This window comes from Ursus arctos, unplaced genomic scaffold (assembly GCF_023065955.2).
Source record: "Ursus arctos isolate Adak ecotype North America unplaced genomic scaffold, UrsArc2.0 scaffold_30, whole genome shotgun sequence".
Classification (NCBI taxonomy): domain Eukaryota; kingdom Metazoa; phylum Chordata; class Mammalia; order Carnivora; family Ursidae; genus Ursus; species Ursus arctos.
Genome location: NW_026622986.1, coordinates 31210909 through 31352134, shown reverse-complemented (window position 1 = coordinate 31352134; position 141226 = coordinate 31210909). Strand labels below are relative to the sequence as shown.

Sequence of the window (141226 nt, the reverse complement as noted above, 5' to 3'; positions counted from 1 at the left end):
CCAACCGTGAATGTTTGTTGCAAGGACACTTGAAAAGATGAATCTCTGTTTCAGGATACAGAGTTTGATATATTTAGTTCTACCATAATAAGTTAATAATATATTAGTAATATGTTACTAATTATATTACTATTACTATATACTATTACTATATACTATTACTATTATATTAGTAATATGGTACTAATATGTTATTAATTTAATATTAATATATTATCTTCACATAATATATTAATATATTATCTAATATACTTACTATTAACTATATTAATATATTAATAACATATCTAATATTACATATATATAATTAATAGAATATATTTTTAGGTCTTCTCTATCTTCTTTTACCTCCTGTGCCCTTAGTCTGACAAGGACTATCAATTATTTCTAACTATTTATTCTTTTTATATCTCCTATAGTGTTTCCTATGAATAATGAAATTATGATATTCGGTGCATAGGTACTCCTATTTTTTTCCTCATTGCGAATTGCAACTCTTATGATTGTAAAATGCCCTTCTCAATCTCATTTAACGCTTTTTGCCCTGAAATCAGTAAGTTTGTGACCCCTGATTTCTTTACGTTTGCGTATTCCTGGTGTATCTTTTCTGTTCTTGTGTTTTCAAACTTTCAGAATGACTATTTTATGAATGTTCTTGTGCATAACATAGAGTGGCGTTATGGCCGGTGCTCCCATCTGAAGCTGCATTTTTCAGACAAGTATGTTGGGCTTGTTTAACGTTTACTCATGTGAGATGTTCGATCTTAGCTTTGCCTGGCGTGTTGTTTTGTTATGCTTTCTGTTTTGTTACTTTTCCAGACAGCTCGCTCTGTGCTTTTGTTTGAGTTTGTAGCTGTGTGTATGTGTTTTGTCTTTTTTTTCTTTAAGATTTTAAATTTTATTTATTTGACAGAGAGACAGCCAGCGAGGGAGGGAACACCGGCAGGGGGAGTGGGAGAGGAAGAAGCAGGCTCCCAGTGGAGGAGCCCGATGTGGGGCTCGATCCCAGCACTCTGGGATCACGCCCTGAGCCAAGGTAGACGCTCAACGACTGCGCCACCCGGGCGCCCCTGTGTATGGGTTTTGATCATTTGGAAGGTTTGCATTTTTGTCCTCGGTTCCTGTGATTATAATGATAATGTTACTTGATGTCTTTAATCATCTATTTCTTTAGATTGTTGACTCCCTACTATATTTCTTTCTTTTCTCCCTTTTCCTAATCACCAGATTTTAGTTGATTATATATTTTTCTTAGTATGTTCCTTTGTAGGAAGATGTGTAATTTGAGCTCTTATTATTTATTAGCTCGAAATATTTTTACCTCTCATTAAGAGGTGAAAATCCTATTTACACGAAATCCCATTTCCCCTTTCCTCCCACTTTTTGTTTTATCGTTTTAAAATTGTGAGGCTTTATAACATTTACGTTCTCTTGTGTAACCCTAAGCTCCTCATCTACCGTCTCCTTTGTCGGACACTTAATTGAGTGCATCCGTTTTGCAGCCACTTTCCCATACCTCTCGCCTATGGCGATTTATTTTCAGCTTTGTGCTTAGACGAGGAGGTTTTGAATGAATGAGAACGAAGGGATTGGAACGTTTCTACCCCCTATCCTATTAGAACGCAGTGGACTCCCGAAGACGGTCTTTGCAGCCTTTGGACCATTTCTCCTCCTCACCATCTGGGGTCACTGCCAGGCTCTCCCGAGTCTGATCTTTCACAAACTCGGGCCACTGCGACCCCTCATGGCCGGAGAGAAGGACGCCGGCGGAGGGGAGGTGCGGTGCGGTCCTCCCGCCGGCAGAGGGCGGAGCGGCGGAGCGGCCAGCGGCGCAGGCGCAAGCGTGCCTCTCTTCCGGCCGCACGCGTTCCCTGACCCCGCGCCGCCGCGCGCCCTGCGGACTCCGCGTAGGGGTTGGCGCCGGTTCGGGTCTTGCGGTCGCGGGCTTACGCCGAGTGCGTCCAGCCCGCCGTCTCCGCGGCGCTTCGGCCCCGGTGCGCCGCCGCGGCTCATGGGGAGAGTCGGCCGGGCTGGCCGGGTAAGTGACGCCGGAGGCGGCGTCCTGACGGGCGGCCTGGCGGGGAGCCGGGGCGGGAGCGCCTCCCTGGGCGGCGCTGGACGCGAGGCCGCGGCTTTAGGCCGCGCACGCCAGGGGGGCGAGAGGTCCCGGGCCGGCCCCCGGGAGCCGCCGACGCCCTCGGTCTCCAGGCTGCGGGCCCCCGGCCCCGGCTGCGACCGACCCGCCGTGTTTCCCCTCGCGCCCGCCGCCTTCCTCCTTTATTTGTCTCGGGTCACCGGGCCCTTGAGCTCTTCCTGTCTTCTTCCTATTCTTCCCTTTCCCATCTGTGTGTTTCCTCTCTCGGATCCGAGCACGTTGTGGTGGTGTTTTTTTTGTTTTCTTTTTCTTTTCCCCTCTCCGTCGGTCCTGTTTTGAAAAAGTTGTTCGGTCCCTAGACCCTGGTAGCCAGGCTTGTGTCACCTGTGGCCCAGCACACTTGGTCCCTCTCCAGCGCCCCGGGAGCGGAGAGGAGGGAAGCCGCTTCCTTCTCGGGCCGCGGGACGGGGAATTCCGGATGTCGACGTCTCTCAAAGGCGTAGGTTTACCTAGACAGGTGATGGAAGACAGAACTGCGGCGTTCCTCGGTCCCTGTCCTTGTGGAGCGGTGTTGTAGCCTTGAGGCTCCATCCCCAAACGTGTTCCCGGAGCATTTCCCCTTCCCCGGACCTTGTGTCCTGAGCAGCAGATGCAAGATAATTAAGATTGGGTTCCTATTCACAGGGAGTTTGGTTTCTAGGGAAACAGGCATTAAAAACCCATGCCTGAGTTGATCCAGAGGCTTCCCAGAGGGGGTGATGCTTATAACTGAGTCTGGGAGGTGTTTTGTTAGGTGTGCAAGAGGGGGGAAAGTCTCCCTGCCGAGGAAAGAAGTGTAAAGGTAGCAGAGGAGAAGCACCATAGTGCGTCCTGGAAACTGCAGGTAGGGTAGTTTTGAGGAGGGGGTAGTCGGGTGGGCTCCAGATAGTTCTTTGAGAAGGCGGTAGAGGAGAGATGCAGAAGGTCCTTATTGCTAGAGCCAAGCCTAGGGATGGAAAATAGCGTGTCCTCGAGAAGTGCAGAGTTCTGCATATACTCCGGTGAGCACTGTGTCTCCTGGCAACAGGTGGAGTTTGTAAAGGATGCACCTCAGTTTCCACACATTGAGGGGATAAAGGTCACCGCCATTTTTACTGTAATAGAGATATTCGAGGAATAGGGGCTAATGCATTAGTAGCTTAAGCAGATGGTGTGTTTTAGAATTTTATTAAGAGACGTGCTGCCTCCTGTACAGCTTAGAAGGAGTAGGTTGTGAGACAAGAATATAACAAGGTGTGATAAACGTGTAATCAGTGGAAAGCTGTTGTGTTGGTGGTTTTGTGATAACTAAAGATAGCCTTTATGGAAAATAAGAATTTGGGGGGAATTGGTGTGTTCCCAACTGTGAATGTATAGAGTGGATTTCTTTTTTTACCTGGTTCGTTTTAAATTACCTTCAGGGAACAGATGACCAGGGCTAGTGATCCCCCAAGTCTGTCATAACAGTGAATAGTGAAGGACGTTTTGTTACACACCCATACTTCAGGTGACTCTCCTGGACTTCGTTGAGTACACCCTAGCCTAAGAAGGGACGTGACCAGGGTGTCAGAGGTGAAGATACAGGGGGAAAAATGTTTTCGTTCTTTAGAAGGTTGTAAATTTTACACGGGGCAGATGCCTTTTATTGCTCAATAGCTGTATTTTTTGTGAACATCAACGTGCACCGCCCCTCGTAGTTCCCGTCCTTTTCCTTACGGTCTGTATATACTTCCCATGTTCCTTAGGCTTCCTTTTTGCTTTATGATACATGAGTATCTACTTAGCGATTTTAAAAAAAAACAGGTCTCTTATCATGCTGTTGCTTTAGGTGTTCAGAACTCAGACTTTAGTTGTATGGTGGTGGTCATTTTTCTCCCATTATGGTGTACAACTTAAAATTCAGCACACTTATGTCAAATACCACTTACAGTAAGTTATGTCCTTAAAAAGCAGATCTGAGGATCTTACTGTTTCATAATGTGATTTAAGTAGGTGCACTTGATAACATTTAGAAAATATTAATGAAGTGCTTACAGTGTTCAAAGCATTGTGTTCAGCTGGAGATACAAAGATGAAGACAAAAACAGCCCTTACTCCTTAAGAGGCTTGTAATAGAGGAAGAGACAGGCGTGTCAACCAGGAGGCAGCGTAACCTGTCGAAGTTGCAGCTCCGAGTGTGTTCAGGGGAAACAAGTTGAGGACGGAGAGTTTTATATGGGGGTGGCAGTCACCGAAGGCTTCAGAGATGCGCTTGAGAGATGAGATAGGTGGGCTGCTTCTGAGAAGACTTGTTCCATGTTCTTTTTCTATTACTTGCACGTTTAAAAAAATACTTTGCCAGCTTAGGTAGAATTTTAAGAAGTCATCATTCTTCTGGCAGAACCATGTTACTGTGTTTCTTCTTAAGAAAAAAAAAATGGCGTCTACGTGAAAGATGCGTTGATCAAAGCATGGTGTTACCATGAAAAAATAGCAGGTATTTTAAAGTTCTAAAAGTCACGTGTCTGCGTTTGCATTTGACCTGGCTTAAAGTGTATCCAAATGTTAGAAAGCGCTAGTTTTTATTACCTGGCACTAGACTTCATGAAATAAATGTGTTCTGTCATTTAAGTAACATCTCAGCAGTAATTAGGTTACGTTCATGTGCTGGCAGTCTTGTCAATGCTGTCACATTTCAGTGACTGCAGTGGGGAGAATGAATGAATCAACTCTGGTATATTAGAAGCGCTTCAAACAGCTAAAATTAAAATGTGCACACCTTTTAAGGAAATCACATTATATAAAAGGAGGATAGTAAGGAATTAATGGGACTGGGATTCAGGGTGCTGCCCACCCCTGGGCTGGGAAATCACTTAAATGGGATTGGGGGGGGCATCGGGGTTGAATGTGGTTTTTTGGTCCAGATTCTGACTCTTGTGGTAAATTCACTGGTGCTGTAGTGTTACAGTAATTAAAAGCAGGCCATACGTGTGTGGATGGATAATGAGTGTGTCATTCCTGTGATTAATCCAGTTCTGTGAATTTGAAGTTCCGTTCAAGCGAGAAAAGCGAAGAAAGCTCTTCCTCAGTTACTGTGACGTGCAGATCTGATCTATAAGCTCTGTGTTACAGAAAACCAGCAGATGCTGGTAAGATGACATCAGTTTCTAATATTTGAAGTGTGTTTTTGAAGGTTTTGAGAACAGAAACAGGGAGGTTTAAATGAACATAAGGTTTTGCTGCATAGTGGTTTTCGAAGCTTGGAGAGGGAGGCAAATCAAATGGAATTGTCAACAGACCGTCTTCGTTTTGGAAGTGGACTCACTGTAGGTATGGCCCCGTGGGACCTCATTAATTCCGCCATGAAATCTTTGCTGAATACTGGATTCTTGGATGGAAGAACTCTGGTGAAGGAAGAGATCCTCTATACTGTTTGACTTCCTTTTAACCCCCGAATTTGGGGAAGTATTTCCATGAAAGTTAACTCTTCTTTGTAGGGAGATGTACTAGTGTTAATTAGACAGCAGCCTGTTCCCTCACGCCCTCTCCCCCGGTGCTGCTTCTCCCTTCCTTTTACCTATTCTTTTCTGTTTGTGTGTGGTAACTGTACGGAACACACAATTTGGGATTGAACCATTTTAAGTGTATGGGACCATGGCAGTAAGTACATACGCATCCTACAGCCATTAGCACCGTCTTTCTCCAGGCCCTTTTGCCTGGAACCTCAGCCATTGTGTCGTTTCACTGCTGATTCATGTGGCTACACCGACTTTACTTAATTATTAATACCTCAGCAAACGTTAATTTATTAAATTCCCACCCTGTGCCAGAAATTGGAGATGCACAAATGGATAAGCTAATCTTTTCCCTATAGTTCAGTGGTCATTGGGTTAGCCTGTTTCCGTTGGCACGAACGTATTTGTAAATACCCTTTCAATGAGGTTCTTAAGTTTCTCATGAAGAGCTACTGGGAGAAGCGGAGTTTGGGTTGCAAACAGATTTTGATAGTTTATCTTTGCTTATAATTTCCTAGAAAGCTTCATTGTTTATCTTTGTTTCCCAGAATGTGTTAATCTTCCCTTGCTTTTATGAGAATAAAGAGAAAACAAATGAACCCATAGTTTAACTACAGTATGGTTTAGTGAGTAGTTGAACGAAGAGAGCCCACACGGTTAAACTAGGTTAGATGAAAGGTGCATGGTCGTTTTTGAAGTAGTTTGAGAATCACAGCAGTAAGCTGGACATTCAGTGTTGTTTTTCTTTGCTGTTGCTCTGAGTTCTTCAGATGAAATTTAATTTCAGGACCTGTATTTAGATAAGAAGGATGAGTTCTGAATACCATGTGGGCTCTGAGGAAGGTGCTCGAAAGCCTCTGCAGCTTTTTGGTGCATTGCCCTTCCTTCTGGGCACTCATCATTGGCCAGAAATTTCTGAAAAGATGGCTTGGGAGGGGGGTGTGCAAATAGAGCATTAACTGTGCAGTTGGCCCACCTTCCTATTCAGCTCTGGATCAGACGTGATCGTAGTCTGGGGGGAGTGCAGTGAACTCAACAAACTGGATCTAGGTTTTCGTGGACTTTTCCCGTAGTGTGGATTAAAATGGGTTCTGAAGTGGACGCCAGGGGGCTTTCCTTACTGTTTCTTTGTTGCCTCAGTGACTCTAGCTTAACGTGACAATGGGTTGCCAAGTTCCTGAATAAAACGTTCACTTTGTCTGGAGCTGCAGGCAGTGGGCATTTATTTCCCTGTTGGATATGCTGTCTAGGAATCTCTTTGTTCCTGCTATCAGCTGAGCGGGTGAGTTGTCGCAGAAGCCTCACTGAGGAGAACATGCAAGCGTCCCTCGAGTTTTAGGTGATTCATTAGAGCAGTCAGCCACCCATACCTGGGCTCTCCTTTATCCTCCCTGTTTCAGTACTACCTTGGGGGCCTTTCATGTAGAAGTCAAACCTGAGAGCTTTTAAGTAATCTGAAGGTTGGAATATTAAGGAATAGAAGAAACGGAAGAGCAGCAACAGTTGCGTGGGGCCCTGACTTCCCTGCTCAGAGCTGCTCTGCTTAGAACCAGACCACCTCTTCTTGGGGGGTAATGTTGGTACCCGCCCCTGTTGTCCGCACCCCACACAGAGCGGAACCAAGGTCAGCCAGGATGTTGCGGTGGCAGGGTCTTAGAATACCAGTGCTAGAAGGGCAGAGAAGTAAGCATATACCAGAGAGAAGTTTTTGCCCTGAGTCAGACACAACCGGTCGGGGGATTAAATATTTTCCTTCTTGTCTATATTACCTTCTCTTCCTGAGAGACAGACACAGGCGAAACAGAATTTGTTTCACAGTTTCTATGGCAAAGTGCTGTCTGGACCTAGGAACTGACAGATTTTTTGGAATGTGTCCATAAATCAGAAACTACCTATGCTAAGTATTTTGCAGTTTCAGGATTTCAGTCAATTTTTTTTCCTCTTTCCGTCTGTGAGAAAGAGATTGATTTTTTATTTTTATATTTTTTTATTTTATTCTGTTGTGGTTTCACCCCGAATGTTGAGTTTTTTAAAAAGGTGACAGTAGGGATTTAGTGACAAGAGTTGTGGTGTTCCCATGACTAGGTTTGAAATGGGTCTTCCCACCATGACCTTGGGCAGATTTAGCTCCCAAAGTCCCAGTTCTGTAGCAGGCTCAGCTTCAGTGGTAGCCTCTAGTAGGTCCTCCAGCAGATACTGCATTTACTATCAGCCTGGCTTGATAAGGCTTCCTAAGGGTGAACTCTGCTGTTTTTGTTGTTGTCTTGCATTCCTCGGTTCTATAAGGATGTTATGTATTAATCATTTATATGTAGATTATTGCTTATCTTTGTAGTCAATGTTATTAGAGATTACAGATTTCAACTTGATGGAATATGAAGGAAGTCAGGGTATTTATGATTTACCTCCCTACTCTCCTCAATAACCAATCATAATTTATGAAAATACAGCATCCATGATACCATTTCTGTTTGTTTTTTTTTATTTCTAGGCATATGTTTAGATTTCTTCTTTATAAAAGGTAGCTAATAGTGCTAAATCAACCTGGTAATGGGTTGTTGTAAGGTTTCTACTTTTGTTGTTGAGACAGAAAAGAATTTTTAAAACTTGGATACATACAGGGGTACTTGGGTGGCTCAGTTGTCAAGTGTCTCTGCCTTCAGCTCAGGTCATGATCCCAGGGTCCTGGGACTGAGCCCCACATCAGGCTCCCTGCTTGGCGGGGAACCTGATTGTCCCTCTCCCACTCCCCCTGCTTGTGTCCCCCGCTGTCAAATAAATAAATAAAATCTTTTAAAAAAAGAAAATTGGGTATGTATAATAATAGTATATAATTATTAATCATTATATGCAATAGCACAGAATGATTTCACTCATGAATTACTTGGCCACATGATCTTCGAGGTAGAAAAATTAATTGTTCAAGTTTATTTGTAAACTCATACGCAGATCCAGTGTCCTGTGTTAGAAGGGGCAGTGATTGGCTGGATGAGGTGCTCTCTTCCAGTACCTTTGACCTCTACAATTCCATGATACTGAGTTATTTTAACGTGAAAAGATGTGAAATCCTTCTTGTATGTTGGGTTCTTTAACCCATCCCCCTTGCCTTTCAGCATTAAACTGGAAAGATGTCTCTGTACGATGACCTGGGAGTAGAGACCAGTGATTCAAAAACAGAAGGCTGGTCCAAAAACTTCAAACTTCTGCAGTCTCAGCTTCAGGTCAAGAAGGCAGCTCTCACACAAGCCAAGGTAAGATACGCCCGCGGTGAGGAAGCGCAAATCTACGAAGCAGGATCCGCCTGAGGAGCACAGGTGCTCTGGGTTCAGCTTGCTCTTCTGCCTGTTCATCACATATGTGGGGTGCAGCAGTTCTGTGCAGAGAGGCTCTGGCTGCGGGCAGTAAGGAGTTTAAGTGATCGTGCTTCTCCGGGTCCTGGGAATAGAACTGGTTCAGGGAATCGGAATGGAGAAGAAGCAGGACTGTCCGTTTCCAGCAGTGACACTGGTTTTCAGGCTTCAGTGTGTCTGAGGTTGGCTGAAGATTTGGTTGAAATGTTGCTTCATTAGCTATATTCCTGGCTGGGGCCTGGGAGTCTGCTGTGTTCGTTGTAGGTGGTTTGGAAGCAGCATGTGGAGGAGTGAGGCTGTGCAGGAATTAATAATTTGTATGCCTCAGTGAGGGGTCAGGTTGCTTCTGAACGTGTCAGGCATATGTAGTCCGGGAGTGATTGGTTTTGTTCCTGTTGTATACACGTTGGGCACTGGCACCAGCTTTGAAATTGAACAACACAACGACATTAAGAACATACTATCAAATACTTGTAGGAATGAGAACGGTATCTGGTCTGCTTGTTGTTTTAGGGCCCTTATGTTTTAGAGCATATAACCCAGTGGAGACTGTATCCTCCTAAATGGGGTGAATATTGTCCTAATGGGGTGAAAACTGTGCTCTTTTCATGTGTGGAGCACAGATACACAGTATACATAGTGTAAATGTAAGTGTAACCTGGTAATGGGAGCACAGATACACAGTATACATAGTCTATCTGGGGTGAAGTTTTTTGGGCGGTGGGGGGATGTATGAAAAAGTTTCTTGAGGGGGGAAGCAGTAATGAAACAAGTTAACAAAACCTGCCTTAGAGAAACCTGCCTTAGAGATGTATTGAAATATTTACTGATAAAATGTTTGAATTTAGGGAATTGGCTTTAAAATAATCCATTATGGGGCAGGGGAGGTGAGGAGGCACCCGGAACACAATTGCCCGTAGGTTGGTAGCTGGTGACACTGGGCCTTAGAGATTTAAGGATTCGTGAATCTGTTCTCTTTACATTTCGTGTTTAGAATTTTACATCATAAACATTTTTTTTCAAGTTGGAATTATTTTTCTTTTCCTTTACTAGTAGGTGCTTCTGTTGAAGTGCTTACACGTGAGTGCTCAGTGCTGTGAAAGGTTTTTAGGGTTAGGATACCCACAGGTAAATCAACAGTGTCTGAAAATTTTAGTTTGTTTTGTCGATTCTGTTCATCAGGGTTTTTGTCTTTTTCAAATTCATCATGACGAGATTTAAATTTTTTTTATGTCAGTGTTTTTAAAGAGACAAAATTTTGTTTTAAAACAAGCTTTCACCCCACTTGAAGGGAAGATTAGCAAAACAAGTCTTGTTTTTCCTTTTAATTTTTTAAAATTGGTTTATTTTTTAAATCTTTTGAATTTCATGTAACTTTTGCTTTGCACACGAGATTTAGGAATACGGTTTTGTATTCCAGTGCCAGTACCATTTTATGTATTATTCTTCAAGGCCTAACATTCCCTTTTGTAAAATGGCTCTGGCTGTGAGGAGCAATCTCATCCTTAATAACATAAATTCAGTTAAACTTTAAGTGGGTGTAATTAGTGGACAGTCGCAGGTCAATGGGAGATAACAAAATAGAAAAGCAGAAGTCAAAATATGCTAGATATATACAGATGAAAAACTGGGCTAATTCTTCAGTTACTGGTGTAAATATTGTCAGCTTCGTGATTATTTGCAGCCAAATTTTAAAAATCCTAACTAATTTGTTTCTTCCTGTTCAGTGTAACTTCAGGATCACTTTCTCTATCCAGTCAGTGCATATTTATATCCTGTAGGTTAAAAACTAGCTTATATAAAATATGATTGAGAAAATACTTTCAAAAATATATTAAAAAGTTAAATAAAATTTGTTCATGTACTGATTTTTCTGTACTATTATTTTACTCACATGAGAAAGAGTGAGATTTTTTTTTATGAAGTCTGGACTCTTGGACATCCTCTTTAGTACCTGCTACAGTCTGCTTAATTTACACTTATCAGGTTTTCATTTCTCCAGTACAGTAATTTCAGCTCCTAGGACATCTCATGAGATTTCAAATAGGTTTTTAAAAGATAGGTCAGAATAAAAAGTGGCTGTGAAATCATTTCTGCTACTTTCTAATATCTTTTTGAGGTTACTGTGTGAAGTTAGTATTTTGGTTTTTTTTTTGAAGGGAAGTGAAGGTACGTTGCATTGATTCTCTTAGGTTTAATTGACTAGGTCGGCCTAACCAAATCTGTAAAGGTGTTTGGTAGAGAAAACTTTACCTACAACTGAAAGATGGAGCTGTGGTCTCATTTGTGGAATAATAGAAAAATACATGATTCTGATAACCTCCTCCATTGTCCTCTCAACTGGTGTTCACTTAGTGGATTGGATATTTAATGATTGGATTAAATTTGTTTCCTTAACATTATAAGCACTGTTAAACTCAAGAGGATGGTGGTTTATTTTGAGCCTTTTGTAGTAATAACAATGAAAACGTATAACATTTTAAATTGCAAAGGGGGAATTAAACCTTTGTGACCACAAGACCAGATGGTCCTCACTAGGCGCATGTGATGTTCGCACTGCTGCCAGACAGCCTGACCCCGCACGTGCGCGGTGATGCCAAATGGAGCACAGCACCGCACCCGTGAAGTACTCGGCTTCCAGGAGTTACAGGGCGTGGGGGAGTAAGTGAAACTGGACCACCAGGAGGTTACCAGACAGGTCTAGAACGTGCAGCATTTGACAGGCGTCGGGGAAAAGAGAAGGAGACAGATGGCTGTGCTGGTGATGATGACAACAGCAGGGAAAGGAGTCTCTTCTAAATTGAGAGATTTCACAATCTGATGCATTGTGGAACTTTGGTATGATTCTGGTTCAGAATAAAATCAGCCATTTAGGCGTCATTTTAGGGGACAGTTTAGAAAATCTGAGTATGAATTGGGTAGGAAATGATACAGGGGATTATTGATGTTATTAGGTATGGTAATAGTACTGTGCTTATGTAAGAGAACGTCTGTAACGTGAGGGGATTAAGGGAAGGTGTCTTGAGTCTCCAGCTTCCTCTCAGATGGTTCAGTGTAAGATATAGTGTACGGTAAAGAAAATGTGGTAACATGGAAACAGTGGTTCCTGGTACATGAATGAGTATTGTAAAGTTTTTTCTGTAGGTTCATAATAAAACAGGTAGGAGTTTAGATTCTACTGGGAGGGAAAAACTCCTAATCCACAAGTATCTTTCACTCAGCATGTAAAAACATACCTGTTCCTGGTGAAAGACTCCCACTAGTCCAAGTGTGTTGTGTTGTTACAGGTTTGCCCTCCTGTGCTCAGAGGGAAAAATCAGTGTTAGAGCTTTTTTCGTGTATTATTTTATATGCATATTTAAATAAAAGAGACCAAGCTTACTGTAAACATTTTATAAAATTAGAGGAAATTTGTGTTGTTAAAAAAAGGCTACAAAAACTGGTATATGGTTATGGTAATAATTGAATTAAAAGGCTGTTGTTTTAAGATTGTTTTTCTCAGATTTGAAAGATTGTTATAAACAGTATGAGTTTTAATTTGAAGCTTCAGTGTACTTCTTTTGTTTTTCCATGATTTTAGAGCCAGAGAACGAAACAGAGTACAGTACTTGCCCCAGTAATCGACCTAAAGCGAGGTGGCTCTTCAGACGACCGGCAGATCGTGGACACCCCCCCACACGTCGCAGCTGGCCTGAAGGTAAGTCACAGCCCCGCCTGACAGGCTCTCCTGTTTCCTGTGCGTGTCCTCTGAGCCTGGTCCCCTCGGTGGGTCTTTGTAGGCTAGCCAGTGTCCTTTTCAACTTAATTGTAAAAATTAGTATTGAAAATAAAATAGTGCATTATAGAAAAATCAAAAACTGGAGATATGCAGAAAGGAAGACAGTAGGACATCAGTCCTATCCTCTGGAAGTCAGAAACTTTATATTTTGGAATATCTTACCATTCTCTGCCTCCTCTACTGTTCTGTGACTTGCTTTTCTCACTTTATATATGGTGACCGTTTGTGTTAAAAAGTGTAGGACTGTACGATCATTGTACTTCCTCACATGAGTGTACTATAATTTATTTAGTTCACTTAAAGCTGGATATATAGGTTGTTTCTGACTTCCGCTGTCATAAGGAATGTTAGTGCTTACTGTCTTATTGTGGGTGAAAACAGAGAAAAGGTTTAAATTCTACCAGCCTAACCTTTATTATCTCAGCGATTTTATATAATCTTAAAAACAAAGAAACAGACATGGTCATCTCTGTAAATAGGTTAGTGAGGATGAGGATACGGATAACTGAGAATCATAGTTCAAACGATACAAAATGAGGGATAAATGAATTCAGTGTAAACTGTGGTTAAAATCACACCCACCCTTCAGGTAACATTCATCCTTCTACAGATGGCAGTCAAGTAATATGAGTTTAAACAACACCGTGCACACAAATTGCTTGATGAGGAATGACCAAAAGGTTAGTAAATAGGATATGCTATTATTGCTGTTTCTTAGCAAGGTCCTCTTCCCACCCGCCACCCCCACACCTATCAGAAAGAACCCAAATCAATCTGAGACGCAGTCCCAGAGGCATGCCCCTGCCCTTCTTTATTTAGTTTTAGTCAAAACTGTTCTGAGTTGGAATCTCCTCCCCTAATTTGCTTTTATTCTGAGATTTCTTGGCCAGAAGAACTGGTGTTGGTCCTGCAGGCTGATGGTCTGTCGAGGAGGAAAGGCATCCCCCCGTGGAGATGTTTCTGGGGGTTCTCCGTCATTTAACATTCTTTCCCACAGATTATCTACCTAATTCTCCCTGACTGCATCTAATCACAAACTGGTTCACTGTCTTCTGTTGCTGTGTCTTGACCCTACAGTTCCCCACAACATATGAGTGTTGTAGTTTTACCTACCCTCCCGGCTTTGGGGTATTAACATTGTAATTTTTAAAAATTGAACAGATTGCTTTACTCTTTGTAGCATTTAGAGATGATGGCTCATTGTTCCACTCAGCAGGGTTTATACAGTAAAAGTTGTTTACTTCCAGATTTTGAAATGACAAAGGATTAACCTTGATATTGACAATTGGTTCTGTCAGAAACTCTGTGGTGATAGTATTATATAAATTAAGTAGCTGATTATTAGTTTCTCTCCTGTCTTAATAATAACTGAGAGGAAGTCTTGGTTCATGTGCCTTTGTGTTGTCTTTTATATGAATACAAATTCATAACTACCCTTTGGGAACCTTTCCTTAAATAGATTTGTATAAACTTTCCAGCGTTCAGGCCTGGGAGCTGACTATAGCTGTTTTTCTAATTCTTATATTCATTGGCAATCATGTTTCTTGATTTTTAGTTCTAAGAAAGCATTGAAATGTTTGTTTTACAATGGCAAAACATCAGACGGAACGGTGTAATGTAGGAGTTGTCGGATTTAGATCCTGTATCAGACTCAGTTCCTGGAATGCAGCCTACCTGGAAAGGGATGTGTGTTCCAGAGCGTTTCAGAGAGCCTAAGAGAATGCTTTCTGCCTTTTATTGTGAAGTCTTAATATATCATGTTTCCATGTAAGCAGAATCTAAAATTAGTCTATTAAATGACTGACCACAAGAATGATTGTTACTCATGGATTGTTTGTTTTTAAGTTTTCATAGAGACATATTAAAACAGAAGTATTCATTGTTTATTATAAGTAGTCAAATTTATTGCTTGAAATTTTAGCTGGTGGCAGCTCGTTTAGGACTTCCAGGAAGATGCCCCAGGGTATTTATGGAATCAATACTAAGCTGAGAGGTGAAACTCTTGGTTCAGCTGCTACATAGCTAGGTGTGTGGCCGTGTCAGGTCACTAACCCTCCTTAGGGGCTCCTTGTCTGTAAAACAAAGGCGACAGATAGGTAGTCTGTAAAGCCCCTTCTAACGCTCATATTCTTTGACCTTAATTCTGTGAATAAAATTCTAAAACATGAGGATGATACATAGTTTGGCATTTTTACCTTCCTCAGGATCCTGTTCCCAGTGGATTTTCTGCAGGAGAAGTTTTGATTCCTTTAGCTGATGAATATGATCCCATGTTTCCTAATGATTATGAGAAAGTAGTGAAGCGCCAAAGAGAAGAACGACAGAGGCAGCGGGAGCTGGAAAGACAAAAAGAAATAGAAGAGAGAGAAAAGTAAGGCTCTGGATTCGAGCATATTTTACATTTGAAATATTCATTGTGATATTAATGAACGAACCTTAGTGCTCTCTGTAAGGCTGAAGTTAGTTTTGGGTGAAGTTAGTTTTCATGGTTGATCTAAGCAGTCATCAGAAGGAATCAATTTGTTTTTAAGAATTTGTACAGGCATACCTCATTTTATTGTGCTTTGCAGATGCAGTATTTTTTACAAATTAAAAGTTTGTGGTGGGGCGCCTGGGTGGCTCATTTGGTTGAACATCTGACTCTTGGTTTCAGCTCAGGTCATGATTTCAGGGTCGTGAGATGGAGCCCTCCTTCGGGCTCCACACTCAACGCGGAGTCTGCTTGAGATTCTCTCTCGTGCTCTCCCCCCTCCTCAAATAAATACATAAATCTTTAAAAACAAAGTTTGTGGCAGCTCTCTATGGAGCAAGTCTACCAGCACTATTTTTTCTTTCTCTCTTTTTTTTTTTAAAGATTATTTGAGAGAGAGAGAGCGTGCACGTGAGTGGGAGAAGGGGCAGAGGGAGGAGGAGAGAATCCTCACGCAGAGTCCATGCTGAGTGCATAGCCTGACACAGGGCCCCGTCTCACAACCCTGAGATCACAACCTGAGCTGAAGGCGTGAGTCGGATGCCCTACCGACTGAGACACGCAGGTGCCCCTCAGTGCCATTTTTCTAACAGCATTTGGTCTCCTCATGTCTCTGTATCACTTGGTAATCCTCCCAATATTTCAAACCCTTTCATTATTATTTGTTTTGGTGATCTATGGTCAGTGATTATGACTTGCTGAAAGCTCAGAGGATGGTTAGCATTTTTTAGATTTATTTTGAATTAAGGTATATACATTGTTTTTTAAGGCAGAGTGCTGTTACATACTTAATATTCTACAATGTAGTATAAACATACCTTTCCTATGGGAAACCAACAACTCCATTTGGTTCCCTTTATTGCAATATTGCTTTACTGCAGTGTTCTGGAACCAAAGCAGCAATATCGCCAAAGTGTGCCTGTGGTAGTTCTAGCAGGAAAACAAATGCTAGAGCAGATTTCATGTCTGGATGCAGAGAACTTGAAGTATACATTTTGGGTGAATTGTTAGAAAAGTAACTTGAAAATATGAAGTTAAATAATAGGTTTTTTCCTATTCTACTAAAGTCATAACTATTGAAAATGCTTAAAATGTTATGGGCACCTGGCTGGTTCAGTCGGTAGAGCGTGCGACTCTTGATCTCAGGGTCATGAGTTCAAGCCCCATGTTGGGCAATAGAGCTTACTTTAAAAAATTAAATAAAATATTTAAAATGTTTTAACTGATTTTGAGCCAAATGGAATTTTGAAAAGCTTATATACATCTTTTATTTATATTTTTTAAAGGTATGGGTAAAAAGGATTTATTTGTATTTCTTATTTTGAAAAGATTGAACGTTAATTATTTAATAGTTATATAAAATATTTATATACTTTTTCTCATTTTTGAATCATTTCATGAAGTGAAAGCACGTTCTAGAGAATCAAAATTATTGAAGTATTACCTGTGTTGATATGCTTTAAAATCAAAAGAGGTAAACATCAAGGAAACTTTTTTCGTGCTACTTATATTCATGTGCCTGTTAAATTTGTTCAATTTTTTTTTGGATTTTTCTCACTTCACTTACTTTTGCTACTTTAGTCTTCAACCAGTTATTTGCCCATGTGCCCCCTCCACCCCCCAAAATTAATAGTTTAGTGGAAAGAGAGGATTTGAATGAATGTTTTCTAGCCAAGAGCAAGTCAAGGTGACATCCTTGGGTTCATGTCTTCAAATTGGTTCATCTGCACTGAATATTTGGTTCCTTTGTTATCACAGGAGGCGTAAGGACAGACATGAATCTAGTGGGTTTTCAAGGCGACCAGATCCAGATTCTGATGAAGATGAAGATTACGAGCGAGAGAGGCGGAAAAGAAGTAAGGCGTGGAACGTATCTGTCAAGTCACGTTTCAAACATGACGACATTCTACTGTTTACTTTTCACGTTCAACTTGATAAATAGTTCAGTCAACAGTGATTTGGGTAGTTTTCTCTCTGGAATCCCAGCAGTCCATGTTTGCATGACAGTTTTAACCTATATCGTGTTTTCACGTGTCTTCTCCTTTGAGCTTCTCGATCACTTTCTCACATGTGTTGCTTGGAGACTTCGGGGATACCTTCTTAAGTACGTACCACAGTTTCCTTACCCACAGCACAATCACATTGACCTCCTCTCTGTAGCCGGCTGCGAATTTGTTCGGCACTGAACAGAGAGTCAAGGCACTCGTTTCCACAGTGTTTGCCACTAATATGCATGAGTTTGAGGAAATCCCTTAGCTTCCCTGGACGTTGGTTTCTTTCAGGGTCTATGGAGAGCAGGGAGACAAGGATTTGAGCCAGGTACTTCATGAGGCTCCTTCCTTCTCTAAAATTTCACAAACTCAGTTGTACTTGGGTTGAATTCTTTGTGATCTCTAGGTAGCTAAGTGTTCATTCTTGAGAGAATGGGATACGTCTTACACTTTAATTGCTGGGATTTCCTTGGTTTAGCTGACCAGTTTGGTTGACAGGCTGAGATTTATTTAAGTGAGAAATTTAAATCTACTTAAGTCTGCTAGATACCAGGTACTGTTCCAATAAGCACTTTCTACTTTATCTACTTTACATTATTTTCTACTGTATATCACACAACTTGAAGTAGGAGCTGTGATTATCCCCATTTTAAGGTGAGAAATCTAAGGCACAGAGGGAATAAATGCTTAAATAATATAGGTCCACTGTTCAGCTTATCCAAGATCTTCATGTGACCGAAGACCTGTGTGGTCATCTTTAACATGAGACCTAAGAATAATGTTACCATAAAGCTGCAGTATATTTCCACATACATGAGCTCGGTTGTATGACCAGCAGTTTGGCAAGCCCGGTGTTCCCCAGCGTACAGCCAGAGCTGCTTTAGGGTTCCATTTAAAATTTAAAATACCAATTGAGTTGGAAAGGAACAAGTCCGTAATAATTTAGAATTCTTAATCTTTCAGTGCAGATATGAATTAAATGTATTTATAGGATGCTCACTGTATACAACAACAAAAAACCAAGGTCACAGATACAGAGAGAACCGATTGGCAGTTGCTAGAGATGGGGGTGGGAGGAGGGCAAAATGGGTAAAGGGGATGGAAAGGTACAAACTTCCAGTTATAAAATAAATAAATCATGAGGATGTGACGTACAGCATAGTTGCAGTTAATAAAACTATACTGCGTATTTCGGAGTTGTTAAGAGAGTGGATCTTAAAACTCCTCATTAAAAGAAAAAAACATTTGTAACTGTGTATGATAGATGTTAACTAGACTTGTGGTGGTGATCACAGTATACACAGATAGCAGATCATTATGTCGTACACCTGAAATGAATAAGTCATATGTCAGTTACACCTCAATTAAAAGAAATACTACGTGCTGAGCGCTGTCAGGTGCTATGTCATCTTTCTAACGGAGAGGAGAGTTAACATTGAGCGCGCTCTGTCAGGCTTTATGTTAGACATTCCATATCCATTATCTCACTAATTAACAAATGTTAATTAACTTGTTTTAGAATCCAGTGTGTAGGTTGAATATTTGTCTTACCTTTCCAGCTTATAGATCGGCTGCCCTTTGGATAAGGAGCTGTGCTTTTTCTATATTAAGGACATTGTTTTTTTAATGTTAACAAGAGCCATACAGCCTAGTATTAGGAAAATAATGGCATTATATTCATTTTGCACGCTGCTCTTAACAGATCAATGTTCACATTTTAACCAGATTAGTAGCAGATTTCCAGTAATCACCTGAATTTTTTATACTGGACTCAGAGCTGATTTTTTCAGAATCAGTCAGTAATCACCTTAGGTCTTAATGACAAGGTAAAACAATGATAGTAGGTATTTCAGAAGAAACATGAATTTTATTCAGGTTCCTGTTTCTCCGTAAGAATGTTGTCCGGTCTGGCCGTGCTCATCGTGAAGCACGTACACTAGCTTTAGAGGAGTTGCTTTTGTGAAACCGTACATATGCTGGTGCAGCAGGGTTTGTAGTCGGTTTTTTTAAGTTTACATTGTATCGTTTTGATTGTTTCTTTGGTGATTAAGTTGTAATACATATGTTAGGGCTTGTATCTAATGAAAAATTTCTTATGTCCTCCATGCGTGTTCTCCCTCCGGTGGCTGGGTAGCAGGTGGAGTCTGTTTTGGTTGGTTGTGTCGTCTTGCCCAGGAAACAGGAGCAGGAATGGCGACAGCACAGGAGCCCGAAGTACCCACATTGCCGAATAGGTGTTTAGCTCCAGTGGTTGCTGCCCTGGAAAGGAGTGTGCCGGATCGTGGGGGGAGCTTTGGCGCCACGGGCAGCTGGGTTTTATTTTGTCTCTGCCTGTTAATTCCTCTCATCCTCTTCTAATCTGAAAAATGGAAGCAGTAAGACCTCCTGCCGAGGTTAAACCTAAATGAAATAACACGTATGAAAACGCCTCACAGGCACCAGACCCTCAGGGGAGTTAAGTTATTGTTCTCTGAGTAACTGCTAGTTCTCTGGGCTGTGTCCTTTCACCTTGCGATTCACTCATTAACTGCCTTCTGGGGCTCTTGAATGACTGCTGTGAAAAAGATAATTTTGTCCGCCTGTGTTTTGCCCATTTTCTATGTTTTTAATCCTAGGCTCAGAGATGAATTCCTAAATGTTAGCAGGAGGGATGAGGTGGCTGGTAGTTTCCTCCCCCGTCCCTCGGAGAAGGGGTGCGGTCAGCACAGGGGTCAGCACAGGTCTCGAGGCGCGGGGGCGTCCCCTCCTCTAATGTTGGATTCCTGTCTTGCAGGTATGGGCGGAGCTGCCATTGCGCCACCCACTTCTCTTGTAGAGAAAGACAAAGAGTGTACGTATCTGTTTCTTGTCGGTTGTTATTCTGATCCACATCTTGGGCCCAGTCAGGGGAAGTCTTAGCTGGAATCAGCCCGCTCTTCTGAGTGTAAATGGTAATGGCCCGAAAACCCATCCTCTGGCTCCACCACTAAGGCCAAGGGGGAGACCGCCCTTCCGCCCCTGTGCTTTAGAAGTTTTCACGCCAGGCCGAGGCTTGGATTTTATACAGTGAGATTTCTTTTCTTTTCTTTTCTCTTTCCTTTCCTTTCCTTTCCTTTTCAGTAATTTGTTTTATTTTCTCTAACATTTCACAGTTGGAGTAGGTTAAAACAAATGTATAGCTCAGTGTATGGTTTTCATACTCTGTGGTTCAGAGGCTGTTAAATTCATGACCTTCCACAAGGGGGCAGTGCCTTCCTTGATGAGATTTTTCTGCAATTAGTTTCTATTTCCTTAAATGTGTTGTGTATATTTACTTAGATTGCCAAAACATGCTCACTGTTTCTTCTCCCAGTGGTCAATTCTAGAATATTTGGGTTGGAATTGGACTTAGATACAGCTCTAGATAATTTTTGTATCCTCTGGGTTGGATCACGCCTAAACTATCCCAAGAAAATATGATCATCCTAGTGCTTTTTAATACCTGTTGCCCAATTTATGTTATTTTTTTAAGGGGATAATTCAAAAGATATTGTTAAATACCTTTTATGTGAAAATAGCTGGCAAACGTAAGCCCCAATTGACTAGTCTCTGGGAGTGGGGCCTAAGCATTTAGATCTTTTTAAAGTTTCCCTATTCACTGGTCTGGTATATGGTCCCTAATCTCAAAGGCCTTTATTGTTTGCTAGGCTAACGAGGTAGTAAGATTAGAGTCTTAACACAGGTGTACAAAATGCTGTGGGCATCAAGAGAGAGTTCAGTTGGGTCTACCTGGAATATAGAGAACATCTTAAAGTTTTAGACACAGATTGTCATTTAAGAGCACTTTAAAGGGAGAATGACATTTCAGTAAGATGTGAAAAAAAAGACATTTGAGGAGATAAAAACAGGAGGAGCAAAGCGGGAATCAGGAAAATAGTGTTCTGCCTCTGATTTTTAAAAATGACATGTAGTGGCTGTAAGATTGATTTGTTTTTTTCTTACTCCTTGTAGGTGACTGATCTGTGTATATCTAGTTCAGAATTCTTTTGTAGTATTTTGGTAAACCTGTTTTATTTTTATCCAATAGTACCCCGAGATTTCCCTTATGAAGAGGATTCAAGACCTCGCTCCCAGTCTTCCAAAGCTGCTATCCCTCCCCCAGTATACGAGGAACAAGACAGACCCAGATCTCCGACTGGCCCTGGCAACTCCTTCCTTGCCAACATGGGGTAATGCTTCCGAATGCTCTCATCTCAGCAAGAGTAGGAAGGATGAGACTCGGTGTGAAGTGTTGCCAGCCTTGTCCATAGATGCAGCTTTCGTGGGGAAGTGAGGGCTCTCGGGTTTCTGGGAGACACTTGGTGTGTTCAGTCACATGGCGTCCTTCTTAAGAACCAGTGCTTGAGTCACGTGGAGGACGTTCCAGCCTGACGCTGTCAGGTTTTGTACCAACAGAAAGCTTTCTGATGTAAGGTTTGAATGATTTGGATACTGAACATTACATTCTATGGGTAGGAACCGTTTCTTATAATTACTTACATTGAGTTTCATAACATTTGCAAACAAAATAGCACTTATGAATTAGAGCTGACATATGCTACATCCAAAGGGTGAAGGACATTTTTTTCTTAATAAGATGAACCATTTGCTTTAAGGTCATAGTTCTGCACTTTGGGTTTAAAACACTTAGTTGTTCTAACTATAATTAGAAATTTGTTTGCCGGCATATAAAATTCAGTTTTAAGGTTGACTTTCAGGTGGGGCTTTTGGATTTGTGTGGGGTTTTTTTGACCCTCACTGGATTTGGCCTGCATTTTGGTTTAAAGAATGTTTTACGGTGTTGTCTCTGTGTGTCTCATGCTACGAGGAGCTGTCCAGTGAGGCAGCATTCCACTAAGGCCTGTAGTCTGCCTATGGACAGAGCTGCGGTGACTGCAGCAGTGACACTGCGGTGCTGTCCCTTGTGTGCACGTGCTTTGGTTCTGAGAGCCCTTGGAGAGAGGACAAGGCCGTGCGAGCACGTGGCTGGGCTTTTGTTGGTGTCCATCTCCTTGACCTGTGCTGCTTTCTGTGGTGTAATTGGTGGCTATTAAATTACTTGAGGATGAATACAATTTAAAATGCAGTTCCTTATAAGAACTAGGATGATCAGTAGGGGAAGAAAGGGATAAAGAAAGGGGGGTAATCAGAAGGGGGAATGAAACATGAGAGACTATGGACTATGAGAAACAAACTGAGGGCCTCAGAGGGGAGGGGGGTGGGGGAATGGGATAGGCCGGTGATGGGTAGTAAGGAGGGCACGTATTGCATGGTCCACTGGGTGTTATACGCAAATAATGAATCATCGAGCCTTACACCGGAAACCGGGGATGTACTGTATGGTGACTAACATAATATAATAAAAAATCATTAAAAAAAAAAAAAACACTTCGATTTAAAAAATAAATAAATAAAATAAAATGCAGTTCCTCGGGCACAGTAGTCTCCTCTCGGGTGCTCGGAAACCACACAAGCAGCGTAGATGGAGAACATTTCCACTCTTGCCCTAGAATGTGTGCTGGAGGGTGGACAGACATGAAGGCTGGTTTTTGTTCTATTGAATTCCCTCTTGAACAGGGATTAAATGTTCACCATATACCCCAGGAAGGTCGAGGGTGGCGTAGCTCAGCTGTCCTCAGGCCTCTCTGCTCTAGATTGGCTTGTTCAGATGGAATTTGTAAGGAAATTACATATGGGAAACAGCGTATGTGTGCTGTTACTTGAAGCAGGGTTTTGTGATTCAAGCCCTAAATAGTAGTGGTTGCTGGGGGGCCCCCTGGAGACCTGTGAGGCACCTCCAAGTGCAGTTTGAATGCTAAGAACTAAAGAAGGAGCTGTGGGCTAGGAATCAAGAGCTGTAGGTTCCAGTTTCACTTTATCATTAGCACCTTTGAAAGAATTTCTGAAGTGGGTGTCTTGCTTTGCTCCTAGTCAACGTTAAGCTGATCAGCTAATCTGGGCCTCAGTGTATCTTCCCATCTGTTAAATGGATGATCTCTAAGAGTTCTTTGATTTGTCATCGGAAACTCTACTATACTATTTAGAAAAATGTGATCCTCTTCATAATGTGAAATGTATGCTTGTTTTTTTGACAGGCACACTTGTCAATAAGCCGTGGTCATAAACTGTATAGCAGTGCTGACTCTGGAGCACACAAGACATCTAGTGTTTTCTAACAGGGGTACTGGGAGAATTTTGTAGGAAACGGGTATTTCCCTTACCTCAGAGATAATCTTGGGATGTCCAGGATTTCAGCGTTAGCTTTTTCCATTCTTTTCATCCTGAACTTCCCCACAACTTCTAGCAAGTGGCCTTTTGGTAATTATATGTGAGCACATCGAAGCCCATGCGGGATTTACACTTTCTGTTTTTAAGAAGGCGATTGCTGTGATATGAAATTGGTCTGTGCTCTAGCTGGTGACTTCAAGTCCAAGAGATCATCCTCTTTTCCTTCCTTCCAGTGGCACAGTAGCACATAAAATCATGCAGAAGTACGGCTTCCGGGAAGGCCAGGGTCTTGGGAAGCACGAGCAGGGGCTGAGCACAGCACTGTCAGTGGAGAAGACAAGCAAGCGAGGAGGCAAGATCATTGTGGGTGATGCCACAGAAAAAGGTGGGTCTCCTCCACAAGCGGGCCTTCCAGGGTGGGAGCAGGGCGAGGTGCGGTCCAGCGTGGGAGCACCGGCCCTCTCTAGAGTAGAACAAGAATTTGGGCTGAGGATGCATTCCAGTCTGTGTTATGGACACACAGACTCCAGAGGCTCATCTATTTGTTTAGAACAGATCTAGAGATAGGAAGGTTCGTGGGAGAAAATACGAGAGACTGGCAGAAAATAAATAGCACTCAAAGAAGTGGTTTCATGCCTACTTCTACTAGGCAAAGACCTTGTTAAATTGGTAAAGTCATAGTGACGTTTTTAGAGCGTGAAAGACAGAGCCACATACAGTATGTCCGTGATTGTATCGGTGTATTTCCATCCTGTAAGAGTTCTTTACTTTTTTCTTTTTCCTGCCCTTTCATTTTAAGTATGATTTCTCATTTTCTTACAGATTGATCGCTCTGTGAGATCTAATGTTACACGGTCTGTTGATAGATGATGCCTACTTGGTGTTTTATTTTCATTTGATTATTCTGTGCTGAAGGCGTATTGGAATGAGACAAACATAGCTTCACATTTTAAGCAAAATTGAGTTTATTTTGAATATCTTAGTTTAGCTCCCTTTCCTAAAGAAAGACGAAAACTTTGCTGGCAGCCCTGTCAACACATAGCCTGAGGAAGCAGCTGGTCGGCCTGACAGGCTGGACCCGCAGATCAGCAGTCGCCCTGATTTGTGGGGGTATAGGAAGTTAGTCAGCCAGTGGCTGCCTAATTCACTGCTTATTACGTTGGGCTAGTGACCTCTGGCCACACTGCCTGTGCCCATACTCTGACCTGTAAGGTTTGTGGTCTGTGGTCTGTCAGCTGTGTGAACTGAGGAGGTGAATGAAGCAAAAATTGCAGGTAATTGGAGAAGCTGAAAACTTATAGAAATTATGGTAAAAACCTACACCAAAGCAGAGCAGATATTTTCATCACAGATAAGGCTACATTTTTGCTCAGAGACTGGTTGCATAAATGGTTATAGATGACTCTAAGGACATAAATAGTGGGAAGTACTCTTGAAATTAGTCACTGTAACTCGGACTCAGTGTTCTAACATGCCTGCGTCTTAAATGTTTTGCTACAGATGCATCCAAGAAGTCAGATTCAAATCCATTAACTGAAATACTTAAGTGTCCTACCAAAGTGGTCCTCCTAAGGGTAAGCAGCAGAATTGAAGAAACCGGTTTTTCTGCCTTGATTTTTGCGTGTCACTCCACCCTGAGCTATCTTTGCGTGCTTTCAACCCTACTGGTACGGTAGCTTTTAAAGAAAACTGAAAATAATTTTTTTGGCAAATGATTTTCTGGATAGACTCTATCTAAGATTGATGTTTTAGATTGTTTTTCACTAATTTTTTTTTTTTGCTAAATACAGTATTTAAGACCACAGTGAGTAATTGCTTTAAAATATTTGAAATCGTTACAAGTTCAGCTGGGTTTATGTATCTTGGTGCTTACATAGATATTCTTGTGTCTCTGTGAAGCTTAATGTATGTGTGTGTGTCTTTATGTTTAGTGTTTCTCAGAAGAGTTACTTATTTCACCTGTTATTTTACAACATAAATGCATTCATGCATCTTCGCTCATTATTCACACCTGAAACACTTATTTTTGCCTCGAGCACTAGGTAAGCCATGTTTGACATGGCCATTTGTCCATGTAGGACATTCTTTTTCAACTTACACTCAAAGTAGAACATAATAAGCTCAAAAAATTCTTTATCAATTAGATGAGTAAACGGAATAAGAGTATACATCTGTACTCTGTTATGTGCCGTGAGCTCATGATTTGCTTTAATTCAACATGTTAAAAACCATAAGTACGTATTTTTATTTTGTTAAGAAATACCAACTTTGGGTACTACAAGGATGAACATTTACATTGTTTCGTTTGGGATTGAGAACAGTTGCCATCATGAAAGAAAGTTATTTATTCATCTTGTTTATATATTTGTAAATTATACTTGAACTTCTTCATTTTTTTCATAGAACATGGTTGGCGCAGGAGAGGTAGATGAAGACTTGGAAGCAGAAACCAAGGAAGAGTGTGAAAAATATGGCAAAGTTGGAAAATGTGTGATATTTGAAGTAAGAGGGTTTTCTTTTGATGTGTGTAACCCAAGTTGTAACTGACAGATTACCAAACATTTTCTGCAAATAGAGACAAGGTGTGCTGTGAGTGTGTTGTTACCACGGAAAATGACAGGTGTTACTTAGTTACACTTCTCTTACTGGTTATAACAGTTTTAAACATAAAGACAAGAAGGACTTCAAATTTCATTTGGTGAAGAAATAAAATGTTTCGTTTTATGATTGAGGTTTAGTTTGGTGATTCAAGACTGTCATGTGCTCAGTAGTTCAGTTAGTTGGACATGCCTTTGGTATCTTTCATTTGGCAAGTGTATATTTAGTGCCTCCCACATATATTTGGGAGACAGGAAACGTGGTCTGTGCTCCCAGTGATATGTTCAAAGAAACAACAAAACAAGCACATGTAAAAATAGGGAATATGCAGTTGCTAGACTCTAGTATTTGCTATAAATACAACAGTTGAGAAAAGGATTCGATCACAAAAAATAGAGCAAGCTTTGTGAACAGTATCAGATGTGGGCTGAGCTTGAAACACACGGGTAGGAATTGGGTAGGAGGAAAAGGTATCCTGATGGGGTCACAGCTTCTGGGAGACTAAGGAGGGCTACCAATGAACGGGGGTTGGGTGGGGGCGTGCTTACCTCGGTGGAACGGGGCCATGTTATGCAGGGCTTGCAGAGACCGACAGAGGAATTTAAGCGAATATGAGAGGCAGTTAGAACACAGATCTCTTCATCTTAAATTTCTGATCCCAGTGCTACTTCTGTTCTATTTCATGTTGTTTGTTGACCGCATAATGATTTGTTTAGGTGTCGGCTCGCATAGGACCTCTTCAGGGCCAGAGACTGCCCAGCTTAGTTAGCTCTGTGTTGTCTGCACCTAACATGGTGTCTCTCATAAACCCACATTCAAAAAACAAAACAAAAACCCCCCAGACGTTAACAAGTTTTGATGACGAACAAATCATACTTATTTCCTTGGTATTTGACTCGTCTGTATATGATGATAGTTGCAGTACTTCCTCTGACAAAGATCGATTAAGGAAGAAAACATATTCAATCGTATCTCAGTTGATAACTTCACCGATTACACTTTTCATTTCTTTCCCAGATTCCTGGTGCCCCTGATGATGAAGCAGTACGAATATTTTTAGAATTTGAGAGGGTCGAATCAGCAATTAAAGGTAAGCGGTAGAGCTAAATGTAAAGAATTTAAAAATGGAATTTGTGATCTTGATCTTTATAATTAACATGCTCTTGTAATGTCTTACAGGACACCTGTATTAACGGACACTCTTTCTGTTTGTCTTTTAGCTGTTGTTGATCTGAATGGGAGGTATTTTGGTGGACGGGTGGTAAAAGCATGTTTCTACAATTTGGATAAGTTCAGGGTCTTGGATTTGGCGGAACAAGTCTGATTTTAAGAGCTAGAGCACGCGTCATCTCCGATGGTCCTTAAGTGAGCTGCAGGCTGAGCAGAGAAGGAAAAGGCGTCAGCCGGCCTGTGTGGCTGCTGCGTACAGAGACTCTTGGAAGGACTTCTAAGATATATGTTGATTGATCCCTTTTTTATTTTGTGGTTTTTTAAATATAGTATAAAAATCCTTTAAAAAAAACAATCTGTGTGCCTCTCTGGTTGTTTCTCTTTTTTTATTACCACTTCTGAGGTGATAACATTTTTTGCTAGGATTTCATGATAATTCTCAAGTGCTTCAGTGATATAGCATTTCTTGCACTAAAAAATCTAGAAAGTTTTGGGATATGGGGTTGTATTGTTATCCTTTGCTTTTCTTTCTTTTTGATTAATTTTAATAAAACCTGCAAGTTACTAAACTGTAGCTTCATAAATTCTATAATAAAGCATCATCTTGGCAGTCTGCCAAAGGTGAAAATGTTTGCTTTCTCTAACAGAGAAGTTCTTATTGACTCCAATCATAGAAAACTCTTTGTGACGTGAGCTAAGGTTGAAGAATTGCGAACCTACCATGACTGTTTGGATAAATCATCTTTGGTGAAGTTAGACTGTGGGGTGTGTGGTGGGTGTAGGGGTAGATGGGTGTAAAAACCATGGATCTAGCACTTGTTTTCAGAGACTCACCTGTCGTCTCAGTGCAGGTCGGAAATGACATGTTGATTCTAGAATTCACAGGTACATTGTAAATGTATGTCCAGTTATATTTTGGAAATGGTGGCTCCTTGGGGGTCACGTTTCTACTGGCAAAATTCGCAGTAGTGTTAGTTCTCATATGTAATTTTTAAATTTATAAAATGTTTCCACATAAGCTACTTAACCTGTATTGCCAGTTGATAGAATTCTGGAATTGTGAAAAATTGTACCATTGAAATGTGGTATGTGTGGCTTAAAAATGTAGCAGGACCACACACACACAGAAAACAACAACCAGATGATACTACTCGGTACTGAGGTTCATTGCCAGCACGGGAAGTGTTTCCAGAATATACTGTGCCTGTGTTCTGTTCCTTGCTTGCCCACGTACTGCGTGTCTTTCCCGGAGTGGCCGCTGGAGAGCACGCGTCTATGTTGTCTCTGGGTGATTACCACATGGAAGTGTGTTGTGACCCTGTGGGGAAAGAAAGCACTCAACAGTTCTTTGCATCCATGGTTTGGAGACATAAGGAATATTCTGACCCTTTTTAAAAAAGGATTTTCTCATGTTTTTATTTAACATAAATAAAAGAATAACATTTTCTCATTTGTGGTATTATTTTACTGAGTAAAACTGAATTAAGACCCGGTTTTTGTGATGAAGGTGCACATATTCTGTAAAATAAGTTTGGGCTAAAGAATATAAGGTAAAAGAATTACATAATTGAGTATTTTGCAGGAATAAAAATCAACAGCAGCCTTGAGACTTGAGCAGGTCTTCCTGTGGACCTGACCACCTGGACCAAATACTGATGTGGACGCCGCCTTGCAGCTTACAAGTACCTAAACGTGCTTCTGCTAAGTACAAACCTTCCTCCACTTATGATGGAGTTACATGCCGGTAAACCCACTGTAAGTTGAAAATCCATTTAATACACCTGACCTGCCGAACAGCCTGGCATATGGGCCCACCTTGAACGTGCCCACAACATTCCCATCAGCCTCCAGGTGGGCAGAGTCCTCTCGCACGAAGCCTGTTTGATAATCAGGTGTCTCATGTCATGTACCGAGGACGGCCCTGTGAGTGAAGAACAGAACTCACAGGATGGGTCGTCTGCCCTCGTGATCGCCGGCTGCCCGGGAGCCGCAGCTCACCGCCAGCATCACGAGAACAGATCTGACCGCGTGTCGCTAGCCTGGGACAAGATCCACATTCACATTCAGAACTCCAAGTATAGTTTCTACGGAATGTGTATCGCTTTTGCACCATCATGAAGTTGAAAAACTGTCGAGACCATCTGTATTTATGATGACAGCTTAATGTTCTTAAAGTGTAAGTTCCCAAACGCCGCTAATGCCTGTATAATTGTTCTCTACAGTAACATCATTGTTTATTTTCATTCAGGTGGCTTTGTGCAGTGTTTCCGTGATCAACTGAGAGAAATGCAGGTGCCTTACACTACTTCGATTTTTGTTAGCATGGGCACAACTTAGTATCTCTCTCCCCAGCTTCTCTGATGATTACTTCTTAAATTATCCATGACTGTGTTTGTCATTTAGTGTGTTATTGGCAATGAATTTTGATATTTCTAGGTCTCCTGCAAGATAGTGCTTGAGACTTTGAAGTTAATTTCCAATATTAACTGCAATGTCCAAAATTTCCATATAGGGACGGCTGGGTGGCTCAGTTGGTTAAGCGTCTGCCTTCGGCTCAGGTCATGATCCCGGGGTCTTGGGATCGAGTTTCGCATCGGGCTCCTTACTCAGCAGGGAGCCTGCTTCTCCCTCTGCCTGCTGCTTCCTCTGCCTGCTGCTCCCCCTGCTTGTGCATGCTCTCTCTGACAAGTAAGTAAATAAAAATCTTAAAAAACCCACAAAAAAACAACAGTTTAAAAAAAAATTCCATATAAATTAAAAAATCAGTGAAGCTACAGTGTAATAATTAGGTTCAGCGTAATAGACATTTGTCACTCCGGTCCACCTGTGATCAGCGAGCCCTTCCTGTGTTCAGGGAGTCGCCTGCATCCACCCCTTCCCTAAGGTCAAGACCAGAACCTTGCTTTCCCAGTCTGTCTTGCAGCTGGGGCAGCATCCTGGCCCTTGTTTTTCCCATTGCGTGTGCCAGCCTCTGAAGAAGCCGTCCTTGCAGTGGTGGGGGCAGGCCCAGTGTTGTCTGGCCTTGGGGTCAGCAGTGGCAGAGTCCTTGTCGTGTTGGAGGGGCATGTGTTGTGGGGCTGCCTTGTGGCAGGGCAGGCTCTGGAGCAGTTTCGAGGTGTGGTTTGGCAGTGTTCTTGTTCTAGTTAAACCTCCAAGTATGACTGGGGCCAATCTGGAGATTCTTGTTTCCTATCTAGGTGTGTTTTGTTGTGGTGGTTTTGGTTTTTTGGTTGTTTTGGGGGGTTTTTTTGTTTTGTAAATTCCTTTTCTGAAGCCAGAGTATGTTCTCTCAGTTGCAGCTGAGAACAACTGACTGATAAAGGAATTGATTATCTGGAATTGGCAAATGACAGATCTTAAAAGATGGAGGAGCTAGGACAGGATTAGGGAGGACTCCCTATGCTAGGTTAGTTGGTAAAATTGGTAAACCTAGTCATTTGGTGGTAAAACATTTTGCCAAACTGTTACTGTACTTTAGCGTATGGACCAGACTGGTGTGAAGGGAAATAAGAGGAAAACCACAAAGCATTAGCATGTGTTGGTCACTTCTTAGGCAGCTGTGATATTGGTGCCAGACTGTGTGGGTTCAAACCCCGGTTCTGCTTGCTTGCTATGTGACCAGGTGCCTTGACTGGAAATGGAAATGATAATCACATATACTTAGGATTGTTAGGAAAATTAAGTCAGTCATATGTGGAAAGCAATATCCGAGAAGTATTGAGTCAACGCAAGCTGCAAAGTCCTAAAAAGAACGATAAAGCCGACCTGCAAGAGTCTGGTTCAAAAGCAAGAGTGAAGAAGAGAACCCAGCCTCGCTACGGGAAGGCTCCCGTGCTGGCGGCCTGCATCTCAGTTGACAGAGTTCCGAGTTAGAGCCCTGCTGGTTCAGGGAAACTCCCGTCATTGAAGCTCTGCCAAGGGCCCCAGCAGCAGCCTTAGCAGGTCAGGCTGGAGATTGCAGTCCTGCAAAAATGGAACCAAAGGTGCTGCTCTCCTGAAAGGATGGTTTTGAATTCCTCAAGACTACAGCCTTAATTATTAGGTAAGGGAGAGGCGATTGGACAGACCCTCAGAGACCAGCTGCTGTAAGAGTGCTCAGGTGAGAGACTCTCTGGGTGAGCTCGTCCTGTTTGCTCGAATGCAAAACAGGCAGTATCCACGTCCTGTCCTGCCTTTGTATGTTAGGCCCGCTGTTCAGGGCAGGTCACCTGGCTTTGTAGCTGTAGGTGTGTACCAAGTAGGGCCACATTTGGATCTGATGGAAAAAACTGCCTTTCACTCCCAGGATTTGGGCAGCAATCAATAACTGGAACTGACTTGATGTCATCTCTGGGTCAGGGGTGAATGCATTTAAAGTGGACCTTCCCACCGGACTGTGGGAAGAACAGTGAATATTTTGGGGGGAGCCGAAGAGGCCAACTGGCAACACTGCATATCCCAGTATCTATTCCCAAACTTCTGTCTTAGGCCTCTTTTTTAAAGGCTGGAAAAATTAAATTCTTACCTGGAGCCAGTGGCATCCATGAGACAGTTTTGGCCTGTGAGCTCTAAGTGGGAATGTAGTGTGCATTTTGGTAGTTTTAGAAATGCTTTCTACTTTCCCAGTGGAGCCACGGCAGCCATTTAGTCCAGGTGATCAACCAATGTGCCAGGGAGGGTGGGGAGGAAAGGCTTGGTCATATCCGTGAGGTGTGGCTTTTCAGCTTTTCTGTACAGCTGTTTCTCTTTTGCTTGAAGGTGCGTTCACGTCTTGCTGATACAATCTGCTCCCAAAATGTGTGTGATGATTTTTGAAAACGGGGGCAATTTTTTTTTGCAGATAATTAAAAATCACCTATTAGTATAAAACCTTGCAGACTCTTCTCAGTTTGCTTTTCCTAGAAGCAGTCCCTACTTAAACTGAAACAGAATTTAGTTCTTCATTTTGTTTCAGCAAGCACTTCTTTGTCAATTGCTGTGTACAGGTAATGTTTTTAGCACCGGGAATGAAGAAATGAATATAATAGCAATACTTGCTTTCAGAGAGTTCATGGTTTATTTCAGAGACAGACACACACACAAAGCGAAAACAACGCAAGGTGAACCATGCTGAGATAAGACGTGTCACTTGAGTTCTTTGGTTAATGACATTGTCCTCTCTGTTCCCAGCATCTAGCACATATCTGGTAAACAATAAATTGGCAGTAAATTTGCTGACTGTGAGGCCACAAATCACAGATGACTGAGCAGATCTGTTAGGAGTGGCAAAGTCTGAGACTGCAGTTAAAGAAGAGGTGACTTGTGCTGTGGGTCTTGAAGGAAGAGTCAGGACTGCCCTCTGGAAAGAAAGGCAAGAGGACAGCTTCCCAGACAGAACTGCAGGGGAAGGACAGAGAAGTGATGGCACCTTGTGGCCTTTTGACCTTGATCTATTAATGGTCTGATCCCCAGCTCGATCAGTACTCCTCTCCCAGTTTTCTTAAACTTTTTATTTTAGATGTACAGAATTATCGTGACAATAGTACAGAGTTCCCTTATACACTAATATCTTACATTAGTATGGTACATTTGTTACAATGAGCAATGCTGACAGGTTATTATATTCTTTATATAATATACATTATTATAAATTATTAATGTACAATTTATTCAGATTTCTTTAGTTTTTACCTAAAATCCTTTCTCTGCTTTAGGGTCCCATTCAGGATACTAGTTCCCATTTAGTTAGCCTTATCTTTTTCGGCTCCTCTTGGTTGTGACAGTTTCTTAGACTTTCCCTGTTTTTGAGGACGGTGACGGTTGACTATCGGTCAAGTATTTGTAAAACAGTCATCAGTTGGGATTTATCTGGTGTTTTTCTCATGGTTAGACTTGCGTAATTTGGGGGGGAGGGGAGAAGACCATAGAGGTGTAATGCCATTTTTATCACCTATCAAGGGTACATTCTGTGGACATCACCTGTCACTATTGATGTTTACCTCGCTCACCGGACTGAATTAGTGTGTGTTGGGTTTCCCCACTCTGAAGTCACTCTTTCTCTCCCGTACTCTGCTCTGGAAGGAAGTCGCTGTGCGCAGCCCCACATAAGGAATGGGAGCCGTGCTCTACCTCCTCGGGTGGAGGAGCTACATAAATACTTGGCATTCTGCCTGGAAGTTTGTCTACTTTTCCCCTATTTGCTTATTTGGCCACTTATGTCAGTATGAACTTACTGGTATGTATCTTATACTCTGGGTTATAAACCAGTTTTAATTTTTTGACTCAAATTGTTCCAGCTTCGGCTGTTGGAAGCTTTTTCGGTCGGCATCTGTATGCCCTGGGCCTTCGACATCCCATCATTGTGCGGTGTTTGCTTGCTTACAGCACGTCCTTACTTTCTGGCACTACAAGGTGCTCCAGGTTCCGAGTCCTAGAATCAGCCATTTCTCCAAGGAGCGGTAGTTCCTTTTCCTGGGGAATGGTGTTAGGAACCAAGATTGGGCATTGGGTGTGCTCATTGCTGCTGGGGTGGTCATTGCTTCCAGGCCCCCTCAGCTGATAGCGTGAAGAAATATATATGTGCAGAATAACTTCTGTATATGTGCCCATCTGTGTGTATATTAAGGTAAATATGAATCCATACTGATGTCTCCATCTGATCCCTTGCCCCCTGGACTCCTACCCTCTGCCATCCATTTACTTGGTTGCTTCAATGCCAGTATACCTTTCTAGCACTTCCAGAACGTTTAATCCATCTCTCTGGGAAACAGCTTTATCAAGTAGAGTATGGTGCTTATATACAGTTTATCATGTGTAGTCTTACAGACTTCACTCATTTCCAGTTACTTAGGTCAGCACTTTATTCCCCACCCTGACATTTAGTAAGGTGGTTTTTTATGTTCGTAACACATTTGGATTTATCTGTCATATTCTGCATTTCACCCTGGGATCATCCTATCTCCTAAATGAGTTTTTAAATTTTTATATATACATCAAGGTTTACTCTTTGGGCTCTGAAGTCTTACAGGTTTTGACAGCTGCTTTATGTTCTGGGTTCATGTCCTAAAAAAACATCCCTGTGCTGCACCTATTCAGATCTCTCGCCTCTCCCATGCCTGGCAACTACTCTCTTTATTGTCTCTGTAGTTTTGCCTTTTCCAGAATGTCCTATAATTGGAATCATAGAGTATGTATGTGGCCTTTTCAGACTGGCTCCCTTCTCTTAACGTTGTGTATTTGGGATTCATGCATTCATTCATACCTTTTTGTGGCTTGATAGCTTGGCTTTCCTCAGTGACTAATATGCCATTGTCTGGATGTTTAGCCCTTCCCTTATTGTGGGACCTCTTGGTCATTTCCAGGTTTTGGCAATTACGAATCAGGTGCTATAAATGTTTGTGTGTGGGTTCTTCGTGGACACACGCGTGGACATTAGTTGGGTAAATCTCTACGAGTGTGATTGTTGGATTGTGTAGTAAGGCTGTATGGTAAGACTCGCCCATCTTTTCAAGTTCTTTCCGGACTGGCTATTTTCTGAAGCATATAAACATTCTCAAATTTCTCCCTTCTGTAGGGGAGAAAAGTTAAACCCTCGATTTGAGCGCACTCTCCTACTCCCCAGTGTGCAGCCTCTTCTTTCAAAGAATCATGTGCCCTCCGTGGCCACCTGCTGACTTTTGAGTCCCCATCCCCTCTCAATTCAGCCCACGCTTAAGGAAGGGGGTTTGTAATTGACTACAAATCAGACGTCCCTCTGCTGCTGCCCGACCTTCTCAATTGCTCTGTTAAAGATCACTGTGAGCCACTTCTAGAGGGGGTGTGTTCAGTTCTCCTTCTTGACCTTTTATGGCATTTGACACTTAACCACTCCCTTCTTGAGGCCTGTGACCACTCTTCCTGTTAGTGTTTGCCTTTATCGCTCACCCTCTCCCTAGGTGATTTTATCTGCTCTCCTGGCCTTTAGTTTCTGCTGTGACTAACACACGTCTTTATCTCAGGCAGTCATTGCAAAACTTCTGATCTGTATCCAACTGCCTATTAGACGTCCCCCTCCCATCTGAAACGTGTTCAAACTTCACTCACTTTTCCCCTTTCAGACCTCCTGCTAAGCTCTCTAATTTGGGAAAAACATAGCCTAAGTCAGAAGCCTAGGCATCATCTTAGATTCCTCCTTTTCCCTTCTATCCCAACCCCGTCTGTAATTGAGACCTGTTGATTTTATTTCTTTTCTGTCCTTCATATTAACCCAGGGGAGTGTCTTGATTTCAGAGCCTCACTCTCTTGCCTGGAATGGATGGTGGTCTCCAGCCAGTCTCCCTGTTCTGATCTTGCACTCTTCTAATCGGCTAAAGTAATGCCTTAGCTGTTTGGGTTACACTTTTTGGTCTAGCCAGGCCTCGGCTCTGGAAGCCAGTAAGCTGGGGCGTTCTCCCTGACTGATCCTTGTGCTTGCTTATCCCACCACACCTTCACCTTGTATTCCAGGAGGTAGAAACATTGGTGAGTTGTTTTGCCTGGAGAATTGACCCTTTCCCTGTGTTTGTCCAACAGTTATCCTGCACCTGGTAGGCTTATTGGCACCACAAGCCTTACGATGGAAAACAGCAGCCCTCTGCTCTCTACCTTTCCTGCGGTAGCTACTTTTGCCTGTGTTAGCTGGGTCGCTTCTGGACTCTGCCTCCTTATTCCTAAACACATCCCATCATGAGGCTGCTTTCTACCAACCCCCCTCTACTGCTCCCATTCTTCACCTTTCTCTTCCTAAGCACATGTCTAAAAATAGTCAGAACTCAATCTCCACCTTCTCAGTTTCCATTTACTCTCCAACCCACTACAGTTTAAGGAATAAATCCAGAAAAAGATGACATTGACCCAGCACAGAGAAGGGAAAAGCATCCCCGAGATGATGGTGAAAGAAGGCTTGGCCCAGTAGCTGTGCAGAAGGCCTGGAGAAGTCGGTCCCTGTGGGAGCAGGAAGATGAGGGCTCTCAGAAGGACATCTCCAGGGAGAAATGGAATATTCTGACTCACTTCCAGGAAAAACTTGACTCAAGTAATTCCAGGAAAAGTTGTACAATAATGAAAATGAACCATGGCTTAGCTGAGAGTAATATACAAAATTTGGCAACAATACAAATACTCATTTCTGGTCTATTTTTTAATGCTGCTCTATGACTAACTTGAAAGGACGAGTAGGGGGAGTGGAAAGGCTAACTTTGCCATTTCCCAGGAAGTCACCAGATTGTTAAAATTCTCTTTGACTCCCCCATGTTGGATATCTGTGCTGCATTCTCTCTTCATTTTCTGCATTTCCTATTTTTGGTGGGGCTTATCCTCTAGTAGTTTCCTGAGAAAGAAGACTTGGGAGATACGTTTTTTTGAGGCTTTGCATCTGAAAATATCTTGATTTTGTCATCGTACTTGGTGGTTTGACTAAATCAGCATTCTTGGTTAAAATCCATTTTCCCTCAAAAATGTGAAGGTATTGCTACATTGTCCTCTTTCTTTAGTGCTGTTGAGAAAGTGAATATCATCCTCTATGGTCTGTGCCTCTTCTCTCTGGAAGGTTTTGTGATTATGTGCCTTGGTTTTTCTCTCTTCATTTGTTAGGTGTTTGGGACGGACTCGTTCAATCTGGAAATTCATGTCCTTTGAATTCCTATCCTGGAAATTTTTCATGTAATATGTGATATTTGATAACTTCCTCTCCTTCCATCATTACATCTTTCTTCATTGTATCTCTTCTGGAGATTTTATTGGTCAGTTTGTTCCTGCATTGGTCTATCTTTTCTCTCTTATTCGCTGACCTCTCATCTAAGGCAATAAAATACAGAAGTGATTGAGTCCTGGACCAGAACCTTAAGGACTTAGATGTATCTGAATTATGGAGCTGCATATGTTGTTTTATTTTTAGAAGCAGTACATTATAAAGATTTTCACATCTTTTGAAGAACAATGAATTTAATAATGACATTTTATATAAATGCACATGTACCAACAATGTGGGAAAGTTAGCAGTTTCCTTCTAGAAGTATATTCCTCTTAGTATTTAGTTATTAAGATATAGCTATTATTTGCTGAATAAAAAGACATAGACCTTATTCTGTGAAATGCAGTTTAGTAGGTTTCCTTTTTCAGTTACCGGCTAGACATTCACAAAATAGATTTTACTTTTTATTTTTATTTATTTATTTTTTTAAAGATTTTATTTATTTATGAGACAGAGAGATAGCCAGCGAGAGAAGGAACACAGCAGGGGAGTGGGAGAGGAAGAAGCAGGCTCCTAGCGGAGGAGCCCAATGTGGGACTCGATCCCAGAGCACCGGGATCACGCCCTGAGCCGAAGGCAGACGCTTAACGACTGCGCTACCCAGGTGCCCCTAGATTTTACTTTTTAAAGGGTAACCTAAAACTTTTTTTAAAAAGTGTGAGAAAGGGAAAGATTAGGGAAATAGCTTGCATGGAGAATACCTTGGGTTCATACAACTATGTAACAGAGAAAGACAGTTTTATCACATTATCGTCCCTTTCGAAGGTATATGGCTTGCAGATGATTTTTAAACATTTCAGGATACCAGTGACTTCCAAATTTGGAAACAGCTGGGTCCTTCTCTTTAGCAACTGCCTTTTTCCCCTCCTCTGCACTATCAAAGGATATTAAAAATACCTCTTATTAAGTCTCATGTATTATCCTCTTCCTGCTACGTCCCATCTAAGCAATGAACACCTGATGGTTCTCAAGTTTCTGATAAGCCAAGGCATTGTCGCCTGTTGATGGGTTTGTGACAAGAGCCTTTGGGCGTGCCCATGGCTTGCTGAAACCAGAGCGGACGCGAGGGGAGGAAATAGGTCCACAAGAATGGAGTTGCTAAGGGAATTTTATTACTAATTTATCTGCAAAAAACAGAAGGAACAAATTGAATCAGAGTCTGGTAACTTAGCAAACGATCTTAAACTAGCAAAGATACACTTTGCAGTTACTTGCAGTACTGTTCTTTGGGCTGTAATCAAGAACAAAGAAACAAAATCATGCTGACGCTGTATCATTTGGAAGTAAACAGATGGCAAGTCAACGAACCATCGTAGGCGAGTGTAAGTAGGGGTACTTCATGACGGGCCACCTGTATTGAGTCATTCTGACCTGAATTTTGCATAATTCTTACCAAAATTCCAATTGAAAAGTAAGTTCAGGGTTGTTAGTCCTACTTTCAGTTTTCATTTTAATTTTTCAAAATAATATAGGCACATAATTATAAAATCCACTAAGTGCTCAGAGGCTCGTAGCAAATTAGAATAGCCCTCTGCCTCACCAGCCTTGTTGCCTAAAGGAAAATGAATTCAACCCTCATAACTGAATCTTTATGGCATTTATTTCTATTTCGAATTCATTGGCTCATAAGCTATTTCTTGACTGATTTGTAGACATGTTTCTAGTGATTTTGTATTGTAGGAGAGGAGGATTTAGCTGTCTTATCCCAGCTCCTGTCTCATTTCTCGCTCCAGCTCTCGTGAACTGTTTACATCAAAATTCCAAGTTAGAGCAGTCACTGCAAACTTACTAGGACATAAATACGACTCATGCACGATCCAGGTAGTATATTATGGTTATTTTTTTTATAGAGAGTTTTCTAGAGTTAATAATAATTGCCCAGTTTAAAAAAATTGTTTAGTGTATGTACCTATTCTAAGATTTTTCTAATTTCTTCATGGGTGTTTATCTGCCATTTAATATTTTTCCCCAGGTCAGGCGTATCAGTGAATTTATCGGTTTTGTATTTTTCCTGTTGTCCTCTTCCCCATTCTGGACTGGTCACTTCCTAGGTCTGCATGTTGCCATCTCGACACTTCCCTTGGCTGTGTTTCATGTTGGGCCCTAATTTTTAGAGTCTCCTACCTTCTATGTTCTCGCTTTAATAGGATACATCCCCCAGGCATTAATGTAATTGAAAATTGAGGGATGAGTGGAGTCACATACAGTGTTGGAAAAGGGGACACTTGACACGTCCATTCTCGTCAGTTCATTGTTGCTGCGACAGGGAGGCATTGATGGATGAGGCTGTCAGCAGAGGCTGTGTGCCCTTTAGGCTGACACCTGGCCTTTACATCATGAAGAGAAGCCAAGGGCAAGGACCTCCTACCTAGTTAGCTTGATGTGGCGACTGCCTGACCGCAGCTCTGGCTGCCATTGCTTTCTGTTCCAAGTCAGTGCAGGTACATAGCGGAAATTTGAGAGTGAAGGAGTCCTCGAGGGTCTAAACTACATTCCCCAGGGAGCACTCTGAGGTTTGTTTCTGGGGTGGCTTGCACCGAACGGATGGGTCAGGGGCTGGTTGGAGAGGGGAGAAGGGTCGCGGGGGGAAGATGGAGCAAGAATGAAGGCGACCCCTGTATCAGGAAGTAAGCTCTGAGTAATCTTGTTGATCAGTCAGTTCCTGCTCTGCCCTCCTACCTTTTCTGGCTTTTTTCCCCCCCCAATCAAATTGTGAGGAAAAGTCACAGAGAACACGGCTGAGTCTCAGTGGGCAGTGTGGAGAGGAAGGAAGGTTCTAGGCAGAATCAGAGTGGAGTTGGTAATCTGCCTTAATCTCCTATAAATCAGTGGGTATCATCAGCCATTTGCCAGCAACATTTCCAGCTCCTCAGACGACAGTGACATGAGCCAAATGGAAAAGCAGTGCGTTCTGCACACTTAGGCCTCATATAACAAAGACGACAAAATGTAACAGTAGCTCTATCAGTTGCCTGGGGCTGTGCACATCCGGGCAGCTTCAGATGGAATTTGTTCCTTTCACGGTTCTCTGGAAGCTACAATTCTGAAATCAAGGTACCAGTAGGGTGGTGCTGTCTCTGGAGGCACTGTGGGAGGGTCCTTCCTGCCTTTTCCTGGCTTCTGGCAGCTGCTGGCCATCCTTGCCATTTTCTGACTTAGAGACTTAATTCCAGGTGTCATCACATGGCGTTCTGTCTCCATGTCTCTTTTCTTCTAAGGACACCAGTCATGTTGGCTTTAGGGCCCACCCTACTCCAGTGTAACCTCATCTTGACTAATTACATCTGCAAAGACACTGATTCCAAATAAGGTCACATTCTGAGGTATAAGAAAGGACATAAATTGTGTGTGTGTCGGGGGGGAGACACTGTTCAACCCAGTACAGTAGCTTTGGTAAGAAAATGCTTTTGTCGCTTATAGAAAAGTTCCAAGAGAAGCATCCAGGGGTGGCCAGGTGAGGGTATCGGGCACCCCAAGGCTGTGTGTGTAATGGCCCCTCTGCCATCCTCAGCATGTGCCTACTGCTTCATGGGCTGTGAAGGCTGCTTAAGTTCCAGCCATCATGTCTGCCTTCCACCTTCAAGGAGAAGACGGGTTCACACAGCCCGTGCTGGCTGTCCTTCACACCGCAGTTCAGTGTTTCTGCTTATGTCACATTGGACAGAACTTTGTCAAATACATAGCCAGCTGCAAATGAGGCTGGGGATATGGCCTTTTTTCAGACAGCTTTGTGTCCTGCTCAAATTTGGAAGTTCCCTTTCTGAGGAAAAGAGAGTGGATGGAGATTAGGTGGGCAGCCAGCAGCCTTCCACAGTTGGGGTGGCCCTGTCCTGCTTGCCCACATCATATATAGGAAATGGTTCCTTAATCTCCAGAAGTTCCTGCGTTTGTCAAGTGACCCTCTCAATGTCTGGATAGTGTTTTCTCTCAAAAACTGATGTATGTTTGTAGGACTCAAAGGTGGCTGCAGAACTACTCAGGGGACTTCTCTTTTTTCTTTTTTTTTTAAATGAAATCCAGAGCTACTGCTTTACTCTAGAAGCTCAGGGGGAGTTGTGATGCCTAACATGGACCCTTGTGCAAGCATGACTACAAAACAGTGCCAGCCTCCCATATCGTGCCCGAGATCCCCCGGTCCGGAGCAGCGAGTCCCCCTTACCTTCCTGCATCTCTGTGCTGCTCTTCTCCAAATGCAGCCTCTTCCGTGCCCTTCCTGTGCAGGCTCCCTGAGCATCCAAAGCTATGGACACAGGGTTTCTGCAACAATCCAGCAAATCTGGATGTTCTCAGAGAAAACAAAAGGGAAGACCTTTTTTTGGCAGAGACTCTACCTTTGCTAAAAATAAAACCTTTGGCCCCATAGGAAGTCTTCAGGAGGCTGGGACCAGGATGGAGGAGGACAGTTTTCTCACCTCCCGCCACCACACATCTCCCCTGTCCGGTGAGTCACCCTCTTCGCCTTGACGCATGGTCTCTGAGTCACCAAGCTTCTGCGCCCGCCTGTTGCAAGCATTCCAGCCGAGGTGAGCCTCCCATCAACAGAGAAGGTGTTCTCCAGTTTTTCCTCACGGTTCTGTCTTCTCCTTGGCCTCTAGCACGAACAGTTGTCAGTCCGTGCCCCCCCCCCCCCCAGCTTGAAGTACTTCAGTGTGCTTGTGGAGGAGGCTTCCCAGGAGGAAGGGCGCAGGCGTGTCTCAGCTCAGGGCGAGAACTTGGGGGTCGGGGCGCGTGCGTGGAGAGGGTGCTGGAGGTGAGGGGGGCGCCTGCGGCCGTTGCGCTCCTTTGCTGAGCTTACTCTTGTACGTCTCCCTGTCTTCTGGTTCCTCTTCTCGGAATAGAGACCTGAATGGCACGGCGTGGAGGACGCTGGCCTCGCCTGACAGCTTCTCACCCAAGAATCCCTCCTTTCTCTTGAGGAAATAACGACGGGTGACCTTCTCAGACTCTGTAGACTTTGTAATGGGCCGTGGCTGATAAAACTCATGAGCGCACGCACCTCAACAACAAGGCCGGTGTGTCATGTCCACGCTGGGCGACATCTTTTCATAACAGTAACTCTGCAGGAATATAGGCCACGCTTGTCCTCCCAGCGATTAGACAGATGCATGTTTTCTGACACAAACCTTTCTCCAACATGTCCTTGTACTTTTCCCCCCGGCCACCCATACAAGCCCCCATTCTGAATAGCAGGTCCCCTCCTGCTAATGACAGACCTTTGGGGCAGACCCAGAAGTAGCTTCCAAAGACTGGAGACATTGCCGCCGGGGTGGTGCCGTCAGACCACCGCGCTCTCCGATGGCCCCGAGCGAGCCTAGTTGTGTTGAAGTAGTTCCTCTTGCCAGCGCGTAAAGGGGAAGGAGAGGCTGGAGCAAGACGTTCAACTTCTGTATGACGCAAGTCGATTTGCAAATATTAGGGGAGGAGGGAAGAGGGCTGTAACTTGCTTTTTTCAGCGTTAAAAGATGCCATCTCCCTGCTTATCTGCACAGAGTATTTAAGCCAAATTGTGGTTCAGTGGTTGACTGGGGCAGGTTGAAAAAAATATTCAGGGAAATTATATATTTTTATACCAGTTACCCATTGATGAGGTATTTCTTAAACGCTTACCATTCCATTAGGCACTGTGATAAATAGTTATCAGATGTCTCAAAATCATGTCGAAAATAGGGTACAAATACGGTTCTAAAATACGTAATTACTAAAGCTAGTAAACAGATGAAGAAGGTGCAGCTGGCCCAAAAAACACATTCAGAGCTTAGAGGAAAGATTTTTTTCCTGACTTCTAGACCATATTACAACAAAAAATTCCAAAGCATGAAGCCCTTACTGAAGCCGCTGACACTCATCCATATGGAGCCTCAGATGTTGAGTACCGGGCTCTTCTTACTCAGCCAGTGGTGGGCGACCCCTTTGGCTCTGAGTCCTCTTCGGTTTCCAGTTCTCCCTCCAGCCAGCCGGGGAGGGGCTGCTGAGCATCCTCAGTCCCATGGCAGGGCTGTGACACTGGATTTCAGGTTAATCTTGGGAATCTGGAACAGGTCATTTTAGTAAAACATTTAAAATCCTTAGTCCAAAATTGGTGCTTGTTTAGAACATCTGCTCTACGTTTTAGGGACTGGGATATAAAGGACTTTATCCCACAGAGAATGCTTCTCCCAACCATCCCTGGGTCGTTCTGTGAACAGGACTGAAAGGCCTTTGAATCCCCTCCTCTCTGTGCAGGAGTTCGTGGGAACAGGCATCCCCTGCACCTTCTTTCCACACACATCCTCTGCTTCCCAGCACCCAAGTTATGATTCTGTTCAATGAGATGAATGTAGAAATATCTGGGGTCGAGCGTCTGGGGGGCTCAGTCAGTTAAGCGTCTGCCTTCGGCTCAGGTCATGATCTCAGGATCCTGGGATTGAGCCCCGCATCGGGCTTCCTGCTCAGGGGGTAGCCCGCTTCTCCCTCTGCCCCTCCCCCTGCTCATGCTCACTCTCTTTCTCTCAAATAAATAAATTAAACTCTTTAAAAAAGGAATATCCGGGGTCTTTGAGGGGAAGCTTTTGCTTTACTGGTAAAAGAGAAGAATGCGATTGTGCTGCTTCTCTCCCCGTTCAACCTTGACTGCCGCGCACTTGATGTCTGCAGATGCAGCGTGGTCGGGATGTGGACAGAAGCCCCCTTGCTGCGTGGCTGGAACAGGACACCGTAGAGTCCCCACACCCGCCCTGTGACGCTTATTACCTCTGGACTTGTCATGCCAGAAAAAAAAGCCCTCTCTTGTTGAAGTCACAGCCGACCCCAGTTTCTGTTAGAGTGGGCAGAAGCCTCCCGCACTGGTAGAGAATGTGGTATCTGAACATGAGTGGCTCCCAGGATTATTTTTTATTTTATTTTATTTTATTTTATTTTATTTTATTTTATTTTATTTTATTTTATTTTTAAAGATTTTATTTATTTATTTGACAGATATAGAGACAGCCAGCGAAAGAGGGAACACAAGCAGGGGGAGTGGGAGAGGAAGAAACAGGCTCATAGTGGAGGAGCCTGATGTGGGGCTCGATCCCATAACGCCGGGATCACGCCCTGAGCCGAAGGCAGACGCTTTAACCGCTGTGCCACCCAGGCGCCCCCCAGGATTATTTTTTAAATCTAATACAGAGCTTAGGAGGTATTGCTTCTTTGTCACTGTAACACGTATACTGAGCATTTTTTACGTGCCAGGCACTGTGCGAGACCAGTGACACAAGGAGAGGAGTCCAAGCCACACAGCAATAGGAGCAGGTATTCAGCAGAGGTCGTTTTGTGATCCACTGACTCATTCAACAGTAACTGTTGCTCCTCCGCAGGGAATCAGGGCCTCGGAGCTGAAGCTACAGACACAGACGTCCCAGCTCAGCGCTTCCAGGAACACAGTCTTCCAAACAGCCATCCTTCCTCCAGTGAACGATGAGGAACTAGGACCATGTAGCAGGCAGGCTCAGGAGCGCATGTCTTGAAGGAAAACATCAGTCAACAGGGTTACAAAGTTGCTCCGCTTTGGGGTAGTATCATATGTACAAAAAGTTGGGTTTAGGGGGCAACAAAACAAAGGATGGGGAGCAGCGCCTGAGGCGGCCCAGTGGGTCCACCAGCATGAATGGCCGGGCTCTCTCCTGTGCAAGGACAAGGTGCCACTGTGTGGCTCCTGCTGCCAGCCTGTCTCCCTCTGCCTTGTCTTGTGTGTGGCCAAGAAACGACCCTGGTGAGAAGGCCCGCGTCCTTCTCCAGCCCCATTTGCTTTAGGAAGTTTGCTATGTGATCCATGCCCATGTATCCAGCAGGCTCGCAGGGGCCCTTCTTAGCTCTTCCTGCTCCCCGACCAGTCCTGCCCCCAACTCAGCGAGCTTTCACATCAGGACTAGGAGGTGTCTCCTCACTTTACAGGTGAGAAGGGAAGTCTGGAGTCGGCTGGTTACCGGAGTTGGCCCCAGAACCCACTTCTCCTGGTTCCTGGCCCTTCTGCCCAAACTGTTGGTAGTTCTGCTTTGGGGAAGCCCAGGGGGATGAGCTGCTCTCCTGAACTGGGGTTGATCCACCTGTTTCCCAAATAACAGCTCCTTCCTTTGGAACCACTCTTGCCAGCTCAGAGCGCGTGGTTCCAGCGGGAGCCGTGTCCTTCAGGGCCTCTGTGGTGGCGGCGGCAAGGGGAAAGCGGGGTGGGGGCCCCAAGCACCACTGCCATCTGCCCTCGGTTGTGCTCCTGCCCCGTGGAGGAGGCCGGGCGGCCGTGAGCTAACGAGAGGACCGGTGGAAAGAAGAGGCAAGAGACGGGCAGGGTCCTGGCTTGTAGTAGGGGCCCTGTGCCCATTGCTCCCCCCCGCAGGCTGTCACCTTTCCCTATGGTTTGGGTGTTCTGCCTTTCGTTCTGAGTCACGTCAGTGTTCTTCCAGATAACTGCCCTTTGGCCTAAGCTCCTTTGAGTTTGGTATCTGTCTTTTCACACCAAGAGTGCCGATGACCTCCACGGCTACCAGTGAAATGCGCTTACCCCATGGGACTATGATTTCAACTCTTGCCTTTTCTTTAACTGTCCACATGCCTTCCTCCCCTCTAGTCATTAACTGTCCTCCCATCTGAGCAGCGACTGGGCAAGGCCCCAGACACAACCACAGCATGTCCCCAGAACATGAGACCGTCTAGAATCATTTCCCGGCTAATTCTTGAAGCCATCTTTAAGCAGCAAGGGCCTTGTAAGAGCTTAAAAGCTCTTCTCAGATCCCATCTAGACACTCCCCAGCAGATCTATAATTTAGCTTTCTTTTTAGTTTTAAACATTTTATTGCAAAAATAACCCACAATTCAGAAGGTCTGGAAAACCCTTATTATGTTGTACATTTTTTGCTGTCCTAATCGGGGTCTTTTTGGTCGATAAGTAACCTCAGTGCCTTGGGACAGGATAATGACTTAATTGTTTTCTTTGTAGACTCCCTTTAACTGTGGAAAAGTTTCTATTTAAGCAGAAGAATATGAAGAAAATTAAACTCATACTGTTGATATTTGGGATTAAGTTCAGGTGACCAGTATCTATTTGGCATTTTAAGAACTTGTAATTTTAAGAGAACGTGGCAAATATGAGTATCCAGGGACCGGCCTCGTAATCCCACTTTAATATATATATTTGAGTAATCGATGTGGACTCGTGATTTGACCTTAAAGTTGCAATGCAATTTTATGAAGATTGTAAGCAGTATGGGAACATGTAAAAGAACTTAAGATTCAGCAAATTTAGTTGGTTATTTGGGAGGGCTTGTGAGCAAACCAAAGTGTTCTGAAGTATAAAGTAGTTCATAAATGCATTTTAAATTGAGAAGGCAGTTGTGTAACTAAATTTCTACATGGGACCTGTCATCAAGGTTACCCTTAACAGTGGCTGTTAAATTTCACTGTATTTTATATGATCAGTTTATAAGTAGAATAACACAGTTTTAAGTTAAGCCTAAAAGCTTAAGGAAAACCCAAAATTTTAAATTTGGATAAAATGAATGTTAAAAATAGAAATAACTCCGAGCAGTCTTTCATATATATAAAAGCCACCCTCAAGTACAGTAAAAATCTGTGCTCCTCTAACATTAGAGATTGTGTGTTTTCTTTTAAGCAGTCATTTGGTCCTCACACTCGGCCAACAACTACTATTCTCTGCATCTTTTTGATGGGGAAACAGGCAGAGCAGCAGAAATGGCCCCAGCGGGCAGAAGGAGAGCCGGTCACGAGTCTCTCACCAGCTGCCCAGCCTGGCTCGTGCACCGTTCCGTTCGCCTCTAAATTGGCCTTATCACGGGTGAAGTGAAAGCCCATGGTGAAGACTTGCCATTTTTCTCTGGAAGCGATTATGTGACTAATTTAATTTAAATCCCGGTGGATCTTGGGCTCTTCGTGTTCCAGTCCGAAAGCAGCAGCATATTCCAGGACCCCGACACGGGTGGGAAGCTGCCACGTGGCCAGAGCAGTTGAGTCTGATTTCTGGGAAAGAGGCAGCCTGGCTCCTCAGCCGCAAATAGGTTATTAAGACTAAGTGCAGTGAGGCTGGATGGCCATCGGTTCCCAGTAAGCTAACCCTCTGAGGACGGTGACTTCCCGCCTGCAGGACAATGACCAGGGAGAAGCCAGGTTCCTGGGGCAAGGCCGTGGCGCAGTGAGGACAGCAGCCTTGGTCGGGAGGCCCACAGTGAGGCCTCTGCTCTGTGACCAGGCACCCAGAGCAGGCCAGCTCCCTCGCTGAAGCCGGCTTCGTCGGCAGTGAAATGGGGCGAATGTGGGAATCCAACATTTGTCAGAGCGCTAGGAGAAAACAACAGAAAGCCTGCTCAGATACTGGCACAGGAGCGAGCTTCCTGAGAGCAGCCTGGTGACATTCTAGAGTCATTGAAGGCTCTGATGTTTTCAGTGGCTCCCTCCTCAATGCCACCCCAGCCCTGGGCTCAGCGGGCTTCAAAAGGTCCAGGTTAAGGCCTGTGCACAGCTCACAGAGGCCCACCACTGAGTTTGGAGGCTCACTTGCCCGACTTTTCCTTCTGAAGAAAGGGGTAGCTGTCCCTGAGTGGCAGGGAGCTGGTCAGCCTCACGGCACACTTCCCCAGCTGCCGCAGCTGCGCTGGCCTGCCACCTACGGAGCCGGAGCCGGAGCCACAAGGACAGGTGAGCAGTGAACGCAATGGTACGCCCCTGCCACTGGGGACATCAAGGATCGGAGCAGAATCTGTCCCCTAGAGACAACATCCTGATCTCTGAAACCACCTGGAAAGAAGATAATTAATTACATTACAAAACAGTCAGTGCTGTACATAGGAGTCGGCTTAAACAGGAGGATTTTGGGGGCAGGGACCTTAAAGCATTTTTTAAAATATAAATTCAATTAACATATAGTGCATTGGTTTCAGAGGTAGAGGCAGTGATTCATCAGTCTTGTTAAACACCTGGTGCTCATTACAAAACATACCCTCCCCAGTGTCCATCCCCCAGTTACCCCATCCCCCACGCCCTCCAGCAACCCTCAGTTTGTTTCCTAGAGTTAGGAGTCTCTTATGGTTTGTCTCCCTCTATGCTTTTCTTATTTTTCCTTCCCTTCCCATGTGTCCATCTATTTTGTTTCTTAAATTCCACATATGAGTGAGACCATATGATATTTGTCTTTCTCGGATTGACTTAATTCGCTTAGCATAATACCCTCTAGTTCCATCCCCATTGTTGCAAATGGCAAGTGTCATTTTTTTGATGGCTGAGTAATATTCCATTTAAACAGGAGGATTATTAGGGAAGGAGGAGACCCTCTCTGAGCCAGGTCAGACTGCTTTGGTGGGCGCTGGGGAGCCCACATCCTCAGTGCAGGTAGGCCATGCCCCCCACCATCCATAAACTTCTTGCTAGCTTGTACCCATTTATTTGGTTTAAGGAATAACCTGTGTGGGTTGGCCGGAATCCCACACGGTCCCCAGCATTCCTGGGCCCAGCGTACACAAATCTTCCTGCTATTCAAACACTAATCTAGGTACTGCCATGAAGAGAATTTGCAGATAAAATTAAGATCCCCAATCGGCTGAGCTTACGGGAGGGAGATGATCTGCACAGGCCCGCGTCCTTTAAGGCAGGGAGTTTTCTCCACGGGTCCCAGAAGAAGAGGTCAGAGGTCAAAGCATGAGAAGCAGTCGCCTGGCCTGCTTCGGTGGCTGACTTGAGGACTAGAGGGGACCACGTGGCAAGAGTGCAGGCAGCCTCTGGGAATGGAGAGTGGTCCTGGCTGACAGCCAGCAGGAAAAAGAACTTTATTCCTGCAACCACGGGAGCTGAATTCTGCTGATGGGAGTGAGCTTGGAAGCAGGGCTTTCCTCCAGTCTCCTGATGGGAGCTCTGCCTGTGACCATGATTCCAGCCTCCCGAAAGGCTGAGCAGAGACCCCAGTCTCTGGGGTCTTCCGACCTACGGAATTGGGAGTGAATAAAGGTGGTGTTTTAAGTCACTGAATTTGTGGTGATGCGCCTCCTTGTGCTGCCTGGAAATTAGGCAGTTCCCATCATTAATGGTAATTAGTAGCTGATTACACAGCCAGATCAGTTTGGGGGTTCTCTCACTTAGTGAGTTCTGCAGCCTCTATAATTACTTTTTAATTTTTTTTTTACTTTTTATTTTGAATTTCAAACTTACAAAAATATTGCAAAGAAGACAAAGAATTCCCACCCCAACCCCCAATTCCGAGATGTTACGTAAGCAGAGTACAGTCACCCAAATCCGGAGATTAATATCGGCACAATACTAGTCCTGCTTCACCCGCTGTCCTGCTAATGTCCCTCGTGTGGCGTGGGGCACCGTCCAGGGTCACCCGTTCCATTTGGGCTTCACGCGTCCTCAGCTGCCTTCCAGCAAGAACACTTCCTCAGTCTGTCTTTGTCTTTCCTGATTTTGACATTTTCGAAGAACTATTTGCTAGTTATTTTTGTAATGTCCTTTATTTTAGGTGTCTCATGTTTCCTCATGGTCCAATTCAGGTGATGCGTTTTGGGCAAGAACACTACACGAGTGAGGTGTCCTTCCCAGTGCATTATATCAAGAGGCCCCTGATGCTGATGGGGTCCATTACTGGTGATATAGACTTTGATGATGTGGTCCAGGCGGCTTCCAGGTTGCTCTGCCGTAAAGTCACCATCTTCCCCTTGGTAATCAATCCATAAGTACCTTGTAGGAGATACTTTGAGACTGTTCATGTCCTGTTTCTCGCTGCATTATTGCTCGCTGATTTTATCACCCATTGACGGTTCTTCTGCGAAACAATTATGTCTGTGCTATTTGCCAAATGGTGACTTTTCTAGCTCCATGATTCCTTCTACATCTGTTTGCCTGGATTCTAATCATTCCCATAAATTCTAGAATTTGTGAGGAAGAGCTGTCCCTCCTTCCCTATGTATTTATTCAATTTTTTATTTATGTCAGTATGGACTCAAAGATTCTCACTTTATTCTATGGGTCACAATCCATTACTATGATGATTTGTCTTCTTGCTCAGATTGGCTCAGAGGAGCCCTTTCAGCTTGGCGTCTGTGCCTTTTGGACACGTCCTCGTCACTTGTTGGTACCTCAGCAAAATGATTACTTGTTTTCTGGCACCACAAGATGTTCCAGGCTCCTCTTGTTGTTTTCCTGTTCTAACCCTCCAAGGTCTCTCGGTTCCTTCAGTCAGAGTCTGGTATTTAGAAACCAACAGCCATGAGTTAGATGTGTCCATATAACTACTCGTAATGTTTACAGTTTTCTCTAATACTGTGGAGCATTGATTCGTTCATAGTTACATGGTTAGACACACGTGCACCTGTACGTGCACGTGCACACGCGTGCACACACACACTCACATGCTGGTAATGGACAGTTGAGGAGCTCATCTTCAGGCAGCTGGATTTTCTTTGTTCCACTTGAGCCCATGGAAGCTCAGCCCCAACATTCCTGGGCCAGCCCACATGCTCCTGCCCTGTATCTTCCAGATGCTCCCCATCGCTTCTCTCCTCTTTTGGGACCCTTCCCTCTCATTACCCCAGAGACCCTGCTTCCAGCTCTAATAATACTAATATTAATAATAATAGCAGCTAGCTTTCATTGAGCTCTTGTGCTCTAGGCAAATATGATTTTATTGAATCCTTATAGCAATCCATGAAAAATGTATTATGCCCATTTTACAGGCAAAATACTGAGGCTTGAGGAGGGTATATCATAGAGCCTAGGAAGCCATGGCAGGGATTCTTAGCCAGTCTCTTCTCCCCACCCCCACTCTTTGTATGCACCCATCCTAGGGCTGGCTGGCTGTAGGTCTGCCTTTTGGCAGAACCCCAGGAGCTGGAGAGCTTAAGGCAGCAGGAGCTTTAAAGCAAAGACATAGCATGCCCAGAGGCATAGAGTGGGGGGGTGCCCAACAGTGGGGACAGCCCCTGCTGGACTCTCCATACTGGGGAAGCTGGTGGAGGTGGGGGCCGAGCTCTCAAGTACTTCATGGGCCCTGCTGGTCCCTGTCCCCAGGCACGCCTCTTCCTTCCTCCTTCACACACACTTTACCACTGTTCCCTGGCCCTGATCAAAAGGTTCCCTCTTCCTATGGCCTGAATTCCTTCATTGGAGACAAAACCTTATATTCTACAACTACAGAGGAAAGGCTTGAAAATGCAAATACCTGCTAAGGAAGGGCTGTGGGTGGGAGGGAGGAATTTCCAGGGTAGAAAGCGTGAGATCTCTTCTGTTTGAGGGTCACCCTTCCTTTGGAAAGAGCATGAAAGCCTTCAGTTTGGTCTAGGAACTGGGAAAGAAATCTGGGAAGAAGCCCTTTGCTTCCTGCAGTAAGAGAACCAGAGGCTACGGGCCTGACACTTCCTGCCCCAAGAGCCTGGGCGGGGTGGCACCCAGCGGGGCACCGATGCCAGAGGGTAAGAGTGGCTCATGCCCTGGGTGAAAGGAGCCCGATTCTGATCCAGTTCCCATGGGGCCCTCACCCCACAGCCCAGTTCCACGTCCCTCTCTGGGTCTCTTAGTGCAGTGTGGCAGTGGGAGAACTAGCAACATCCTTATCACCTGAGAAGCTTGTTTGCCATGCAAATTCTTGCACCCCACCCTAGACTTACTAAATCAGAAACTGCTGGGAGGCCCAGCCCTCTGTTACAAAGCCCGCCCTCCAGCCTGCTCTCCGGCTGGAAAGTTGGAGCGCCTCTGCCCTCAGGACCTCAGTGACCAGATGATGCTATTGATGGCAAGCGTTCTAAAGTGATGGTAACTGGGGCCTGGAGGATCCTTTGAGCCTGGCCCGCCAATCCTCATCGTTTCCCCGTGGTTTCAGCCACAAGGCGAGATTTTCAGACACCACTTTGATGTGTGAAGAGCTCCTCAGAAGAGCGGGGTTTAATCAATAGTCATTAGACTGAGAATAGAAATGTCAGCGGACACGGTTGGAAGTTCGGAGAGCGATGACGAAATGACTTCACTCTACGACTCAGACTGTATTATTGACAGCACCTGGGAATATATTCGCAATTTTAAATCGTTTCACTTCTTGCCTCCACGTTGAAAACCAGAACGTCATGTCCCCCTACCGCAGCCCATTTTACCAACCTGTACTGGGTCCTGGCTGTGATGAGCTCATTCTTGAGCAAATCCAATTTTTCACGCCACTCATTTTATCTCTTGTGCGAACTTGCTGAGGCCGTTCCCTGCCTTGTGCAGAGGACAAGCAGAAACACTCTTCGGTTATGAAATGTCAACATCAACCGTCACTGGCTGACTCTGGGAGCGAAAGAACAAATGTCCCAGGGTTATTAACAATACCACCCAACGTCTGAGAGGGCTGCGCTCCAGCATGACAGAAGCAAGACAGCGATGAGTCCCATGCTCTTGTTCCTCCATCGGATGACGCTCCAAGTGGAGAGATCAGGCTCTGTGGGTCCGAACCAGTTTTCCTCACAACACTTCTGATGCCAGGTGTGTGGGGTTTCCACGCCAACAAGCAGTTGTCTAGGTGTCCTGCCATCCGGTTCAGTTCTGACACGACTCCCTGGAGTACAGGGTAGGTGAGGGCTCAGACCCACAAGACCACCCCTCACTTCAGATGCCAGTGCAGCTACTGTGTGGCCGGGGACGCACTCTTCCGTCCAACTCGGCTACAAAGTCAGGGGTCTCCACAACTTTCCCTCTTTCCAGTTTGATAATTGGCTAGAACTGCTCCCAGAGCTCAGGAAAGTGCTTTATTTGTTATTATCAGTTTATTATAAAGGATACGACTCAGAAGGAGCCGAACGGAAGAGATGCCTAGGACAAGGTAAGAGGGGAGAGGTCCAGGGGCGCCTGGGTGGCACAGTCGTTAAGCTTCGGCTCAGGGCGTGATCCTGGCGTTCTGGGATCGAGCCCCACGTCAGGCTCCTCCGCTGGGAGCCTGCTGCTTCCTCTCACAGTCCCCCTGCTTGTGTTCCCTCTCTCACTGGCTGTCTCTCTCTGTCAAATAAATAAATAAAATCTTAAAAAAAAAAAAAAAAGGGGAGAGGTGCATGGACCTTACATGCCCCGAGCACGCCACCCTCCCCGCACTTCCACATGCTCACCAACCTGGAAGCTCTCCGAACCCCGTCATTTAGGGTTTTTTCTGGAGGTTTCATTACGTTGGCGTGACTGACCCCTGGTGATCTGACTCAATTCTAGCCCCTCTCCCTTGACTGGAGGTGGAAGGGTGGTGTTGAAAGTTCCAACCCTCTAAGCATGATGCGGTCTTTCTGGCCACCAGCCCTAGCCTGAAGCTGCCTACGTGCCCCAGCCACCACCAGTCGTTTCGTGGCGTGCAAACATTCTCTCATCCCTGTGCAGATTCCAAGGGTCTCGGGAGCCATGTGCCAGGAACTGGGGACAAAGACCAAATATATATTTCTTAACTGTATCGCAATCAGCCACATGAGTCCACAAGGCAGTAAAGATGCCAAGTACAAGGAAGAGAGGCCCACCCACCTCAAAGTGCACGTCCTCTGGCTTCACTGTGACTCGAAGCTGGACAGATCTGAGATGTGCAGTCTTGCCCACTTTATCTGGCCTTAGATAAAACTTGCTTTCCTTGGCAAGTGAGTCCACGGAGTAAAGTGCAAGTCCACCGAGTGTTACAGCTGTGGCAGGAAAAGAGTGGAGGGAGTTGACAATCTCTCAGAACACTGAATCTGGCACAGCCCATCCCTCACTTCCTGTTCCTCTTACACAGACTGACACCCACACTCGTGAGGCCTGTGGCACAGGAGCTGAGGTCTGAGAGCTCATGATCTCCAGCCGGGCCCATGCAGCAGTGTCTTTCCAGAAGGCTCTACCAGGGCCATCCATGTCCCAAGCCAACTGACAATACCTTGTCAGAACTAACAATGACTTCCTTCTCCCAGACACGGGCTCCCTTTGAATGTGGAGCAGGAGTTTGGACCACTACCATAAAAGATAGCAGGCCAAGAAACTGATTCTAAGAAATGATGAAAAACAGACAACCCACTGGCTCTGACTTTTCAGTTCACCTGGATGGGATTTTTTTCACTACGAAGAAAATGGGGAAATCGCTATTTGCACGAGTGTCCTAAATAGTAGATCAGGAGATTGTTCCTAACATCATTTCTTCAAATTGCAATATAAAATAGCACTTTCCACAGGAATTAACTCTCAGCAGAACAGAAAGATGACCTGCCTTTGAGATATTTGATCCCATCGAATAATCAAGCATTTCTCAGGTGCTGGCCTTTACGGAGGCAAAATGAGTAGTCGTGTGAGGAATGGCCTCCCTCCTCCATCTCTCTAGGTTACAGTTCCTCAAGTCCCATTATTTTTATTATTTTTGACATTTATCGACCTGTGTGTGAGGTGCTGTTCTAGTTCCCAGGAAACAGCAGTGACCAAAGGAGAAAACAATGTTTGTCAGAGGTGGTCATTGCGGGGGGGGGGGGGGGGGGGCGGTGGCGGATAATTCGGGGCAGGAGCCCAGGAGTGGGAAGGGTTTTGAATGAGGGTGGCCTGGGAGGCTACCAGAGATGCACTTTGCGGCGAGGGGGTGGGGTGACTCCCTCCAACCCTCGTTTCATTTCAGTTCAAGCCAGCCAGCCACTTGAGCCGTCCCCCTGTGCCTGAGGACGGAAAGATAAGCACGGGGTCAGGTTCCCCAAACCCTTCCTGGGAGGGCGTCCCCGAACCGCCCCAAGGAGCCAACGAGGGGCTCGCCCGAGGCCCCGCGGCGCGCCGGGAGCGCAGGGGTTAAGCGGTTTCCGCCGGACCCGCCCCGGAGGCTGCGCCGCCCGTCTCGCCGCGGTTCCTCCCTCCGGCTGTGACGCGCCCCGCTTTGCCCAAATATGTCCCTTTCCCCCCGCCCTCGCCCGGTGCCCGCAGGCGCCCCCGAGCCGCGGGGCTGGCACTCGGACGTCGCCCGGCCTCGGAGTCCCGGGCCGGCCCCGCGGGGCGCCCCCCTCCGCGATGCCCTTCAGGAAAGGTAGGCGCGGTCCCCGCGAGCCCACCAGCCCGCGCGCTGCGGAGTCCCCTCCGTGCGCGCGCCGCCCCCAACCCGGCCCTGGACGCCCCCCGCGCCGCGCCCCGCGTCCGCACTGCCCTCGGGTTCCCCGCGCCCGCCCTGCCCGCCGCCCCTGCCGCCGCCGCCCCTGCCGCCGCCGCACGTGCCCGCGCCGGTGCGGAGCGCGGGCTGCCGGGGACCGGGCGAGTCGCGCGACTTGGAACCGAGCCCCAGGCGCGCGGCGTTCAAGTTCGCGGGGCTGCCGGAGCAGGTTCGCGCGCGGACCCGCGGCCTGGGGGCTCTTGGGGGCGGCAGCTGCGCCGCGTGGGAGCCCGGCCGCGCGCTCGGGTTGCAGGCTGAGTCTGGGGGAGGGACGGCTGGGGGGAGGGCGCGCCGGTGTGGAATGCGGGTGTGTGTGCAAGTCCTGCCGCCGCCCTTTTCTGCCCTCGGACTCTTGGAGCCTCAGGTTCTTCTTTGGCAAAATGGACAGGAATAGGGACGACTGCGTGGGGACCGGTGGCACCGTGCACAGAAAAGCACACAGACGTGAGGTGAGGTGGCCAGGCCTGGGAAGGGGCCCTCCGGCCAGACCTTCCCTCGCCCGGCCCCCTGCAGGGAGCGCCGCACCTGGCCCACCTGCAGGCGTTTAGGCTGTTCCCTGGGGCCTTCCCCTCTGCGGGCGGTGGTGGCGCACAGGGCCTGTCAGGAAGCCCCGATGCTCCTGGGGCCCCCTGCCCCGAAAGGGGGTCTCGGTTGTATTTGGCCTCATTTTTCCGGGCAGGGTGATGGAGGCTCCTGAGTCGCTGCAGAGCCCCGCGGGAACGCTAGCCCGGGGTGGGGAGGAGGACTCAGTTTTACTCGGCAATCAGAGCTCTCGGACTCCTTCCCTTTTTTTATTCGGGTTGGGAGGAGCTTGGGTCCCCGTGACCCACTGTCACTCAAACCCAAGGCTTCTGCACCCCCACCTGAGCAGTAAGGGAGAGGAAGCCTCCACCCCCTCCCGGGTGCCTGGGACTGAGCTGTGTGGCCCTCTCCCTATTCCCTCCATCCCTGTCGTCTAGCCCTCTCTTCCCTTCCCTCGTATCTCAGGTTAATAGGTCAATGCTGTGGTTGCTGGTGATGCCCTGTTGGCCTTTGTCCCTTAAACAGAGGTTGCTAAGATGCCGCTGCGAGCTCCTGGTTGTGAAGGGGGATGACTGGCACTCCTTGTTCTTTGGGGGATGGTGACAAGTGAGGTGACCGCTCCTGAGAGCAGGGACAGAGAGTTCCGCGCGGTTCTCGGTCAGCTGATGACGTGTGGTCCCATGGTTACTGTCCTCAGTGTCTCCATTATTCCCCATATAACACGGTGCCCTTGTGTGGAGGTTCCCTCAGCTCTCACCTGACCGCGTGTAGCTGCAGCGGGAACAGTCGTGTGTGTGCTCAGTTTGCCCCTTCTTCGAGCTTGTTTCCTGTGGGCTCTGGTGGCAGCCTCCCAGAAGGCAAGGATGCTTGTCTGCCCGTCCCAGCACTTGTTGCAGGGGGGTGGGGGGAGAGGAGCAGAGGGGCGTATGCATCAAGGACGCAGTAAATACCTGGGCTGCTAAGTGATCCTTTCTGTGTGGAGATTTCACTTGAGGACAGCATTGATAGACCACACAGGACAAAACATTTGCAAACTGCTAAATGTTAAGCTTGCTTGCCTTTTTTTTTTTTTTTTTTTAAATGTGAGGAGAACATTGCCGCACGAAGGGAAAATGCCGTTCCTCCATTCTGTGGATGCCAAGTGCTGAAGGTCCCGGGATGTGAGGAGCAGTCCTAGCTGGGTTTTCCGGACGCTTTGGTGGGAATCCAGGGCAGGGACTCTGGAGGGCTTGGAGTCCAAGGCGGGACTTCCCACTTCACTGAGCTGCCATCTCCTGTGTAGAAGTCAGCACAGGTGGGAATTGCAGGGAGACCCGGTCTGTTCAGTACGGGGATGGGACGCCATCCGGAGCTGCCCGCGAGGGGGCTCAGCACTCTGTCCCTGGAACCGTCCAGGTCGTGGAGACTTCAGTGCACATATTCTTTTATATCTTTTTGGACTTTGAGCCATCTGAATATATTAGCTATTCGAAAAAAAGTAATTTAAGGAAAAGACTTTCCTGCCCCCCCTCCCCCCATGAACAGAAGCCTGACGGAGAAGGACTTCCTTCTAGCTAACCTCTAGAACGTTATCGGACTGCTCATGCCCTTCCCATGCTGTGTTTCTGTGTCCTGACAGGTAAGACTTTGGGACCAGCTCGGTCAGAGGCCTGGCAGGAGTCACCAAACACGTGACGTGCTCGTGCGAAGGGGGCGACTGAGGAAAGTTTAAGAAAGGGACTATTACAAAGGTTCGGGTAGGGCGTAGGAAAGCCACAGAAGAGAGTGCAGAACCCCAGGCAGCACCACCCCAGGCTTAACTGAGGAGCCGGTGGCCTGATTGGGGCCGACCCTCCCTTAAGGACTCCCGCAGCTGCAGCCCTTCAGAGAACAAACTGGGACAATCAGCACCTCTGCCCCTCCCTCCCCCCCGACCGCAAGGCATTGGCAGGTTGATGTCCTTGTAGGTCCACCTGCTGGGACGCGGGGGGGGGGGGGGGGGGGGGCTCACCTTTTGCGAAGGGTGATCTGGTGAGACAAGCAGATAACCTGCCAGGAGGCGGGAGGTCCTGTGTTGTGAGTGTGGGAGGAACGCAGCTGACGGCTCCAGAATGCAGAGTTCAGAGATTGCATGCTACATCATTCATTCATTCATTCATTCTCTAGATTGAGCGCTTGCTAGGCACCAGGGACACAGAAGGTGCTAGTTGAATAGGATTTGGCAGTTCACTCCCTGTAGTTAGACCTCCAGGGTCTGCCTCCCCAACGTGGTCCACAGTGCTCCAGTAATGTCAGGCAGAGGCCCCGAGTGTGAATAGATGAACAGATGTGGCTGAGACCAGCCAGGCCAGCAGCTGACAGTGACCTTCCCCGTGGGCAGGTGGGGATGAAATAGGAACGCTCACTTCTCTTCTTGGTCGGTTCCAGGGTGACCATGGCCACGGTGGGGGAGCAGGGTTGAGTCCCCCACCATGTGGCTGGAAGAAGTAGGTCTGGAGAAGTCGGCCTTGAGGTCGGTTCCAGTCAGAGAAGGAAGTGTGCTGCCGTGAGAACAAGACGGGGGTGGGCAGGAAAAGCTCAGGCCAGACACCCGCAGGACTACCCACTGGCCGGTGGAAGCCAGGACGAGCTGCGGAGATCGGTTGGGGGAGTTCGCCCTCTGGAAGCTTCCCAGATAGGAGAGGTGGCCACTTCTCCTGTGATTTGTGAGTGGCTCTGCTCGGAGGCTGGGGTCTTGACGAAATTCTCGAGGGCCCTTTCTGGTCGACAAGTCTGTAACACTGTCTTCAGAGAGCAGGGTCCCAAATATTCTGCCTGCCCCCCCTCAGAGGGGACAGGGGAATAGTGGGTGGAGGTCCTGCCTGACAGAAACCAAACTAATGTTACTGAGCACCCCCACACCCCAAGTGCCTTCCATGCATGCACTCACCTCCCCACTGCCCTCTGATGCACGCGGCATTGTGTCCATGGTAAGGAGGAAGGACGTGCGGCTCCTGGGGGTCATGCAGCTTGTCTAGGCGCCCTCATCAAGCTGCGTGCTGCACAGGGCTGGGACGCAGACCTCTGCATTGTGCCTTTGCCGCACGGCCATGATGGGACTGGATAGGAGGGGACGCAGGGTATGACCGCCACCAGGCAGGAATCCTAGCAAATGATAGGTCCGTTGTTAGGAACCAGCAACTTCTTTCATGTTGGCAACGAGTAGAGAGACAGACGAAGGTGCCCGACTCGTCTGGATCTTTGAGAGACGGACGGATGCAGGTGGGCCTGCCCAGGAAAACCCCAGCCTTCTGCGTGTCTTCAAGTGGCCCAGGACGCTGCTGTCATAGGTGCTGACCCCATAACCCCAGCTGGTGTTGTGGAGCTGAGGGGCCAGCCAGATGACAGGCCACAGCTGCCTGCCGGGTACTGAGTTTTCAGGGACGCTGAGGGAACAGAAGGGAAAAACGAGTACCACCACCGCAAGGGATGCAGCCCGTTTGGAATTCCTGCAATTCAGCCCCTGGAAATCAATTACATTTCTTGCAATTTTGCTAACTGGGGTTGGCAATTTTGGACCTTAAACCCAGGACGTCTCCTTCTTTTCTCTCTACTTCCCTCGTGGCCGTGCAGAGAGCAGATCCTGAAAAGACAGTCTCCAGGAAGGGCTGGGCTGGTGTGGTCCTTCCTGGCCTGGGCTCCCGTCCTGCACTCTGGGTGTCTGCGTCTGCAGGCTGGGTTCTGGGGCACGTTCTCCTCCTCCGGGGCCCAGCGGCTTATTGGACGAGAATAGGGCTCCTGGCCATTGCAGAGTTCTGTCCCTGACATGCTCCCCAAGGAAGGAGACCAGGGGATGATGTGTATGAAAATGCCGTGGCATCGGGGACAAAACACTGTTCCAGGAGCTGGGAGACCAGGTAGTGACAGGCCCACCTGTGTCAGGTACTGGCTGGGTTATCTCAAGCCACTTAAGAGCATATGGCCTCAGTTTACCCATCTGGAAAAGAAGGTATGAGCTAAGATTCCATCCAAATCTGACTCAGTGGCCTCTAGTCACCTGTCACACATACACTGAGTGTCCCAAGCTTCTTGGCCAACCTGGCTGCAGGGGGCAGAAGGGATCCCCTTGTGCCTTTGGCCCAGAGACTGTGCTGGGCACCCTGGCCTGGTCTCTCCCAGTGTCTCCAGGAGAGAGGCTACATTTTAGGCAAGTGGCAAATGACAAGGTCATGGCCCCCCTGTGTTCTTTGGGTTCAGTGTTCCTTCAGCTTTGACTTCAGGACTGAAATTTGGGCCATAAGGAAATTGGTGTCAGAGTCCAATTTCTTGAATGTGCATTAGACCTTTCTGTCCTATGCAGTCAGTCTGGAAGTCTCTGTGGTGTCAGGCCATCACCATCGTGGGTCTGCAGGTCCTTCAAGTAGCTCCAGGGCTAAGAACGTCTTGCTAATCTTCCCAGAGTCCTAAGTGGTCATTAGTAGCAGGCCCTCCCGTGTGGAACTTCAGGTAGAGTGAGTGTCCGTGCCCTGCACTGTGTTGACGATCAGTGTGTCAGAGGGAGAGCCTCCCTTATCCCTGGTGTCCTTGGCCAGCTGGAACAAATGGGTTCCAGAAGTGTGGTCCCCTGACCTGGCTTTCCTCCCTTGATGTGCAGGGTGCTGAGCTGTGCCGATGCTTTTTTTGCTGTCTGCTCGACATACTGAACCCTGGCAACAGGTTGGATTCAGGAAACCCTCCCCCCGAGGCTGCGGAAGTCAGTCGCAAGGCTTGGGGACCTGGCTCAGCCCCGCCACAGGAAGAGCAAAGTTTCATCAGTCAGTGGGGGCGGACGGGAGCTCAGGGAGGTGCCCCAAAGAAGGGTGGGCTTCAAAGCAGGAAGAGAGACAGAGAAGGATCCTGGCCAGGAGAAAGAAGCATTCCGATGCCGACAGACTCTATGGACAGCCTGGGCCTCGGCATGATGCCCGCATGACTGTTCGGGTGACCAGAGGCCGGCCGGGAGTTATGGGTACAGAAGCATCGTTTCCCTGTGGAAAAGACCGGGACCTCATGGCTCTTATTCCTGGCCACACACTTGGATTAACCAGGGAGCTTTTAAAAAAGTCTGGTGCACCAGAAATTCTGGTGTAATAGTTTGGGTGGATGCTTGGACAGACATTTTCACAAAACAGGCTTATCCCAGAATATATAGGACGCTGTATTTTGTCCTCTGCTCCATTTCATTAAAAAGGACTCTGGTCTGCTTCCAATAAATTGGTTTCAAGGCCACTAGTGGGGAGTAATCCACAGTCTTGAAAATACTGTTCTCGTGTGATAGGTCAGACTGCAGAGGCTGGGAAGCCTTAAGCTGCGTTTCCCAGACTCCCTTGCAGCTAGGTCACTGAGCGTGATTTAGGGTCTTCTGCAAGATCCGAGTGGTTGTGCTTCAAGGCTCCTGGCAGGTACTGCTGTGGAGGTGTCCAGCCTCTTGTGGGGGCTTTCTGAACCAGGCAGCTCAGGAGGCAGTGGTGAATCTGGATGAGGGGATGGAGGCCCCGCACACAATCGGCCATCTGCAAAGGCCGCAGGTCCCTGGGGACATTCACAAAATAACCTTTTGGGGAACACCAAGAAAGGGAGGGTTATAGGCTCGTAGCTGAGGACATTAGTAGAAAAGGCAAGAAGCACAACTAGATGGCAGCTGCCTGCCCCTGCTGCTGGTACCTCTCCTAGCCGGTGGTGTTACTTCAGTCACTTCCATACGCCCTTCAGTCATTCGGCAAACATCAGTTCAGTGCCTCGTGGACCAGGTATGGGTGAAGAGCTGAGCGTAGAGCAGTGACCACTATAGGCGAAACTGCCTGCCTCCGTGGGACTTACATTCTAGAGGGGGGCAGACAGACAGTAAACAGATAAGTGAGTAAATACAGAGTGTGCCCAGTGGGCCCGAGTGCTCTGGAGAAAAATGAAGCAGCAAAGAGGAGGAGGAGGGCAGTGGGGGCAAGTGGCTGTTAATTAGGATGGTCACTGCAGGGTGACATTTGGGTAGAGACTGAAGGGAGTGAGGAGTGGACTGCGCAAAATGTTAGGAGAGTGTTCTAGCAGGGGAAAGTGTAGGTGCAGAGGTCCTGTGGCCACAGTGAGCTGCATGTTGGAGGCCAGTGAGGCTGGAGCCGAGTGAGTGGAGGACACCATTCGGAAGGATAGCAGGGCAGATCCTGTAGGTCCAGGCTACTCTAAGGCCTTGGCCTCTTACTTGGGGTGGGTAGGAAGCCCTTGGAGGGTTTAAGCGGAGGCGTGGCATGAATAAACTTTGTATGATAAGCCATATATGCAGCATCTGGCTGTCTTCCTGAGACTGGACTGTAGGGCGATGAGGGTGAATCAGGGAGACCAGGTGGGAGTCTGTTGGGTGAGCAGTGACGTTGGCTGAGGTCGGGGGAGGGGGGGGCAGGCGATTGTAAGTGGTTGGATCCGGAATATATTTAGGAGACACAGACCAGAGGGTTCGTGAGGGGTTGGGTGTAGGGAAGAGAAAGAGTGAGTCATGGAGGACTGCTGTGGCTGCTGTAGGTGACTGGGAGAGGTGCCGAGAACACTGGCTGTTATCCTAATGGCTGTGTGGCCAGCAGGGGTGGGGGCTCGGCTGGGCTCAGTGGAGTAACTGTGTTGAGTAACCTGCAAGAGTAGCGGATCTCCCCAAGCCGTGGTTCAGTTTGTATCCATGGTTCCAGAGGCTTGGGACTCAGCAAGGAGCCTTCCAGAAAGTTCTGTTGTGCTCTGGTCCAACTGCCGGACAGATACTTCGTTTAAGAACAAACCGCTTTCAGAATCAGGGTTGATTGTTATTGCCATGCATAAGGGATTCTTCACATTTTGATGTGTTTTACCTGATGGACGCTGAGCATGGATATGGTCCAAGCTGGTAGAGAAGCTTGTGGTGGGTTTTTCATGTTGCCAGGATTTCTGCGTCGGTAGTACCCAATTGCCGGTTAATTTCTGTCCGTTCTTCGGTTTCCTTAGCCTGTGAAGGGCTCAATTGTAGGGCAGGGGAAAACTCCACTCCAGAAAGGCTTCCTGAACCAACTCAGCCCAGCCAGGGGCTGGCCAACTTAGCCTCTGGGCAAGGTGACCAACTCAGCCTGGTTTGCCCCGGATTTCCCCTGTTTAGCCTGGAAAATCCTGAGACCCAGCCACCTCCCCAGTCCCAGGACGGTTGATCACGCCATCTGCCTCCAGCCAACCCTGTGCCACAGGCTCGCTGGCCTCATTCAGAGAAATAGGTTTTAAAAGCTCATTAATGTTTGAATAACAAAAGGAAAGAATCCAAGCAAAAGTTATGGTCCTGGGCCATAGATGTGAAACTATGGAAGGTCCGTTTCCAAGCAGTTCTGCCAACAGACGTATAAGGAAATCAAAACAGGAATTTTGTCATCAACCTGCTGCCTCATAATAACGGGAAAGCAATCTAAGTCTGCAGAGTGGCCGGTGTCTGTGTGAAAAACCTAAAACCTGAATGTCTTGCTTTTATAATAAAAGAGCGAGTCAGTTAGCATTCACTTTACCATGAACCATGTTTGCTGAACGTGAATGGAGAACAGAAACATGGAATCTACTTCAAGCCGAAACCATGTTTTATGCAAATCCTGGATTATATCAGAGCTTTTCATTTGAAGTCATTTGAAAGAAGCAAAAGGTCATGTTGTCACTGCTGCTTTATAGGAAATTTCTTAACCTTATAAAACCTCAAAAAATTCATTTTGGAATGCCTACCAATAAGTAATAAATGGCATGACAATAAAATCATAACCCACACTACAGAAGAACCAACTGTCCCGAGCGGTGAGACAGTCCTTTTTTCTCTGTGGCTACATTCCTTTCTCTGCCTTCTGTTAGAAAGAACCGGGATTGTTCGGGTTTTTTTTTTTTTTCGTATTTTTTTAAAATTTAAATTCAATTAATTAACATATAATGTATGACGAGTTTCAGAGGTAGAGGTCAGTGATTCATCAGTCTTGTATAATTCCCAGTGCTTATTACAACACATACCCTCCCCAGGGTCCATCGTCCCCCACTCTCTCCCTTCCCATAACCCTCAGTTTGTTTCCTAAGATTATGAGTCTCTTAGGGTTTGTCTCCCTCTCTGGTTTCATCTTGTTTCATTTTTTTCCTCTTTTCCCCTATGACCCTCTGCCTTGTTTCTTAAATTCCACATATGAGTAAGATGATATGATAATTGTCTCTGACTGACTTATTTCGCTTAGCATGATACCCTCTAGTTCTATCCACGTCAATCCAAATGGCAAGATTTCATCTCTTTGATGGCTGCGTGATATTCCATCGCATACACACCACATCTTTATCCCTTCATCTGTCCACGGACAACTGGACTCTTTCCACAGTTCAGCTCTTGTGGACATTGCTGCTATAAACATTGGGGTGCAGGTGCCCCTTTGGATCACTGTGTTTGTATTTTTGGGGTAAATACCCAGTATTTACCCAGTATTTGCTGGGTCGTAGGGTAGCTCTAGTTTCAACTTTTTGAGGAACCTCCATACTGTTTTCCAGAGTGGCTGCACCAGCTTGCATTCCCACCGACAGTGTAAGACGGTTCTCCTTTCTCTGCATCCTTGCCAACATCTGTTGTTTCCTGCCTTGTTAATTGTAGCCATTCTGACTGGTGTGAGGTGGTATCGATGTGTATTTCCCTGATGCCGAGTGATGTGGAGCACTTTTTCATGTGTCTGTTGGCCATTTGTATGTCTTCTTCGGAGAAATGTCTGTTCATGCCTTCTGCCCATTTGTTAGAAAGAACCAAATGACTGGTAACACCTTTTAAAAATCAGGTAGTGTGGAACATAAGATAAAGAAATAAAGACATGGAATCCCTTCAGGGACCAGGAAAGTGCAAATGGAGACCACAGTGGGAGACACAATTTTAACCCCACTTGGTTGGCAGACGTGAAGAAGTCTGCCGGTGTAAGGTGTTGGAGAGAATGCGGGTCAGAAGCGTTTCTGATACACCGTGATGGGTGTGTAAATTGTACAAGTGTCCAGGAAACAGTTTGGAATGATCTTGGAAAGGTGGGATTCACATCCCCTGTAACCAGGTGTGTCCTTCCTGGGCTTGTCACTGGGAGGGACTTCTGCACAGGTGACGTTAGGGAGGAGCAGCTCTGAACAACCAGGTGCCCGCACATGAGAGGAGTAGATGCGTTCCTGCTGCAGTCACGCACTGCAATGTTGGCCGTGCGGCGGTCTGGGTGAGCCCCACACGGAGGGACAGCGTGTTCGATGTTGTCATGACCGTTTAAAAAAATTGCAAAATATTAGATGCAGTAAAGTACTTCTCTTAAATAAGATCAAAATGCCTAAAACGAAACAATATGCTTTTAACAATACATACATAACAAAACAGTATTTCTTCTATAAAAATCAGGATAATGGTTACTTCTGTTTGGAGGGAGGCAGGAACAGGGCTGGGGGAGCGTATATATAGATGGAAGGTACGGTGAGAAGCTCAGATGTCAATTGGCTGATGGATTTCTGCTCGTCTATTACGTCACTTCCACACACAGTATAAAAGAGGGCCATTCACAGATCAATGATGAGTGTATGAGAGGCACCAAGGATTATGACGAACCCAGATCTCTGTGCGTGGGGCCCAGAGATCAAGTAAGAATGAAGAATTGTGCCTCCTACTTGTTCAGGAGACCAGCAGTTCCCAAAGCTGTGTTTTCCTGGTTCGTAAAATAGTTGTAAGGCAGTTCGAGTGCCCTCTGTGCCCGCGGTAGTGAGCGTCTTCTGAGTGAAACGGACACACAGGGAGAAGAGTGTGGTGAATCTCCTTCATTAAAGTAGAACATAAAATTGTATTCTTAAATTTTAATTGCTCGTCTCTATTCTTACCAGTGACATTTAAGTTTTAACAGAGAAATGAAATTATTGAGAGAGTCCATTTCAAGTAGTAGGTGCTTTGAAGTATTAGGTCCTTAAAGGTAGGGAGCCAGATTGGGTGGATAGAGACAGACAGACAGACAGACATGGACTGTAAATGCTGGACTGGAGCCTGGGCATCAGCGTGGCAATTGGCCAAATGCATTTGGCGTCTGTATTGTATCCAAGTTCATTTCCTGCCTTCGATGGTCTTATTGTAGTTATGCATGGTAGGAAAGCATCTTTGCTTTTATGTAATACACATCGAAGTGTTAAGAAGAAACAGGGCACATTTTATCTTCATGGTTCAGAAAAATATAGGTATGAATTTATAAAAAACTTAATTTACGTACTATCTTGTATATATAAAATATATATTGAAAAAAATGTGATACCGAGAGAATGATAAAGCAGATGTGGCAGAGTGTTAGCATGAATTGGTGAGTCTGGGTGAGGGATACACAGAATGCCTTGTGCTATTTGAAATTTTTCTTTAAGGTTGAAATTATGTCAAAAGGAGAAGTTAAAACGAAATGAGAGATGCTTGGTCACCCCTCCAGCCTCATTGCCTAATCCCATCTCCTAGTTCCTTTTGCCCCATCCTTCTGTCTTTCAAGGTGCCAGGTCATGGCTTGGGCCATGTTCACTCTGCCTGGAAGATTCCTCCCTCAGAGCTTTGCACGGCCGCTTCCTGCAAAGCATTAGCTGATTCTCACCTCCTCACTGAGGCCTTCCCCGACCACCCCGCTAAGAGCCCTCACCCCGTCCCATCCCTCTCGCCTCAGCTTTCCTCACCCCACCACTTCGGAGGGTACAGGCAAGGGCACTTTTCTTAGAGATGCGTCGACCGTGTGACCCAGCACTTCCCTCCCAGGTGTCTACCCAAGAGAAACGAAAACATGTCCACACAAAAAGATACGCCTGTAAGGAATCATGGAACTTTACATCAAAAACTAGGGCCGTACTGTATGGTGACCAACATTACATAATAAAAAATTATTATAAAAAAATAACAACAACAACAACAATAAAAAAGATAAGCATGGATTTTCAGAGCAGCGTGACGCATTATATCCCCAAGGTAGAAACAACCCAATGTCCATCAGCTGATCGATAAATAAAATGTGGTCTAGCCATACAATGAGATATTGTTCATCAATCAAAAGGAATCCTGCGTCTACAAAGCAGACGAGTCTTGAAAAACACGCTCGGTGAAAAAGCTATTCCCAGAAGATTGTACGATTTCATTTATATTTAATGTCCAAAAAAAAGCAAATCTGTAGAAATAGGAAAGTAGATGTGTGGTTGCTGACAGGCCGAGGAGGAGGGGTGTGGAGGGGTGACAGCTACAGGGTTCTTTTGGGGTAATAGAAAGGCTCTAAAATCGGGATGTTTGCACGAGTCTGGGAATATATGAAAAACGTTGGATTGCGCAGTTTTAAACGGGTGACTTATATCTCAATAAAGCTATTCCAGAAAACAACACGAATTCAGCATCCTCCATGGCAGCTGGTTTCGCAGCCTTTAAGAAGCAAGGCTTTTGTCCTCATTTTCTGGAGAAGCAGAAAGATAGAAAGATGTGACAGACTTCGTCAAGGTGGATGGACGAGCAGGAGAAAGGCCTGAGGCTGGGACCCAGGTTCCAGGCTCCCTCAACTTCCGCCCTGTGCATGGGTCCTTGTCCTCCTTCCTTCTTCTCCAAGTTGCACAAATCGTGGCAAATCCCCGCCAGACTCTGGGGTCAGTAAATCTTTTGTCCTTAGTGAGTCCCGAAAAGCGGTCTACAGGAAGACCTGCGTCACTCTTTTCGTTGTTGTTGTTACGGGTTTACGTGCTCTAGCTCTTCAAAGCTGAGGCACAGCACATATATACAGTAAACGTACAGATTCCAGGTGGTTCTTACACATAGGTGGACATCCATGTGATCCAGCGCCTGACCAAGCTACAGAACTTCCCCAGGACCCCAGAAGGGCTTCTCAGCGGAAACCACCCTGCTGACTTCTCTCACCAGGGATACGTTCTGCTCATTCTTGGAATTCACGCAGATGGAGTTGTACATTGTGTATGTTTTGAACGTGGCTTCTTTTCCTCCACGTCCCGACTGGATTTTTCCATGTTGTTTTGTATAGAAAGCCTTCGTTCATCCTTGTAGCTGTGGAGTATTCTGTTGGGTGAAGAGATGACGTCTTATCCCTTCGGTTTTTTTTTTTTTTTAATTTTTTATTTAAAGAATTGTAATCGCAGTATCATTAACATACGGTGTTAGTTATTTTCAGGTGTACAATAAGTGATTCAGCACGTCCATACATCACTCAGTGCTCATCGTGTCCCTTCTGTTGTTGATGGGCCTCTGGGTTGTTCCTGGTTTGGGTTGTTATGTTCGCCATGAACATTCTGTTTGTACCTGTCTTTTGGTTGGTAAAAGCACCCACTTTGGAATTGCTGGGTGGAAGTGGAGTGGTGGGTTTAGCTCCTCAATCAGCCTTGCCCTGAATGATTTTCCCCTCTGTGAACCAGGGACTGTATTATCTATCTGATCTACAGGGAAGGGATGGTCTTCCTCGGGACAAGTTTACCTCCTCGAGATTTTTTTCCCCTCACATCTTCCTGACCATGTCTTTGCCCCTGAAAACACCATTTCCCAATTCTTTTTTTTGTTGTTGTTGTTTAAAGATTTTGTTTATTTCTTTGAGAGAGAGAGGGAGCAAGAGAGATAGCACGAGCCGGGGGTGGGGGGGAGGTGGAGGGGACAGGGGTAGGGGCAGAGACAGAGGGAGAAGCAGACTCTCTGCTGAGCAGGGAGCCTGATATGGGGCTCGATCCTGGGACCCTGGGATCGTGACCTGAGCCGAAGGCAGATGCCTAACTGACTGAGCCCCCCAGGCGCCCCATCTCCCAATTCTTTATGTTACCATCTCAGTGCATGCTTTTCCCTGTGCACACCCCTCAGCCTCCCAGCGGTGCACTTTCTCGCCAGCTCCCTCCTTGGTATGTCTGTGCCGTATCTTCAAGGCCCCACTCAAACGACAGTCTGCCTTGAAGTCTTCAAGCTGGAGGGAATCATGGTTCTTGCTGTATTTTGTGTTCATTCCTTCTCCCCAGCTTGACCATAAACTCCCCAGGCAGTGCTCCTGCTGTCCAGCTTCGTGCCTGGTAGATGATTGAAAACTGTATGCCTGGGTGATTCATTTATGGGAACCTTAATACTTCTGTGCCCAGACAATTCCTCAAAGAATATCATTCTCTGGCTTGTGGTTGTTTAATTCTTTATTTTTAATCAAAATTTCCAAATGCATTAGACTTTTATACTCTTTCCATACAACGATCTTATGAAAGGTGTGGTTAGGCAAGCCTGATCTGCTGAGGACGGAATAGAAGGTGTGGGGCGCGTGGGGGGCTCAGTCGCTGAAGCGTCTGCCTTCGGCTCAGGTCATGATCCCAGGGTCCTGGGATTGAGCCCCACATTGGGCTCCCTGCTCAGTGGGGAGCCTGCTTCTCCCTCTCCCTGCTGCTCCCCCTGCTCGTGCTCGCTCTCTCTGTGTCAAGTAAGTAAATAAAATCTTAAAAAAAAAAAACGAAAAGAAAAAAGGAATAGAAGATGTGCAACTTTCCCAGAGTGGCTCATGGAACGTCTAGCCTTTAGGTCTCTAGGTGTAGCTGAACATGTAAAATCGTTCAGGTGACTTATTTTAGGGTGTTTCATTTCACTATCCAGTGCACCCTTCCTTCATCCCCTCTAACAAGTCACACACTTACTTTTCCAAGGGAGACCACTTTTGGTTCCATGCTGCTTTCCCCACCTTGCTTCGATTGTGTCCTAAGTTATTTTCTATTTGGGAATATCCTCTGTCACAATCCCCTAGGGTGTCAGGTGGACATTAAAAATGAAACAGGACCTCGAGAGGGTGGCCCTGGACTATGCAAGTTACCGAAGCTCAGCAGTAGCGGGTCTCCCCTAGAAGGTGTGAGAGCCACAGAACTGTTGACCGAATGGACAAGACAGGCTTTGCCAGCCTCCGCTAACAAAAGGAGACACTGCGTGCTTAACCAACAGCCAGAAATGCGTCCCAGCAGAACTGGCCGAAGGGAGGCCTCGATTTCAGGAGACCGCTCTGACCGCCTGAGCCTCCTAATAACCAGTGTCTATCGTGTTCTTAGAGTTGAAACAGAAGTTGCAGAATCTGCCCTTCTTCCCAGAGTCGCCATTGAAGTGGCCCCCCTGGCTGAGCCATGTGACGGTTTCAGGCCCTTGCTGTGTGTTTGCACACTGGCCTCTGAGAGAGGGAAGAGTTGCCCTGCTCCAGAGACGTGCCTTGTGAGCAAATGGGAAATATTTTTCGGCACCAAACATCGGATAGAACACCTGGGACGTAAGGTCTCACTTGCCACGGACTTGTCCCTTCATTTCGTATTTTCTTTGGGTATCTACATGAACGTACCAGCTTTGACTTGCGTTTGCTTGATGACTCAGAAATGCGGTTTCTTGGCCCCCCGAGCATTGATTGTGTGTTAGGAGAGTAAAAGTCTGCAAGGACAGTGAGGGACTCTTGCCTGGGGAAGTTTTCATTTCTGCTCTTTCTACTTGAAAGAATGTCAGGCCTTCAGGAGAGTTGCGGGAAGGGCATAGCGAACAGCCTCCAGCACCTGCACTCACCGACTTGAATTTTACCGTCTTGGTTTCTCAGTTGATTTTTTCGATGTTGAACCATCTGGGAATGAGCTGCAGACATCATGACATTTCATCCCGAAATGCTCCAGCATGTTCTTCCCAAGAACAAGAGCGTTCTCTTAAATTGTCACCGTACAGTTGTCATCCCAGTTGGAAACTTAGCCAGGGACACAAGACTGCTACCTAGTTGCCAGGCCACATTTGAATGGTCTCAGTAGTGTCTTTTATAGATTTTTTTTTTTCCTTTTTGCATCTAGGATCCAATCAAGTGTCACACATTTATCTAGAAGTCTCTTTTTATCTAGAAGAGTTCTGCAGCCTTAGTTAGTGTTATTTTCATGATACCGACATTTGTGAAGACCCTGGCCCTTTCTTTTGCAGGAAGCCCCTCAATTTGGAATTGTCTGATGGTTCTTGTGCTATTATTTGTGTTCATTCTGTTTCTCCAAATCCAAGGCAGTCTTAGATTCAACGTGTTTGGCAAGAAAACTGCATAGATGCTGTGTGTCCTTCTTACTGGCATTACATCAGCAGACCGGGGGGGTCCGCTTGTCCCTTTAATAGTGATGTTGAACAACTTTGGTCATTTGTTAAGGCTACTTATAAAGGTAACTTTTCCCCTTTGTGATCCTTTGGGATCGCTCACAAAGTGTCAGTCAAGTCCTCTGTACCCAGTCATCTTTTTTTTGCAGTGGTTTCAGCAGGTACTGATGGTTCTTGACTGAAACACTTATTATAGTGGCTAAAAATGGCAATTTAGATTTCTGTCATCCTTTCAACATTTATTAGTTGGCTTTCTTTTGTAAAGAAGAGCCTTCCTGCCCACCCTCCCCTTTGAGAATATTCTGGGATTTTAAAAATGATTATTGCGTGCGTTGTAATCCATTCCTGACATTATTCGTATTGATGCTCACGTTGTCCCAAATTTGGATAAGAGCTCTTTCAAGCTGGTTGCCATGTCCTTTTGACACGTCCCCCTTGGTTTGTGGGCCCTACCTTATATTCTGGCACAACCAGACATTCTAGGCTCAGGCACTTCGCTAGGGAGCCCTGGTGACCTTTAGTGAAGAATGGTAGTTGGAAACCATGGTCTGGGCTCTGATGTGCTCGTTGGTACTGGGGTACATCGTTTCTAGGGCCTTTCCAATGGACAGAGCTAGGAAGCGGAGTTTTTTAAGATCCTAAGTTCACATTGCTCGTACTCCAGTCCAATTTCAGAAAGTTCTCCCTCTCCTTTCCCCATTTCCTAGGTGTTTTTTTCATTTGCTTTTTATATTTCCCCAGGAATTAAAAAAAAAATCTTGAATCTCCTTTACTCCTGGCCTTATTATGAAAATAATAAATCCTCATGATTAATGTCTGTTTTCCCCGTAAGTGATGACATTGAGTAGATCATAAATTCAGTGCAGAGGTGAAGGCTGATGCCAAATCTCCCGAGGCTCTAAAAATAATCTGCACAGATAGGAGAGCCTGGAAGGAAACACAGCCGGGAATATGTTATGTTTTTTTCCATATTTTCCAGTCATTTCATAATGAATGTATGTTACTTTTAAGGTAACAAATAGGAATATTTTAAGGCAAAAGAAACCTATATAGGTTGGATGTCAACACCTTGGTCCTACCTACCTAGGGAAGTAAAAATTATTTTCCCTTCACTCTTTTAGATTCTTGGCTGAGTGTCTCCCTGCCCCCATAAAAAATAGATAAACAGGAAGGAAAAAGCCAATTTTTAATTAGGTATGTGATGAGCATATATTCATGAACCCCACAAAGATACTGGACTCAAATTGCCAGGCAGTTGAGCCTCATGGACCATTCTGAGCTAAGGAAAGGGTTAAGGGTCTGGGGCCTTAAAGGCAAGAAGAATATTCACAGGAGGGTCAGAAGAGGAAATGTATGGTAAACAAAGTTTGCCCTGCCACGCATGTAAATAAGGTGATGTGTGGGCATAGCTCTCTTCCTGGCATAGCCCCCCCCATGTAAATTCCCCCTACAAAAGGGTATCTTATACTCTGTTTGCAGAGCTCCTGTGTCTGCAGTTTCTCAAAAATAACCACAAAATAATCCTTATGCCAAGGAGGCATATTTTGGGGTGCTATATTCTGGTGTCCTTCCATATACCTCTAGGAGCCAGGCACTGTGGGGACCGGGCGATAAGGAGGATGGCAGGTGGAGGGCAGGGCTGGGGGCCTCTTCCCCAACGGGAAGGTCAAGGAGGAGCCCCGCACCCCGCACGCCCCTGTCCAGGAACCCTGGCTTCCTGGATGGTGCCCCCGCCCGCGCCAATTCTCGGGTCCCCTGTCGGGCGGCGCTGTGGGGCAGGAGCCGCCTCGCAGGCCGGGGGCGCCACAGAGCTGGGCGCCCCGCCTCTCCCTCGCTCCGGCTTAGGCCCGGCGCTGAGATCAGCGGAGCCGGCCGGCCGGCCGGCGGGGAGAGAGGTCAGCCCGGGACGCTCGGCGCAGGGGCGGGGCTGGACGACGGGGCGGGGCCGACGGGCCGGATTGGCTGCAGGCGCGGCGCACGGGCCGGTCAGCGCGCGCCCCGCCCCGCCCCCCCGGCGCCGCACGCCGCGTTCACGTGGCGCCGCCCCAGCCTGCCCCGCGCCGCCAGGTCCGGCACGTGGGAGCGGCGTGCACCCTGCGCAGCTGCGCGCCTCGTGGAGGCTCTGAGCTTCCCCGCCCACTGGCCTGTTTTCGTTTTCCCGGCCAAGGTTTTTGCCCCCATTAGGTCTGATAGCGGACGCGCGCTGTCCGTGCGCCAGAGGAAGTAGGTCGGCAGGTGGCTCGCAGAATCCCGGGTTGGGCGGGGCCGGGGCCGTAGTGCGCGCAGCACTGCAGGAAGGACACACGGGGGAGCGTTAAAAGAAAGTCAGAAAGTGGGAGATTGCAAAAGAGCATGCAGTGTTTTTATCTTTGGGGAGTAAATAGTTGTAAGTGCCCGACGCCGCGTTTTCCTGCTCGGCATCCTGGACGGGATGTTCTGTGACAGTCACATCAGTAAACAGCCGGCACAGGTGCTGTGGGGCACAGGGGTCCCCTGAAACCGCAGCCATGTCCTGAGTGCAAGTTGTCTCAGTCCAGACTCACCATGAGCTGAGGACGACCCTCCCTCCCCCGCCCCACGGCCTAGAATGAATTGGGACCTCGGTTGCGTCTGAGTTCCTTGGGAAGGCTTGGAGTTAACTTGCAGAGAGTGACTCAGCTGGTGGAGGGGCAGGAAACCAAGTTCTAGGAGGAGTGCTCAAAGAACTGGGGGTGTTTAGCCCAGACCACAAAGGCTCCGGGGTCCTGTGAGCCTTTCTGCAAGTGTTTCCAAGACTCATGTGATCAGATTTGACTGGTCCCGTGCTGCAGTGCTGCTCTAGGGAACAGAGCAGAGCCGTTCACGGGAGGTGAATTTCAGGTCAGTTATAGAGAAGGGGCAGGAATGAGCTTTGTGGAGTTCTCTCCAGGAACCAGGTACAGCTAGGCGTTTACACACATCAGTAAGAAAAAGGAGGAGCTCAGATTCGGATTTTGATCTGCCAGACTCCAAAGCCTTTGCCTTTCATGATGCATTTGTTTTAATGGAATGGGTTGCTTTGGGAGTAGTGCCCAGAGGTTTCTGCAAGGATGGAACTCGTTGCACTAGAGGTCATTCAGCTATGTTTCGCCATGTCATGGATTCTCTACTTGGGATGAAGAGGGAGGTTGTTCTGGGCCAGAGGAGGATGCCAGCACTACCTTCGAGGGAGGAGGTCACCTATCTCACCAGCAAGTCAAATTTTCCAGCAGGGCGTGTCTCTGACCCATTGTGCCCATGAGTTCTCTCCACCTTGTTAAAGCAATAATCTTTACTTGGAGTTTAACAAGTGTGATCACGATATCCAGCTGTCATCCAACATTCTTACTGCCTCTTAGCCCTTCCTTTTTTGAAATCTACACTCCTTCCCCTTGTCCAGCCCCTTTGCCTAGAGCAGACTAAAAAGTGGGACCAGTGCAGTAAGAACTGAGGAGTGGAGTGAGTCACTTGGGCTCATTTCAGCCCTCGAGGCACCACCAGATCCGGTGTCCAGAAAGGTCAGGAGGGAAGCACCTGGATTGCTCTGACTCGCTCTGTGGCCCTCGGTGTCTGACACTGCCGACTCCAAGCCTGTAGGGCAGATGCATAAAGGAGGTGACCCTCTCTGAAGTTTTGGATTCATTTTATGAAGTAATAGCTTCGCACTTGATGAAAAGACAAGAGCTCTTTAGGAATCTACTTTCGCCTTTACTCCGTGTATTAAATTGTCAAAAACAAAACCCATAATAGCATCCCTGGGAGGAAGGTGGGAGTACTGAATGGGTATAAATAGGCAATATCTGTTTTTTCTTGGCTCTCCAGCAGACCTGGTTACAATTTCTTACCAAAACCCAGCCAGAAAATACCAAACTGAGCCCTCTTTCCCCTGGAGACAGCGTCCAGAGTTCTCCTCTCTGCCCTGGATGTAATTTTCAGAGATCTAGAAGCTGTCTCTGAAGGCCCACTTACCTTCCTTTCAGTAAGTCTCTGGTGATTCCTTCTTAACCTCTTGGGTCTTAGTGTCTCCTTCAGGGTATCAAGGCGTTGGAGATCATCTAGGTAGCCAGTCCAGCCCCGCTAAGCAGTGCCTAGATCTCAGATTAAGATCTAAGCAGTGCTGTAGAGAAGATGAAATGTTCCTGTCTGCCTGCAAGCACTCTCCTGTCTTCTCCTCCCTCAGATCCTTCATTAAGGAGGATTCTTAAAGTGATAGTAGCTCAGTTTGCATTTGAACGGATCTCAAAGATCTGGAACTCAAGGGATGGTACCCTCATGGTGGGCTTTAAGGCATAAACAACTTAGGGACAGGGTAGTAGCAAAAGTTCAGACACATTGTTCTTTCCCTGGCCTTTCGCTGTCCGCACCCCAGCATCTTCCTCCTCAAGGGCAGCTCAGGTCAGGCGGCTGTGGAGTTGGGGAGTGTGTTGGAAGACTAGTGTGTGCCCCCTGGCCACCCACCCTGGCCATCTTTGTATTAATGGATAAGGGGCAGAGATGGAACCCCCCAGGCTCTTGCTGCAGCTGGGAGCAAGAGCAGGAGAGGCGGGAAATTGTGCCTGGGCTCTGAGGTCAGACTTCCTGGGCTCAGATGCCCGTTCTGCCGCGTAGAAGCTGTGTGACCTTGGAGGAGTTCCTTCCCCTCTCTGTGCCTTGGTCTCTGCACCTGTCAAGGGCAGAGTGGTTGTGAGGTTTAGGCCCCAAGCACTTCAGTGGCACATGCTGGTGCTTATAGGCGGTGGCTTTGATTCCTGACTCGAAGGAGCCCTCAGACCAGCAATGACAGCTCTGCCATTGCTGTCACCCACCATTTCGTGTGAGCTTCAGTGGGCTGGAAGCCTCAAGGATGAGTGGTCAGCACAGCAGCTCTCCTGCCCCAAGTGCTAACCTGTCCTCCAGGCCTGTCCTGCAGAAAACCAGGCGATTTGCAGGGCCCCAGCTCATGTCCAGGGAACTTGCTGATGGTCCATCCGCCCAAGACAGCCCCTCCCAAAGTGGTCCTTAGCCAAACGCCTCTCCTTCCTGTCCCCAGAGTTCTCTAACAGGGTCCCGCCTCTCGTACTCTTGCCACGAGGTAGCTGGGTGGGTGGCTGATGGGCCTGGGAAACAGAAACTTTCTCATTCTTTCTTGTTCTCCTACCTGTGGGATTGTAATGGGGTCTCTGGTGGCGACAAGCAGAGCTGGATCTTAATTTTAGTGCAAGGAGGAATAAGGCGGCTCCAAAGTGGGCTGGAGTCACTGAAGTTGATAAGAAGGGGTAGGAGGCAGGAGGCAGGAGCCATCAGCAGATACCCAGCAGACCCATCTTTCCCTGGGGGTTTTGATATTGATCTTGGGCCTTTGTTTCTGTTCCTTAGGCTGCCTTGGGGGTGAAATTGCCCTTGCTGACTGGTGGGCTGGGAGATGGCTGAGGGACAGGGAGGAAGGGGATTGTTTGCTGTGGTCTAGACAAAGGCTTACAAGTGTACAGAGTCTTTAAAAATACTTGTGAAAAATTCTGTGCCATCTAAATGTTGTGCTGTGGGGTGATATCCCAGTCGCTGAGCTCTTGCCCACAAAATTGGCCACAAGGCTCAGAGGGATTCAAGGCAGAACTGACCGTTGCCTGATTTCCAGTGTTGTGTTTTTATGGTTATTTCATGGATGTTCATTTTCTCAAACCTTTCTCAGCTTCTTGGAGATTCTGGGTCTAGATACTGAAAAGATTGATTGGTAGTATGTGTGCCTTGCCCCCTGGAAAGACTTTCCCTATTCCCTATTTGTAGGAACCTTAAATTAGTAACCTTTTGGGAATCTTTTTTTGCGATGACTTTCCTGGACTTCTGTTTGTGGTTGTTTTGAAATGGTGGGGTTGGGGAATGTGCCCTGGGGGCCCACCCTCTGGTTCTCTAATAAGGAGACTATGGTTTTGCTTTCAAGCAGGAGAATCATGTTTACCAGCTACCAGGGCTCCAAAAATAGATGCTTATCCCAAGACAGGAGGCGGTGGCATGCCCAGAAGCAATTAAAAAACCTCTGTAGCTCTTGACTGTCACCTTATCTTGAGTGACTTCTCATATTGTTTGGTGATCTAGAAATGAGAAAGAATACGAAGTCCTTTAACCGGAGGGGGGGGGGGTTAGAAATCCACCTTCCGGACTCCCTCCCACTCCCCTCCACCCCTTGTTTATATTTTCTTTCTTGCTCCTCCAAGGAATGAAATGCAGAAGATACACATGTAAATGGGACTAGAAACTTCCAGCCACAGAAATTCCTGGGGCTACTGATGATGGGAATGGGAAGATTAGGAACAACGGTGGAGCATGGGGGGCACCGAGGGGTGGGTGGAGTGGAAGGAGGTAGTGGTCTTGAAGCTGGAGGGGGTGGGACAGGGGAGTAAGAGCTTTCTGGAAAGAGGAGATGACCAATACGTTTCCATTAATCCGGGAGTCGGGACAGGCAGGGCACACCTCATGTCCTTCCTTGGCCCCCAGAAGATTACTTTGGCTGCAGGAAGAAAATTGGACAACTTCCCTGTTTATTTTAATGCATCCTTTTTAATTCCTCATTTCTGCTTAAGGCTTATGATCCATATGGTATAACAGCACAGGAGCACATGTTCATAACTGACAACTAAGGAAATGCCTTTTTGGGAGGTAATAGTGTGTGGTCAGAGTTGGGATGCCTCTCCTCAGAGAAATGACGCAGCAGGGGAACACCGGGTGCTTCTCACACTTGAATGCGCGAGACTCATTGGCGATGTTATTACAGTGCAAATTGGTGTTCAGTAGGTCTGGGCTGGAGCCCCAAGTTCTGCATTTGGAACTGACTCAGAAGGAGTGAGACGGTGTTTTCCTCTTTTGCCGCAGCGTTGCACTGGGTGTCTCAGACGTAGAGGGAAACCCAAAGCCACGGGGCAGTCAGGAACAGATGCTCTGGCGTGCTCTTTCCTGGCAGGCCTAGCCCCTACTCTTGCTGCCGCCAGGAAGGCCCGCACGCATGGTGGATCAACTCGCCGGCATCCATTCCCATAGGGGATGTGTCACTGTCACGTGTCTTGTGATGTTAATTTGCTTCTTGGTCCAGATGGTATCTGTGGCCCACTTCACAGAGAGGGAAGGTGCTGGGCGCAGCCGGGGAAAAGCCGATGGCTGGGGAGAGTGGAGAAGGAGATGGGCTGCAGGTGCGCTCATGACCCGAGGCTGTCCCCTCCCGCTGTTCTGTACCGGGCGGACTGCGGTGCTTTCCTTGCCCTCCTCCAGGGCGCTGCTGACACAGGTACACCGTGTCTCCTGCTTGTGATGTGAACCAACATTTGCCAAGCACATTTCAACCCTGCGGCTTTCAAGTGACAGTTCCACGAGGCCTCTCTTTCACCACCTTGCAGATAAACAAACCGAGGCCCCAGATAGTTAAGTCACGTATCTAAGATCATAGGGCTTGTAAGCTGTGCGGCTGGGCGCGTTCTTCCAGCTGCGTGCTCAGTGTTCTTTCTATTAGAAAAAAATAAGAACCTCTGTCCTGGGAGCCATGAGAGCTCAGAGGCTTGAGTTTTTGAGGACTAACTTCTCATTCATTCATTCATTCATCGAGCAATATAATGTGTCTGGTGCTCTATGCTCAGGATTCAGAGATGGGCAAAACAGTTGGTGGCCTTGGGGCGCCTGGGTGGCACAGCGGTTAAGCGTCTGCCTTCGGCTCAGGGCGTGATCCCGGCGTTGTGGGATCGAGCCCCACATCAGGCTCCTCTGCTATGAGCCTGCTTCTTCCTCTCCCACTCCCCCTGCTTGTGTTCCCTCTCTCACTGGCTGACTCTGTCTCTGTCAAATAAATAAATAATCTTTAAAAAATAAAAAAAACAGCCAGTGGCCTTAAGAAAGAAGACAGAGAAGCGAAGACACATTCACCATACTGTCGAGTGCCATGGTAGCGTCAGGGTCCCATGGCCTACCGAGGGCACAGCAGAGAAGCTTACCTGGCAGAAGTGTCTCTGAAGGGTGAATAATCCTAGCAGGATATAGAGGGGGAGGATGCCCCAGCAGGGAAATCAGTATGCTGACATCAGGAAGCTTTCCTCGATATGACCCAAATAGAAATGATAGTAATTAAAATGTCTGAAACTTAATAGAGATAACCCTAAGGACCTGCTTGTTAATTGCTGTCTTTTTGCCAGATCAACTGCTTTAATTGTTATGAAATGTCCCTCTTGAGCCCCACAGATATTCTTTGTTTTGAAATTTATCAAATTTTGCTTTTGATAGAGCCACTCCCTTTTCTATTGATTAGTGTGTTCACAATGTATTTTACTTTTAAGTATCCATGTCTTTATGTTTAAAGTGGATCTCTTAGAGTTGGGCTTGCTTTTTCTTTTTATCCACTGTGATTGTGTCCTTTGATTAGTGTTTAGACCATTTACACTTAGTGTAATTATCAGCTATCTTCAAGTGCAAGAACCAAAAGCTCCTTGTCTCTCCTTCCTCTCAGGGGAACAAAGATGGGGGGCAGGAAGGGTGGTTCTTCCCCCCTCTTCTGAGCCAGAGTCTGGATTTGGGGTTGGCCTGCTCGCTCTAAAGATTTCGTCAGTAGTGGCCCCAGGATCAGTGGCCTTCTGGGTGTGGGGCTCATGGGGCTCAGGTTTGGAGTGCTAGCTTGAGAAAGCAATGGCCAGTAGGTGTAGCCGGTTTAGAAACCACTCTCCCCACCCTCACACCCACATCCTGCCATGGAAAGCATCCAGCTTTTCCCCTCGTGTCCCTTTCTGGTCTGAAGCTCACTGGCTTCATGATGAAGAGCTGACTGATTTGCAAAAGGGGTTTACTTCTGTAGGGCACACCAACTCAGTGTAAATCTTACCGTGCTCTGGGCTGCTGTGAGCAGCCCCTGCCCCCCAGCAGAGGAAAAATCCCTTCAAAAGCAGACTTTCTAACTCTTTATCGCAAGCTTACAGTGTAAGGGCCAGGGGTGGTGTGACACGCCCTGAAGCAAAGGGGTTGGCCCTGGCTGTGGGAAAGGATGTCCACCTCTCTGTCTGTACCGTCCAAATGGAGGGCCATTCTCCAGGTCAATATCCAGATACCCCGTTGATGCGCCCTGTCAGTGCCCAGTAATCTTGCAGTCCACTGCTGAGTTCTCAGATCCCAAACGGGACCAGGTCAGTGGGACCGGGCTCCTTCCTGGTTGGGACAGAGCCACAGGAGGCATGATTCCCAGTGCCTTAAATTGGAGCCGAAGACCCAGGGTCTGAGGACCAGGGACACCTGGCAGGGAAATGGGTTGCTTCTTTAGGTGTGGTTTTCCTAAGGCACAGATGGATTCTTCAGGGTCACCCTGGTGGATGTGGGGAAGCAGGACAGAAAAAGTCCGTTGAGGCTCTGGGGACTGGAGCACCTTACAGGTTTGCTCAAGGCCAGACAGCTTGACGGAGAGGAAGGAACAGAACTAGGGCTTCACCTGCGGTGCTGGAACACATTGGCCCATCCCTCCCTGGAGGAAGGTCGCTACTAATCCTGTGTGTCTTCGCCTTATCAAGGCTCAGATTATAACCCATTAGGCATCACCCACGCCAGTCTTCAGGTCTTCCGGTAGCCCCTTACACCCCACCTCTGCTGCACAGCCTCCTCCCTGGGATGGCCTCTTCTCTCCGGCCCCTGACCCCGCAGCCCCCCGCTTGTCCACTTCAGAGCTCACCCCCACCCCTTCCTGCACGAAGCCTTCCCCCATGTCTTGTGGCAGGACTGAGCGTTATTCTTGGCGCTTCCAGGCCCTTATGCACCTTATGCCACAGCTGTCCTTGCCTGTGCTCCTGCCGGCGTCACCAGCAGCCCCGGAGAGGCGGAGGTGGTCCTCTGTAACCCTCCTGGTCCCAGCGCTGGGCACGACTTCCCCAGCCCCAGGGAGAGCTGGCTAAGAAGGCTGTCCGTATTATCGGCTTTTATATGTCCCGTCAACATCCGGTTTTCCACCCGTATTCTAGAGGGGTGGCGCTTTGTGCTGGGTTAGACACGGAGAAGAATATTCCAGCTCTGAAGAGCTTGGCGTGTGGGTGGGAACACACACAGCAGATACCCACGCACATGCACAGGTGCGGACCAGTCACCAGTCTTGGATGCAGCGTGGGCAATAATAGGTGTATGGCCACAGCAAGAGGGCGATGCAAATAGTCTTGCAGGACGGGTAGGAGTTAGAAAGGAGAAGGAGTGATTTCGGGTGGAATGCTTGAGAAAAGCAGACGTGTCCGGGAGGAGGGGCTGTTTGGGGGAAGAAGCAGGTCAGATGACCAGAGTGCAGAGAGGTTGCTTGAGAACCCACGGTAGAGAACCCCTAATGGAGCCTGAGGGTTTGGAAGGGGTCCTAGAGGAGGTAGGGAGACAGCGATGGGTTCTGAGCAGAGAAGAACAGAATTGAAGCATTGTTCTGGAAAATGAGTGTGTCAGTAGTGGGCTGGCTGGATTGGAATGGGAGAGACTGGAGGGAAGGAGATGGGAATGGTGACCTGTGGTCTGGGTGAGGTTGTTAGGGTTTAATCACAGCGGAGACAGTAACAATGGGGAGAATACCGATCACCCATGTAAGCAGCACACGGAAGAATTTGGTGATGAATTAGCAGTGGAAAGACTCGAACCAGCAAGTCTTATGAAAGGAGGGATCAGTGCTGACCAGGTGGGCCTTGCTCCAAAGCCTGTACTTTGTCTGTGAACCTGTGGGAGCCTCAGTTTCCTTGTGTGTAAAATAAGGGAATTAGATCCCTGTGACTCATTCTGGTTTCATGCTAGACCTGGTCTCAAAGCACAGACCTGCTGTGTTCGTCATGTCGCTGACCCAGGCCTGTTTCCCAGAAGAACCTGGGACCTGACACTTTCCTGACTTCTTCCTGTCTGGCCACATAACCTGCTTTTTCAGTCCAGTGTAGGGGCTCTCCGGAGAGCCACAGTGCCCACAGCACCGGTCGGGCCCCGTCCCGCATCTTCAGGCCGTGTGTTCTGGGAGCTGGGGTTCGGTGTCCCAGCCTGACCTCCTGCTGCTGCGGGGGGCCTGCAATTCGGGGCCGAGGAAGCCGCCGTCTCAGGCCCAGTTGTCAGGTGGAGTTTTGTGTCTGGAGCCAGGCTTGCTGACACCTGACTGCTGAGCAGGGGCTAAAGCTCGGGTGGGCCAGGGTGGGCCGGAGTGAAGCACTTCCCCTTCATTTCATGGCCCCCTGGGCTGTGCGCGGCTCCTGAGACATGGGGAAGGGCAAGGGCCGAGCCTGCACTTGGCACTTGCTCAGGTGGCTAGCGGGCTCCTGGACTGCACGGATTCCCTATTCTTCTTCCGCAGCCTTGGCGGGTGATGCCCGGACGCGGTGTCCTTGTGTGTCCTTATGGACTACTTCTGTTGCGCTTCTTTTCAGTTGAGATGGATTGGCCCCAGCATCTCTACCAAATACCAGCTTCACGTCTCCTTTGGTTTCCACGCAAGGGAAAGATCTCTTTTTAGTAGGGAGAAGTAGGAAGTTGCTATGCAGGTGGTGACGCATTACTGACAAATTGTGACGTTTCATCTCAGCCTGGCTACGTGCAGTTTCGGGCACTTTCGGGGATAACTGAAAAAATCCCACCGTATTGAGCACTTTCGATGTGCCAAGATTGTTGTAGGTCTTTGCTTTGCATTGATGCCCTCACACAGACGGGAGCAGGTCCTATGACCCTCATCTGATCTTACCGCCGGCTGGGGCCTGGAGAGAAACTGAGGGGCCCAGGTAGCTGCTAGAGCTGGAACCTGACCCACGGAGTCTGGCTCCATGGCCCTTGCTCAGGAAAGGCTTTTGTTCCTATATGTATAGATGCACCGAATTCACCGTGGAGAAAGGAAAAACACACACAAAGCAAACCAAAAAAAGCTTAACACGGAAACTTATGCATTTTATGGTTATTCATAAAAGAAGATACCCAAATGGCCGATAAGGAATGAAAAACCACTCCCCTGCCTTAATCATCTAGGAAATACAAATGAAAGCTATAGTGAGATACTACTCTCTCCTCTTTTATACTAGTCCGTACCAGGGTAGAGAAAAAGGAGCTCTCATGTGGTGGGAAAATTGGGGTGATCACTTTGGAAAACCATTCGGCCGTAGTCACTGAATGGAGGCACGTACGATGACCCAGCAAGTCCGCTTGCTGGCACAGACCCTACAGAAATGCCTCTATGTGTGCACTGAGATATGTGCCAGAAGGTTCGCGGCAGCATCCCCTGTGATAGCCCCAAAGCGGAAACAGTTCAGTGTGCCATCACCGTGGACACATACATTGTAGTACATTTGTGCGGGGGTCTGTAGAAGCTTGGTAGCCGAGGAGCCTTAGCGGTGACAGGCAACATCAGAGAGCTTATGGGCAGAGTGTCGAATGGATAAAGCCAGACACGACAGAATATATACCGTGCTATTCCACGATACAAAGTCCGAACCATACAAACTAACCCGGGTTGCTCTAAGTCAAGATACTGGTTACCTGGGGTGGGGGTGGACTGGCAGGGGCTTGGGGGCTTCCGAGGCTCCGGTAAACGACCTAGCTCTCGAGCTGAGCGGTGCTCGTTCAGGTGTGTTTGTTCTGAGCATTCACAGAACTGTGCGTGTTTATAGGTCTGTCACACTTCAATAATACGTTCATTTGAAACATGACTTGGGTGACAGGAAGCCTGGGCCCTAGTCCTCGCTCCTACTAACGTGTGAGGGCCTCAAGCAAATAACCTCTGTCTGGATCCGCTTTCTGCAAAATTGATGGTTTGGACTGGTCCATGGTTTGCGAATCTGTCATAGCTCAGAACCATCTCTGCAAACAAAGTCTTGCCTGAAATCTAAATATGAAATAGGTCGCATGGGTTGGGATGAGATTGGGAATGACAGCAGCCGAGAAGCTGTGGCTGCTGTCTGGCTGTGGCTCCAGCATGTGGGCAGGAGCCCCCCGACTGCATGCTCTGGGGGCGCTGCTGGGCTGCCTTTCCTGCACTGGGAGGCAACCCTGGGCTTCTAGCACTCAGCCTACGTTGTTCCGTGAGGGCCTCCTGTGGGACAAATTGCCTCGCTCTGCTGTAAACTCTAACAGGGTTGACTGACTCATTGGTTTTCCTAGTGGGTGGAGAAATTCAGAAGGTACCTGATGACTGAACAATGCAGCCATTCACATTTTGGTATGAATTCCTCTTATCAGATTTCCCCCCCTACACATCATAGAGTTCAATAAAATGGAGTTAGTGGAAGTTTTTGATGCAGGGATGGGATGGGGATGGTGAGAGGGAGAGGGGGTAAGATGAGAGTGGTGTGTGGATCATGGACAAGAGGAGGGGAGTGGGAAAGAAAGCTAGTGGGATGGGAGGGCAGGGCACAAGTGGGGCAGCTTTGAATCCTAATACCACTTTCTCGGAGAAGCAGGGCTTTCTAAATCACTGTTCTAGCCCCTTCCCCAGGATCTCCATAGGCCGGCTCTCTACACCCAGCTTGCTCTAGAGTGCAGGTGGACTGGCCGAGAGCAGCAAGCTCCCATCTGGCGGGCTGGAAATGCTAGTGCCGCAGGTCCCCTGCTCGGCACCCCCAGGCCTTGGTCCTCTGCATGCCACAACAGGCTGGGACTAGGGAGCCTTGATTGTGGCGCCAGTGAGGAGGGAGGTGAGACCCCCTGTGCTCTCACTGTCTCAGCTGGACCGGGCCCAAATGTGGGTGAAGTTTGTCATGCAGTCTGGGTCCGTGGCCAGGGCCTGGAGGGCAAAGGGCCGAGTGTCTGCCAGGCGGCGTACCGCATTTACCAATGCTCCGGGGGCCCTGCTTGCTCCGCAGCGGGGTCAGCCAGAATGGCTGTCTGTCCCCATGAAGCCATCCTGTGAACCTCAGGCTTAGGAAGCGGCCACCGCGGAGCCCTGCGGGATTTCGAGCAGCAGAGCCCCGAGCGCATGCATGCACGCACGTGCACACGCGCATGCGCACGCGCCCAGACCAGAGCCACTGACCTGGCCCCCACATGCCACACCTGCCGACCTCATCGGGGACTTCCAACCTGTCTCCCTGTGCGCTCCGTGAAGCCCTGGGTGCCGTAAGTGACCTCCCAGGGTACTTTTTAATCCTGTGATAGCGAGCAGGAAGTCATTTTCTCTGGAAACTACCTAGTAGTTGAGTATCCTCAGGGTTTATCCAGCTTCTTTGAGAAAGCCAAGCCAGTTCTTCATTCTCATAAGCAAAACAAACAGAAGAAGGGTTTTCAAGGCTGCTGAATGACTGGTCGTAAGCCACATAGGAAAAAAAGTTGCAGACGCAGCAGGAACACCAACTCCAAAGGGTTCACTTGTTCTAGACTCTTGGGTGTTTTTTTTTTTTTTGGCTCAGAAATCTCTCCAAAATACCTCCAACTCCACTATGATTTTGTTTGCTGATTGCTTCCCATGAATCTTTCCCTTGTTTCCTCTACAAGGTATAACATATTTGCAGTCAGGTGCCATATATGGCTCCCTCTTCCTACAGCGCCAGCCTGAGACTGGGCGCAAGCTGGCACCGAGGCTAGGTGTGGTGAAAACTGGAGTCTTTATTCAGCTAGCCACTGGACTCTCGAGAAGCTTCTAAGAAATCGCACAGCCTGAACCCCACCCAGCAGTTCTGATCTAATTGGCCTAGCATGGGCTTTGCAGCGGGGTAACTTTAACGAGTTCTCTGGTTTGTTCTTACACATCACAGATGTTGGAAACCAGCGACTGATAATGTGGTTCAGACTCATCAGTGTGGTGTGTTCACTCTCTGCTGCAACCCCCCCCCCCCCATTATCCAGCGTATCAGCCTGGCATCTCAATTTATTGAAACCCAAGACATAAAAAACCTGATTTAAATAGCCAGGAGGCCAAGTTCTGGCTTTACACGTGGACTCCAGTGGAAGAAATACTTAGGTGACCAGACTGGGCCCCAGAGGGCTTCCTGGTGAAGGTGTGTCACATCTCCTATCTGCCCACAAGGCCTTCCAGCTCCTTCTGTACAGCCTCTTTGACCCCCTCATTGCTTTGGGAGGATTATAGAAACAGCGTCTGGTTTACTGCGTAATTCACTTAAAAGCCATCCCGGGATGGGCTGTTTCTGCAGGTAGCTAAGCTCTTCCACTTCACACGGGTGCTGTAGCTTCCAGAGCCAACGTGTCCTGCCCTGGGCTCCATCTCTGGGGAGCCTCTGGCCCCTCTTTAGTGCGTGATACATGCGTGATACCTAATTTCGAACCATGAATAACCGATTATCATCTCCTGCTTGTGACACTCGTCATTTTAAGCGGAGCCATCCAAATTGTACAATGTCTTGAGGGTCCCAGAGGTCACGACATGATACGGGACCAAGCAGGTCAGTTTTCTGTTTCAAATAGAAAGGGCTGAGCTGATCCTAGTGTTCCTCTAATGACGGCATGCGGCATCTCAGACGTGACACACAGGGATCTCTCAGGGATGGGACCTTGTAGAAGAAAGCTCCTTTCAGTACTATATGTCAACCCAGTTAACACGTGACAGCCGTGTCAAAATTACCTGTGGCTAGGCACAGCCTTGCTCTGTCCCTGGCTGACCCTGGCTGCTCCTGGCCAACCCTGGCTGACCCAGGAATTTCTCCTTTTAATGCCTTTACCCCAGTTTCCAATGTGGGGCTCCTGAGTTCTCTCACACCACTGTCCCCTCACCAAAAAAAAAAAAAAAAGGGATCAGAAGAAGATACCCTCATTTATACTTGTTAACTGCTATTTGGTTAGTTGAGGGGGTGTGCTCCCCCCTCCTCTGGAATGACATTGGGAATCTCAGTGGCCCCTCCTGCCTGAGGCTTCCTGGCAGACGGTCCTCTTTCCTTGCCCCTTCTCACCAGATTATATATACATTCCTAAAAAAAGTTTGCATTTCTGGAGGGCAGTAGAGCACAGAGCTCATCTGCATTGGAATCCCTGTTATGTGACCTGGTTTAGGAGTTTTACCTCTCAGTCTGCATTTCCTCCTCCGAAAAACACTGACACTTACTTACCAACGAGTTGTTGGGAAAATATTTGCAAAATCTGAACACAGGGTCTGGCCCAGAATCAGTGCTCAGTAGATGGTAGCTGTTTTAATAATGATTGCTATTAGGATTATAAAGTAGTTACTATAATATTACCATATTATAGTTACTATAAAATGCACACACACAAAACAAGAATGAAAATTGCCTCTAATTCAACCACCTGGATGTATCATTTTTGATGTGTAGAAACACCTGATAAATTTTAGAAAATTGAGATTCCACTAGCATTACTTTTATGTGTAATTTCCTTGTCACCAGGTTTTGCTCTTAGCAGTACCCCTTACATATGCCGCATTAGAGTTTTCAAAGAATTCGGTCACGTCGACAACACCACCATCTCTGTCCTGTGCCCTCCGTGTGCCGGCTTTTATTTCCTAGTTTCTTATTCCCTGCTGATGAGTTTCTGATGACTCCTCTTAGCAGTGTGTCATCGGATAGGGTCCTTCTCCTCTACGGTGGTGCCTCCAACCTGACGTACACACACCGGAGGACACCCTTGTAGACAGCGCTCTGGCTCTCCATCCGCTGAGAGTTCTTCCTCACTGAGGTGAGGGCGGCTTTCCCGGCACGTCTCTGCCAGTCCAGCCTCATGCTGCCTTCTTTGGGGTGTCTTTCCAACTCTTGGGACAGTGATCTGGGACATCCCTGAGCCAGGAAGACACTGAGTGACTCCGCCCGGTTTCCTAAAGACCAGAGCGAAGGGAGAACCCCCTTCAGAAGGCAGACTGTGATCCCTGCAGAAGAGACCAGCACCTTGAAGCAGACATAAGCCAGGAGAGACCATTCCCAAGCCCTCCCCCCCCGCCGTGGCCAGTGCCCACTGCCCCCCTCGTGCAGGGCTTTGGTGGTGGGTGCCTCTCATGCTGTTCCTTCAGTTTCCTCCTTCTGCTGAAGGCCTGGAGAAAAGTTAAAAGTCCAGCATCATGGGAGGGGGTGTGCTCTAGGCCATTTAGCAATCATAGGATCTAACTGGAATGGGGGGCAAATTATTTTCTGAGAGCAAGTTTACTAGGGGTGGAGAGAACAGACATAAGAACTGTCCATTGATGGGGTGAGGAGGACATTGGAGGAAGACCAGGGCCTCCAAGTTGTCCCTTCTGATCTCATTTGTCTACCCTCTGCTGTGGCTGGACCAGTACTCAGTCTGAAGGCCCAGCCGAGTGACTCTCTGAGGGGTCAGACCTCATCTGTTCACGGTGATGTCATTTTGTTGACTCTCCTGCAAGAGCAGGGGCCCTCGCCGAATTTTCTGGGGTGGCTTCAGTGAGGCTACTGGTGGCTTACCTTGCTTTCAGGGAGGCAAAGTGGCCAAAATCAAAAGTTTTTGGTGTTGTTTTTCATGGTATATAATAGAGAAATGATTTTAAGTAGAATTACTCTCGATTACATTATTAACATTTTAATATGAAGTTTGTATTAGTAAAATTTTGATCATATTCATGATATATTAACCAGTTAGGAACGCTTTTGGCTGTAACTAACAGAATACTTGACCAACAGTAGCTTAAACCAGAGGGATGTCATTTATTGTTTAACTAAAGAACTGGTCCTACTTTCTTATGCCATGCACAAAGATAAACTCAAAATGGATGAAAGACCTAAATGTGAGACAGGAATCCATCAAAATCCTAGAGGAGAACACAGGCAGCAACCTCTGTGACCTCGGCCACAGCAACTTCTTCCTAGATACGTCTCTTGAGGCAAGGGAAACAAAAGCAAAAATAAACTATTGGGACTTCATCAAGATAAAAAGCTTCTGCACAGCAAGGGAAATAGTCAACAAAATTAAAAGTCAACCTGTGGAATGGGAGATGATATTTGCAAATGTCTTATCAGATTAAGGGCTAGTATCCAAAATCTATAAAGACCTTATCAAACTCAACACCCAAAATACAAAAAATCCAGTCAAGAAATGGGCAGAAGACATGAACAGACATTTCTCCAAAGAAGACATACAAATGGCCAACAGACACATGAAAAAATGCTCCATATCAGTGGCATCAGGGAAATACAATTCAAAACCACAATGAGATACCACCTCACACCAGCTAGAATGGCAAAAATTAACAAATCAGGAAACAACAAATGTTGGCAAGGATGTGGAGAAAGGGGAAGCCTCTTACACTGTTGGTGGGAATGCAAGCTGGTGTAGCCAGTCTGGAAAACAGTATGAAGCTTCCTCAAAAAGTTGAAAATAGAGCTACCCTACAACCTAGCAATTGCACCCTGGGTATTTACCCCAAAGATACAGATGTAGTGATCTGAAAGGGGCACCTACACCCCATTGTTTATAGCAGCAATGCCCACAATAGCCAAACTGTGGGCAGAGCTGAGATGTCCATGGACAGATGAATGGATAAAGATGTGACACACACACACACACACACACACACACACACACACACACACACACTCAACATTAGCCATCAAAAAATGAAATCTTGCCATTTGCAATGACGTGGATGGAACTAGTGGGTATAATGCTAAGTGAAAGAAGTCAGTCAGAGAAAGACAAATACCATACGATTCCACTCATATGTGGAATTTAAGAAACAAGGCAGAGGGTCATAGGGGAAGGGAAGGAAACATAGGAGGAAAACAGGGAGACAAGCCATAAGAGGTTCTTAATCCTAGGAAACGAACTGAGGGTTGCTGGAGGGGAGGGGGGTGGGGGATGGGGTAACGGGGTGATGGGCATGAAGGAGGGCAGGTGATGTGATGAGCACTGGGTGTTGTATACAACTGACTAATCACTGCACTCTACCTCTGAGACTGATAATACAGTATATATCAATTAAATTGAATTTAAATAAATTAAAAAATACATTCTGGTTCAATTGGTTATCCAAATAAAAAAAAGAAAATAAAATTATATCACTACTTATATCACACACAATGTAAATTCCAGTTGGATAAGCCTTGTGGGCTCCGTGCTGGGTGTGGAGCCTACTTAAAAAAAATTTTTTTTTTTTGTCTTGATTTAGCTCTATTTTTAGAATTCTTTCCACTGGGAGAAGGAAGAAGTGTCAGGGGAGCAGAGAAGGGCCAGGATGCCAGTTCGGATGTGGCAATCCCAGCATTGCACGCCCACAGCACGCAAGCAGGGCTTGCAACATAGCGTCCGTCCCCAACTTTCTCCACCGTGGGCACCCCGTCGCGGGCCCCCGTGGTGCACTTGGCATACTCAGCAGCAGGTGGTCTGCCGGCCAGTTTCTGTTCTCACCAGAGTCTGGGGGCAGTAACCTCAGCTGTCTTCACTTGGGCTCTTCCCCTCATTTTGAGTCTGTACCGGGGGGTGTCGTCAGGGTGCGGAGGAAGCCCAGGGATGAAGGCCAGATCACGGTCAGGGCCGGAGGAAGTGCACTCAGCCCGCGGAATCATCCACCGTGGGGTGGGCTGGCACAGTTCAGAACTTCTAATCTTCGTATGTTTGTGGAGCACTTCACAGCCCTTCCGAGAGCGTTTTCATCCATTTCTGATCTGATCTCATGAGCACGGTCCCTGCAGCAGTTATGGTGGCTGGTTCCAGTCCATGGTGGGAGCCCCCGGGGTCATTGTAATAGAACCACTCTTCATCACACACTGAACATCTCCCATGTGCCCAGCGCTTTTGTAGGCTCTGGTGTCACAAGGATGAACAGCTGTCCCCGTTTCGAGCTGCTTACAGTCTGGTAATTATTATCAAGTTCCTATTTCTATTTCATCGAGAACAATTAGACTCATCGGAGAGTGGAAGAGATGCTGAGAGACCATCTAGACAGCTCATCGGCCGATGAGGGGACTGAGGTCCAGAAGCGCCTAGTGTAGCTGGTCACCAGCAGGGTCCAGGCTCCTCCCTCTCAGCCTGGGGCCCTTCCTCCCCCTCCCCCACTCCCACTGGCTCAGCTTTGCAGAGCAGACAAATCTGGTTCTCAGTAGTTTGAGAATCGAAACGAGATCATCCATAGGTTCCCGAGACTTGCTTTTTGTCATAGTAATTTCGAGTGCCTGGCTCCTTTCGGTATTTACCATAGGTCTAATGACATCATTCCATTAACTTCTCCCTGGAACCTGATGCTTTTAACATCACGAGACACAGTCATGCTTTTAGTCGGCTTTGCTGTGTGTGCTGGGTGAGGACCATATTTACCCTGTTTTCAAGCCCAGGAGTGAGCTTCTTAGCCTGAAGGTCATATGTTCTCATGGGAACATGACAGCTGCTCACATGTTGGAGGGCAAGCCCCTCTTGCTGGGATGGGGCACAGGCTTGCTGTGTCCCCAGCAGCAGAATGAGAACCCACGGGGAAGAGTTACAGGAAGAGGTGTTTGGCTCAGTGTAAGAAGTCTGGCCAGCAGCGCTGTCTAAAGAGGGATCAAGCAGCCTGAAGCCATGAGTTTGAGCTGAGGCCCTCCAGGAGGGCTGTCAGAGAGAGGGGGATTCAGGGGGAAAATGGCCTGAGGGACATCCAAAGTTTGGATGGAGCAAGGGGAGCTGCTTCGCTGCTGGGAACACCTCCCAGGGCTGCTCCTCATTTAAAGGCTGTTCTAGCAACAGAAGATGCCCAGGTGAGGGTGAGTGGAGCAGTTTGGAGCTTGAAACTCCTTTGCTAGCCCTGGCTTAGCCATTCAGCCACGTCTAACCTGCAGGTCTGAAACATACCATTTAGCCGGGCAGCTAAAAACTGGGGCTCTGCTGTGAAGAAACATGGGACACGTGATGGTTAATTTTATGTGTCAACCCAACTGGACCAAGGGATGCTCAGATCGCTGGTAAGACATTATTTCTGGGCGTGGCCATGATGTTTCTGGAAGGGATTACATTTGGTTTGAGGGATGGAGTAAAGCAGATGACTGTCCACACTGTGGTGGGGCATCGTCCTATCTGCTGAGGTCCTGCATGGAACAAGAAGGTGGGGGAGGAGTGAATGTGCTCCATCCACCTAAGTGAAGACATTCCATCTCCTCCTGTCTTTGGACGTCGGTGCTCCTGGTTCTTAGGCTTTCAGACTCAGACTGAATTACACTGGTTTTCCTGGTTCTCCAACTTGCAGGGGGCGTATCATGGGACTTCTTGGCCTCCAGAACCACATGAGCCAATTACTATAACATCTCTTCTCATACATACATACTTTCAACCTTAAAAAGAAAAATAACCAGGGGCGCCCAGGTGGCTCAGTTGGTTAAGTGACCATCTCTTGGTTTCGGCTCAGGTCGTGATCTCAGGATTGTGAGACTGAGCCCCATGATGGGCTCTGTGCTCAGTGTGGAGTCGGCCTGAGATTCTGTCTCCCCCTGCCCCTCCCCCTGCTTATGTGCTCGCTCTCTTTCTCTCTCTCTCTCTCAAATAAATAAATAAAATCTTTTTTAAAAAAACCAGTTTACCAGCGAAATGAGTTTATTTGGGAATAGCAGAGCAGTTGCAATTTGGGACATGCACACAGTGGTAAATCACAGGCAAACCTGGAGAACGGGAGGGGAGCATTCTTTTATGGAGAAGAGAGGGGAGTTGGAAGGGGTGGTTTTGACCAAAGCCGAATCGGTGGGAGGAAACGGGGAGTTTGAAGTGTAGTGGCTTCTCATTGGCTGGGCTGTTGCGGGACAAGGAGAAAAACCTTCCTTAGTCCCCTGGGGATCTTAAAGTCCACCTCTTCGCCGGGAATATAGAGTTGGCCCAGGTGGTGCGTGCTCACGAGCTCCCCCTTCTGGGCTTTCTGACTCCACTTGAAACGTTTCCGTTCCTTAATTTCCATCCACCCTCCATCGCTCCCTCCTCTCTCCCTCTCTCTCTCTCTTTCCTTCATCCCAGAGCCCTAACTAATACAGGAAGTAACGAAACCTCCCGAATATGTGGTTGATTTCACCGCATGGGAAGGAATGGACAAGGAGGAGGAACCGGGAGACCCTCCGTTTTCCTCCGCCGGTGCCAGCACCTGGTTTAGGGTTCAGAGAGAGGCAGGGTCTGTAGAAAGCTGAAGGCTGCGTTTGCACAGAGCTCTTGGCCACCAGATGTTGAGTGTACCTCGGGCCAGGTCTTCTGCTCTGCACTATGCATAACCCTCGGTTATAGGTGGGCATCGTCCCTGCTTTTTAGCGGTGCAAAGCCTGTGTAGCAGTGCGTGGTAAGCCCGCTCGGCCTGAAGTGATCTGTTCGAAGTCCCCAGACTCCGTCCCTCTGCCGGCCCCGCTCCCCTCCGGCGGGGAGCTCTGGGCCAACCATGGCTTCTCCAACGATCTCAAGTCTCTTGGATTTGCTTTTCCCTACTCTTCCCATCATCCTCTTCTCCTTGGTCTAGTTAACTACCCTGTTGTAACTTTAACAGGCTTCATAGCTTCATTTTTCAGGTAGATTTCTGTCTCTTATCTACTGTCATTGTTTTTCCCCCCTTTTTATTGAGTTAAAAATCACCTCAAACTATTTTATTTTTTTAATTTATTTTAATTTTATTTAAATTCAATTAATTAACATATACTGTAGTATTAGTTTCAGAGGTAGAGGTCAGTGATTCATCAGTTGCATGTAACACCCAGTGCTCATCACATCCGGTGCCCTCCTTAATACCCATCACCCAGTTACCCCATCCCCACCCCCCTCCCCTCCAGCAACCCTCAGTTTTTTTCCTATGATTTAAGAGTCTCTAAGGGTTTGTCTCCCTCTCTGGTTTCATCTTGTAAAACCAACCATGTTAAAGTGCACAATTGAATAGCATTTACACATTCACAGTGTTGAGCAACCATCCCGTCTGCCTCCAAAATATTGTCATCACTCCAAAAGGAAGCCCCATCCCAACGAAGCAGGCACTCCCCCTTCACCCCTGCCCCCAGGGGTGACAATTCTGCCTTCTGTCTGTACGGATTTACCAGTCCTAGAGGTTTTATGCTGGCGGACTCATACAGTACATGACTTCTTGTGTGTGGTTCCATTCACTCAGCGTAATCGTATTAGTCTGCTCTCGCCGCCGTAACAAGCTATCATGGCGGGGCTTAAACAACAGAAACGTATTTTCTCACAGTTCTGGACGCTGGAGGTCCAAGATGAGGTTTGGTTTTTCCTAAGGCCTCTCTCCTTGGCTTGTAGATGACTGCTGCCTGGCCGTGTCCCCAGATGGTCTTTCTTCTGTGTGCACACAAACCTGGAGTCTCTCTGTGTGTCCAAATTTCCTCTTCTTGCAGAGAAATTCGTCCAGTTGGAGTGGGGCCCACCCTAACCTCATTTAACTTAATGATTTCTTTAAAGACACTATGTCCAAATATAGTGACATTCTGAGGTGCTAGGGGTTGGGGTTCAACGTAGCGGTTTTGGGAGAACATAGCTCCAGTCCATCACAGTGATGTTTCAGGATGCATCCCTGTTTCAGGTTGCTTCAGTATATCCTCCCTTTTCATGGCTGAAGAGTATTCCATTGTGTGGTTGGACCACGTTTTGTTTATCCATCCGTCTGTGGATGGACACTTGGACTTCTGACTGTTGTGAATAATGCTGCTATGCCCACCGTCTCTTTACTCAAAGAGCCTCCTGGCACTGGGGGATGGATGGGAGAAGAGGGCCAGGTGGCATGTGTCATATTGTCCCCACCACTGGTGGTAAGTGGCTGGGTGCACATTCAGCGTCCAGCCTTCCATAGCAGGGTGGTGCAGGCGCCACCCCCCCCCCCCAGGCTGGCACACAGGTCTCTGGTGACAAGCTGTGTTGTTGGGAGCCTGCCATGGGACGGTGGAGGGCTGTCGGGCTGTTTGCATCTTTCACAGGCTCAATCACTGTCCAGCTGGTTACGCACTGTTCTGGCATCTCTGATCCTCGATGATGGATGACTGATGGCTGAGTAATAGTTTTCTTACTGATGAAGAAACAGCCTGAACTATCAAGAACGATAATGCCAGGGGTTGTCCAACTTACCCTCCTCGAACAGACCTTTGTACAGTTCATCCAGTGAAGCACTCTGAAAATCTTTCACCTTCTGCAAGTCACATAGTCTTTTTCTTAGCAAGCGAGTTTTCTCCTGTTTCCTTTTCACCTGTGACTGGGGAGAAAGTGTCATGAGGGTCATAGAAGACCCTTAGACAGGAGACATCTGGGGTCAGCCACGGTTTCTCTCTACCCAGACATGTTACATCCGTTGGTCTGGGTCTTACCACACTCCTGGATGTTTTCTTCAATCTCTCTTTGTTTTATATCTGCGTCTATAAAATATTGTCATTGGGAAACTACTCTGGCAGGAAACAAAGCCACGAGTGTTTCTGGGCATCTCTCTGTGCTGACAATGAAAAGAAGCAAGATGGAGGTGGCAGAGAGAAACCTGGCTGGCCCCTCAGCCGTGCCCTCTCGGGTGGCTGGCTCCGTGTGGGTCTGGTCCTCAGGTTTTTCTCTTTAGAGTTGGATGTTAGCAGTGTAAACAGAGAGAGTCAGGCTTTGGAAGACTGAGTCACAAACCATACTGGTAAGAGGATGGCATGTGAATATAGATTGCCCACTTGAGACATTTCCAAGTGCGGGTGGAACAGACCATTGAGGGCGGCTCCCCCGTGAGTTCTCTGTGAGAGAAGACAAATGGTAATTCTGCAAGAGGAGGTAAGTGGTAGTTCTTTCCGTGAGAGAAGGTGAGTGGTAATTAGAAGGCTGCTCTACATGGTGGAACAGAGACAGGAGAAAGTGGGTTCCTGTATTGGCTATTCTTAAAGAGCTAAGGCAGCCTGACATGTCTCAATGAATTATCCATTAATTTATTCTCACTGCAGATGATAACTTTTTTCATGATACGAGGGGCCCTTCCTGCCACATATAGCTCAGTTATGGGTTCCAACATCCAGCTCTTTTTCTGCCCCCCCCCCCCTTGTTTTTAAGTTTCCGTTTCAAGAGGATAAACACTATTTGGGGGAAGCGTAGAAGAGAAATTGAGAGCCAAGTTGTTTGAAACGCATCTCCATGCAGGGGCCTGTTTCTTGAGCTCTCATTCACCCCCTCTTCCTTATAAATCCAGACCAGAGATTCTGGACCTCATGATTATTTCAGGGTCCCAGGATCATTGCCTGCGTGTTATAACCCGTTCTTAACACAGCAACCAGAGGCCAGTCTTTAAACAAGGTTTCATTCGGTCAACCCATGAGAGCCTACGGTCGGGGCGCCTGCGTTCCAGGCACTCCGGATGGATACAACAGCGAGCATGAACGTAACCATGAATAGGGCCTCCCCGTTCTAGCAGGTCATCCGTTGTATTGCTCAGTATTCTTATCACCCTCCAGAGGCTTCCTAGCTTTCTCAGAAGAGCAACCAGCCTTCCTGATGGATCTGTAAGGTGCTGCTTGATGGGGAAGCTCCTCCTGCCTCACTCTGCAGCCCTCCCTGTGCCGCCCACCCTGGCTCTACCCCAAATCAGGATCCCACTCCAGAGCCTTGTTCCTGTTTCCTCTCCTTGGATGGCTCTTATCCGGATGTCTGGAAGGGAGATGGAAGACGGCTGACACATGGAATGTAAAAGAATGCAGTGTGTTATAACATGTGGAGGTGACAATATTTTGGATTTATGACGTTAACTAAAATCTATTACTGATGCTAGTTGCACCTGTTTCTTTTTACTACTGGAAAATCTTAAGCTAGGATTGCAGCTCCCACGGGATGGTACTGCCTTAGAGTTCATGGTGATGTCAGGGTATTGACCTGGGTGAGCAGCCGTTCTGTAAAAATGTATCATTGACAATAGAAATTTGAGATTTATCTAATAATTTGAATAATGTTGGAGATGTAGGAGTATTTCTTCTTTCCTTCTTTCCCTTAACTAGTAACTTAGGACATTCTAAGACCTTTGGGAAATACACTAAAAGCCTCAAGGCCTCCTTTACCTCTTTTTTCTTTTTTAATGCTGATGCAGTTTCCTTTCACAAAACTATTCTTTCTTTTTTTTTATTTAAATTCAGTTAATTGACATATCGTGTATTATTAGTTTCAGAGGTAGAGTTCAGGGATTCATCAGTTGCACAGAACACCCGGTGCTCATTCCATCCCGTGCCCTCCTTCATGCCCATCCCCCAGTTACCCCATCCCCCAACCCACCTAACTTCCAGGAACCCCGTTTGTTTCCTAGATTTAAGAGTCTCCTGTGGTTTGTCTCCCTCTGTTTTCCTCTTATTTTACTTTTCCCCTCCCTTCCCCTATGATCCTCTGTTTTGTTTCTTGAATTCCACATATAAGTGAAATCATATGATAATTGTCTTTCTCTGGATGACTTATTTCACTTAGCATGATACCCTCTAATTCCACCCCTGTCGTGACAAGTGGCCAGATTTCCTTTTTTGATGGTTGCATAATAGTCCATTGTGTTCTCTATATGCCATATCTTCTTTTTCCATCATGTGTCGATGGGCATCTCAGCTCTTTCCATATTTTGGCTACTGTGGGCATGGCGGCTATAAACACTGCGGTCTTTACTCTCCTGGGGTAGCGACCATGCACCTTTCCTATGTCGGTCGTAAGGTGGAGGCTCTCCAGGTGTGCCTGGGGAATACAAAGGCGTGTGAATCTCTGCGGGGCTGGCTTTGTTTTCAGATGTTAAGCGGTACCTTCCATTGTAGGGTCATGTGAAAAGTTTTTAGGTATGACTCCTCACAGTAGTTTCTGAACATGATTCTTCATCTTATTTCCATACTGTAGCCAAATTCTAAGTCATTTTGAGACCGTCGTCAAAACCACTGGGACTCAAGATTTTGTCGTTGGCGTTGTTTTTGGGAAGGAACTTGCCTACCTCGCTTGATTGAAATGGGAGAGAATGAGAGACTACCAGGCTCGTGGAAGATCGTGTTTTTTATTCCTTGGCTTATGAGCTATGCGATCACAGGCAAGGAGTTGAATATGTCTGAGCCTCAGTTTCGTTTACTGTAAGGAACAAAGGGAGGAGTCAGTGAGTGAGTGTTTGTTTGCGCGCGCACTGGGGGGACACTGTGAGATTCCAAAGTGAATCCGTAATTCTGGCAAGGACCACATCTTACTCGGCCTTACCCTCCTGGTGCGGTGGCTCTCGGTGACTACTTGCTGGATGTAGGAGGGAACGAGAGGTGTTGACTTTGTTCCCATGTGTCCTCTCGGACTCAGAGGAAAACTGAAGAACCATGAGATGAATATGAAATCGCCAACGGATCTGCCCCCATTCTGTGCAAACGTTTCTTACTGTCCCCAGCGGACCTCCCCACAGCCTGCATTTACCTACCACCTCTCTCTTCGTTCCCTGTTTTTATTCTCAGACATGGGCATTTCCCCCTCCGGTCTTAAGTTACAAGCTCTTGGGCGTGGGAGCTTTTTGTTTGTAATACTCAGCATGAGTCTGGGCACACAACACCGTGATGACAGCTGTTTGCCCACCCTCTTCTCTTTCCTGGCGGGACCCAGGATCCTTGAGATCTCAGCACAGTTTGCTCCTCGCGGCCGCTGACGCACAGTCGCAGCTGTGAGTACCTAACAAACGCTAGACACCAGAAAATGGGCAGTGAGCTTCTCAAGTAGTCCCCCATCCTCATGCTCCTTTCCCCTCAGGGAAAGACAGGATCAGCGAGGACCTCCTGGAGCCCTCAGCTGAACTCTGCATGACTGTCTTCCCTTATTTTGTTTTAGGCATGCACATGGGGGACAAACCACAGACCCACTGGTATTCTCCCAAAGATCTATGCAAAGCCCAGAAATAGAATCATTTCCCCCTAAATTAAAACACAGCTTGAGCTTTGATTCCGTTTTTCCACAGGTACAGGATTCATGCAAACTCTGTTTGTGTATGTGTGTCATTTGCAAGAAGCAAAGAAGTTGGGAACATATGCAAATCAGCACAGCGTTCTTGACTACGTCTCTGCTGGTGCCCTTCTCCCTCAGTCCCTGTATCCACACAATCTGTGTCTTCTTTGTTTTTTGCAGAATTTGAGAAAACTGAACTCTCACTGATTTTAAATATTTTAACTTAAAACTTATTATTTTGAAACACAAGAAGTTACAAAATAGTTCATAGAGTCCCGTGGACCCTTCACCCAGCTTCCCCTGTTGGTGACACCTTACTGTCAAATATCAAAACCAGGAAATTAACATTGGTATGATCGTATGAACTAGACTGTAGGACATCTGGTTTTTAAAAAGCACAGATATTTTGAAGCGACAAAATAATTCTTCTAAAACACAAATAATTCGCGTCTTGGTATTGAGTGGGGAGGTCGACAAGGAGTGTGAGGTACTCTGAGAGCAGTAGCCAGGCTTGCTGCTGGGTAAGAAACACCAACGGGCAGTTTTAAGAGCCTGGCCCCAAGCTCAGGGGCATGCCCTAAGGAAAGGAAAGGTCTGGAGAAAGTGGAGAAACATAGCCCGGGCGGAGGGAGGTGGAAACTTGCTGTAGGATTCAGTGGGACTTGGGCTGTGCACTTTGTGTCTGTTAAACCAGAGCCCGATTGTGGCCACGGAGGAATGTTGTCCCAGCCTCACAATGGGACACGTCAGTAAGTCCACTTGATTGGAGACAAGCGTATGACACTGGCAGAAACAGAGCGAGCGTTTTTTTAAATAGACTTTAGTTTTTGGAGTAGTCTTAGGTTTGCAGCGAAGCTGAGAGGAGCGTGTCGCGCTGCCCCACACGTGCACAGCCTCCCGCACCGTCACCATCCCTCACCAGAGGGTTTTGACCAAGGGTGAGCCTGTGCTGACACGTCATCATCTCCTAGTTTACCTCGGGGCTCACTCCTGGCATTGTGCATTCTAGGAGTTTGGAGAAATGCGTAATGACGTGTATCCACCATTACAGTAGCCGACAGAGTAGTGTCACTGCCCTGCATGACCCCGTGTTTCTCCTGTTAACTCTTTCTTCCCCCCAACCGTCGCAAACCATCGATCATTTTACTGTCTCCGTAGCTGCGCCTTTTCCAGCCTGTCGTGGAATCCTACAGTGTGGCGCCTTTTCAGACTGGCTTCTGTCCCTTCATGATACGCACAGAGGTCTCCATGTCTTTTCATGGCTCGATGGCTCATTTCTTTTTAGTGCTGAATGATGTCCCGTTGTCTGGGTGGACTGCCGTTTATTCATCCATTCACCTCCCGGAGCACATCTTCGCTGCTTCCACTTTTTGGTGATTATGAACGGAGCTGCCGTAAACCTCCCTGTGCAGGTTTTGACTTGGGTTTTCAACCCAGCGAGGTGGCATCGTGCGGGCATCCGTGTGTGTGTGTGTTGCCACTCATATACGAGGGACAAACATTAAAAAAAAAAATCACCGTCTCTCTTGTGTTTGGATGGATGGTGAGGTAAGGGTTTATCTCAGTCTTTTATTTGGTGTCTCACTTCACTGTCTCAGACATGGGATTGTTAAAGGAGCAAATGACGACACTTTGTGTCTAATTAACCACTTCTGATGCCTCCCAGCCTGCCGCGGCTTGTTCTCTCCTTCTCTCGCTGGGGAGGAGGTGGGTATGGCATGGTTTAAAGGTTGCAATCTGGCTAGCTGGCACAAGATCTTGGAAGTGGGGTTCGCTTTTTGCTGTTGTTTCTTCTCATAGGGGAGCAGGTGTAAGGGTTAGATGACGTTGGCCAACAGAGGGAAGAGTGTGTCATGGAGAAAACCATTTCCACCATCTTTCTCTGGGTCTCCACCTTGCTAAAGAATTCTCTATAAGCACCTGCACCAGGCAGGATTGTGCAAGAAGGTCTTTCTCTGCTCTTTTGTGTCCAACAGCTCAGCTGCTCTGGGTGAGAAGGTCTGAGGCACAGTGCGGTCTTCCCCTTGACCAGACTCTACTCAGCACCCTGGGGTTAAACTGCCCATCACGAGTCCCTGAGGAACTAGCAGATGCCTGTGTCAAGTCCAGGAAAAGAGTTAATAACTGGCAGTCTTGACCTTTGACCTAGTTCCTTAACCCCTCTCATCTCTAAACTTCCCCTTCCTCAATTAAAACAAAGGGCTGACTCATCTGGAAGGTTCCATCTAGCCTTATTTGTGCCCCGACCATGGAATCTCCCCTACTTGGAGCTGTCCTGTCTGTCAAATATTACTGAGATGTTTATACCCTCCACAGCCTTTTCTGAAGGACTGCATGTCTAATCACCAGAATGATGACAGGAGTTGGTAGAAGATGGAGCCATTAGGAGAACTAGGGAAAGAGTTAGGAGGATGTCTAAATCAGTAAATTCTGAACAGTACATTCTTGGAATTCAGTTGCAGGGGGGTTGTTTATAAACGGTTTTGCAGTGAAGCAATTTTATCCTCATAAGGACGCTACCCTAATGCACTGGAGGGTTGCAAATGCCACACCCATTCTAGCTGTCCCCTTGCTTTATTCTCAAGCGTGAATTCCTCCTTGAACCCCACCTAGTCCCACATTGTTTTCACTTAGACATCAGAAGCTAGGAGGGTTAAGTGAACTTCTGTTTGCCTGTCCCCCTATCAGGTGCAAGAGGTGATGAGGAAGAATTGTGTCTTTGCTCTGTAGCCATGGACACCCAAGCCCAAGGCATTGTTGACACACAGGCAGGGAAAGCAAGGGGTCTAGTGGCCAGAGGAAGTTCAAGTGCCTGGTGCCCTCAGGACTGGACCCTGCCAGACACATTATCTAGGTCAGGACATTAAAGATGTGCCTCTGCGAGCGAGGACCCCACTCTCCCTGAGCTGAAACCCACAGCTGTTTGCAAGCTTAGAGGTTGGAAGAGTGCCACCTTGTCCCTGTGACCTGTCTGTGTGTGCAAAAAATCTGATGGGAAAGTAGCAGCCACACCGATTCTTCCCGGAGAGGCAAGTGTACAAGCATGGAGGGGTGCAGCTACTCTCACGAGCACAGCAGGCCCCCTCCCTGACCCCAGCGAACCCCAGCCAGCCACTTTCCTGAGGGCTCCAGCGCTCGCTTGCGTCTGTTTTTCTCTTTGGATCAGCCCACTCTTGTTTCAAGAGTGGAGTGGGACTCTCCCTGGGGCGTTATAGGGTGTCATCCCTGGCATTTGCTCCCACTGCAGAAAAACAAGTCCAATGCAATGCACTCGGGTTTCTGAACAGCTGCCCGAGCGCCGAAACCAGACAGTCAGCAAAGCTGTCAGAAGGAGAGCAGGGACTCCGGGGAGGGCCGCGGCGGGGGGAGGGGGGCGGTGCCCGGCGCGCAGTCGGGACGCGGGGGGTAGGGGTTCGGTCGGGGGTACCCGCGCTGCGGGCTACGTGGGGGCGCTCGCGGCCCCTGGGCCCTCTGGGGTGCGGAGAAGTGGGGGAGGCCCTGGCTGGGCGGGGGTGTCCAGAGTGGGGGTCGGGGACACCCGCGCGGTGGGCGACGCTCGGCACTCCCGGCCCCTGGGCGGGCTGGGGTGCAGGGAAGGGAGGGAGGCCCGGGAGGGAGGCCCAGGAGGGGCGGGGCGGGAGCAGCTGTGCCTGCCGCCAGGGAGCGGGCGCGGTCCAGCGGAGCCATGCGGGACGTGAGCGACGTGTGGCAGGCTCTGCGCAGACTGTTCTATTGCAGTGCGGATTTCAGGGGGCGCCGCCTTCTTCCTTCCAATCACAGCGCAATCTCAGAGTGAGGTATGCACTTCTGCAAGGCCCGGCACCGCTTCTGTGCTGATGCACGGGCGTGCTAAAGTCACATGCATGCAAGACCACTCTGCGGGCGGCAGTCCCCGCCAGAAGCACCCCGGATCTTCACAGGGTGGGCACTGGTCTGACCACACGACTGCCCCACGTCTCTAGCTGATGCAAAAACTCCAAGGACTGTGGAGGCAGGAAACACACATACCCCCCCCCCCCCAATGGCGAGGAAGAGATGGGAGCTGTGCCGGATAAATGTCATGAATTTTAGGGGTTTGCCTAATTAAGGTGCCACCTCCCAGTAGTTTTCCCGGGGCTTATAGTCAGGTAATGAATTGCAGGTTGGAATAGGCTCTAGTTTTACTTACTCTTCTACTCAGATTAAGGTATATTGAAAATATTGTAAATAGTGACAGCAAAGACCAAGGTGACTCGGTCCATTTCGGTCCGGCCTCCGGGGCTTTCCTGTCCCCTTCTGGTGCCCCGCCCTTTGGGCCTCTCAGCAGCGAGGCCAGGAGTGGGGGGAAGGGGGAAGACCAGGTTCCAGGTCTCAGGGCCGGGTGTTAGGGGAGCAATGTTCACAAGTCAAGGTTTCTAAGGGCTTTAGAAAAGTGGGCGCGGTGAGGAAGAAGGACCAGGGAAGCCCCCTCCCCACGAGGGGCAGGGGTCGTGGTGGGTGAGACTCACAGGTATTATCAGGGAGCAGCTTTGGTAAGGAGTGACCTAGAGACCTATGCCACACAGGCGCTCTCGTAATCCCCCTTCTGGCTTCTTTCTAAGGTAGCAGAGGTCCCCACCCCCGAGTCCCCCAACCTCTCTTCAACCTGTAGCCCTAAGCCCGGGTCTTCAACTTGACTGTGCCTAACCTGGATCGCGTGTTAAGAATATAGATTGTTAGGGTCTTACTCCCAGAGAGGCCGAATCAGTAGGATGCATTTTAACCAGCCTCCAAGGTGATTAAGCTGCGGGGGTCCACGCACCACACTGGACGGCTCCGCTTCTTTCTTCCCAGCACCGCTGAGGTGATTATTCTGGGAAGCTGTGCCAGTCATCTTTAGGGGACGTAGGAGGAAGTTCAGAGAGTGAGACTTTTCAGCCAGAGCTGAGTTTAGGGCGTCATCAGAGGGATGGCAGGAGCAGGGCGCGCTGCTGCGGCCGACCTGCAGGGGGCGCCAGCAGGCCGCCTCCTGCGCCCCCGCCCCCCCACGTGAAAGAGGGCTGGATCCCGAAGAATGCGTCCCCGCCCCGAGGCTGACGTCTGCGTAGCTGCCGGTCCCGACTCTTAAAAGCCCGAGCGCCGCGCGAAGCATCCTAGCAGAGCTGGAGAGGCGACGAGCGGGAGGGGAGGGCGTCGGACTCGAGCTGGCACACGGGGACCGCGGCTGTCACTGCGCTCCGAGCATCCCGGTGGTTTCTCGAGTAGACGAGCTCGGCCCTGCGGCAGCTGCGGGTGCAGCCCTAGCTCCCTGCCCTCTTGCCGGCTCGTGAAGCCTCACGCCCCGGGCGAGCGTTCGTGATTTAGCACAAAGCACGTTTCCAAAAAGCAGCGCACGGGAGAGCTCCCGCGCCGCGCTCCCGCGCACGCACCCCCCTTCCCCTTTGTTTCGGGGGTCGACAGGCTGCTCTCCTCCCCAAGTCTGAATTCTTCGCGGGGGGCGGAGGGCCGCCGAGTCTAGGCTGTGAAGATGCCCTTGGAGCTGACTCAGAGCCGAGTGCAGAAGATCTGGATCCCGGTCGACCACCGCCCCTCGCTGCCCAGATGTGAGTGCAGATTCGCGCGGGGGCCGGGCTGCAGGGGAGCGGCGCGCCGCGTGGAGAGCCAGGCCATTGTGTGGCGGGCGCTGGCGGGGCGCTGTAGTGCCGGCTCCGCTCCTCCAGTGCGCTCGTGCCGGGCGCCGCCCTCCTCGGCGGTCCCTGCGGGCCGGGGCCGGGCGCTTCCCGCTCCTCCCCGCGGGCGGGCGGGTCCCGTCGCTCCGGCCGCGGGGCGGGGACGGCGCGGGCTGGGGCGAGGGCGCTGCGCCTCCCCCGGCCGGCGTCGGGGGCGCTGTGGCCCGGCCCGCCGCCCCACGGTGCTCCGCTCGGCTCGCGGCCGGAGCGCAGAGGCACTCGGAAACTCCGAGCGCGCCCCGGCCTCCGCTCCGGAGCGCCGGGGGCGGGACGCGCAGAACCGGGCGGGAAGCCTTTGCTGCGGGGACGCTGGGCCGGGGACTCCCGCGTGTCCCCCAGCCGGAGCCGCTCTCCCGGGCGCCTGCCGGGCCGAGTCTGGCCGAGGGACTCGGCGGGTCCTTCCCTACCTTTTCTCTGCCTTCGCTACCTCCCCTGCTCTCTGCCTTTCTCCCTCTCTCCTCTCCACCTCTGTTTCCGTCGTGTCTTTCTCCTGCTTTCCATACTTCTGTCCCTTCTCTATATTTGTCTCCTGTTTCTTCTGCGTAATTTTTATCTCCCCTTCTCTTTATGTTTATATCTACTCCCTCTCTACTTCCCTATCTCCTCGCTCTCTCCTTTTTTCTTAAGTATATTTTCTTTCTCCTTTCCCTCCCTCTCCCGGCTTGCACCTCCCGTTCCTGTGCTGGGGCGAGAAGAGAGCCACCTGGAACCAGGCCTGTGCTCCAGGGTTTGGGGAGGGTCCGTGGGTCAGTGACCGCATAGTTGGAAGCATTTTGTGCGCGCTGCGCGTACACACATACACACACACACACACACACACACACACAATCCACCGTGCTTGGAATTTGTTGGCAGTTCACCTTCCTGCCCTGTCATCGGCCATAAATGCTTTGGAAAGGTTTACCTTTTACCTTGGGCTCTGTCCCTAAGCTGCGGAGAGAGGCACCTATTGAAAGGGTGGTCCCAGTGGTTTGAAGGCATCACCTGCTCTCCAGGTAACCCACCCAGGAGTCTACCAGGTAGAGGGTGGATAGGGTCAGCCCAGCCCTGCGTGTTCTACTTCAGGCGGGGTCAGGTTACCTGAGAGATAAACGTGGGATCCTGTGTCCAAATCCTCAAAGTGGCTTCTAGGCAGTGAGGGCTCCTGAGTGCCAGGGTGCCTGCTGCCACATTTCTCAGGGGATGGTCACTGAAGCCATGGTGACATCTTGCCACCTCAGGCTTTGCCCAGGTCTGAATCACCAACCCCCCCCCCCCCCCCCCCCCCCCCCCCCGCCTCAGATAGGAGGCAGGGAAAGCTGGCTCTGGGGTGCTCCTAGGTCATCCTGGTGATGGGGACCAGGCAAGGTGCTCCCAACACTGGGGGCCAGTCCTCCATCAGCTTATCCCCTCTGCCAGACCTGGGGTTCTCGGGGCCACAGAAGCCTTAAGAACTGGTTTCTTTGCGAGGTAGCCAAGGATAGGGGCTTTGCAGGTCTGTTTCTTGCTCCCAGCCCTTGTGGATACACTCTTAAATAGCTTTCTACGCTGGGGCTGACCACAGTAGTCCCCGATTGGTAGTGGGGGATGCAGTGCCCTAAATCGTGAGGGAGATGTGGCCGTGGCAGAACACAGAAGCAACCCCACCCTTTTTGACTTTTGAATAAAACCAGTATTTCTGGAGCACTTTGTAAACTGTAATTGGTCATACAAATACAGGTTGGTTCTCTGTATGTACATACGTGTGTTTGTAGGTAAGTGTGCGCACATGTGCACACATTCAGTAGTTCCCCGAGGTTCATGGTGGAGGCGTGAGGTTCCGTGTGGGGGCGCTGAGATTGGCTGGCATTCGCTCAGTCGTGTGCATCGGAGAGACACAAGTGTGCAGCTATGCCTCCTTGCTCCGGGCTTCAGAGACCCATCCATTAGACGCTATCAGTCTGCACGTCTCACACGCAGATGAGAGATTGCCTAAAATCCCTGTGAGAACCATTAGAGCTTGGTGTGTGCCTGGGGTGGGGGGGGGTGCTAAAGCCGAGGGATTAAATCTCTTGTCCCCGCCCACTCCTGGCATCCCTGTATGTGGTTCTGGGGTGTAGTCTCAGACACGTTCTTCCTTATAAAAATATCTACAGCCTGTATATTTATTACATGACCTTATTTCAAATAGTGGTGTCTTTCTGGGTTTATATAGTCACATCTGTCTCTCAGCAGAATGGGGAAAAGAGTATTTCTTCCTGGGGCATCTTTCCTGGTTCCCTTCCCTCCCCCATCACCTTCCTCCCCTTCTTTAATGGTATTTGGAAACTTGGATGGATTTTCTCCTTTCTAAACCTGTTCCCACCTTTCTAAGTGGTGTCCTAATTGAGAGTCTGTAGCAGATTCCTCTGAGCTTTATTAATTAAAAGATGGCATGGTGGACATTACTGTTCGTGTACGAAGAACAGTAAAACAACAACAGAAAGTTCCAGATGGGCTAGTTTGACAATATTTCTGTGTCTAAAGCACATCAGTCGGGTGCCCTGTTGGCTGCACCCATTCTGTGGTCAATCCTTCTACAAAGCGTGCAGTTTCCTTCAATTGCAAACTGTAACAGGACTTACTGACCAGGAAGCAATCGACAAGGAAGTAAATGACCAGCCGGCAAGGGCCAGCTGTGCGTTTAGTACACCATTACTCAAAGTTGAGAGCCTCTGTGTGGGAGTCCCGACTTTTTTGGGCGAGGCATTTAACCACTGAAAACCTGCGTCTCCACAATCTAGCTCCTGGGTTACGTCCCATCTCCTGATAGACTTCATCTCAGTAGGGGCTTGAACTTGGGTGGGGGGGCATTCCAACTTGAAGAAAGAAGGGGGGGGGATGTTCAGGAGACGTCCCAACCTTATCTTTGAGTGGCCACTACGGTTGTCGGTTTGTAGCAGGGATTCTCAGCCCTGGCTGCATGTTGGAGTTATTTGGGGGAGATTTGGGGGGAAAACAGTCCATAGTGGTGAGCCCAAGCGAAGTTGAAAGTGCTACACGTGGGGCTTTCGGTTCAGCTGCTGGTTGAGAACTGCCAGTTTAGTTTCAGGTGAAGGATTTCAGGTGCGAAAGACCTAGGTGAGCCCCAGTTCTGTCCCTCACTTCGTGTGCAGTGGGACCTGTCTCCACCTGTGGGTCTTGCTTCCTCGTGTCCAGCACGATGGAAACCATAACGGCTCCTGCCGATGGAGGCTGCGGCGGGAAGCATTTTTTACACCTCCTGCCTGGTAGTTCCCAGGAACCTTTACGAAGCATCCCTCCATTTCACGGGCAAGGAGACTAAGACGCGGAGAGCTCAAGTAGCTTGGCCAAGTTCCCAGGAAGTGCTGGGGCCCTGCCTGGACCACTGTTTATGTGACTCGGCGCTCTGTTCTCGCAGCCAGTCTCCTAGTGCTCGCCTCCCAAGGTTGTCAGATGATTTACTAAGATGCCCAGATCCTCACTATTGCCGGCAGAGGCCCTGTCAGATTAGGAGAGCCATTTGTTGGACAAAGGTTAGGCATAAGTTACAACGTGCATGCGAAGTAATGAATGATTTGGTATCCAGCAGTGGGGCAGACGAGCTTTCTGGGCCTGCCTTCTCTTACCCCAGGCCAAGTCCGTGAAACCTTCCCAGCGAGCCCTTCGGAGGTGGCGGGCTCACAGAGGTCTCTGTGGGCAGCATTTGGCTTGCTCTTGCAAACCTTCCTGTAGACACATGGCAGTGGAAACTCCTGCTGGGACGGTCTGGGAATTGACCCCGTCCGCGTCCGCAGCTTGCGCTCTGTCTGAAACACCCTTTCCATTCGTTTCCCCGGAACTTTGCACTGAAGCATGATTACCTGCTTGCAGACAAGAACACCAATGACTTGGCATCTTTTGAAGTTGGCATTTTGGTGGAGTGCCTTTGGTGGAAGGAGCTATGCGAGCAACAGCAAAGTGTCTTCAACACTTTCTTTTCTGAGCCTGGGCTGTGGGTGTCGGTGTGGTGGGTGAGGACAGCTGTGGAGTGCCTGCTGGTGTCAGTGTGTTACACGCTATCAGAGAGGTGAGTCATTGAATCTGGGGAGTAGGGCCGGAACTGGAGCCCTCGAATGCAGCCTCTGTGCAGGGTGAGGGGTTTACCCTGGCCTGTCAAGCTGACCATTTAAGGAACGGCCACTCAGGTCGCCCCATTGGCTGCTGCTCACTGCCCTCGGGGCTGGCCTCCCGGTTATCACTTGCTTTGCTGTGTCCACTGGCCAGCGTGCATTATGGGCTGATACAATGGTGCGGCTGGCTGTGGCCACCCAGCCCTTAGCGCAGGTGCTCCTCGGGAACGCTGACTCCGGCTGCCCAGTTCAGCTCCCCCCCCGGGGCCACGCCCAGCCTCAGCGCCAGCGCTCCTCACGGACGTCTGTGCTGCTTCCTCGCAGCGTTCAGCACGCCCCAGAATGACTCTGTGCATTCGTGTGCTTGTACTTTGTCTCCTCCCCACCCCAGACCAGGTGCTTGTCAGCGCAGGGACTGTGGCCACATGATGCTGGGCGCTCATAGGGCACCCGGCACGTGTGTCCGTTGGGTGAATGAATGAATGCAATGACAGGAGTTGAGGGTGAGCTTCTGTGAGCTCTTGCTCAAGGGTCGGCCTTAACCCTGGATGATGCTTTTAGCTTGAGCTCCGTTCCCCTCCCCCCACAACCACAGTCAAGGTGTTTATAGTCTGTGAACCCAGCGGTCTTGAAACAATTGCTTCTTTCGCCCTTGAACAGAGTGAACATATGTGTATCTCCTTAAACATGCTTACGTGGACATCTGAATCCATCCGAGTATAAAAACTTTGGGGGGATCAAAAAGAAGTTAAGATGTTAAACTTTTGTTTAAGATGAAATGAAACACTTAAGAACTTTTGGGAAAATTTTGTGTTAAACTCCGCTCGTGTCTTCCGTCGTGCCTGTGCTGTTGTGGGAGAAGAGGAGAGAGCAGAGAGCCGGGGAACCTGGTAGGAGAAGTGGAAGGAAGCGCTTTTCTTCCCTGGGTTAAAAAGGTCTGCAGAGAAGAAACTGAGAGTCTGGGGGAACTGAGGCAGGGGCAGGTGATGATAGCATGAAGGCACTTGAGATCACCTGTGGGTTTAAAAAAAAGAGTGGGGAGGGGTGAAGGAGAATAAGACGCAAGTTTAATCCAAAGGTTTCCCTGCTCTGAGACCCAGGAGTGCCAGGGTGCAGGGACAGCTGCGGCCCATCTCGCCGCTCCGCTGAATCTTGTGCGAGAAGCCAAAGGAGTAGGGAGAATGGCTTCTGCTTTGCCAAATAAGAGAGTGATGATTTATTTGGGTTTGAGATTCAACTTGAATTCTTGGCTTAAGATATTTACTCTGCCATGTCCCTATGGCTTTTTTCCTCCCAAAGCATTGACTGCCAGAGATTTCTGCATATGATTATTTGATAGAAGAACTAATCCCCTGTTTGATAAATCGGTCAACCTCTGTCTCCACTTACTGGGCATGAGTCCATCAAAAGTATTCCATGCATGTGCACAGCTGAGAGGGGGCGGGGGGTGGAGAGAGAGAGAGCGTATGTGTGTGTGTCTGTCGGTCCCTGCATATTTAGATGCTCTTGGGAGCAGCGGCATGGTGGAGACATCAGATACGACCAGAGGAGAGCCAGAGTGGCTTGAGGGAAGAATTAGTAGAGTAAATGTTGATTTCAGGCATAAGTGAGAAGACTTTCCTCCTGAGTCCCCTGCAGCTGTCCTAGTGCAAACAGTAGGGTATGTCTTGTGTCCCCGCTGGTTTTCAGGAAGGCCATCACTTTTCTCTTCTTGCCCCTTGACTCAAGAAAGCCCATTGGCGCTCCTTTGCTCTCTGCGTGCTTATGCTGGGCAGGGAAATGCCTGTTTTTTACAAACTTGTTTGTCTCCAGCCCCTGGGAGCTGGGGAATCCCAGCCAAGGGCTTTCGTGGCTCCTGAATGTCTCCTGGCCTCCTGATGGCCTTTCTTCCTCCTCACTCTGCATGGAGAAGGTCACTGATGGTCTAAAACATGACAGAAGAAACCACCCCCTCTATGCTTTGTTTCCTTCCTCCTTGCCCCCAGCCCACAGGTCCAGGGGGCAGATCCTAGAATAACACGGTGGGTGTTTGGACATGTGATCTCAGTTTGGTCACAGGCTGAGCATGGGACCGTTGGGGCATCCAGCTTAGGGGAGGTGCCCTCCTTCAAGCCTGTGCCTCTCAGTGGCCTGGTGGCGCTCCCTCCTTCCCCATCTGGCACTCGCTTGCTTAGAAAGAGACAGAGCCCCCGTCTAAACATCTGCCTGGATCTGTGGTATGATCACAGTAGCTTTGCCCGCATCCGTGTGGCCGGTGCCCGGGAAGCAGTGCCACGTAGCTGACCAGGAGAGCTAGGTTGACTGTGGGAGTCAGCGAGCACCAGGCAGTGTTGCTGGGCTGGGAATGGGAGGTGGCTGGTCTCTTGCTCCTAGTGGGCAGCCCCTGGCACTCTTGTCACCAGGATGCTGGAGTCACCTTAGAGTCTGAAGGGCAAGACACCAGCCAAGGAAACATACTGCACCTTAAGTGTCCAGAATGGGGTTCTTTGGGTTCCTTTCTTAAAACCCAGTGAAAACCTCTCTCCCTGGTGTTTTTGTCTTATTGAAACACCCCCCTACTGTTAATCTCACCCCCATTGGTGTTGGGGAGTCCCTTCTTTATGCCCCCCCAAAGTTCTTTCTGCTCTGGGCTTAGTAACGGGGCTCCTGGCTGGGTTTAGGGCCCTCCGGGATTGCGGTGGTATTTGGGGTTGGGACAGCCCCTGCCATGCATGACCTGAAAGCAAGATGGAGATATGTGCCTGCCGGGGGGGGAGGTCTCTGGCCAACAGGGGATCTCAGCCCCACTAGACTGTAAAATGCCCCGGGGCTTTGAGGTGGGAATGAAATAGATATTTCTGCAGAATTCCCGAAAGTTCCCTGTGGGGCATAGGCTTCTGTTCACCAACGTGCATAGCTTCATCGCTGACACCTTTTTCTGTTCTCCCCTAGCCTGTGGGCCGAAGCTGACCAACTCCCCCACCGTGATCGTCATGGTGGGCCTCCCAGCCCGGGGTAAGACTTACATCTCAAAGAAGCTGACTCGCTACCTCAACTGGATCGGCGTTCCCACGAAAGGTGAGGCCATGGGCCAGGGCCGGGCTAGTCTCATTGATCGCTGCAGTCGAGCCCGCCGGCCTCTGAAACCGGGAAAATTGGCTGCCAGGACTTGCCTTGCAGGGCCACTCTGCGGCTGGCCTGTCCCCCGTGGTTGTGGGGGACCCCTTCTGGCCACGCTGTATACCTACCCTGATTTTATGTTGGGATGTTTTCCCACCTGCTGGTCTGTTATCCCCACTGCCCTGCCGCCCGCCGAGCTCAGCCCCTCACCTCCTTCAAAAAGCCTTCTTTGGCCACATAGTCTGTGGGGACCTGTGCCCCTCAAGTTCCAATAGCACTTCGTTGTGACATCTTCTCCTGACTGTCATAAAGGGCTCCATTACCATCAGTTACCTTTTTATGACTGGTCTTTGCAATGACCCGGGGAAGGTTGTGTGGCCGGCCGCACGAGTTTTGGCATCTGCTGTCCCCACGGTGCCCAGTGCCGTGTGTCATACAGTGAGTGCCCTGCAGGTACTGTGTCTTCCACCGGGCGCGGGCTGCTGGGTCAGTGGGAGAATGGCCGATCTGAGCTTCCCGCGCTCTCCTGGGGGCCGAGTGCAGACATCGTGCTCCAGTCGCCTCTTCCCACGGTCTCGGGAAGCTGGTGGCACCAGGGCCGTGGGAGACAAGCGCTGGGAAAGCAGGCCGCCATGAGCAGAGTTGGGTCTGGGGAAGCTGGGCGGCCTTCTCGGCCCCCTGTCCTGCACGTGGGGGGCCAATTCCTGGTGTCCGGGTCTCAGCGCCACCTCATTCAGGTTGGCGTTGGCGTGTTGGCTTGGCGTCCTTTTTTGGGGAGAGTTCCCGGGTGTGTGTGGCTCCTTCCTCCCCAGGGGGCCGCTGAGGGTCGTCGCTTTTGCCTCCGCAGTGTTCAACGTCGGGGAGTACCGCCGGGAGGCCGTGAAGCAGTACAGCTCCTACAGCTTCTTCCGCCCCGACAACGAGGAGGCCATGAAAGTCCGCAAGTAAGGCCTGGACTCCGGTTTGCTTTGCTTGCTGAGGGCGGGTTCTGGAAGAGAAAGAGGAAGCGGGCCTGCGGGCGGCTCCACGGGCCGTCTGGCCTCTGCGAGCGTATGAGGATGAGTCCCAGCCCCTGTGGGACTCATTCCTTCATCTGCTCCCAGGGGTCCAGGTCAGCTGATGTCTGACAGAGGTCAACAGCCATGTCTCATGGAGAATGAACAAAATCATTTTTGTGGAAAATCTTCTGTTGACATTTGAAAGGGACTTTTTTTGTTTTTTTAAGCCCAGGGTGGTCATGAAACCCAAGTGCTGTGGTGCTCAACCCTGACAGCATCTTAGATTCCCCTGGGAGCTTGGGGAGATCCTGGCGCCAGCCCTACCCTAGACGGTGCCCTGAGAATCTGTGGGCAGCCCTGGACGTCAGTTCTGTAAAAGCACCCCATGAGATTTCAGGTTGCAGCCGGCCGGAAGCCCCATCTCTTGAGGGGGACCGTAGCCACCTGTGCGAGGCTCGCTCCGGCCTCCAGGGCTGTGGGGGCTGGGCCCGGCGGCTCTGGCCAGGCCAGCAGTTTAGCGGTAGCACTGCCGGTCACTCTGTTCGTTAGGAGGAGGAGGGTTGCTCGGGCTCCCCGCGTGGCGTGGGCTGGTCTGAGGCATGCGTTCTCGTTCCTGTGTGTTGCAGGCAGTGCGCTCTAGCCGCCTTGAGAGACGTCAAAAGTTACCTGATGAAGGAAGGGGGCCAAATTGCAGTAAGTCTGCGGAATTACCAGCCCTTGTGTCCAGCACCATAGCAGGATGGTGCCCTGGAGAGAGGAAGATGTAGACAGGCCAGAGCAGTGCCGAGAGCCATTGCAGGGACACCTCCAATAGGGACGGGTGCCCCTGGCCTGAGAGGTCGGGGAAGCAGGTGGCTAGAGTAGCACAGGGACCCAGGAAGGTGGTTAACCGGGAGTGGACTCCGGGCACGGCTGGTTGGTGTGTTCTGCTCACCCCTCCTCTGTGAGGACCCCACCCTCCAAGGCAGGCTGGGCCTGGGGTGGCTCCTGCCGGGGTAGCCGGGGTCGCTTCCTTGTGCGCCCTCCCCTGTGCATTGCATTATTCGTTTGCTCTAAGTACCCTTCCCTCCCTCCCATCTGTCCCTGACTGCTGGAGGTAGTGGGACCGCCGGGGGCAGGGTGCGGTCTCTCCTGGAACCACATTTTTGGCTTACACCTAGAGGTGACAGGCCTGACCTACTTGTGGTTTGGTAAATACTGTTCATCTCACACTTGGGCTTTCTTCACTGCCCTCTTTCTCCCTATCAGGTTTTCGATGCCACCAATACTACCAGAGAGAGGAGACACATGATCCTTCATTTTGCCAAAGAGAATGATTTCAAGGTGAGCCAGACTTCTTTGCATGCTCTGGAGCGTGCGGGAGCAGGGACAACAAGCACCTCAGGGACAGGCTGATTCCCATGTCTGGGGCTCCTCTGCCCCATGCCTGGTACTTTCCCTGCTGCTGCCCTTGTTTTGTTGCCTACAGATTGGGCCTTACTGGTGGGTGCTCTGAGGGGTTACCGTGACTAGAAAGTGGGGAGGGTGAAGGACTCGGGATGGAGCAAGTGGTTCGTTTTATGTGTTTGGGTATTTATAAATGAGGTCAGTCCTCCTCGAATGTGGTGATGACATCACAGTGACACCAAAGTCAGCCTTTTGTGTTAATCACATTTGTTGTTTCCTAACATTTTGCTTTACTTTCTTCCAGGTGTTTTTCATCGAGTCTGTGTGTGATGACCCTATGGTTGTAGCCTCCAACATCATGGTAAGACCACACAGGACCCCACTCTAGGGTGGCAGTGAGAGAAAAGTGGGGAACCAGGTCAGGCCCAGAGCAGTAACTAGACGCTGAGAGTGAGCTGGCTATGCCAGCTTGTTGATTTTGTCTGAGAGGTGGGATCCAGGGAGGCGGGAGGTGCAGAGTGGTATTTAATTTAGAAGCATGTTCTGTGACCTGGACTGGCTTTATCTGGGGTCCTTGCAGACAGTTAGCAGAAAGCAGTCTTTGCGGGACATAACAGATAAAGCCGGGGGACTGGGAATAGTTTCTGTGAGTGGCAGTAGCTTGGCAGTTGGGTGGGGACAGGGCTGCTTGGGACAAAGGGCAGCTCACCCCTCCAGATGGGAAAGGAGGCAGCGGGCGGGACTCTTTAGCTGTTAAGGTCCTTGGTTAGTAAGAATGATCATGTATCGATAAAACTCTATAGGACGCAGCTAGCTTAAAAGGCAGAACCCCATCGCCGGGTATAAGGAGGGCACGTATTGCATGGAGCACTGGGTGTTATACGCAAACAATGAATCATGGAACACTACACCAAAAACTAAGGATGTACCATATGGTGACCAACATAACATAATAAAAAATTTAAAAAAGGAAAAAAAGGGGCAGAACCCCCAAGTGTGGGAAGAAGGGAGGTAATAAAACAGTCTTCCGCTTTTGCGTCTGCAGCATTCCCTTCTCCTCTCCCAGTGCCAAGGGGGAGGTTTGCCCAGATCAGTTGAGGGTAATTGGCAGCTTAATTTGATTAATTAAATTTTACCACTGGAGAGCAATATATCATAAATGAAAGCAGTTACCATGAAGACTTTACCACAGATCCCCTTCTCAAGTAGATCATTTTCTCTCCAGCATAAATATGTGAGAATAAGATGTGTCTCCAATGAAAAGCAGGTCTGATGCTTGTACAGGGAACGCTCTGGTTTGCTGTACACAAGCGTGCGTTTTTAGAGGGTTGCTGAAGATTCACTGGCTTCTGGTTTTGGAACTTTTCTCCAAGGCAGTGGGAATATTTACAAGCGTTTCTAAGAAATGAGTTCATATTTTAGGAAGAGCTATTCAAATTGTGGAAAATCAGTCTGGATTAGTTTCAGCGCGTCCAAAGGAAGAGGCTCAAAGTACAGGGACACAGAACAGAAGTTGCTGTAATCTGAACAAAGGGTTTTGCTGGGTTTCCTCGGTTTGGTTCCACTAGTCCCATGTGGTAGCGAGGCACGGTGCAGGTGCACAATTAAATTTCCACAGCGAGCTGTCCCCACGCGCTCGGCTGGGAGCTCACCACTTATCTCGTGCTCTGTTAACACATCTGGTCGTTTGCCCCATTTCAGAAATCCGTGGCTCTGCTTAAGCCCGGGAGCAGCTTTGCAGCTTAGCCCTTCCCACTGTGCTCTTTGCGGCGGCCGTGCTAGGAGAAAGGGATTTGGGAACTTAGATCGTTTTGCATTGTGGTAAAATATACATAAGACCAGATTTGCCGTCTGACCCGTGTAAGTGTTCCAGCCCGTGGCATTCAGCACGCTCACATCTCCGTTGCAGTGGTCACCCCGCCTGCCCCCCGATAGGCAGAACATTTTCATCTTCCCAGACTGAGACTCGGCGCACCGTGAAGCACTAACTCCCCACTGAACTCGGGTTTTTGAAGTGTCGGCCTCTCTCCAGTGCTAGTTGTCATAGAGAAAGAGGACACATGCATTAACAAATTCTGAGTTTCCCTCAACTCTGCCCCATTTCCCAGAGCTATCTCTTAGAGGAGATGGTGGGTCCAAGGGTCGTTTCTGCTTCGTCTCTTTCTGATGAGAGCAAAGCTTCGAAAGGACAGGGTGTGTGGTCCAGGTGGAGAAGCATGTGCTGCTCCATATGGGTGGTGGCAGGAAGCGTCATGCCTGGTGCTTAGGGGAGGGCATCGCTAGCGTCTCCAGAGTGTGCCTTTGCTAACCGGCAGCCTACTCTCGGCGTAGGGAACGTCGCAGATGCTTATCCAGAACTCGAATTGAGGGTTGGCGGTCTGGTGGTGACCTGGCTACTGGGTCGATCCCGAATCGTGGCCCATTCAGATGTGTTCATTAGAATCCTTGTGGGTTTCCTGTCTCTGTCCCTCTGGGCAGCAATCCTCTGTCTCCCATGGAGGCTTTCCCAGTGTAATCATCGGGCTCTGACTCAACCCTTGGTCTGTTTCTTTTTTTCCTCTTAAATGCCGGGTAGGATCATCATTATTCTGGGCTGCTCTGTACTTTCCCTGTTTCCAAGCCCCAAATCCTGCTTCGTCTAAGCAGAAAGCCTTCACAGCGTGATTCATCAGCTGCCTCTTTGTGGTGTTGCAGGAAGTTAAAATCTCCAGCCCGGATTACAAAGATTGCAACTCGGCAGAAGCTATGGACGACTTCATGAAGAGAATCAGTTGCTACGAAGCCAGCTATCAGCCCCTCGACCCTGACAAATGTGACAGGTAATTCCTAAGAGGTGACCTTTCTGAGTCCCCTACTTTAGTGTTTTCTTGCTGTCCCCACAAAGCACTTGCTCCGGGACACTTTCATCAGCTCTCTTTTAAAACATCTTTTAAAAAAATCCTTGGGCGTCTGGGTGGCATAGTCAGTGAAGCGTCTGCCTTCGGCTCAGGTCATGATCCCGGGGTCCTGGGATCCAGTCCCGCGTGGGACTCCCTGCTCCGGGGGCAGGCTGCTTCTCCCTCTCCTTCTGCCCCTCCCCCCTGCTCATTCCCTCTCTCTCTCAAATAAATAAATAAAGTATTTTAAAAAATAACAAAATAAAACCTTGATTGCATTTTCGGTATCAATGTTTCAGGTGCTCACTGTGTCAGGGTGTGGAAGGTGCATGTCGAGCCCCGTCTTGCTCCTGTCCCTTTGCTGTGTCCTTTCTCTTCTGTCCTCTTGCTTTGCTGTCCCCCTCTTCTGGGAGGCAGCGGCCCCTCGACCACACCCTGCACACTTGTTCTCTGCCTCTGAGACAACAGACCCCGTCTGCGCCCTCACAGAGCTCACAGCCAGACGTCGTGGTTCCGTTGGGGCTGAGCCTCTGCGACGGGCCTGGGGCTCCAGGGTGCACCCCCGCGCTGGCTGGCCTGGGCTGTGCCATCCGGGGCCTTGGGATCAGCTGCTTGCCTTCCTGCGCAGGGACCTGTCCCTGATCAAGGTGATCGACGTGGGCCGGCGGTTCTTGGTGAACAGAGTTCAGGACCACATTCAGAGCCGCATCGTGTACTACCTGATGAACATCCACGTGCAGCCCCGCACCATCTACCTGTGTCGGCACGGCGAGAGCGAGCACAACCTCCAGGGCAAGATCGGAGGGGACTCGGGTCTGTCCAGCAGGGGCAGGAAGGTAGGCGGGGAGCGGGGGCGGGGCGGGCTGCAGACGGATGGCGTGCGTCCCTGTGTGTGTAGCGTGCGCATGCGCACCTGTGCGTCGGGGCCGGGGGCGGGGGGTGTCTCCCGGGTCTTTGGGGGAGGGGGTGCCTGTGGGGGCTGCTCCTTCGTGGCTCCCGGGCTCCTCCGCACTGTTCCGATGACAGCAAAGTAGTGCCCCTAAAATGGAGCGGGACGAGTCCCGCGCCGCTTCTCCTGGGGGGGAGGGGGCAGGAGCCCGAGTCCAGCGCGTCCCTCTTGTCCCGCGCCCTCTCAGTTCGCGAACGCCCTGAGCAAGTTCGTGGAGGAGCAGAACCTGAAGGACCTCAAGGTGTGGACCAGCCAGCTGAAAAGTACCATCCAGACGGCAGAAGCCCTTCGTCTTCCCTACGAACAGTGGAAGGCGCTCAACGAGATTGATGCCGTGAGTGCCGGCGCCTGACGCGGCCGTGGGGGGCGGGGCGCGGGTGCCCGAGGGCACACCAGGTCTCCTCGCGCCGGATCTGCCCGACGTGGGGGCCCTGGCGCACGTGCCCGCGCTGCGTTGAGCGACTCGCGGTGACCTGTGGTGTTCCCGCCAGGGCGTCTGCGAGGAGATGACGTACGAGGAGATCAAGGACACCTACCCCGAGGAGTACGCTCTGCGGGAGCAGGACAAGTACTACTACCGCTACCCCACCGGGGAGGTACGTGTGCCGGCGTGGGACAGCCGGCGGCCGGGGCAGGGCTGCTGGGCCCAGACGGCCCCCTTCCTGGTGGCCGTGCGCAGCGGCCGCGGGCTCCGGGCGGCAGGGGCACAGGGGCTCCTGCACCCCACCTCCCCCGGACCCCTTCCGACGCGTGCTCCTGGCACTCTCACCTCCCAGTCGAGTTTTCCTAAATGGAACCTTGGAGACGGCTCTAGGAGCAGCACAGTTGTATTTTCCTGTGAGCAACAGCGAGAGACGTGTTTCTCTCTAATGAAGCGGGAGACGACACCAGTCAGGGGCGATCGCTCACTCGGCGCAAGGGATCCCCCCTTGGCTACAGACGAGATGGCAGACGTGTCATCTCTGGTTGTGTGTTGTCATTGATTGATGCCATGTGTGTTCCTGTCTGGCCAAGTGAGCCCCGGATGGAGCCTCTGGCATGTGGGTGCTCTGGGGGTCTGCTACAGGCTGTGGGGTGACACCTAGTGGGTCCTTGCTGTCTGCAGCTGTCTCCGTCTTTGTCATGTCTCCCTTTCCTCGTGCTCAGGGCACTGACTTCCTCTGTGGCCCTGGCCCCTGTTCCTGGAACCTGATTAGTAAGAGAAAGAGGGGGGACCACGGAGGGAGTGGCACAAATGGGAGCCTTGGTGGTCTTAAAAGCCACAGTCCAGCCCCTTCTTTGTATTGAGAGGAAATTCACATATGAACTTTGCCATTTTAATGTAGATGATTCAGTGGTGTTTAGTATACTCACAATCCTGTGGAATCATTACCACGAATTCTAGAACATTCTATCACTCCAAAAGAGCCTCCCAGCCTGTGACTCCCTACCCCCAGGTCCTGGCAACCATGGACCTACTCTGTGTCTCTGTGGAGTTGTCTGTTCTGGACAGTTCATAGAAATGGGGTCGTACAACACATGGTTTTTTGTGTCTGGCTTTCACTTAGTGTAATATATTCGAGGGTTCTCCATGTTGTAAACATGTATCAGGACATCATCCCTCCCTCCCCAACGTGGAGGGTCAGGGAGCAGCCGTGACAGAGGGTGGTTTATGTTCCTCTCAGAGGACTGCTTCTCCACATCCCTGCCAACAGGGCGACGATCTCCCTTTTCTAGAAAGCCAGTGGCAGCGGGTTCCCGGTGCCCAAAGGGTATGCACCACAGAAACACCACGGGCTGTTGATCGATTCTCAGTTGATTCCGCGTCCTCTGGTTTCTAACCACAGGAGAAGTGTGGCTGAGGTGGCAGAGCTCCCACCCTTCCCACATGGAGCTCTGCTCCAACGCAACGTCTGTGTCCCTCTGTCTTGCAGTCCTACCAGGACCTGGTCCAGCGCCTGGAGCCAGTGATCATGGAACTGGAGCGCCAGGAGAACGTGCTGGTCATCTGCCATCAGGCCGTCCTGCGTTGCCTCTTGGCCTACTTCCTGGATAAGAGTGCAGGTGCCTCCGTCCTTCCAAGCTTCCTCTGGGTTGTGGGGGGGATTAGGAGCCCGTCCCCCAAAAGGGAGGAGGGAAACTGGCCTTGGAGTGTGGGGTGCTGCAGACCAAGGCCTTCCCCACCCAGACCACACGGGTCGTCTGTTTTGCGAAGTGTTAGGGCAGGCCTCCCGGCCCAGCGCTTCCTGGCCAGCCCTCAGCGCTCTTTGATACAGTTTGATGCACGGTGGGCTTCAGGGCTTTGTGAGACAGCCTCCTGAAAGCTCTCAGCTACTCACATCTCAGGGGCTTTGGGCCGGGGGTTGGGGGCAGCTCTTCGGTCCACCTCTAAAGAACAAAGTGCCCAGAAAACTCAATGAGACTTAAAATTTAAGCTTCCGTCTACCCAAGCTTCACCCGAATCCCCATGCACCTAAACTGGGGAATGACTTTTTTTTTTAACATCTAACACGTGGTGTGAGGGTGGGGTTGGGGTTGGTTTGGTCATGTTCTTTTGGCTAGGTGTTTCTGCAGGGTGCCTGCCTTGAGCAGGAGGGGGCCGGGTGTGGGGTGTCGGGGAGACAGAGACACTGGCACTCAGGTGGGGACCCCGAGGGACTGACTCTGTGGCAGAAGCTCTCCCCGGGGACCTGTGAGTGTCTGTCCTCGAGGCTGCTATCTCACCGTGAGGCCCTTTCCCTTCTTTTCAGAGGAGATGCCTTACCTGAAATGTCCCCTTCACACCGTCCTCAAACTGACACCCGTCGCTTATGGTGAGTGTGGTGACACAGCCCCTGCCACCCCCTGCTCCCTGGGGATGGTGGCTGCTGGTGGCTCCAGGGCTGGAAGCGGCCTGTCCGCTTGAACCGGAAGCCAACCTCTGGCCCCGCCCTCACGCAGGCTGCCGTGTAGAATCCATCTACCTGAACGTGGAGTCCGTGAGCACGCACCGGGAGAGGTCAGAGGTAAGTGTGCCCCGCATCCCCATCCCGGCCTCCATCCCTGGAGACACCCTGCGCAGTGACAGGGCCGGTGGGTGCGAGCTCCGGGGAGGCCCCCACGTTGCGTTGCCTGTAACCACGAACCTGGGTCCTTTAGCCCTGGGTTCTTGCTGGAGTAGTTTGTCGGCCGGTCTTTGTGACTTTCTGCCCTGCTTTTCCTTTTCATCCGTGTGTCCTGCCCTGTCTTGTATGTGGCTTCTTGGCATCTTCTTTTTCTTCCTTTCTGTACTCCCCCTGCCCCCCCATTTCGACGTAACCCAGGAAGTGGGCATTAAATCAGAAGACACATTCCGCTCTTGCAAACATAACCGTAGCACAGCCAGTGTCTTTTCCTTTGGGGCAGCTGAGACTCCTCTCACGTTCTAGAGTGACTGGTGCAAACGGGCAAATGCGCTCAGTTATCCGCCTGTGCTTAGGTGGGGAATTAGCAAGAAGACGAACGTCGTGGCAAGGAGGTAGGACTGGAGAGGCAGTGTGGTTTGGAAAGTAGGGACTCGAGGGACAGTGGGTGGAAGGTTTCTTCAGGAGACCCCAGGCCTGGCCGCATCCGATTTCCCCTGGGGAGGCCTCACCCTTGGGGGGCAGGCAGGTCAGAGCCCCCACAGGCAGAGCAGACCACTGCGCGGGCGTGGTTGGGAAGGAACGTTGCATTTACTTTTCACCGACTGGGAAACCACAACGCTTCGCCCGCTGACCCTTTCTCTTACACGGAGTGCGATGTTCCCATCTATGCGGGATACCTCCCTCCCTATTCCCAAGGAGCTTGGCCAGAAGGTTTTGACATGGAAACCCCAGCTTCCGCTGTTGCCTGGCTGGTTGACCGAAGGGAAGGGAGGGTGGACGGCCAGCCTTGGTCCTGTGACGGCCCCCGCTTCTGAACGTGGGTGGTGGGGTGCGGAGCAGCCTGCCAGCCTGACGATGCCAGTAGGGCTGGGCCTCCACTGGGCTCTGATGGTCCCTGAACACTTCCCTGTGCGGAACTGAGGCAGCAGTCTTGAGGGAGACAGACCTCTGCTCAGGCCCCTGGGACAGAAGTGCTCACTGCCGTTGCGTTGTCACTTGATACGAAGGCTAGTGTTTGGCCCTAGGCTTGCCGTTTCTGCCCACTTCGATTTTCTGCCTCTTTGGTCTCCTGGCAGGGGTTGAAGCTTGCATTTCTTGTCTTAAGCTGGGGTGTCTGCTGTGTGCATCCTGGCTTGTGGTCAGTGGGAGACCAGCACCGGCCCCTCCCCCTGCTCCCCTTCCTGCTCTCCCCGCCGTGGTGACCCAAGCCTCACACGCAGGCCTCCGGTCCCCTTTCTCAGCTCTCTTGGAGGCTGGCAGCAAGGTTCTTTCCTCCGATCTCATTATTTGCCTTGCCTGGATGACTGTCTGCAGAGCCGGTCTTGCTGTCCGTCCCTCACCTGCTTTGTGAACGTTGCGTTTGTCCGAGTGGGCGTCTTGGAATGTTTCGGGAAAGGGGCTCAGCACACCATCCCTCGTTCTTACCAACTGGGAGTCACAGGACAAAATCGCAACCCCGTGGTCCCAGGGCCAGTCACCGTGGTCAGTCTTGAATCTGTAAAATCCAGAAGCAGAGAAACATGTTTTGTTTGGTTTTGGTTTTTTATTTTTTTGTTTGGTTGGTTTTTTTCCTTTTTTTGGTTTTTGTTTTTGTTTTTTTTTTTGGCTAATTCACCTCCCCACTCTTTGTAACTGTCGCCTTCTCTCTTTTGTCTTTGTCTCGCTTAGGATGCAAAGAAGGGACCTAACCCGCTCATGAGACGCAATAGTGTCACCCCACTAGCCAGCCCCGAGCCCACCAAAAAGCCTCGCATCAACAGCTTTGAGGAGCATGTGGCTTCTACCTCCGCTGCCCTGCCCAACTGCCTGCCCCCGGAGGTGCCCACGCAGCTGCCCGGACAAGTGCGTTGACCCCTTTCCTTTCTCACAGTCAGTGTGGGGCGGGAGGAGAGCCCCCGTGGCCAGCGGTGGCCTCAGACCCAGGCCTGCATGCGCGGGTGGGGGAGGGGGAGAACATGGGTCGCCCCCCATCCCCCTGAGGTTCGTGGCACCCTGGGGTCCTTCCTCGCTGACCATGGCTACACACACACGCCTCCTTTCTGAGGAGCTGTTCTTCACGGGGCAGAACTGGGCAGAGCAGAAAAAATGGCCAAGTGTCTGTGTCCCACTCACATTCCTGAATAATTTCTTCTCAAACAAAATTGAAAACAAAGGCCTAGTTCAGAAATCTCCCTTTGACTCTGGGTCATCGGCCACACATGGCCCAAGGACATCTTTTCTGTCCCAGGCCCATGGCCAAGGATCTTCCTCATGTGCTCCCTTGCATGGTCCCTGGTATAGAAAAGCACGTTCTCCTCCAGAGCCAGGGTAGAGCCTGGGCAGCCAGGCTTGCAGGACGGCCTGGGAAGAGCCCCTTCCTCACACAACACAGATGCCACATCACACCGGGTAGTACAGACGCCAAAATGTAGAAACCCAGCTAGATTTCACTTGTTTCGTTCGCTATGAAGGTGAAAAGCTGACGGATGTCGGCTCTTGGGCATTAAGATTTATTTTCAGAAGAGTAGTCTTTTCCTTAGTGGCAGCCAATACGTAGCTCTTTGCCGATACGTGAGACCTAGAAATTCCCAGGCACGGGGTTGCGGTCCACCTCGAGATCTCCCCGCACCTCCACCCACCACATCTGGGCTCTTCACAAACAAGTCACAAGCCGCATCTCAAATTGGGTTTATGAACTCAGTGCCGAGGCCTGCACATTCTGCTGTGTTTCCCCTGACGCTCACTTAATCTCGTGGTGTCTGGACTTGGTGTTGTGGGGGAGAGTGCCACACAGCCTCAGGCAGGCCACTGAACCCTTCAGGCCTCAGTTTACCCGTCTGTGGAATGGGGAAATAGCACCTACTGCAAAAGGGGAGTCAAACGAGGCCGTTCGTGCCAAGCATCTCACACGTTTGTGCCCACCGCTGGCATTAGCTGTAAGATGCTATCGTGTCTTTTTGTGAAAACCGAGAACTGAAGTGGTTTGTAGGTGACATTCAGTGTTGGCGTAAATCGTGGGGTCACCGTGGGAAGTTGAGAGGCCGCTGCCACAGATACCTGGGGGGGCCTTGCCTGGGCCGGGGTTGGGTGGCATGTGGGGCTGCGCTGCAGGCTCATGGAGGACTCGTGGCTGGGGCTCCCCTGACTTTGACAAGACAGTCCTTCGAGGTTGCCAGGCCGAATCCTCAGGAAGTGGAAGCCACGGGGTGGGGCCAGGCTGGGAGGGTCCGCAGGGCTTCATCCCAGCAGAGGATGTTCTGGTTTCAAATGACTTGGGGCCTGCACCCTCCCTGTCTCTCTACTGACTTCTCTCTCTCCACTTTTTCTCTCTGCAGCCTTTGCTAGGGAAAGCCTGTTTGTAAGTATTTGTCTCTGAATAATTTTGCTACTCGCTCCTCTTTCTCCTTGCTTGCCAGTTTTTCCTCCTGCCTGATAAAATGTTGAGGATGATGACAGTTCATGTCCTATCTGACAGAGAAGGATAACGTTGGGGGCAAGGGAAAGGGATTCATGAATTTCTAGAAAAAGATGCAAGAAGCAATGTGGCCCAGCTGTCTCGCAGCGAGCCCTGCTGCCGCCACTTGCCACAGCCGGCTTCTTGCACGTCCCTCGGGGTCCTAATTACCGTTAGTACTTGCAGCGGTCCCCAGCTTGACATGAATTGACTTTTCCCTCAGAGTCAGAATTTGGTGCCAGGCTAGGTCTTATGCCCGATGCATCGTCTTGAGTTTTGTGCCTCCCCTAGGACAGGCCTTTCATGTTGAAAGGAAAAGTAACCCAGAACCTAGTCTGCAAAACGAGGAGGACAGACTCTAGGGAAGAGTGCGGTGGGACCGCAACCGCACAGACTCTCCCTTCTGTCCCAGCACAGACCCGCTGCCCTGGGGGCTCTCGGGCCCTGGCACTCCGGGGAGGTCTGTTTGGGAACAGACTGTGGAGCTGGTTGTCCTGAACCAGCACCTGCTTAGCCTTAACAGTCACGATCAGAATTGGGTGCAGCGCTCGAGTCAGCCCCCCTGGTTCCCCCTGCAGCCGGAGGTCTGCAGGAAGTTTCTGGCCAAGTGTCAGCTGGAGCAGAGCAGCTGTTAGATCATTCAGTGTCTCCACGGCTCCCGTGTCCCCACCACAGGAGGAGCCAAGGCCTTTCCTCTTGGAGTTCCATTAATGGTGCCAGGATATAGCCCCTCCCCCAACCCTTCAGGTCATTACCTGCCCATCCTCCCTTTTGCTGATTGGGTGACCTTGACTAATGGATGCAGGAATGGAAGTGGCTTGAGGAATCTAGCCTGTAAGCTTGAAAATGTGGCTTGTTCTTGGAAAATGGTTGTTCAGCATCGTGCTTAGATTAGGTGGCCCACCTTCAGCAAATTCTATCTTGCGATGCTTTACAGCTCACGGAGAATGGGTTTGCTTGCATATATTCCATGTTTTTGGGCCTTAAAATAACCCCAGGAGGTCTGCAGGGCAGTTCTGTCCCTTTTTACCAGATGACCGAGGGTAAGGCACTTGCCTACGGCCATCCAGCTAGTCAGTAGCAGGACCGGGACTTGAATGGGTCTCCCTCTCCTGAAGGCTGACTGCCTTCTCTCTGCTGGCTTCTGGGAACGGTCAAGGTCCTGTTCACCTACCCCTGGCCCGGGCACCTGACATTTGAGGCCCCCGGGGCACTGCCCGAGCTGCTGGGATGTCCTTTTTAGCTCTTGAAGCCTCTCCCATGCAACTAGCCTCTGCAGCTGGGGTGTGATTGCTCACTGGTGGGCCTGTCCATTCAATTCAGGCTTAAAGACGATCTGTCCCGTGTCTGGTACCTCCTTGAAGCCAAGCATTGTAACCGGTGCTTCTAGAGCCAGAGTTCTGGTGTGAAAACCAGCCTTTGGACTTGGAGCCTTCTCCTTTTGCTTCTGTGCACATCCTGTTCTCTTGAGCGATGGTCTGATGTTGCCAGGAAAGACAGCTTCCTGCTGGGAGGGTGCCCCTTGGGCACATCCCCCCAGGGACCTTCTAAGGTTGAACTTGCCCGTCTGTGTGGCTCATAGTGCCTTTGGCTAGAATCCCTCCAGTTCAGCAAAAAAAGAAATCCTCTGGACCCGTCACATCTGCATTCCACTTTGGGGTCCCAGCGTCCAGGCCCGTCTAGGAGTGTGAGCCCATGTCTGAGATCGCAGGTACCCACTTCTGCTCAAGTCAAACCGACCCGGGATTGGGTCTTGGTTGTACTACCCTCCATCTTTGGAATTCTGGGCAAGGTTAGGCAGTTCTAGCCCTTCCACATCCTCATCTGAACCATGGAGACAGGAACATTACGAGGTGTTTTGATCGTGGGAATGTAGATGTAGTGGTTAGCAGAATGCCCAGCGCATAGTCTGTGCCCGGCAGACAGTAGCTGTTCTCACGGGACAGACGGTGCCCTGTGCTTTGCTGGGATTTCCAAGGTGCTCGGGCTCTGCATTTGGATGCCCCCTGTTCCTTCTGCACAGGCCAGGGGGATTTCTTCTCGTGAACAGCAGGAGCACCAAGAGACCTGGGGAGTGGGGAGAACCTCTGGGGGCTTAGGGGTTGTGGCCCGAGGACACCAGCTGTCGTGGTTTCCTGGTAAAACGGCCCGCCAGCTGGTCGGATGCCGCGCCCTGCAGCCCTCTCCTGGGGGCAGCGCTAGTGCTCCGGGCCGGCCGACCGGCCGACCGTGGGGCATCCCTGATTTTTAAATTTCAAATGCACACGAAAAAGAAGATACTACTAAAGATGTTTTGTTCTGTTCTTTTCCAACATGTTCTTCCCTTCCCCCCACTATGCTTGAAAGACGAACTGTTTGTCACATTTTCTCAAAGTTTTCTCCTTACTAACCTTGGAAAGGTAAATGGCTCTGTGCATGCCCCTCTCTGTCCCCCCACCTCTCCCTGAGTCATGGCATCTCAGCCTGTCGGGGCATCTCGGTCTGTGTGAAGACTGGCCATTGTCAAGTCTGTGACTCATACACCCCGTGCCAGAGAACACGTGTTTTTTAAGAGCAGCGCCATTGTCTTGAGGTCTCTCTCTCTCTCTTTCTCTCTCTCTCGTTTCCTTGTTTTCCTCCATATGGCCTGAGCCAGGGCACCATGCGTGAGTGATGTGACGTGGCCCGTGCCTGCACTCCCCAGTGTCATTGTTGCATTTGTCACCATTCGCGGGCGCTGGAAGCTGTGGGCATGAGAGGTCTGAGGGCCGGGTGGGGCCCCAGCTGTGGTGGGACCGGGCAGTGCCTCGAGCTCCCATCCCATTAAGTGGTGGCTGCAAGGCTACGAGGTCGTCCCGGGGAGACCCCCACCCACCGCCTGATGTACCCGTGACTGGAGGCGGGGGTGGCCTGGGCTGAGCCAGGGACCTTCAGTGCTGCTGGCCCTGCAAGGCTCTTCTCTCCAGGCGTCCCCACCGTGGGCCCTTGCACGGGTTCTGCATGGGAGCGGAAGGGGCCCCCAGGACCCTGCACCCTTGTGTGCCCAGCTTCTGCTCTCCCCTCCCCCCGCCCACTTCAGACGGTCTTGGCAGAGACAGGATGGGAAAGAACACTTGTAAAAATTGTGTTTCCTTTCTTTGCGGGGTGGAGTGAGGTTAGGCGAGGGGCCCGCGCCGTGTAGTGGCAGCTGCCATCTGTCCCAGCTGATGGAAAAGCATTTTTTTAAGGGGGTTTTGATCCTGGTCAGCCTGGTAGGGGTGGGACTTCCAGTGAGGATTGCTTTTGTTAGAACAGGAAGAGAGCTTTAGTGACACATGCCCTTCTCTGCCTGGCTTCCTTGCCTGGGCCCTCCCCTGTGCCGTCCCGCCAGCCAGCGGCACCTTTGTTCTGGCTGCCGAGCCCATGCTCCTAGAATCGGGGGTGCAAGGGCCGGATGCGCGGTCTACTTGAGCAAGTTGGCAGGAGAGTCCTTAGGCTTCTTTGGACGGCCCCCGCCCCATCTCCTGCCTGGCTGCCAGCGGCTGGAGTCCCCTGGGGGCAGATGGGGCAGTCTCCAGGCTCTAAAGGGCCGTAAGCTGGAGGGCTCCTTGGTGCTGGCGCTCTGTGTTGCCCAGAGCTCCGACCCACTAAAGCTGCCTGTTCTCCCCGTCTCCTAGAGGCGGATGCCAGGCCCCTGCCCCGAGGGCCCTCGCCTGGCCTTGCCCAGGCCCCTCTCCGGGCTGATCCCGGGCTTCACTTCCGCCACGCTCCTGGAGCCCACCAGGGCTTTCTTCCACTCGTTTGGCGATGTCGCTCTTCTGGGGTTGTGCGTTTTGAGGGAGGGGGGTGGTCTCAGTTGCATGGCTTTAGTCTTTGGCTATAGAAGCCTCATGGACAGGAAATAATAATTCCCCTTCCTTGCCCCTCTCTTCTGGAAACAGAACATGAAAGGCACCCAGAGCGGCATCGACTCCAGGACACACTGAGGCCGACCCGGCAGTTCCATTCCAGCTCTATTTCTGCAGCTTAGTTAGTGCTTCTCCCATGTGCCCGAGGCCAGCGATCCCCAGGACTTCTTCCAGAACGGGGTGGGTGGTATCGAAGAGGGCCTGGCCTGCCCGTCAGAGAGAACCGTGGCCCCGACCGCGGCGGGGCAGCCGAGGCCCAGGAGGCCTCTCCCCTGTGCGTGCGTGGGATCCCGCGCATGGCCGCCCCCACCCCGCGCTCTCCCCGGCCTCGCTGACCCTTCCCGCAGCTCGGAAAGGACCATGAGCCGTGGAAGAAGAGCTGGGAGAAGGCCCCGAGGAGGGGACGTTGGCCTCCATGCTGTTTTGTTTTGTTTAGTTTCTATGATCCTGAACTGGTATGTTCCCAGCTTGGGGAGATGACACTTGGCCCCAGAGCCCTAAAACTAAAGGGGGCCTAGATCCCAGTTGCCGAAGAGTAAGGGATGGTGAAGACTTTGACAAGGCTCTTCTGTGCATCGTGGCCCGGGACACTGGCTGCTGAAGGAGGATCCAGGCCTGCGCTGGGCCGGGGCCGGAGGTGGACGGAGAAGGCTCTGAGCTCCGAGACGAGGCGCCCGGGTCTGTGTTCTGCCTCTGGAGACACTCAAGGACAGTCTGGCTGTGGCGGCAAAAGGAAATAGTTTTCCAGAATAGCTCCGGGGCCTCCCCCTCTCAGGCTACTGTGCTGTCTCTGCTCTCCTGCCTGGAACGGAGGCACTGGTGACACGGCTTCCCCTGGAGCTGCTTGCTTTTGCACTTTTTAACGGGCAGAAGGTGGGACGGGAGAGTTGCATCTTCTCTTCAGGAACTTCGATGTTTGGGGTCGTGCCCTTGGGGGCTGGAGCTGGGAAAGCATGTGGGGAATGGGGCTTGCCTGTGCGATGGGGAACTCAGAGGGACCCCAGTCAACCAGCTGGGCAGCAAGTTGTTCGGATCCTTGCAGGACTGACCCGGGACACGGAGCAGAGATGATCGAGGGTCTGGCTTCCTTCCTTCAGGGTGTTGGTCGTGTCCCTGTGCTTCCAGGGTGGGGGACAGTGGCCCAGCCGAGACCTCACCTGCGGCTGCTTCCTGCAGGAGGCTGGCTGTGGTCTCCTGGCAGGGCTGAGCTCAGTCCCGCACGTTTTGGGGGAGCACCTGCTATTCACCCAGCGCAGGGCTGGGTTGCTCGGAATTCCGAAGAAGAGAATGCCCTCTCTGGCCTTGATGGCTCCAGTGGCATTTTTGGGGTGGTTCAGAGCAGGGTTTGTGGGCCATGTGGTTCTAAATACCTGTAGTTTCTGCCTCCTGGTTTCTCCTTGCTGCCCCATGGACTGGGGAGAGGAGGTGTCCTGAGGCCCAGAAGAAACGATTCAGAGACTCTGTGGTACAATTTGTCCAAATGACCCTTTGAAGAATCTCTAAAAGCTGGTGCCAAAGGTCACTTGCCTTGCTCGCGCTCTGCTTTCGAGCCTCACAGTCTTGCCCCTCGTAGCTGACGAGACAGGTACTGGGAGTGGGGTCGGGGTGGGGGTGAGGGCTTGGACATCCAGAGCGCGAAACTGGACAGCGCGTGTTTCTCTGGTTGGGGTTCAGTGGGACGTGCTCCCGATACCATACAATCAAGTTCGTGGGTTTCACGCCAGAACATTCAGATCCGCCCCCATTCTTCCCCAGTCGGGCACTTTGCCCGAGACAATGTCTGTACATCCGTGCTCCCGTGTGACTGAAGATGGGTTATTTTCCCTCTCCCGCCATCCTGAGTCCCATCAGACGGCAAGCGTGTGTGCACGCACGCGTGTGCTTGTAGGTTGGCCGTATTTCCAGACAGAGGGGCCTGCAGCTCTGCTCTTGAGAACAACGTTCTTAAGGCCCTCTTTCTGGCCGCCTTGTCGCGCCGGCTGCCAGAGCCGACTCTGAGTTTTGACCCTTCCTGCTGATCTCGCTGGGGCTGTGTGCCGGTGTCCTCCCCGCCGCTGGCCGCTGAGGTCCTACCTGCGGAAGCGAACATCCTGAACATTCGTTCCTAAGGGCCCAGAGGGGGCGAGCGGACATAAACACGGGTGGGGAGAGAGACCTCGGAGAGAGCAGAGGGCCTCCCGACTGAAGCCGTGATCTGAGTCAAGGCGCTGGATGGAGGGTGTGTTTGAGCTGCTGTCACGGGGCTCCTGCTACTCTATCGCCTCTCCCCGCCGACCCCCCGAAAAATATCTGGGACCAATTTTGTTAACTCGGCATAGTTGTTTTTGGGTGGGCTTACCCCTGTCCTTATTCTGTCCTGAGACCCCGGGCAAAGCTCGTCATTCGCGGGGAGGAGAGAAACAACCACACCAATGATGTTTTCGTTTGTAATACTTGAAATTTATTTTTTTATTATTTTGATAGCAGATGTGCTATTTATTTATTTAATATGTATAAGGGAGCCTGAAAATAGAAAGCTGTATAGATTGGGTTTAGTTGTTCGTTGGTTGGTTTGGGGGCCTTTTACGTGTGACTTATGACTTCTCTGTGTTCTGTATATTGTCTGAATTAATGACCTGGGATGAGGCTGTGCCAGCTTTCAAACAGGGGATGCTTTTCAGAAATTTGTATATTTTGCAATTGCTGGAACAATAAAATACCTGGTTGAAATACGCTGATGAAGTGCAGCTCTGATCCTTTTCTGGGGGGCGGTGAGAAGTGTTCGGTTGACTCTTGCAGTCCGTGCACCAAGTGTCTACCCCTGGGCTCTGGACTGACCTACCGCCCATCGTCCTCCTTGAAACAGGACGTCGATGCACACCGATACGGACGTCCCGTCACATACAGATCGCCCCGTGTTTGTATCCCTTGCCCCTCAGCCCCTTCAGCAGGACCGTGCTCAACACAAGCATGGCCGTGCGTGATGGCCCCGCGCAGAATTACAGGAAGGCGTTCGGTGTTCGGTTCTGGGTTCCTTTCACTTCCCCGCCCTTCCCCTTGCCGCCTGCTCCAGTTTCTACTGGGGAAAAAAACTCAGTCGAACTTCTCAGGCCACTCGGCCATGCCTGAAGCAAGTATTTTACTTCATCCGTTCATCTCTACAGATGAAGACCCTCTTCTACAGGCAGGGCTGGGGGCTGAATGAGACACGCGTGTGGCCGGAAGGCAGCCCTAAGCATTTCCTTCAGGCGGAGTCTAGATGACCTACAGTGCTCTCACTGGCTCTGATGTTCCTTCCACGGCCCCCGCTGTTACACTCCAGAAATAGGCCTTGCGCCCAAATTAGTCGTTCTGCCTCCCTTGTGCTTTCTCAGCTCTAGCTGTGAGGAGACCAGGAATCAGTTGGGCACCTCCATTTTGAAATGACTCTGGAGGTTACCTGTAACCAGCGTGGCGGGGCAGAGCATTTTGGTAAAGGGCCTCATCTGACAACCAGAGCACAAATACCCACCGCGGGCTGGGCCTGACCCACACTTCGGGCCAGCCTCTCAAGGTCGGAGCCCACGTTTGAGCGCTCATGACGTGTTCAGTTCAGGGATTAGAAGAGTGGCCTTCGCAGAAGACGTGGGTCTTTGCTCCTAGATTGGGGCCGATCTTTCAAGTTCTCTACCAAGGAAATTAGAAGGCGGTCCTGGAAGAGGTTGTATGCATACTTCAAAGCCCTGGGCCTGTCGGGTGGTGGGAATCTGCAAGTATCATGACCTTTTGGGCAAGCTCTGAGATACATCTGTGTGTGACCTTGGGCCAGGGCTATAATGATTGAGTAAATATTGACGAGAGGGTGACCAGGTAGGCGAGTGGGGGGAGAAGAGGGGCAGAAAGCTGCAGGAAGGTGAATGTCAGAAGGAAATTGGTTCATTACTGAGGTCCTAAATACGAGCCAGACGCGCTGTGGCTCCTTGTACCTTGAAAACCACAGTAGGAATTCCGCCTGTAGCAGATAAAGCCATTATGCCAAGTATTAATGGCTGCAGTGCTAAAGATTTAGTTGACCATCTTTGGTGACCCTTATGGCTGCCCGAAGAGGCAAGCCTGATGCCCATTTTATGGATGCAGATTTTGAGACTCAATGAAGGCAGCTTAGCCCTGCTCGGCAGGTAAATTTTAGTGATGTAGATCCAGGTATCTGGGACTCTAAAGTCTGTGGCTTTAACCATTATAGAATGTCCCCTCCACATCTCCTTGGTCTTTCCAGAGTACTGTGAGTTAGCAGTGGAACAGGTGAGGGGTCTGCTGAGCATTAAGCTGCTTGCCTGTTGGGCTGGGAGGCATGGACTGTCCCTCCCTCCCATCATGCTCCCTGTGGTGCTGAGCTGGTGATCAGATGGTCAGGGTCTGTAGAGAAGTCATCAGCAGCCCATCAGGAGAAGATGGGAGCCCTGGTCCAGACTTTGGAAATCCCCATGTAATAGCCAAAATCTATCATGGCAGGAGTTCCTCCCAAGAATTTTACTGGCACTTCCAAGAAGCGGCAGATGGCACTGTGCCATAGAGGGTGGGAGGCCAGGGAGGGGTGGGAAGTGGGTGAGGGGGGATTTAGGAGGGGTTTACCTCTGAGTGAACAGAGCTGGTGGCCTCTCTCTCAGCGGGGCTGGGCGGTCCCGCATTCCTGACGTTGGATGCTCCCCACCTCCAGTCCAGACCTGGTGGGAGCAGCCAGCCAGCCGGACTCTCTTCGCACCTTGCCCTTGGCTCATTTAACATTTTTCTCACCAACGTTGTTGGGAGTATTTTAATTTGGGATTATTTAATAAACAGAACTGGGAAAAATAGTCCATTATTTGAGAAGAAGAAGCTAATTAGACCATAGCATTGCACCACGCATTTGACCTAAGTGTTAAAAAATATCAAACTGTTAAAAAGAAGAAAATATTGGGTGGGCAAAAATCAAGCTTAAAAGCTGTAAAAGAAACCACAAAGGAAATACTGAGATTCCACAATGTAAATATTTTAACTTCAAAGTCGTTAACAACCATTGTAAGTAAAAGGAAAGCAACATGCTGAGAAATTTTGCCACAAAGCTACCCCCCCCCCCAAATTATCCTAAAATACAAATTGGAAACATCCAGAGTGATAAGAAAAACAGAGATTCTTCTAGATTCCCAAAGGCTTTTATTTCATCTTTAGCACAAACCTCTGCAATCTTTTAGACTAAAGACAGGGCAGCTGAAGTCTGGTGGAGTTAAGTTCTGAAGGTCGTTTTATAAACTTCGTCTTTAGCTCGCACTTGTCCACACAGTGTGAGTGGGCTTAGATCAAGATTTTCTTGGCGCATGAGCAGGACTTTATGGTCAATGCATTGATGGTTCAGGTCATCTTTATAGAGGCACTGGTTTCAACCTATAGGTTCTGACGTGCTTCTAAGACTGTACTAAAAGAGAACCCCCATAAAGATAACAGAAGCAGCTCAAAACATGGTATTTCTGCTCCTTAGGACTAATGAGGATTGCTTACACACTCCCGGAGAGAAGTCTTTGGAGACACTCAGTAGCTCACATGCCAATGGCAGAAGCCTTATGTCTTTTGTGCGCAGGGATCCTTAGCCAAATAAGATTCAGTGCACAGGGGGACGTGCAGATTGGGGTGGGTTGGGTGGGGGGACTAAGAAAGAAACCTAATGGTGGTGGGCAGGAGGGTGGGCTCACTGGAGAGGCGTTCCCCATATACAACATGCTTCGTGCATCGCATTGTCAATGAATCCTCGATGCTGAGGGTGGGTGTGAGGTACAGAAAAGCTGTCCCTTTTCAGTTCCTTGAGGCCTAAACAAAGCTGCAGGCGTCAGAGTGACTGTACCTCCGACATATTGGATTAACTGAATAAGAGATGCCCCACCTGGATATTCCGGCAACAACATTTGGTGAGTGAAGGGGCAGAGGGGACACATAAGGCCTGGGTGGGACTCAGTTCATTTCCAAGTCCTGGCTGTGTGGTCGAATGGGGGGCTGGGGCGAGGGGAGGGGGTGGGCAGCCTGGTGCAATGAGGTGACCAGGCCACCCCAGGCTTTGGAGACGGATGGTCTTGTGTCCATCTCTGTCCTACCACATTCCAGATGTGTGGCCTTGGACAAGTTACTTCATGTTTTTAACTTGTTCATTCATAAGGTGGAGGAGTTCATATCACATTTTTTATTATAAGATTCACCATCGATTTGTTAACTTTTCATGCAAAACAGAACAAACCATATGCACGTCCAATGCAAGACAAAATTCAATTTTTGGATGTGTTAAATGTAGACAAAATTTCTCCTTAGAAGGAAAGAAGTACCATGATTACTTTTCAGGCTTTTTGTGAAGACCAAATATCTTAGAAATGAAGAGACTTTGACAGTTCCTGGCAGGAGTAAGCACCAAATTTAATAATTTAATAATGTGCACTGAGTGCTTCAAATGCAAAATAGATATTATTAGTCCCACTTTACAGATGTGGAACTGAGGCCGGGAGAACTTAAGGATCCTGCTTGATTTTGCCCAGCCACAACTGGGGGTAAGCCTCAGGTTTGTCAGACTGCCAAATCCCGCAGCCTAAGAACCACGCAGCTGAGCCAGGCCCTGCTGGATGAATCACCAACCACAGGACTGGGACTGAGTTGCATGTTAATTAGCCAGAGCAGGCTTTTGTGTCCTGGGGCAGTGGAAAGGTCTGTCTGCATCCAAATGAGTAGATTTTCTTTAAAGGGCTGTGATTCAGGATATTCGCAGAGCCTGAAGACCAGACGTTCAGTGTCTAAGGTTCTGTGTTTTCCCCTTCCTACCTCTTCCAAACAGAGCGTGTAGACCAGCATCTTTGGGGGATACCCTATTCCTGGATGTCCATGAGGACTTTCCCAGGGGTACACATGCATACATAGTGTTAGGGGAATAGGTTTCCAGATGCTCAACTTCCGTATTCACTCTTTATACAACAGCCTGAGAAGTTTGCTTACCTTCGCAAATGCGATGGTGTTTCTCTGCTTTGCAAACAAAAGGCCCACCCCTCACCCACCCCCAAAACAGTTACTACAGTGCATTGCCCCTGGGGGGAAACACCTCCAGGGCACTCAGCAGAGGGAATCCGCCTTTAATGATTAACCCCTGGCACTGTGAACCCCCAGGGATTTCTTTCCCACCCTGGCTTTCCATTAAAGGTGGAGTTCCGCTACTATTGGAATGTTCTGAACTGAGAACGAGGGAAGTGCTCTCAGGTAGTGCAGCCAGCGCCCAACTTTCTGATCAAGACTCTTTCATACTCTTAAAAATTACTCAAGACTCCAAAGAGCCCTTGTTTATATGGGTTGCTTCTGCCCATAGTGTATTTGAAATGAAAGCCATGAACTTTTAAAAAAGTACCTGTATCTAACAATTTATTTTAAAATAACAAACTCATTACAGGTGATAAATAGCATATTGTATGTAAAACAACTGGTTTTCCAAATAGAAAATATGTAGTGAGAGAATGACATTTACATGTTTTGTAAATCTCTTGCATGGCAAATTCTCGTATCTGATTCGGTATTCCATCTGTTTTGATATATTTATTGCTTGTGTTGAAGTATATAATGAAAATCTGGCCTCACATGGATATGTAGATGAAAATGGGCAGAGTACATTCATGCCCTTTTCAGATAATCATGAGTATTCTTCTTTGATCCTACACCCAAAGTGGACACATTCTAGTTTTTTAAAGTTTTATTGGGGTGTCAGATCTGAAACGGTAGCAGTGAACTTTTCATACTTGGTTGCATTAAAATTCACTTGGTTGATCTTGCTTTTTGAATTGATTTTTCACCCATGCGTGATTATGTAACATCCAACACAGGACACTTGGAAAATATTGGTTCCCTGAGTTATGGAGATCTAAATGTTGACACTTTTCAAAATGTGATATTAAAAAATCACATTGATTAATATCCCTCTGATCTTGTCAGAAAATTCTTAAAGCATTGAAAAACTATCAGTCTTGTAATGATAGATACGTTTTCTACAGTTCTAAGTTTTGAAAACTTGAAATTTCCAACATATACTGTCAGTTGTTTTCTATAGTCGTAGTTCACTGCATTTCTGAGAAACTCTAGGTATTGTTTTTATAATTTAAACCCCTCTTATTTTTTTGTAAAGTGGAGATCTGATAATTTCTACGCATAAATCCTTTCAATGGCTACCCATTATTTCCCACAAAAAAAAGAGGGACAGATATTAGCATGACAACACAGTCCCCCAGCCTAGGACTCTTCTGCTTACCTCTTAATCCCTCTCTCATGACCTCCAAGCATTGTGATCCCAACTGCCACCATCCTGAGCCATGCACTCCATTTTTGAACCTCTCCACTTTCTCCTTTCTCTGCCTGGATCACAAGTCTTTCCCTCCAATTCCACCAAGTCCCACTAATCCTTTAAGATTCAATTTTAGATGTCGATCTTTGGGTCTGTCTTCCCTTCACTTTTGTTATGGTTAATTTTATGTATCAACTTGACTGGGCCACAGGGTGCCCAGATACTAAATCGAACGTTATTCTGGAGGTATCTGCCAGGGATGAGATTAACATCTCAGTGGGTGGATTGCATAAAGCAGATTGTTTTCTCTCACGTGTGGGCCTCACCTAATCTGTTGAAGGCCTAAATAGTACAAAAGGCTGACCTCCATAAGCTCTTTTGGGCCTCCAGCTTGCTGACTCATTCTGCAGATCTTGGGACCTATTAGCATCCTCACTCTCTCTCTTCAAATATATATATAATCGAATATATATATATATATAAAATACATAAAGGGTACAGGCTTATAAGCAGACCATTTTATAGCCGTATGACAATGTGAAGCTAAGTGTGGGGTGCTCTGAGAGTAGAGAATGTGGAGGTGTCAGGGTTATTCTCCAGAGGACCAGGACGGACTCTATATACATATACATGGTAAGTACTCAGTAACCAACCACAGAGTGAGTAAGATGATGGTGAATGAGTGAAGGAAGGACTTCCACTTGGGAACTTTCAACCTTCTGTTTCGGGTTACTTCATACCTTTCTGTCTTTGTCAGCCAGATCGTTTTTCACTTGATTGACCACACTTGATCTTCTTGGCTGCCATTCCGATCACACAGTATTTGTTAGGTAGTGACCAGCAGTGGACAAAATGGAGCCCATGCAACTCTGCATTTCCTTCTGTTCCCAGCAGTCGGGTGGGGTGGGCCGTGTCCCGCATTGCTTCTCCAAGAATCTGGGACCAGTTGATCTTACCCCAGTTGCTCTTACCCCAGTTGAACCCCTTCTTTGCTCCGACAACCATGATGTGTGTAGTACAGTGGCCTTTAAATGGGTACAGGGTTTCCCCTGGGGCTTTAGGGAAGACCCTCTAAGGGGTAAGGGGAAAAGCAATAGTTTCCAGCCAGCTGAGACCTTAAATCCACGTGTAGTCTTTTGCAGGTCTGATCTAAGAATGCACCTCTTCTCCATCTCAAATCTCACCTACCTGCATTGCCCCCCATGCAAAAAAATTCCAGGGCACAAAACAAAAAGTAAGACTCCCCCAACTATTTAATCAATGCAGCATAAACCCGGGATGTCCAGGTTTTCCGTGCCTTACGTATATTTCTTTACATGGAGAATCATTTCATTAAATTATTCTGAATATGGTAGAATGTAGTGGTAGAGATAATGGTACTTTTGTTTCAATGTCTTGCTTTCTCCCATTTCTTTGCTGAGAGAGTTCCCTTGAGAGCAATGCAGAGTATATTGGTAAGAAATATTGCTTGCTAAAAATTAAAAACATAGAAACATAGGCAATATTCTCAATAGTCTCTAGCTGGAAAGAAAAATACCTTTAAATAGTTGGAGCAGCAATACAGATTAGCCATACATATTCTTTAAAATATGATGGAAATGTTTTCTAGAACTTAAAGTATTTTCAGGAAACACTGAAAAAAATCCCTGCAGATGAAACTTCTGTGTCATCTGTCACATTGCTAAAGCTCCAGGACCATGATGTCTCCATACCTACAACTTACTCTCAAATGGTTGAGTGAAAATTCACACACACGCACACACACACTGAACAGTAAAGCAAATGGGATACAGTGTTGACAATAGGATAAGTCTGGTGAAAGGTATATAGTGTGTTGTTCTATTCTTATTCCTTCAACTTTGCAATATTCTTAGAATAGTCTTGCAAACAAGTGTTTTTCGAGTTGAAGACAGAGGCACTCACTCTCTAAGATGTTTGGTAAAACAATGTACAACATCAGTATTTTTTTAAATTTTAATGTTTATTATGTTAGTCACCATACAGTACATCCCTGGTTTCCGATGTAAAGCTCGATGCTTCATTAGTTGCGTGTAACACCCAGTGCACCATGCAACACATGCCCTCCTCACTACCCATCACCAGTCCATCCCATTCCCCCACCTCCCTCCCCTCTGAAGCCCTCAGTTTGTTTCTCAGAGTCCATAGTCTCTCATGCTTCACTCCCCCTTCTGACTACTCCCCCTTTTCTTTATCCCTTTCTTCCCCTACTGATCTTCCTAGTTCTTATGTTCCACAGATGAGAGAAATCATATGATAATTGTCTTTCTCTGCTTGACTTATTTCACTCAGCATTATCTCCTCCAGTGCCGTCCATGTTGCAGCAAATGTTGAGAACTCGTTCTTTCTGATAGCTGAGTAATATTCCATTGTATATGTGGACCACAACTTCTTAATCCATTCTTCTGTTGAAGGGCATCTTGGTTCTTTCCACGATTTGACTATTGTGGACAATGGTGCTGTGAACATTGGGGTGCATATGGCCCTTCTCTTCACTACGTCTGTATCTTTGGGGTAAATACTCAGTAGTGCAATGGCTGGGTCATAGGGTAGCTCAATTTTTAACTTTTTAAGGGACCTCCACACTGTTTTCCAGAGTGGCTGTACCAACTTGCATTCCCACCAACAATGTAGGAGGGATCCCCTTTCTCCACATCCTCTCCAGCAATTGTTGTTTCTTGCTTTGTCAATTTTTGCCATTCTGACTGGCGTAAGGTGGTATCTCAGTGTGGTTTTGATTTGAATTTCCTTGATAGCTAATGATTTTGAACATTTTTTCATGTGTCTGTTAGCCATTTGTATGTCTTCATTGGAAAAGTGTCTGTTCATATCTTCTGCCCATTTTATGATTTGTTTGTTTCTCGCGTATTGAGTTTGAGGAGTTCTTTGTAGATCTTGGATACCAGTCTTTTATCTGTAGCATCATTTGCAAACATATTCTCCCATTCCCTGGGCTGCCTCTTAGTTTTTTTGGCTGTTTCCTTGACTGTGCAGAAGCTTTTTATTTTGATGAAGTCCCACATGTTCATTTTATCTTTTGTTTCTCTTGCCTTTGGAGATGTGTCATGAAAAAGGTTGCTTTGGCCGATGTCGTAGAGGTTGTTGCCTATGTTATCCTCTAGGATTTTGGTGGATTCCTGTCTCACATTGAGGTCTTTCATCCATTTGGAGTTTATCTTTGTGTATGGTGTGAGAGAGTGGTCAAGTTTCATTCTTTTGCATATAGGTGTCCAGTTTCCCCAGTACCATTTATTGAAGGGACTGTCTTTTTTCCACCGGATGTTTTTTCCTGCTTTATCAAAGATTAGTTGCCCAAAGAGCCGAGAGTCCATTTCTGGGTTCTCTATTCTGTTCCATTGGTCTGTGTGTCTGTTTTTGTGCCAGTACCATGTGATCAAAAATCATATGTTATCTCAGAATTAACTTAACCAGAGACGTAAAGGATCTATATTCTAGAGAGAGAGAGAGAATCTTAAGCAGACTTCCTGCTGAGAGTGGAGCCCAGTGCAGATCTCATGACCCTGAGATCATGGACTGAAACCAGATACTTAAACGACTGAGCCACCCGGGGGCCCCTAAAACCTTTTTATTTTTAAATACTTTTGGATTTACAGAAGAGTTGCAAAGATAGTACAGAGACTTCCTGTACACCCTTTCTTTAGCTTCCCTAATGTTACCATCTTACAAAAATATGGTACCGTCATCAAAACTAAGAATTAACACCAGTGCAATGCTATTAGCAAAAGTACAGACTTCATTTGAATTTTCCCCAGTTTTTCCTAGATGAGCTTTTAGGTTTCTTTCTTTCTTTCTTTTTTTTTTTTTTTTTAAAGATTTTATTTATTTATTTGACAGAGATAGAGACAGCCAGCGAGAGAGGGAACACAAGCAGGGGGAGTGGGAGAGGAAGAAGCAGGCTCATAGCAGAGGAGCCTGATGTGGGGCTCAATCCCATAACGCAGGGATCACGCCCTGAGCCGAAGGCAGACGCTTAACCGCTGTGCCACCCAGGTGCCCCGAGCTTTTAGGTTTCTTACCAGCTTTGCAGTTCTTCAATTTCCATGAACGATACGCCTTCCACTACCTGGAATATTAAACCCCTAATATTCCCGACTGGGTGAGAGGTGGTTCCCTCAGTTTCCACCTGACCTGCAAGTCAGCATCAGCCCGGCTCACATCTTCCTCATATGCCTTAACTACTGGGGGAAGATTTCACTTGGTTCTATAGGTGAAACCTGCAGGTTGAAAATATTCTCACTGCAATGCGCCGAAAACAGTTTTTTAAATAGCGCATTCGGTGACTGTCCAGCCTGGAGGGATTTCAGTCTTAGTGGTTCCAGTGAGGCTTTTGCTATGACTTGGGAGGGGGTTATCCCCACTGTGTGTCTGTGGAATGCCTGTTCTATGCAAGGCTAAGGGTTGTACGTCTCAGAGCTAGAAAACAGTTCAGACTTGGCAGCTCCTTTCAGAGCTAGCAATCTAACGGAGTCAGTAGGGATGCTCAGCTCTCTGAAGTTCCCAAACAGACAAGGTAGCTGTGTGGAGGAGAGAGCAAGAGCTTCGGAGAAAGAAGGAAAAAGAAAAAAGGGGAGAGAGAAAGAGATTGAGAGAGAGCGATTCCTTTAAAAACTGCATTGTAATGTTTGGAAATGGAGCAGCCGCTGGTCCTGGACAACAAATTCAGCATCTTCTGTCTGGCTCCAAGATTCAAGGGGAACTTGGTCCAAGACTTCTTTACTTTGTTATTAAACCCCGGAAGGCATCAGTGGATGCAATTTCTGAGGAATGACAAGTGTAGAGAGAGCAACAAGAAGGGAGAAGTAACCCCCTGTGACAGCTTCAGAGAAACCCTCCCTTGCCTCTGAAAGAGAGCAAGGACATGGCCCCTCTGAGCAGGCTGGACTTTGGGTCCTGTCATTCGGATGTCCTTTGCACATCGGAGCCATAGAAGCTGGACCTTTTCCTACTGGGGCTTACGCTCTCTTCCTAATTCACTTTGTAACTTCAGGACTTGGGAGTTAAAGTGCTGGCTCTTTGTTTCCTCTGCTCCTCAGGGGACAATGTGACCTCAGCTCAGCTGTTTGGGCCCTTCTGGGCCTTGGGCCACACAAAGAGCGTGGATCCAGATCCCTTACGAGGACTAACAAAG

General features: G+C 48.7%; 2 protein-coding genes and 1 long non-coding RNA gene across 10 annotated transcripts; 2 read left to right on the top strand and 1 right to left on the bottom strand.

The window, feature by feature from the left end:
- The first annotated feature begins 1871 nt into the window (after nucleotides 1-1871).
- On the top strand, nucleotides 1872-28639 carry RBM17 (RNA binding motif protein 17). 2 transcript variants are annotated; one of them, XM_026478713.4, is made up of 12 exons: nucleotides 1872-2038; nucleotides 8721-8858; nucleotides 12538-12654; nucleotides 14940-15106; nucleotides 16964-17061; nucleotides 19970-20026; nucleotides 21242-21383; nucleotides 23655-23806; nucleotides 24922-24995; nucleotides 25825-25923; nucleotides 27037-27109; nucleotides 27240-28639. In XM_026478713.4, exons 2-12 carry the CDS (start codon nucleotides 8736-8738, stop codon nucleotides 27341-27343), a joined length of 1206 nt encoding a protein of 401 aa, XP_026334498.1. In that variant the 5' UTR covers nucleotides 1872-2038; nucleotides 8721-8735; the 3' UTR covers nucleotides 27344-28639. The 2 variants fall into 2 exon arrangements, with proteins under 2 accessions (XP_026334498.1, XP_057160660.1); XM_057304677.1 differs by lacking the exon at nucleotides 19970-20026 and having other exon boundaries at nucleotides 1884-2038.
- Nucleotides 28640-49036: 20397 nt separating this feature from the next.
- LOC130542170 (uncharacterized) lies at nucleotides 49037-55813 on the bottom strand. 2 transcript variants are annotated; one of them, XR_008956533.1, is made up of 3 exons: nucleotides 55554-55813; nucleotides 53006-53550; nucleotides 49037-52894 (listed from the first exon to the last, which is right to left on the bottom strand). It is a non-coding gene; the product is annotated as an uncharacterized LOC130542170 (long non-coding RNA). The 2 variants fall into 2 exon arrangements; XR_008956532.1 differs by having other exon boundaries at nucleotides 53399-53550.
- PFKFB3 (6-phosphofructo-2-kinase/fructose-2,6-biphosphatase 3) lies at nucleotides 54790-130481 on the top strand. Of its 6 annotated transcripts, none has more exons than XM_048219457.2 (16): nucleotides 54794-54899; nucleotides 111011-111136; nucleotides 112026-112122; nucleotides 112803-112869; nucleotides 113425-113499; nucleotides 113867-113923; nucleotides 116257-116381; nucleotides 117067-117274; nucleotides 117575-117721; nucleotides 117879-117983; nucleotides 119301-119430; nucleotides 120117-120179; nucleotides 120307-120371; nucleotides 122139-122312; nucleotides 123785-123807; nucleotides 127803-130481. In XM_048219457.2, the coding sequence occupies exons 1-16, from the start codon at nucleotides 54884-54886 to the stop codon at nucleotides 127807-127809; spliced, it is 1485 nt and encodes a 494-aa protein (XP_048075414.1). In that variant the 5' UTR covers nucleotides 54794-54883; the 3' UTR covers nucleotides 127810-130481. The 6 variants fall into 6 exon arrangements, with proteins under 6 accessions (XP_044247996.1, XP_048075414.1, XP_048075415.1 ...); XM_026478720.4 differs by lacking the exon at nucleotides 54794-54899 and adding an exon at nucleotides 102288-103883; XM_044392061.3 differs by lacking the exon at nucleotides 123785-123807 and having other exon boundaries at nucleotides 54790-54899.
- The last annotated feature ends 10745 nt before the right edge of the window (nucleotides 130482-141226 follow it).

What these genes read in the sequence shown, in the direction of transcription:
- RBM17 (XM_026478713.4), top strand. Translation starts at nt 8,736, where the DNA reads ATGTCTCTGTACGATGACCTGGGAGTAGAGACCAGTGATTCAAAAACA. An exon ending in GAAATAGAAGAGAGAGAAAA is followed by an intron (nt 15,107 to 16,963) that starts GTAAGGCTCTGG and finishes TTGTTATCACAG; the next exon opens with GAGGCGTAAGGACAGACATG. An exon ending in CCAAAGTGGTCCTCCTAAGG is followed by an intron (nt 24,996 to 25,824) that starts GTAAGCAGCAGA and finishes TTTTTTTCATAG; the next exon opens with AACATGGTTGGCGCAGGAGA.
- PFKFB3 (XM_026478719.4), top strand. Translation starts at nt 103,808, where the DNA reads ATGCCCTTGGAGCTGACTCAGAGCCGAGTGCAGAAGATCTGGATCCCG. An exon ending in CCAAAGAGAATGATTTCAAG is followed by an intron (nt 113,500 to 113,866) that starts GTGAGCCAGACT and finishes ACTTTCTTCCAG; the next exon opens with GTGTTTTTCATCGAGTCTGT. An exon ending in ACCGCTACCCCACCGGGGAG is followed by an intron (nt 117,984 to 119,300) that starts GTACGTGTGCCG and finishes TCTGTCTTGCAG; the next exon opens with TCCTACCAGGACCTGGTCCA.